This window comes from Mus musculus, chromosome 3 (assembly GCF_000001635.26).
Source record: "Mus musculus strain C57BL/6J chromosome 3, GRCm38.p6 C57BL/6J".
Taxonomy (NCBI): Eukaryota; Metazoa; Chordata; class Mammalia; order Rodentia; family Muridae; genus Mus; species Mus musculus.
In genome coordinates, this window is record NC_000069.6 from 144,064,745 (window position 1) to 144,193,472 (window position 128,728).

General features: G+C 43.1%; 1 protein-coding gene and 2 long non-coding RNA genes across 8 annotated transcripts in view; 1 reads left to right on the forward strand and 2 right to left on the reverse strand.

Moving 5' to 3' along the window:
• Positions 1-67,600: 67,600 nt before the first annotated feature.
• Positions 67,601-70,996, reverse strand: Gm34078. Its single transcript, XR_376157.4, has 3 exons — positions 70,659-70,996; positions 68,612-68,728; positions 67,601-67,632 (listed from the first exon to the last, which is right to left on the reverse strand). It is a non-coding gene; the product is annotated as a predicted gene, 34078 (long non-coding RNA).
• Positions 70,997-85,031: 14,035 nt separating this feature from the next.
• Positions 85,032-115,426, forward strand: Gm34162. 4 transcript variants are annotated; one of them, XR_867688.1, is made up of 5 exons: positions 85,032-85,138; positions 85,819-85,941; positions 91,258-91,535; positions 99,895-99,969; positions 100,766-101,026. It is a non-coding gene; the product is annotated as a predicted gene, 34162 (long non-coding RNA). The 4 variants fall into 4 exon arrangements; XR_376160.2 differs by lacking the exons at positions 85,032-85,138; positions 85,819-85,941 and adding an exon at positions 98,586-98,700 and having other exon boundaries at positions 91,118-91,535; XR_376161.2 differs by lacking the exons at positions 85,032-85,138; positions 85,819-85,941; positions 100,766-101,026 and adding an exon at positions 115,122-115,426 and having other exon boundaries at positions 91,118-91,535.
• An 8,359-nt stretch (positions 115,427-123,785) lies between these two features.
• Lmo4 (LIM domain only 4) overlaps positions 123,786-128,728 on the reverse strand; it is a 16,726-nt gene continuing 11,783 nt past the window's right edge. For all 3 annotated transcript variants that reach the window (NM_010723.3, NM_001161769.1, NM_001161770.1), the window contains one exon: positions 123,786-124,561. In NM_010723.3, coding sequence (NP_034853.1) covers positions 124,553-124,561 — 9 coding nt within the window. In that variant the 3' untranslated portion in view covers positions 123,786-124,552. The remainder of the gene's footprint in view (positions 124,562-128,728) is intronic.

The window sequence follows — 128,728 nt, forward strand, 5'->3', positions numbered from 1 at the left end:
GCCAGCCTAGTCTACAGAGTGAGTTCTAGGACAGCCAGGGCTACACAGAGAAACCCTGTCTTGAAAAAAAAAAAACCCTAAAATAAAATAAAATAAAATAAAATAAAATAAAAAAATAAAACCATAGGGACTCAGGTAAACTAGAGATGCAAATCTACCAGATGGGTAGGATCCTTGTAAGCACAAAAGCTGAGACAGAGTTAAGTCATGAAGGAAAGTCAAAAAGATCTCACAGCACTAAAAGCAGAAACCTTCTCAAAAGCTAAAGGTTGCTATAAATTGTATTAAAAGGCATTTGTAGTAACGGTAAAATATTCTAAAAGAAAATGACAGATTCAATAATGAGAGAGAGAGAGAGAGAGACCCAGGAGAGCCTACAAGCTCAAACCAAGGTTGTGCAGAAAAGTTTATGTAGTCTTTCTGATATGAAACAGATGGAAGGCAACCAAGAAAACCAGCTCTACCGTTGGCACAAGGATTTCAGCAGGCATTAGTTTGGCCATGCCTAAGTTAGTAATACCAGTAACACTACTGCCTGGGTTTAGTGGGTGCATTACAGGGAGAAATACAGCCTGGCACAGAAGAAATACTAACAAATGCTAACTATCATCATATTCACTGAGGTGCAGGGGTGTAATTAATTGCACCCTCGACTCCCTCTTTGCCACCATCAGAGTTAAGACACCAGAACCTGCCACAGGAACCCAAGAGGTGAGCAGCTGTACACACTCACAAAGACTGCTTGAAGATGACTGAAGAAGCAGCCAACGTGGTGGGCCGCAACTCTATCCCTTTCCTTCCCAATATACCCCACCACTGGCAGCAGGCCTGCCCCTGAGGCAGGAGGATGCCTAAAGAACACGACCTTTCCCAATGGAAGAGCTACCATATGTGAGAACCACTAGCAATTCCAGGAAAACGAACTTCAGAGCCTCTGCTCCTCAAAGGATTATTGTGGGAAGTGAGTGAGCAGATGCCCAGCTGTCCTAGAAGTTACCCTGTCCTGGCCCCGGGGTAGGGGAAGGGGAGAGACAGTCACATGTTTCCATCACAGTCTCCTTCCTGGTTAGTGAAGGGAGGCCCTCCACCCTAGGAACACGAGGGGGAAGTCTTCACACATAGGATGACTAAGCAGTGGATATTTTACGTGCACTCATTCAAAATTATGGCTCTGGGACATTGCTTGATAAAAGAAAATTGTCACAGTACCATGTAGGGGAATGGGAAGACTAGAGTGCCATGCGTATTTGTATCTGCAGTGTGCAGGTCTGAAAGGAATACATTAAGTGTTAAATGTAGCTTCCCTTTTGAGGATAAACTTGGGGTAGTGTGAGGGTTTGGTTTTGTTAAGAAGGGTTTTTTCTGTCAAAGGGAGTAGGGATAGACGCATAAGAAGAGATATATACTTGCGCTAATGGTGAGCTCACATTAGACTCCAGCACTTGTCTATGGAAAGCTTAGCTCTGGGGAGGACAAGATACTGTCCCAAGCAAAGAGCAGCAGGGGCTGGAGAGCAGGCTCCAGACAGTCTACATTTGGGCATGGTAACGAAACCAAAAAAAGACAGTAAGCATCCTTGTTTATTCCTCTGTGTAAGGTGTATGTATTCTTCAGGATTAGCTCTCACATACAGAAAAACCACCTCACCTTTCCTTCCTGCTCGAAGGCAGTGTTAATTCTTCTTACCCAGTGGGGTTGGGTAGAGAACACTTCATCCTCATGGTCCTAGGATGGAGGGGCTCCCTTCAGTAACCAGACAGTTAACTATATTCTTTGAAATTTTCTACAATTTTTATCACTTCGCTCTTCAGAAATAAAAAGAGGGGAATATGAGTGGTTCCTGGCTTTTTAAGACCATTGCAATTCCTCCAAGTCACAGGGCCCTAATTTTAAAAGATTTAAAACATAGGGATGGCTGCTCGCCACTGGGGTTTTAGAAATGCGTGATTAAGGATGGGTTTTTCCTTCTGTTCCTATATGCGCATCTGTATGTTCTTATAAGTATGCATTACTCTCAAAATTAAAATATCAGCTATTAAATTCTGCCCTTAAAAATATAGTGTTTAAAATATAAGCTCCCACATCAGGAACCCTGAGTGGGGAGAAAAACAAAGCAAAGTCAAATATATGCATATGTATAAACTTCAAAGCTTATGATTGAGTTTAGGTACACTACAATCCACCTAGCAGCTAGGCATTTTATATCAGGGCTTTATTTCCGTGAGGTTCAAGGGCAACCAAAAGGGCATTATAAATATTAATAAAAACTTCAAAAGCTAAAGCACATTTTTATGGAGTTAGGAGCATAAACTGAAAGAATTAATTTGGGAAGGAGAGGCTATTTTTCTATGGTGGTTTTGTTTTGCTTTTGCCGAGTTCCAATTCTGTCACAAAAAGGAAAACTGTGAAGCTCGTTGGCTCTAGAAGAGATGAGTCTTGCTTGTGTGTCAGGCCATTCCCACACAGAGGAGAGAAAATAGATTCCAGCCCAGAGGATCTGCTGAAATGTTGGCTTACTGGTTTGGTCCTTGAGCCCACCCCAACCCAAGAAGAGCGATCCAACATGGTGCATGTGTGTTTGTAAAACCTACCTCCAAACCTGGAGACTGTGAAGGGTAAAAACATAAAAGCCTCACAGCCCTTATAACAATGAAAGCTAAGTTCAGTGGGCAGAAAGGATGGCAATTCTAGAGGTAGCTGCTAAATGGTGAAGTGGGAGAGGGGTAGCAATAAAGGACACTGCCCTCTCTCCAAACACTCCACTCCTGGCATAAGCCTGAGAGCCACCCTATCAAAACATAATCATCCTAAACCATGCTCTATTTACAGAGCGCCTTTCATCCCAAGAGTTTGCAGGCCTTTGTGGGCGTTTATCTTCCCATCACCCTTGGAAAGCAAGCTGGATCAAGAGTTATCTCCCTTTTACGGGCTGAGCAACCTGGGCATGTAAACAGGTCTTCACATCTCCTGGTGAGTAGGTAAAGGCAAGGGGCTGGTGTGTTGTTGCTCAAGGGAAAGACAGGCCAGAACACTTCAAGGGTGAACTTTGCCTTCCCATCCCAAAGGCATCCCTTTGATGATTAGATAGCTAACAAGGAGAGTCACGAGGCATGGTAGGCAAATGGCTAGATACATAAAAGATGCAGCAAAATTCATCGCAGAGCTCGGAGAGAGCGTCTTCAACCCCAGATGCCCAAAATTACAGAGATAGCCCTTTAAATTCTTTAAGTCAAGGCATTGCAATCTCAATGCCCCCTTGCAAAGTGTAAACACCTCTGGGGCGTACTACATATCACCAGTTTAACACGGTAGCATTACACAATTAATGTATTAAGTTGGCATGTAATTATATTGTAAGCTGAATCCCGAGTCTCAATGGAACAAGCCATAAACACAGATGCTTGATAGAAGTGAGTCTCTGTTCGTGTGCTAAGATCTTGAATCCTCTCTGAAAAGAAGCTACATATTAAATAATTGATTAGCTGGAAAACTAGGGCCAGATCATTTTGATGGAAGCTGAGCCATACAAGGATAAGAGTCAGTCTTGATTCAGCCCTGCCGGCCATTCCCAGTCATGGGTCACTAGGCAAGCCAGCCTCTGACTCTCCGTTTCTCCTCTGCTCCAGGAGTATCTTCAAGTGCTATCTTGGATAATACTTCCCCCGGGCAAATCATGAGGCAAGGACTGAGAACAAGTTTGGGTAGCAATCTCAGGGAACACCAAGGTCACTGGGGAACATCAGCAATGCTAGCTTTGATAAGAGGGGAATCACAGTGTCAGCAACTGCTTTTGGTCCCTTTGAGGGCTCTTGAGAGACTAGAGGGCTCATCTGAGATTGTCTCACCAAATGGACATGGTGTGTGTGTGTGTGTGTGTGTGTGTGTGTGTGTGTGTGTGTGTGCACATGAATGCTCTAGCTGTAGTGTTCCATGGACTCCACAAGTCATAGGTAAAAAGTTCATCCTAGAATTAGAACTTTCCAGAACTTTTTGCTAGCACATGTATTTTTCCTGAGGCCAAGATACACTCTCAAGTAGAAAGTTCTTACTATCATGGCAGCCAGTGTGCGGTAGATATCCTGAGACAAGCACAGACATAGAGAAGAGCAGAATTTACCTGCTCTGTAGCTGTTTCAGTTCATAGAGTCTGAAAAAGATGGGAATACAATACTGAATATAGTTTTGAGTACCTAATGAAGAGCTACATTCCTAAAAGAATATAAGTAGAACCAGGTTTACAGTTGGGGTAGGGGACTTGGAGGCAGAAAATATCACTAGAAGTTCCTGGACAAGTCTAAGAAGCCCTGAGTTTAAAGGGAAACACAAATGAGTGTGAGGTATGTGACTAGAAAAAAATGTCATCTCCTCTAGAATTCTGCCTGTGGTGGATTCTATGGTCACTATGGCCAGATCTCTAAAGAGTGTCACAAAGGGGCCGGGGATGCGGTTTAGTTGTAGAGCATTTGCAGAGTGTGAGCAAAGTCCTGAGTTCAACTCTCAACACCACATAAAAACAGGCATGGTACACTCTTATCCCAGAACTTTAAAGGTAGGAAGGTCAGAAATTCAAGGTTCTCTTTGGCTAAACGGTTGATTCAAGGAAGATACATGATTCACCCTACCCTACTCTACCCCACCTCTCTCTCTCCCTTTCTCCCTCTCTCTGTCTCTTTCCCTCTCCCTCTCTCCCTCTCTCTTGCTCTCCCTCTCCCCCATCTCTCCTCCCTCTTCCTCCCCCCCCCCCAATGAAGAAGAAAGGAAGGAGGGGAAGATGAAGAAAGAGAAGGAAAATAATCAGATAGGGGGAAGAAAGAAGAAAAGGAGGGGGAGGGGATAGGATGATAGTAAAAGGGGCTGAAGAGGAGATCCAGGGGTTTGAACCACACTCTGCCCTTCCTGAGAACTAAAGTTCTCCAGTGCCCACACTGGGAGGCTCAGGCCTAAAAGTTTAGCTTCCTGGGATCCAATGCTCCCTTCTGAACCTCTGAACTCCACGAGCATCCACATACAATATACATACCCACACATATTCATATCATCAAAAATAAAACAGATCTTACTGTGATGGGATCTACAGATATGTGAGTTTAAGGACAGGATAGCCTGGGCTACACAAGACCCTGCCCTGCCACTGCCATGGAAAAAGGCCACTAATGAAGAGCTCAGTCAGAAACAGAGCTACGCATCCTGGCACTGAGCCTCCCAAGATGTGAGCATGTCCCAAGAGTGGAAAACCCCAGCCTGTCTCTAGAACGAGAGCTAGCTGACTGCAAGAGAAACTGCAGTAAATACCTCTGCCTAAGTTGGATCAGAGCGCAGCCTCTATGAAGTTTAGTTCCAACTTTAGACCCAACTCGGTCAGCGTGAATCCCCACAAATTAACTCCCAGGGCAAACACGACTGTTAGAGGAGAAAATGGAAATAGCAGCCAAGCAGCTGGGCCTGTCAGTCTGGTGGTTGCAGAAGGACTCTCTGAGGCTGAGGAGGAATATAAAGAGTGAGGGGAAGCCTGGGCAGCAGGCACAGAGGCTCCTGCTTGCCATCAGACCACAAGCCCCTCTGTAGAAGTCCAGGCTTTGCCTAGTATACGGAACACAGCTTACAAAAGGAAACTGTTGTTTGGCAGGTGGGACGACATTTCAATTGTGATCGTCACTTGCTTACTCAAACAGTTTCACAAAGAATTGTTATCACTATCTGAATCTATGTTGCTTCAAAAACAAACATCTTTCTCTCCGTATCAGAAGCAGGGGGTTCTATCCCTCTGAGAAGCGATGTTCTGTAGCAGACCTGTGAGGAACTTGCAAAGTATGAAAGGATTAGACAACCTTCAGAATAAACTGTCTGGAAAGGTTGTCTTCTGACCTCCAGCGACTATGATAATTTCCTATATTAAAATGCTCATTTATTAAACAGCCAGGCTGGGGAAATGACTCAGTCAATAAGATGCCTGTTGTATATGCACAAGGATCTAATTCCATATACAGAACCCATGTTAAAGAGGCTGTTGTGGCCGTGTGCACTTGTAATCCCAGGAGACAGACACTGGGCTCACCAGCCAGCCAACCTAGCCTAATGCTGGGCTCTACACCATGGAGGAGACCCTGCTTCAGAAATGTAGTAGAAAGCGTGCCTGAGGGATCACACCAGAGGTTTCCTCATATGTGTGCACACACACAAGTACAAGAAGTCACAAAGGGTGACCAAGAACGAGACAAGTTCAGCGTGGTCTAGAACCTTGCTAGGCCCCTCGTCAACCTCACAAGAGCGTTCTCTGAGCTGTCTATCTCGGGCTGCCTACCCTGAGATGCCTACATCATAACATGTGCACCTCAGCTTGCAGCCCTGTCCATTAGGAAGTTCCCCTCTCGCTCCCAGGTGCTAAGAATCGAACCAGAGCTTAGATTCTGAGCTCACTGATCATTGCCTTGCACAGATCACCCACTCAAGAAGTACTAACACCTACAGTAAGCCTGCCAGCCACTTTGATCGCCTCTTGGATTTCAGCTACACTAGGACTTCTTCTTATCCGAGTTTGTTTCTGCCTTCTGAGTCCATAAAACTGAAGCCTCAGTTTCACGGGACTTTCACCGGACCTAGGTAACTAAAGCAATGTCTCTGGGGAAATGTCCTGTTTAAATAAAGAGCTTACTTTGCAAGCACAAAGACCTGAGATTGATCCACAGAACCAATAGAAAATGCTGGCCTGGTGGCATGACCTTCTAATCTGAGAGCTGGCAAGATGGAAGCAGAAGGGCCCCAAGGGTTCATAAGCCAGCCAGGATGGCCTATTTGCTGAGCTCCAGGCCAGTGACGTGGACAGCACCTGAGGAACAATAGAGTTGAGAATGTCTTCTGGTTCCATGCTTGTACATACACTGTGTGCTCAAATACACATAAGCAAACACAGGTATATCTTTAAAGTGTTATCAATAAATATGTTTTTCTAACTGCTTCAGTTGTCATCTTTTTATGTCACTGTCTGAGTCATCTTAATTAATATCCTCCTCCAGACAAGGAGTTGTTGATTATGCATACACAGATTACCCACTGTGCCATCCTCAGAACACTGAGGGAGATACCCACCTGTGTCTTCATTTTACAGTGAAGGACTCTGGAGCTTGGGGAATTTGGGTTTAAGTTTGACCAAACTGTTGTTCAGCTAGGGTGGGAGTGTTCATCTCAGACTGCCTCTGTAGCCTGTGCTCTAAACCAGAGTACTTCTGCTTTGCTCTGTCTTATCAAACTGTGGGCTCCTGAGGGACCATGGAGAGTAGAGCCATATGCAGACTTGGTTCTAACGGAAGCTATAACCATGACATACTTCATGTGTGTCCTGCCCACTACTGTGAAGCTATTTCTTGGGGCATATTTTTTCCTGGATTTGAATAACAACAATCATGATGATGTTCAGTCAGGGAAACTCTACCTTCTCTAAAAAATCAGAAATAAACAGAACCCTTAAGAAACTTCAGCCTAGCTTCCCTCTTTGCCCTTTCTCCCTGCCCCCTCAGCGTGCAGGTTTCTCCCGACACTATGGCCAACTTTGCTTCTTGTTTTCCCTCTACAGAGGCAGGAATCTTCTTTTCTCTCTGGGAAGCATTCCCTTGATAGGAGTTACACGCATGTATCAATGGAGGAATAAATGTCCCACGGTTGAAATCCAGTTATAAACTCCTCATCTGCAGATTGTACAACTCAGCAGTAAGAATTTTCTCTCTGCAGAAAACCGGGGCATAATCAAGTCTTTCAATGAAGGGCAGAAAAGGGAAATCAGAGAAAATCAATTCCATATTTTTTAGGTGTGGAATGCAGATAAAGGAAACGTTCTCACAACATTTTTGTGGGTAGAAAGCATTTTTTTTTTCCTCCTCTTTAAGGCTGAGACTTTTTTCAGTGCATGCTGTGACCTTACGCTGTCATTCCGTGGGCTAACTTGGATCCTCCCCCAAGTGGCTGCATCATAGACTATGTCACTGGTAGAAAGTTTTTCAGGCACAAGGACGAAGGAGATCACCAGCACAGAGCTCCGCTCCTCGGACGCCTGGCATCACCAAGTCCTCTAATCCCCTTCCCAGTCTGTCCCCTCATCTATACACTGGAGCTAACAATTCTGCCCTTAAAAGATTGTTCTAAGTTCTAAATAAGAATACAGAGAACTCAAATGTCTCACAGAAAGTCTCAGCAAACTAGAGAAGCTGGCAGAGGCAACGATCCTTATTCGTATCACCTGAAGTACTGTTTTGCACAACTGATTTAATTATTTTGAATTCTAGAATGATAGCAAACTTTATCAGAGATGGGAACTCACAGTGGCAAGATGAGACCATGTTCTGAGACACAGTGAAGGACCGCCAAGTCCCAGCAGCCTAGCGCAATACGGTCTTATTTGACATCAGTCTCAAACCAAGGGCAGTTGTTCCTGCACAGATACTATTATGGTCTTCCATAACCCATGTATTGTTACTTTTCCTCCTTCAAGGTGGAACCTTTAAGAAGCAATCAAGTCACAAGGGTAGAGCCCTTGTGTGACTTCTTCTAAGCAAAGAACATCCTTCACCAGATAATAAATCTCATGACACCTTGACTCTCAGCATCAGAACTGTGGAAAATAAATTAATGGCATTTCATTAGCAGCCCAAATAGTCCACGACAAACACACCCCAATAGCCCTTTTCTGAGTTGTGACTTGGGTGTCTAAGCTTCTGCCACCAAGAGCTCCTACCATCTTCTTCATGTCCCAGAATCATTGGCTTCCAAGTATCCAAATGAGAAGACCAAAATAGAAGTCCATATGGGGTATTTAAAGGCCACATCCAGGTATTCATCACTCGGCTGCTTGGCCCCAAGAAGCCTGAATGGACTGAGAAATTCAGTTCGATATGTGCCTTTCACACTGACAGTAACGCTGAGAAGAATGGAGACGCCAACCATTCTACTCACTACTTTGAAAGAAGCAGGACTCATTTAGGGGAGGGAGGGTGCGTGGGCCAAAGGAAAAACGAGACCAGTCACTGGTTTATTAAAGACATTTAAATAGAAAACAACCCTCGGGTGACATGAGGCAAAATTATGCGGAGAAAAAAGTTTTGATGCTTCTCCACTCCTCTCTCCTCTGCTCTCCTTTTTTAATCAGTGCCTTCGGCTGCCGTCTGGACTCCCAGAACCCCAGCATAGGGCCCCCAAGCACCCCAGCCCCTCATAGAACCGCTTCATATTTCAGACAATGATGTCCATTAAAAGATGCCTTATTTCCTCAGAGCCATATTGTCTGATAGATGACAGCTAATTAATCTGATAAAGTAATTCATGCAGCTCAAATAATAGTTATTGTGGGAATTGTTACTAGGCCCATGTAACCTGTATTTTTAATAGGTTGCTTCTAGAGACAATGCCTTAACCTAAATAAATTGCTCCAAAGGTAAGGACTGCATAAACGGTGAGAACCACGGTCCTCACAGCACGCTTGACAAGGACATAAGTGTCGCAGGCTCAGCTCTGATAGAGACAGTGAGAACCTTCACTTCGTTCTTCTTACCAAACATCTGCAATAATTGAGGCAGAGGCTTCTGTGTGTCTAAAATATTTTGATATGAGGTTGGAGCACGTACCCAGAACAGGTTCTTGGAGAAGCATTGCCTACTTAGCAAAGAGTGTTCTATTGCTGCATGAGATTCCTGGTATCGATTGATTTCCTTCCTAAATATGGAAATCCCGTTCACGTGAAGAGCAATAAAACAAAATGACTCCATAGGGGTCATTGTAACGCTTCTAATTGTGTTCGTGAATTAAAATCCCTCATTGCCTACTGATTCAGAAGAGTCACGTTTGCCCTGCTTCCTTCTGAAGAAAGGATGCTGTGGCTTGGGGTTTCGTTTAGAGTTTTATTTGGGGACTTTTACAAAAGCATAGGATTTTGCAGTGGATGGCACAGGAGTATCCCCGGACCACTTGGCATGAGTTGTTTCCCTGGGGGACGCTTCATAAAGAAGCAGTATCTGAGCTCTGCATCCCGAGTATAAGATACAGGGTTGTCCTTTATGCTGTCTGTCATGAGATAGATAGAACACACCCGTCTTCTGTGAAACAATGATGACCCAGAGAAGATCCGTTCCTCTGAGAAATCAGGAACAGTCTAGGGAAATACTTCCGATAGTTAGACGCTTGCAAGCCCAGGGCCCTGAGTTTTGATCCACCAGCACCCACATGAAAAGCCCAAGGTACATCTGTCATCCCAGCAGAGGAAAGGCAGACAGGACAGAGACAGGGCAATCCCTGGGGATTGCTGGCCAGCCAATCTCAATAAACCAGCAAGCTCAGGGTTCAGGGAGAGACACTGCCTGGTAAGGAGGAAAAGCAAGCTTCTTCCCCCACCCAACCCCCAGAAATCTCCTTGGGTTTTATTTACTTTTTATTAGATATTTTATCTACATTCCAAATGTTATTCCCTTTTCTGGTTTTCCCTCTGAAAGCCCCCTATTCTATCCTCCCTTCCCCCTGGTCACCAACCCACCCACACCTGCTTCCCTGTGCTGGCATTCCCCTACACTAGGGCATTGAGCCTTCTCAGAACCAAGGTCCTCCCCTCCCACTGATGTCCAACAAGGTCATCCTCTGCTACATATGCAGCTGGAGCCATGGGTCCCTCCATGTGAACTCTTTGGTTGGTGGTTCAGTCCCCAGGAGCTCTGGGGGTACTGGTTGGTTCATATTGTTGTTCCTCCTATGGGGCTACAAGCTCCTTCAGCTCCTTCAGTCCTTTCTCTATTTCCTCCATTGAGGACCTTGTGCTCAATCCAATGGTTGGCTGAGAGCATCCACCTCTGTATTTGTCATGCACTGGCAGAGCCTCTCAGGAGACAGCTTTATCAGGCTTCTGTCAGCAAGCACTTGTTGGCATCCACAATAATGCCTGGGTTTGGTGACTTATATTGGATGGATCCTCAGGTGGGGCAGTCTCTGGATGATCATTCCCTCAGTCTCTGCTCCACATTTTGTCTCTGTGTCTCCTCCCGTGGGCATTTTGTTCCCCCTTCTAAGGACCGAAGTATCCATATTTTTTTCTTCCTTCTTCTTCAGCTTCATTTGGTCTGTGAATTGTATCTTGGGTATTCCAAGCTTCTGGGCTAATATCCACTTATCCGTGAGTGTATATCATGTGTGTTCTTTTGTGACTGGGTTATCTCACTCAGGATGATATTTTCTAGTTCTATCCATTTGCCTAAGAATTTCATGAATTCATTGTTTTTAATAGTACTTCATTGTGTAAATATACCACATTTTCTGTATCCATTCCTCTGTTGAGGGGCATCTGGGTTCTTTCCAGCTCTGGCTATTATAAATAAGGTTGTTATGAACATAGTGGAGGATGTGTCCTTATTACATGGACAACCAAGCTTCTTGACATTGGCCTCTGACCTATACACACACACTCACAACCAGAAACAAGGAACAGAGGAAGCCTGGCCCTGTACTGGGCTGTAAGGCATAGAACTTCTTTTCCATCACTGAGTATAAGGCCACACTCCTGGCTGCCCCTGGGGTCATCTCAAACAGGGCCCATTTTCCTTCCTTTGATACTTTCTAAACCCTACTCAAGTATTAGATTTCTGTGATGTTGAGCTACCCACTCCATTCCAGAAGTGGAAAAACTAGTTACAAAGCTCTATACAACTTTCTCAGTGGTGTTCATCTGGCACCTCTGCCTCATTCTCTCTTCAAGGCCAGCCACATCTTCAGTGTCCTGCAACAACCAACCAAGAGAACATTCAGTCCTGTGTTAATGAAGAGACCACAGAAAGTGTAAAGTTAGCACGGGTACTATTTCAGATCACCCATGTGGCTGTGCAAAGTTCTGTGAGTCCCTTCACCTTGGTGTCCTCTTCTCAGAATGGGGAAAGCATGATAAAGACCATGCCAGGCAAACTGTGTCATATTCAGGAACCACAAAGCACCCACAAGACAGTTTATAATTACTGACAATAACATGGTTTTTATGATGGTAATGGACCTCATTTTTGACAGTTCCCTGGGTAAGGGGCAACTGTATAAGAAAGAGTGTAAATATCTGCCCTCCATAAGCTTAAAGATCTACCTGGGAAGGCAGACTACGTGAAATCCTAGACTAGAAATTTGTTTTCAGAGTTAGAGAGATGGCTCAGTTAAGTAAAATGTTTGCCATGCCAGCATGAAAACCTGAGTTCAAATCCCCCAGGTTCATGAAAAAGCCAGTTGTCATAGCACATGTCTATAATCCCAGTGATTCAACGGTCACTACAGAATCACCAGAAGCTCTCATCAGGACAGCCAGCCTGGTGCACAAAGCAAAGAACTACAAAGAAGAGACCCTATCTCAAACAAGACCCTGACCTCTACATGCAAATTGCTGTGCACACGTGATAAACACACACATACTCACACACAAGAATATTTTTTAGTATATGTAAAATATGAAATGCAAAATCCATTCAATCAGAAATAATAAGAAGTGGCAATGTCTTAGTCAGGGATTCTATTCCTGCACAAACATCATGACCAAGAAGCAAGTTGGGGAGGAAAGGGTTTATTCAGCTTACAATTTCATACTGCTGTTCATCACCAAAGGAAGTCAGGACTGGAACTCAAGCAGGTCAGGGAGCAGGAGCTGATGCAGAGGCCATGGAGGGATGTTCTTTACTGGCTTGCTTCTCCTGGCTTGCTCAGCCTGCTCTCTTATAGAACCCAAGACTACCAGCCCAGAGATGGTCCCACCTACAAGGGGCCTTTCCCCCTTGATCACTAATTGAGAAAATGCCTTACAGTTGGATCTCATGGAGGCATTTCCTCAACTGAAGCTCCTTTCTCTGTGATAACTCCAGTTGTGTGAAGTTGACACAAAACTAGCCAGTTCAGGTAATAAAACAGGAAATATCACAGTAATTGAGCTGGCTCTGTGATTTGGGGACAACTGCCAGAGGAGAGGTATGACAAGCACAACACCCATGCTAGGACAGTCTTGAGCAGCAACCACACAGCTTGCACATTTAACAAGAAGATGAAACTCAAATTATCCATGAGATGGTGGGTTCCAGACTTAATTAACAAGCCACTGGATTGCACTTTGAAAGTTGCTTTTTGATGCCTTACAAGATAAGTTGGCCAAGGTCTAGCCCACTCTCCTGTGAATTCAACCACATTAGACCAATTGATGTCACAAAGAGACAGGTCAAATGGCTTCCTTTGCTCTTCAGAGAACCCACATCAAGCCAAGCCTGAGTCTTAGTGATAAAAACAGGGTTTCTCTCTGCAGTGGTAGTTTTCATCCCTCTTGTCTTAGGGCTGATGATTGGCTGTCATCAGTCAGCAGCAATTTCCAAGGGAAAGGTTGCCCTTTCTGTTCACCCAGCGGGGCTTACTGGAGCAGAGGACAGCTTTACTGGTGCAGAAGGTATCACGCATGCACACCACTGGGACTTCTTACTAAACACAGATTCTAGTTCAGGAAGCAATGGTCAAGACACAGGCTCTGCATTTCTCAGTTTCCACCCGATGCCAAGCCACTTCCATTCCTCAGGCCACGTTGAGATGCGCAACCAGATAACTGCGCAGTAACTTGGGTGCAGTAGCCGTGGGGACAGAGTGAAAACCGTAATGATCACGTGACTCCTTCAGCCCCTTGAGCAGAAATCCTGTTCAGTCACCATTGGGTAAGCAACGTCCTTGATTTCCCAGGAGAGAAAGGCTGTGCCCCTCCAAAATCTGTTAGCTGTTATCTCATGGGCTTTTGCCCAGAGCACCAAAGCCCCTAAGTTGTTGTAGCCACCAGAAAATCTGCAGAATGGAGAAGCCAGTGACCCTTCCCTTCCTTCTCTCAGATATCTGAAACCAGGGGTGCCTCTCTCCATGGAAACTACTGAAGAAGCAAGTCTGCAAGGGCCCAGCAAGAGCAAGAGAGAGACTCAGCAGGCACTCGGGACTCCTGGGTGGTTTTACCTGATGATTTGAATGTTGCCACAGGAAACAGGGGACTCCATGCTGTTCGCAAGCACAGATGGAGACCGATCTTGTGGCCTCTGTGTGTCACAGGGGAAAAGTTCTGTAGGTGAAACACTCCCTAGCTTTCAAAGCTGTAAGGGAGGTGTCTGTCTTTTCCTGTGACACCAAGACACACTGTGATCCGCTGGCTGCCGGCTGCCCACTGTTGGCATGGGTCACAGTCACAGAAGGGCCCGAAGGTAGGTGTGTTTTGTCCTGGACCCCCCTCCTACGCCCATAACTCTGAAACTACATGACATCTTAACCTTTTAAGAATTTCTTCAAGACAGCATTTAAAAACACCCAAATCTTTCTTGACCTTTACATTTTAACGGAGGATTTTTTTTCTTAAATTGATGTTACAATAATTTTTTTAAGCTGTGGCATTTTTAAAGCTACTTCAAGAGGGACTTCACTACTTTCCCTAACCCACACTATTTGAGACCAAACATTAATCATGAAGGGAAGACACCAACATTCAAACTCTTCTTTATTATGTTTGCGTGTTTGTGACATTTTCTTTCTATCAGCCAGTGTGTCGCTCCTCCCTCTTTCCTTTATTATCTACAGGAACGGAATTTGTTTCCCAGGTCCAGGTCTCTTTGTTCACCACTACACGCTCTTCAGCCACACCACGATGCAGATATCCAAGAACTTTTTCTGACTAATGTGCAGAGAGCAGTGATAGATCTACCTGAATCTGACAAGACGCAAATGCAAAGCAGACCGTTCTATATGCGAAAGCACAAGTGAGCTGCCAAGTAGCAATCTTTTGGATTCTCCCACTTCACAAAGGCAAGTCTTAAGGAGGCGAGACCTGGACAAGGATGCTCATAGTTTCACGGTGCTTAAGTCAAAGGTCACAAAAATGGATAGATAAGCATTCAGAGACTACTGAGGTCCCAATATTGACCAGCTGTTATCAGAGTAAATCAGTTGTTCCCAATGAACTTAGATGGGAAAAAGAAAGAAAAAAAAAAACATTGCATCTTGATTTGTACCAATTGCTAAATGGAATTTAGTATTTTGTTCTATTATGAGCACAGGAGAGAAAACACTGTGGTATTAAGAAAGCCTTCACTGTGTCACCAACAAAATCCTAAATATCTTTGTATTACTTTACACTAGCTGCAGAGGTCTGGAAACCCTGCTTTCATTCACCATTACTTAAAAATGTGGTGGTTATTAGTCTGGCTGCTAGATCTTATCCTCTAATGCATTAATAAAGGAATATATATCTGTCACACAGTTGTATATTTTAATACTTTGACAGTAATATTTCAGTGCTGTTTTTTTCCTTTTAAATTATATGTGGATTTTGTGTTAGGCATTTGAAAGCATAATTGTGGGAGGGGTCTACAGGCTTTAGCAGAAGTCAGAAGAGGTTGTAGCGCACACAGAAAATGGGGAAGAAACCTCCTTTGCACTTCCTGCACTGGCCACGCCATGTGAATATGTATGAATTGGAATGCTTATGAGATTTTTTTTTCAGTTGGCTTACTTAAATTCAGTGGCATTTCCAAACGCTTTCTTCAGTATCCATCATAGAGATATCTGTTCATTTGTAGCATTCATTCATTTAACATATCCATGACTTCTGTTGAGCCACAAGACAAGAGTTATAAAGGGTTATCGAATGAGTGAGTCATGGCAGTTCCTTTCAAGATCCTAGACTTTAAGAAGCCAAATCATTACTACAAATTCCTTACTGAGTTACGAGCACTGTGTACCAGGAGTCGCATCGTGTGCAATATCCACGCTGAAGTATCAAAAAGCAATCTGTCCAGCCATAGGCTGGGAAATGTCAAAGGACCAAAAATTTCATGGAAACATTCATCTAGTAGCCATGTATTAAAAGCTAACTTGTTATGTAAGGCAAACTGGTGATTCTAGATGATTCCCAAGATTCTGATGAATGCCAGAATGGACACTATTATTTTTGACAGAAAACAGCCAATGGGCCAATAAGATGGCTTAGAAGCAGAGATGCTAACAACATGCATTTGATCCCAGGACCCACAAGGTGGAAGGAAAGAAGAGGCACCTGCAAATTGTCCCTTGTCCTCTAAAAGCACGTCATAACATGCTCCAGAACCCACCTCCCCTGCCCCCACACAGGCAATAAGTTAATAAATGCAAAAAGAGTAAGAACTAGACTATGCATGTGGGGAAAGGCAGGGCAGGCAGTGAAAAAACACTTTTTTTTTTCTTGGTGACTTTGAGATTCATGATTGAGAACACAGATCTAAGGCTTAGAAAATGAAAGCTTATATATGAATGTCAAAGTGGTTGTAAGCAAAGACCCACTGATGATACACACTGTCAGGAAGACAGAGAGCCCTGCCCCTCCCCCACAGTCTTATACAAAGCAGGAGGATGCCAGAAACCCTAAGAGTAAAGCATTGGAGTGGTAACCCAAGGCATATGCATGTTTCAGGGCCAGGCACACATCTGAAAGGATGGACACAGTTAAATAAGCAAGTATATTCTGAAAGGATGTTTTTCACACAAGTGGCTTCTGGGAAAGAAAATGGGGACCTTCAGGAATTTAATGGTAGAGCAGAAAAATATGAGTTCCTGCAAGAGGAATATAGTGACAAAATTGGAAAACGCCAAATCCTTTAACTGGGGACAGTGAGATGGCCCAAGCAGTAAAAGTATTTACCACCAGGCTTCGTGGCCTAGTGGCCTAAGTTCAATCCTCCTGGCCCACATGGGTCATAATTGCCAACAGATACCCTCTGATCTCTGTGGGCATTCTGTGATACCACACATGCACACATACATGCATGCACACATATACACACACACAATCACACATGCGCACAGTCATACATGCACACTTGAGCATCTACAACAACTAAATAAATGCTTTAAACGTATAATAAAATTAATCTTTCACTTTTATCAACACCAAACCCCAGAAAAATGTGTTGTCTACATTTACTAAAGCTTTTTTTTAAGGTGTCATTTAACAAGAGCTGCCAACTATGACAAAGCAAAGCAACAGAAATACATTTTTATAAAGTGTACAATGAATCTTCATAAAAAATGAACTTAAGACTACCTGGCGGAAAAATTCCTGAACAGAACAGCAATGGCTTGCTCTGTAAGATCGAGAATTGACAAATGGGACCTAATGAAACTCCAAAGTTTCTGCAAGGCAAAAGACACCGTCAATAAGACAAAAAGACCACCAACAGATTGGGAAAGGATCTTTACCTATCCTAAATCAGATAGGGGACTAATATCCAACATATATAAAGAACTCAAGAAGGTGGACTTCAGAAAATCAAATAACCCCATTAAAAAATGGGGCTCAGAACTGAACAAAGAATTCTCACCTGAGGAATACCGAATGGCAGAGAAGCACCTGAAAAAATGCTCAACATCCTTAATCATCAGGGAAATGCAAATCAAAACAACCCTGAGATTCCACCTCACACCAGTCAGAATGGCTAAGATCAAAAATTCAGGTGACAGCAGATGCTGGCGTGGATGTGGAGAAAGAGGAACACTCCTCCATTGTTGGTGGGATTGCAGGCTTGTACAACCACTATGGAAATCAGTCTGGCGGTTCCTCAGAAAACTGGATATAGTACTACCGGAGGATCCAGCAATACCTCTCCTGGGCATATATCCAGAAGATGCCCCAACTGGTAAGAAGGACACATGCTCCACTATGTTCATAGCAGCCTTATTTATAATAGCCAGAAGCTGGAAGGAACCCAGATGCCCCTCAACAGAGGAATGGATACAGAAAATGTGGTACATCTACACAATGGAGTACTACTCAGCTATTAAAAAGAATGAATTTATGAAATTCCTAGCCAAATGGATGGACCTGGAGGGCATCATCCTGAGTGAGGTAACACATTCACAAAGGAACTCACACAATATGTACTCACTGATAAGTGGATATTAGCCCAAAACCTAAGATACCCAAGATATAAGATACAATTTCCTAAACACATGAAACTCAAGAAAAATGAAGACTGAAGTGTGAACACTATGCCCCTCCTTAGAAGTGGGAACAAAACACCCTTGGAAGGAGTTACAGAGACAAAGTTTGGAGCTGAGATAAAAGGATGGACCATGTAGACACTAGCATATCCGGGGATCCATCCCATAATCAGCTTCCAAATGCTGACACCATTGCATACACTAGCAAGATTATGCTGAAAGGACCCTGATATAGCTGTCTCTTGTCAGAGTATGCCTGGGCCTAGCAAACATAGAAGTGGATGCTCACAGTCGGCTATTGGATGGATCACATGGCCCCCAATGAAGGAGCTAGAGAAAGTACCAAAGAAGCTAAAGGGATCTGCAACCCTATAGGTGGAACAACATTATGAACTAACCAGTACCCCGGAGCTCTTGACTCTAGCTGCATATGCATCAAAAGATGGCCTAGTCGGCCATCACTCGAAAGAGAGGCCCATTGGACACGCAAACTTTATATGCCCCAGTACAGGGGAACGCCAGGGCCATAAAAGGGGAGTGGGTGGGTAGGGGAGAGGGGGTGGGTGGCTATGGGGGACTTTTGGTATAGCATTGCAAATGTAAATGAGCGAAATACCTAATAAAAAATGGAAAAAAAAAATAAAAAAAAAAAAAAAAAAAAAAAAGACTACCTGGCTACTCCCCTGAAATATCATGCAAAAAAAAAAAAATGAAGTTCAGGGTCACTCTCCACAACTTAGTTAAATATATTCTAACAAATATCCAAGAATATAAGAAACCACCTTAAATTAGAAACTCAAACTCTGAGAGCAGAAGTGAACAAAATAAATGGAGAAATAAAATAATGTTGGCTCAACTCTAGAAAAATAGTAGGAAGGGAAGGCAATATTACCTTAGGAATAAAGAAGACGTTATAGGGTGAGTGCCCAAGGCAAGGGGGCTCCTAGCGAAAGTTCCTGAAGGACAGGGAAGTCAAGAAAACAGTAGCCTGGAGCAGGACAGCAGGACAGTGAAGATTAGACAAAACGTTGCAGATACAGGGAGGCAGGGACAGGGTCCAGGTCACTTTCATCCCCAAACAAGAGAAAGAAAAAACGACAATCACTCTTAAATGGTGTAATGTAAGGGTTTTAAAGAGGAAAATGATAATGAATGAAAAGACACTTTAAAATCTCTATGTAAATAAATTTACAAGATGGATAATTTCTTAAAGAAAACACATTGCACTAGTTACGCTAGAAATCAAATCAATTTCCATATTTCTTTTTAAAAAAAAGAATATCAAGGAATAGCCTGACAAAACCAATCACCAAACACATATGATTTCGAGGAAGAGTTTGTCAAACAAACCCCCAAACCTCAAATATCAGCTGGTTGCAAGTTCCTGAACTGTTACAGAGCACTCAGAAGGAAAGAAAGTGTTTCCATCTGTATTAATGCAACAAATAAAAACAAAGAAAATAAGTGGAGAAAGCTACAGTGTAAAAGCACTCATCATTATCAGCGCATAGGAGATGAAGTCAGAGCAAAGATGCCTAAGGGAGAAACCACCATAAAAGTTCTTCCAGATACAAAGTTGCTGTCACTGCTGGGGAGGTCTCTCTGTGGTTAAAAGCACTGGCTACTCCTGCAAAGGACTGGGGCCCACTTCCCAGAACCAACATCGTGGCTCAAAAGCATCTGTAACTACAGTTCCAAGGGATCAAGCACTCTCTTCTGGCCTCCCAGGCACATTTGTTCTGCAAATACATACAGGCTGGCAAAACACATAAAAAATTAAATTATTTTTATTGTTTCTTTGTCTTAGTTTCCTTTCATGTTGCCATAACAAAATGTCCTGACAAAATCAAATTAAAGAAGAAAGGGTTCATTTGGCATAAAATTTCAGATTACAGGCCATCTTTGTAGGGATGTCAAGGTGGCAGGAGCCTAAGGAGCAAGTCATAATACATCCCCAATCAAGAGCAGAGAGCAATGAATTACTACACTTATGCTGGCGCTTAGATCACTTTCTCCACTCTTCTGTAGTTCCTCTTCTTAGGGAATGGTGCTACCCACAGTGGACAGGACTTCCCAACTCAGTTGGCATAATCAAGATAATCTCCCACAGACACGATCACAAGCCATCCTAATCTAGACAATCACTCACTGAGACTCCCTTCCAGAGTGACTTTAGAGTGTATCAAGTTGACAATTAAAACCAATCATCACAGTTGCAATGAAAAATTGCTAGGAAAAACATTATCATTTGACAAAACTTAATATATATTAATGGTAATGCTACTCCTATAAATAGAAAAAGATGAAAATTTCCTCAATGTGATTAGCACTAAAAATCACTCTCTTACTTAATAGAGGAATAATAGAGATTAAGACTCTAACAATTCTATAAAACAAGAGTATTCACTGGAGCATGAATAGAGAATAGTTAAATAGGCAAAAATATTAATAGAGTATGAACGTAGAATTAGACCCAATATGTACAGAAATTTATTGTTTCACAAAAGTAGCAAAATCACTGGAGTAATGGGGAATTTTTTTTAAACAAATAGTTTGAAGCTACTAGGTAGACATTTGGGAGAAAAAGATCGAATGAGACCCATATCTCACAGGCAGTAGTAGAATAAACAGAGTGGATTAAGGTTCTAAATATAAAAACTGAAACCATATCATAAGGAGGAAATGAGTAAATTATTATGTAACTTTGGTAAAAAAAAAAACCAACAGATTTTTAACTATGATTTAAAAGTCATTTTTGCAATAAAAGCACCAGATTCAGCATCAAATAATGATTATGAAATAGGGGTAATATTTATAGTGCATACTGGAGCAGAAGGACTAATATTAAATAGATGAAAATCTCAAAACTATAGGAACAAAAGATCATAATACTGATTTTAAAAATTAAGATAGGTGAAAAAGAAGTTAAGTGCATATCTTGTCTGTTAGTGAAGAAAGACGAGTCATCTCCACGGTTTCATATCGAGAGTCCAAAATGATATGATAGCTGAAATAGCCGTACAGGAACGTTAGGTACACGTAAGCAATTCATCTTTGACCTAGTAATTCCACTTCTTCAGGGCTGTAGCTCCAATAATGAGCAAAATGTATAAGCATGGATTCACATATTCCTTTCCTGATTTCTACACACGTGCAGAACATGGAAGAACAAATAAAATTGGAAACACTCCTCAGAATGGAACATGATGCAACTGAATAAACCAGTAGTGAAATATCCAGAACTGACAGGAGATGCCTTCTGTCAAAGAGATTAAGTGTAGAAAAGAATAACAAAAGGCAGAAGAGCACCCAAAGTACACCATTCTCTGGGCATGAGACCGGATATATGAAATTACAGAGGCATTTTCTCCTTTATATTGCAAAAAGGGAAATTCAAAATTGATCAAAAGGCCTCGAATAAACTCAAAATAATTCCCTCAAGTGCCTATCTAGTACAGAGGGGACAAAGTAGCTATCTGACTGGAAAACCAGCATCCCTCAACTTAATGAAGCAATCGAGCTTAAAATAATCAGTAATAGGACACATAAAGAATAGGCGTCCCTGGATAGGATGCCATCGAAAGAGAGACAGTATCCTTCTGTGGTATTCTTGCATTACCTCATCCCAACCATGAAAGCACATTAAGTAAACATCAATTAAAAAGGCATTCTACCAAGTCACTGGTTGGTAAGTACCCTGAGAAAAGTGCCAAGATTCCAAAGGCTGAGGACCAGACAGGGAGGAGGCATCTAATGGGAATTAATAGCTAAAAGCAGTACAGGGTTCCTGGACAGGGCTTTGGGACAGGAAAGGGACATTTGCCATACCACTGGTGTGTCCTTTGAATGAAGCCTGTAGCTTAGTTGACAATGTATGAGAGTTCGGTCTCTACTCCTGGTGGCTGCATTATGATGCAGAGAGAGATTCAATATAAGCCAAAGTAGGGCAAGGGACACAAAGAAACTCTGCTGAGCATAATGACAATTTTCATAAGTCTAAAATTAGTTCAAAAGTAGAATGTGGGTTTAAAAGCGTTAACAAATAAACATCCCCCTTGCTTTATACTGATGGATTTCTGAAAACATCCATCTTTCCATAGCTGTCCTATAAGAGTTTCAAAAGATTTTGAAAACCACTTCGTGCCCCCACCCTCGGTGATCAGAAGGTTGCCAAATTGGTGAAGATGACCAGAAAGGGAGATTGGAGGGGCAGCCGAGGAGGCGGGGCAACCAGTTTCAAATGACCTTGTTTGTATTGTTAAATTTACTCATAACTTGAAATGCGCTACAGTCCACACAAGGGCACAAAAACCATCAGGTAAATTCAAGGGCTTAAAAAAAAAATGCATCTAACCACCTCCTGTCCAAAATATTGGCGCTTAACCTTTTTCCTGAAGATGCAATCTGCTCACTACACCCTCGTGGACTCAGAGACCTAGATTAGCACAGGAGCAGAACCGTCCCTTTGTCCTGATTCCATAGGTCCTTGCTGCACTATCAGCTTGAGATCCTAGGGGGATGTGGAGATGTGCCTGCTCCCTGCGCAGAGGGAGAGCACACATGACATACGTCCTTCACAGAACTTTTGTCCTTAAAAGCTATTTTAGGGAATCCATTGCAATCCTGTTTCCCCAACAACCATATCAGAAGCTATTTGTTCCTCGACCTTAGGAATAGAGGAAACGAGAGAAAAGTTTCCAAATGCTGGAGGAGCTCCCCAGAAAGCTGGAGTGGACAGAGAGACCACCAGACACGGTACCTCCAGCTTCTGGACCCTTGGTGGTGGTTCCGTGGGCCATGCTTCTTGGTGAATGTGGAAGAATGAGCCGCCAAAGAAACGGCAGTTGCCATGGGCAGTCCATCACATCCAAGCCACGATGCTGGATGCTCTCTACTTTTTTTCAAAGCCTTTCTCACATATACTGCTTGATGTATTCCTCAGTCTGTATAGTGAAGCTGGTAGGAGACCATTCCTTTTTCTAATCACCCCATACCAATGTTTTAAATGACACAAAGCCCTTTTATTGTGTGACTTTATTTAGCTCCCACCAAAAGAAAAACAAATAGCACGGTTATCTCCATGTTCCAGTTAACTGAGAGGCAACCACTGCCTGGCCCAATGTCACCTATAGCAAGAGTAAGAGGGAACTGATGGGGTCATTCTGCTCTGCTCTGATCCCATTGGGACTGGGCAGAAACAACCCGGGATACTGGTCATGCAAGTCAGAGCAGCACCTGCCTATCTGCAGGGAACTCTGTGGCTGGCTCGGGAGCCCTTCCAAGGATGTCAGAAAGCCAGGTGGGATGCGCTACTAATTCACTGATTAAAGTTCAGAAGGGATCCTCAGCTGCTTGAGATAAGCATAGGATGGCTCCTATCATGTAAAAATGTCGCTGAGCCAGCTTGATATGCTTCTCGCCCTCGGATATCTTAAAAGATCTAGTGCTCACCCTGCCTCACCCAGGAGAACTGGTTTTTATTATTGACACCACTGCTCGCCCTTCAGCAAGCTTCTGGGTCCCATGGTGTCCCAGATTTTCTCCACAGCCTTACAAAAGACAAAAGGAACCAGGAACACTGGAAGGCGCAGCAGTGAAGGAATGAGGCAGGCAGGCAGGCAGACAGACAGAGAGGACCTTTCCCTCCTGGCAATACAGAAGAGAGTGCCCAAAGGACCACTTCTGGCCATTCCTCTGTTGATCCCACGTGTCAGGCAGACAACGTGCACTTATCTGACGGCTGTCAACTGGCTTGTGGTGACATCAGAAACGACTGGATCCCACTGCCACCAGCCTGCGCTCTGGAGGTGGCCAGGTGCGGCAGACACACACAGATGCAGTAGACACACAGAGATGCAGCACACGACGAGAGAACCCTAAAGCCCTTTCCTCCAGGCTGGCAGGATTTGTGCTTCAGCCCTGCCCTGCCTGGGCTTATGTAGCTTCTCTGGGGATACTTTCACCTGCGCAAAGCACGTGATAAATAGCGCCGTATGGCACGGCACCGTCTCCTGGAGTTGAAGGTCATAAGGAAGAGACCAAACCCCAGGAACCTCGGGGATGTTTCCAGCCGCACTTGTAAATCCAAACAATCTCACAGTTGTGAAATGGAAAGTTTGTGGGGGAAAAAACAAATGCTTTGGTTATTACAGCGTTACTACATTCATAAAATATATTTCATCGGGTGGGGGGAGTTTACACAGGGGGTAATGAGATTTTTGCTTTATACATTATTTATCACCGCTTAATCCAGGTACTGTGGGTTATTTTTTTTATTCCTTCCCTTTTCACAGCTACAAAACACTTCAGTATTTCTAATTTATTTCTGCTTACAATACAGATGTTCTCAATTGTGTTTCCAACTACATTTCAACCGTTATGATCGCGTTTATTTGTTTGTGTCAGCACAGATGCAGGGGTTGGCTATGTAAGGCACAACAGCGAGGTCTCTAACATGCCTGGGTACAGGGCTTGTAGGGGGCCCGGGGGCAGGGAGGGGTGCTGGGGGTAGTATGCCTACCCATACATGCACACAGCCCTAGGTTTGATCTTCAGCAGCAAAAAAACTAGACATGGTACCTACCTCCAATCCCAGCACAGGTAACTAGAGGCAAGAGGATCAGAACTCCAAGGTCAGCCTCACCTACATGGCGTATATTAAGTCTGAGGCCAGCCTGGGTAACGTGAGACCCTGTCTTTACAACTCTTTTTTTAAAAAAAAATCAAGAAATAAAAACAGGTGTTGTAGTCTTCCTCATTAGTTCATAGACTCTTCAGGCCACAGCCCCTACAGGTGGAAAGGCAGGGCAGTAGCCCCCATTGGCACACAAAGGTCATATGCCTTTAAAATGGCACTTTGGGGATGGCCATTTGGAAGGAACATTTGGACAACATTTGGGCTATGCCCTCACAATGAATTTCCAAGCTGTTGGTAACAAACTAAAGAAAACGCAGTCTGCCCTGAACACTAAGAAACAAGCGTGTAAGAGCCTTGAAGGTCATGTGTAAATATTGACATTTTAATTTTGTTTAGCATACCAAGCTGGGGTTTCCCGTTGCTTATCTTGCTGTAAAAACTCCTCACCTCCCCTCGCACTGCCCTGCAGACTGTCGGGAAAAGATCTGAACAGAGCAGCCCCGGGTGCTCTGCCCTCTTTGCTAACAAGGCTTAGTTTTGTTTGTGCAAAATCTGAGTCAGAGGGGCGTTCCTGCACTCTCCTCTCCAGCACGGCCCGATGCACCTGATTAGATAACAGAAATTTGTGGGCTGAATGTACATGTAGTGACATGAAAGCCAAGATGCAAAAGCACAGGGGGAAAAAACAAAAGAAAAGAGAGAGAAAAGAAACAGCCCTCCCACTCACTCAGAGTCAAGTCAGGTGTCTGAAACCAACATCATTTGGGGAACCAACAACTAGCACGTTTGGTTAATTCTGTGAGTACTCACTCAATGGCAGCCTAAGCAAGAGATGCGGGCACTATGTCCACAGCTCTCAGCCCTCCTCTCAAAGTAGGACCCCACCTGCAGAGCTGATTTTAATCAAAGTCCAACTCTGAAGGTGAGACACAGGGCAAGGCCAGTCTGCCCACCTGGGTTGGACTCCTTGGCGCACTTAAGCAACTTCACGGAAGCTTTTGAGCTTAGACCTACTATACTTTCCAACCCCAAAGGCAAAGAAGTATGGTGCTGTGTGGAGGAGGCTGCAGCCTGGGAACTTTCCAGAGGCTCCTGTCTCCCCCAAGTTGGTCAGTAGGATCATTTTCATGACAGATGTGTGCACTGAGATGCAGATGCAGAGAAATGAGAGGCCAGAGAGTTAAACCAGGAAGAGACCCATGACCACCGCCAATGGTCTTTAGCCTTGGTAAGGCTTTTCGTATCTATGAAGAAGAAAGGGGATGTGAGGACAACATGGTCTTTCAATGCTTCGTGACTCACACTACCTGCCTTAGCACAGAAATCCGGAGCTGGCGCTAGAGAGATGAACCAACTGGAAGGTGAAGGCATAGAACTTGAGTTGGATCCTCAGCAACCACATCTGTCATCTGACTTCTGTGTGTGATATGAGGGCACAAACTCAAACACACTAAATAATAAGTAAGTAAGTAAATAAATAAATAAATAATGTTTTTAATTGGAAAAACAAAACAGAAATCTTAGTGTGGGAAAACCATGCCCTCTGGATCATTTGGGGAAGTAACAGGTCGATCATTCATGATCTGGCCTCAGTGCCCAAACCCGTGCCACAATAGAGCACCCACATCATTGGCTTCAATGCTAGTCACCTGGTCCATCTGACTCGTGACTTGCAAGTCTTACCTAATTCAGCTATTGAACAGCAAACTGCATCACAGCACGCTGGAAGGTACACTGTTTTGTTTTTCAGTAGTGCTTGGTGGGCTCGGGCAGTCCAGGTGAAACCTTCCCAGGGCATAAGATGGTGTCCCACATCCCTCCCCTGAGCTCTGCACTCTTCCCCTCACCCCTCAGATGTCCTTCCCTCCACTCCACTCCTGCCCCCATCAGCTTCCAAAGTTCCCTCTTCACCACCAGAAAACAAGTACCTTCATGTACTGCACTGAGCTTCACTAATTGGTTTTGCATTTTGCACAAACCCAGAGAATTTCCATTTTAAGAGAAAGAAAGAATGCCAAAAAAAGAGTGAATCATTACAGATGGAATGTCAGACACCACGGCATGGGGCAAAAATGTCACTTGGGCTGGTAAGTACATTCCCAGTGTCTGTAGAGCAGATAAGCTGGTGAGGTTCAGCACCCATGGGTAGACTTGGTGGATACCAGGATAGGTCCCTGGCCATCTTCCCACCTTGAAAATCCTCCCCATCCCCATAGAGCCTCACTACTGTGACATTTTAGCCACAGTGTATAGTAGTTCTACCTATATACTCAGAACATAGAGTATTCAATGGAAACTCGATTAATGCTATCCAGCTATTCTGGTTATCTTCAAGGTCTTTACACCTCTTCATAAAGAAAGAAGCAGTACCACACCACCCACCACACACACACACACACACACACACACACACACACACGGATGCACACACAGGGTCACAAGAGGTAGTCATATCCTCTGGGGCTAGAGTTGTGGATGGTTGTAAACACCTGGACATAAGAGCTGGGAAAAAACCTTGGGACCTCTGCAAGGGCAGTATGCCCTTCATGACCATGAAGCTATCTCTTCAGCCCCAGAATTTAATATTTACATAAAGAAATTAGTTCCTCTAGGTAGTCCTGATTTATTTTAGACAGAATACCTACTCTGCAATGTGACTTCTTCTAGTCACTCAGACTTAAACCTCCACTCAAGTAGGAGAGAAGATAGAGAAGACTAATCTGAAATAATGGGTTCAAACACATCAATGCTGTAAATTTTCAAGGAAGAGTATATAGTCCCAGTGAGTGACAGTTCTTCATTATTTAGAAATAACTCCCAATTCTCAGAAGATAGAGTGTTTAATAAAACAGGGGTGTTCTCATCTGTCACATGGAAGAATGCCATGGTCAATGAGATTAACAGTTCTAAGCCTTGACAGGTCAGTTCAGACTGATGTTCTGAAATTCAGAAAAGGAGCCATCCTGTTGGCCAAAGTAGGCCATTGTTGGGAGGAGCAGCATGGGCAACATCAAGGTAGTGGGGGCCAGTATGCATCTCCCCAACCCGCTTCCTGACTGCAATATGACCAGCCACCTCAGGTTACTGACATCAAACCTTTACCACCATGACAGGCTCAAACTGAGAACCAAGATAAACTCTTCCTTCTTGGGGTTGCTTTAGATGGACACTTTGTCACCACAATGAGAGAGGGGACTGTTACACCTGTCTTTAAAGAGCATCGTGGATGCAGAAGCTGGATCCCTATCACACCTATGTCATGAGCCACAGTGGTCTTTGTTCCTTCTTCAAAGGGGTGATTGGTTGCTTTTATAATGCTAACCTCCAGCCTCACATACACTAAGCTCTCTGCTATTGAGCTACTTCACAGCCATTTTCCTTTAGTGTTTTATTTGGGAACAGCTATCACTAATTCGTCCAAGATGACTTATTCTATATCCCAGCAGGTCTTAGACTTACAATCGTCCCATCCCAACCTCCTAAGTTGCGAATAGACCTGCACCACCAAGTCCAGCTTGAACTTACTATAATAAATAACCTTGAGTTCACAAAGATTCAATCAAGATGTTCACAATAAAGAAGCAGAAGCTCTGAGGATATGCTTATAATTTATCTATAAATTTAGCATGATCTGATATTCTTAAAATATCTTTGTTAAATCTCAGCATCATACCAACTATCTTAGTCAGATAAGGGGGCCATCTTGGAAGGAAGGCATAGCAGCAAGCATCAGACATGGAAGGAGGAAGCTACAAGATCACATCTTCAGATATGAGCATGAAACAGAAGGAAAGAACCAGGAATGGGTGAGATGGTAAAACTCTTAAAGCCTACCCCAGGTACATCCCAACAACAACAAATGGCGCCCAAAGCTTTTAACTATCCAAACCTAGGGCAAGATCTAGTTGTTGCTCATTCAAACCCCCACATCCTTCTTAAAGCAAGGAAATCCTCAAAAATGTACATTATTACATCAAAATGCAAAGCTGGCAGATGACAATGGAGTTAAACCAACTCAGAAACTTCCTTCTTAGGAAAACTATTACTCAGTCAGGGAAGACCATCACTTTAGATGGAGATTTCTCAAAGGACTCAGAGGTTACAACATAAATGACCTTACATGAACAAGTCTCCCCTAAACCTGGCATACAAAGTATGTCCCTGAAAACAGCGCAGGAAGTCATATGATGGTGTCTGTGTGGGTAGGACTTGGACGGCCTAATACCGCATCTGATTCTTCTGGTTTGCTTCCTGAAGGTAAATTACTGTGTTCTGAGTCTTAGTTTCTCCCACTCTGAAATAGGAATAGTCTTACCTGTCCTTAGAGCAAGTTGCAAAAGTAGATGAGATAATGTAATCTAAATATGTCATGAATATAACCATGCCATTTAATTCATTTATCCGTGAATTGGAGAGCACTGTGCTCATAGGCTGAGTTCATATTGTTTGTGTTGTTTGTCTTCTTGCTCAGGGCGATTGCTAATAGTGTGCGCTGTAATTTCCCAGTCAAATGGAACATGAAAGGCTTTGAGGGACATTCTTTTTTAATCATATTCAGACTTCTTAGTCACTGTGGGGAAACTAATCTAGGAAAGGGATGCATACCTTAAAGAATTATAAGGAAATAAAAGATAAGGTGTATGAAGAAATTCTATACATGGAAACAGGAAGTGGTCCTAGTGTCTTTTCAATGGAAATTTTTTCTGGATTCCACTGTGTGTTAGTAGTTAGTTCTCACCATGATGATCTTAAAAATGAAGACTGTCTACCAAAGCTCTCTCCTGACCAACAATGGCTGAGGGCAGAAAGGTGTTGGAAACATGCTTCACAGGATGGGTTTGGACCCTTAGGAGCATCTCACCCCTCATATAACACTGCAGGGATTTTGCAGTATTAATCAACCCAGTGAACTCAATGAATAATACCTAGGAGTGATGTAGGAGTTTCTTGGTGTCCCAATCTATAAAATCCATCTTCCTCATTCCAAGCTATGCCAAAATAAGCATTCAAGCATAAGAAAAACTTAGACCTTGTTCAGCAAATTAGCTTTAAGACAGAGCCCATAATGTTTCTGATTGTTTCCCTAACTCCTCCTTCAAGTACATTTCATACTCAGAAGAATAAAGGATAGCTGTGTGAACCTTGCCAAGTCCTCCTGGATGCAGTGGCCACCTGTGTGAGCATTGCCAAGTCCTCCTGGGTGAAGGGGCTATCTGTGTGGGTCTTGCCAAGTCCTCCTGGGTGCAGTGGCCACCTGTGTGGGCCTTGCCAACTCATGCAGGGCACAGTGGGATCTGTGGTGTGTAGAACCATATTGAGCTTGTCACAGACACTTGCACACTCAGCTGAGGTGAAATGAAGAGCACCAAAGCCTCACCCACCCCACCTATCTCACCATCATTTCAGCATCTCCGAGGGGAAAAAAGAAATCAAAAAGCCAAGAACCAAGTCATGTCATAGAGGAGACCTGTTGATGTCAGATCACTTATGTTGTAACCTCTGTAAGGGCCCTGAAGGCCTAAGAACTGAGAAATCCCAGAGAGCCTGTGGAATTTTGAGTTCTGGTAAGCTGCTAATCACTCTTACTAGATAAGTGACAGGACCAGTTGTTTCAGTTCACTGTCATCAATCTGTGACAAGCTGGGTTTGTCTGTTGCAACTCCATGGCATGTCAGGTCACAGTAACGGAGGCAAGGCCACATGAAATCCATGGTCCTCCTCTGGCGAACAACCCTACCTTAACTCATCGAAGGCAGCCAATGTTGTGGGATACTCTATGGCACATTTGTCATGATTATTTATGTCCTTACCTACAGTCTAGAGAATATGGAGAGCTCTCTTTCATGGAATTCTGTAGGAATTAATACAGTGTAGCCAAACAGGTGTCAAGAGGTTGAATTCCTTATGTGTCCGTGTTAAGGCTTTTCATTTCTTCATTGAAAAACTATTAGTTTATGTCATGCCATCTGATTTCTGGTTCAAGAAACTTCAACAAAACTGAACGTCTTAAAATGCATCCTTGAGAGTTGACAGGCAAACAGTTGTGGATTCTAAGCCAAGACTGTGGCAGATGGAAGACATGTGACAGAGCAATGACAACCATACAAACAGATACAAAGAAGTGACTCAGCCAAAGCTAGAAGAGCTGATGGAACGACCACTGTCTAAGACCCGACACATTTATTTTGATTTAATCTCCTTAAGTAGCCTAATATCCTTGAAAAAAATGTAGATACTGTTCAAGAGGAAAATGATGTTGGGGATGTGAGAGGTCATCTCTATTTGCTGGGATAAAACAAACTTAAGAACTAAAAGAAACTTAGAGTTGGAAAAGTATTCATATAGCTTACACTTTCAAATTGTAACCCATTATTGATTGGAAATGAAGACAGAGACTCAAGTAGCAGTTTCCATCATATCCATAATCAAGAACAGCAAGAAATAAACAAGCACGTGCTGCCTGCTTCAGCACCTACCTAGCTTTCTCCTCTCCTAGATAGTTTCGGACCGCCTTCCCAGCATGCCCAGAGACCAACATAGAAAAGACAATTACTCAGTTGAGACTCAATTCTCAGGTGTTTCTAAGTTGTGGCAAGTTGATATTTAAAGCTAACCATCGTACTATGTTACATTAAGAAAAGAGTGGTGGCCCATGCCCCATAGACTCAGCACTCAGAGGACAGAGGCAAGAAACCCAGGAGTCCAAGGCAGACCTTGCCTATAGAGCAAGACTGAGATTAGCCTTGCTATCTGGGATCTCCTCTCATAACCTATCACCACCACCTCACAAGGAAAACATTCAATTTACAGTTTCACTATCTATAAGGTACTTTCAGAAACACATTTACTGATTCAATAACATCTAAAGAACTTAGTTTTTTCTCCCAATCATTGTACCAGACCCTGGAGATATATGTGAATATAAAGAGACAGTGCTTATCTTCATGAACTTACAAATCATGGCAAATAACAAGCACTGTTGGCTCACAATAAATACATTTTTGAAAGTTTTTAGAATGAATGAATGTATAGGCCCATGAGCTAAATTTACAAGAGAGGGAGCTAACTATAGAAAAATTACATGTAGCGTGATGAACTTAAGTTCTAGCGTGGAAGTCTACATTGAAATAGCAAAGAAGCAAGTGTGGAGCTGTTTAGCCGTGCCAGTCACTACCGAATACCGTACACAGAACACTGTAATCTTAGATTACATTAATTAAAGTACAAAACCTGGAATGAAAAGCAGCATACTTTACTGTGCACTATCAGGTCATATCTAGAATGCAACGTTCCATTCCACATGCTACACACTGAGTTAACTTCAAGAAAAACAGAACGGTCGGTGGGCAGGCTACACATCACCCCGTGGGAGAAATAATTTATTTTGTGTGTTTATTATGCTAATCATAAAGAGAACTAAGTGCCGGGTGCTTTGCAGGCATTTCCTCATTGAGCTTTCAAAATCCTTTGCGTGAAAGGCAGATACCTCATTATCCCTGGTTCACAAATAAGAAAATACGAGCTGAGTGGCTGGAAGCAACTCGCCTAGAGTTGAGTGTGAGAGGAAAATGGCCATGAACTTCAGCAAGCTTCCCTGGGCTTAGCACCTCCTTGAGAAGAGGAGAGAGATGTTACAAAGACAGGTAGGGGCGTGCTGGCCTTGAGACAGAGAACCAAATAGATGCAAAACTTCTCCCATTAAATATTGTTTTAAATATGTAACAATTTTTTTTTAGGTGTCTCACCCAGATTCCCTCCCTCTCAGGCTTTTCCACTCCATTTTAAGTCAAATTGGCTATTTCCTTGAAGGAAGGCAATTATATTAATTGCAGAGTTCTCTGCTTTCTATCTACGGGGGCTCAGAGTTCAGATATTTAAGGTGGTATCCTTCTGGGGAACACGTTTCTCGTGTCTCTGCATTTCTGTCCCTGAAAGCTACCGCAGAGGCTGGAGTAGTGCAAACATGAAAGGTGTTTAGCTTTGACTAAACAAAATGCAGCAGCTACAGCTAGACTTTACAGCCAGCAACTGCCCCGTCCCTCTGTGCCACCTTGGAGCCAGGGTGGGAGAATTACAAGTCACCCTGCGTTTTGAAAAGAAGTGATCCATTTCCAAGTTGCAATCTACTTGAAATAATCTCCCCAATTACATGGAAGTAATTTACTCTGTATTTACTTTCTGCGCTGGACTATCAAATATCTCTTCCTCTCACCCCCAGGGGCAGCAGCTGGGATTAAAAGTTCCCCTACCTGCCTGCCTGGAGCTTTAGGAGTTAACTCTTTCTTGCCTCCGTAGGAGTGAGCAAAGTTTTCACCATAGAATATCTGCTATTAGTCGGGGATGACCTCGAGACCTTTTAGCCCTAAGATAAGTTCCTGATGTATTAATCATACATAGTTTAGACCCAATCTATTTCCAAAGGTGTTTATTAATTTTTTATACATTGAGACTGACCTATATGACACCAAGCCATGAAAGGAAAATATTTCAGTGGAAAATGAGCGCTGCTGCGATGTTATACAATGCGATGCTAAACAGCTGGATGTGTTGCGTGCTTGATGGTCAAGTAAAACTCAAGTGGAGTTAAAGTTAGAAAGCCCTCAGGAGGAAAAAGAAGCCCCTTTCACTCTCCAGGAGCAGCTACCAAAATACAGAGAAATGGACTTTTGGTCTCCAATTCCTCATCCTGGTGGCTTCCAAGTTTTAGCAACTCTTCCTCCAGGTTTTTTAAGTTGGGTATACAGCTCACTGGGGGTAGCAGGCAGAGGACCCCAGGTCCAGTCTCCAGTACAAACAAGAAAATGGAACAAAGCAACCTCACCAGAGAGTCACGGGTGAGTCACGTGGCTTTTGTCTGTCTGTTTCTAATCTTATATAGTGGGCCATTTTTTTATGCTCTTATAGATTTATAAGAATTTTGAGCAGAAAGTACAGGCAGCGCCTACTTCCCACTTCTCTGCACCGCTCTGACCCACGCTCCCATCCCACCCGTTGCCCCATCATTAAATTCTTTCGAGGAGTGTATTTTGGCAGTACAGGTTCACTGTTCATATGTTCCCTGACCCTAAGACAACCAGGAAAATGTTCAACCCCATCCTTGTTCCAAGTAGAACTCCTTCTGTCAACTGCTTAGATGAGCCATTCTCCTAAGAACTCTTGGCCTCCGCAGCAGCAGCAGCAGCAGCAGCAGCAGCAGCATGGCCCAGAAGTAACCTCCCCCCCCCCAAGAAGGCAGATAGTGGGGGTGGGGGTGGGGCAGACAGGGAATGGAGGCAGGATGGGCTCTGGCAAGAGCCTCAGGACAGCAAGTTTCAACAGGGTGCTACACGGAGCTCCTTGGTTGTTTTATCTTATTTAATTACAGCAGACTAATCTTTACATGGGTAAACTATTTATTCAAAAACAGGGCTATGCAACCATCCAGCGAACCCAGGGACGTCGTTATCCCTGGGAGCTGCCCCCTCCAATGGCTCATAGGGGCTGTGCTTTGAGAGGAAGATCCTCTTTCTGGTGCCTGGCCCTCTTCTAGACCAGCTTTTAATTGCTAATGAATTAAACTTTCCAAGGAGATAAGAATAATGTTATTTTGTTTGCACACAGACTGCATGACTAACCAGGAGGATATAAATAAAATCACTCTGAGCATTATCTTTGGGTGGACACGCATTGACTGCTCTCAAGTGAAGCCTGCGATGGCTCCCCCACAAGATTAGGTTGTGATTGCGGAAGCCGAGGTTTGTACACTGTTAAAAGCCGAAGCTAATATGTTCACTTAAGACATGAGGCCTAATTATGCTATTTGTCAGTAGGGGAACCTGTTTCCCAAACCTTAAACCATCCTGATGCACTTATGTGAATCTGAGCTGTGTAAATATGCCAAGTGAACACTGTAGGATTCCGAGCCGACTACACTCACACCATGTTTATGAAAATGGGCAAGAGCAAGGCCTGAACATTCCCTACCCCGGGATGATACCAGCTTTTATTTTCCTGTAGCTCTCATGGCAAATAAATGTAGAGAGGAAAGTCTGTGCCTTTATTTTTGGAAACGTAATATTAAAAAATCTGTAAGCATCTTCTCTACCATAGTCTCTGGCCACCGAGTTGCTTGGGAGGAAGAGGGAGGAGATGATGTTCATGTGTAGGTTTGTTCCAGGTCAATAAGAAATATTTCACTGACCAGGAAAAAGGAGCAGGGTCTTCAGCTCTGAGTCACTGTCTGGGCTTGGCTTATGGCTTAGTGGGCTGTGCTCCTGTCCTTGAGTGGGTGTAGTCTGCTGTGATAAGCAAACCCAGCACTGTTTGGACTATGTGATAAGTGTATGAATCAGAACACGTAGAGAGGTAGGTGTGTGTGTGTGTGTGTGTGTGTGTGTGTGTGTGTGTATACATACAGAAAGTCAGTTCAATGGAGGTTGAAATATTTGAGAATCATCCACCATAAGTCAAGACATTTCAAAATCTAATTTAATTTGATTAATTGGAGATTGAAATCACACACCAAGGCCTTAGGAAATCTCATGGTGAATTAAATCAAGTGGATCATTTTGTATCTCAAACTTTCCCTGTGGCTTCCAGGCAGAGACTATAAACTCCAGGAGTTTATGAGGCAATCGCTCACACAAGCACACACACACACACACACACACACACACACACACACACACACACACACACACACCTGGGCTCTGACTTCTAACATGTAAGAGCCTGCCTGCATCCATCCAATCAGTCTCGCCCTCTCTCCAACCCCCTTTCAAATACTTACAACCCTACCAATGGTCTTGCTGCCCCCTATGATTCAATAACATTCAGTGATTTATTTGCTTATTAATTAGTTACTGCTGTGCAGCAAACCATTCCCTGAGGTCTCCTGACTGTTAGGGCATTCTAACCCTGGGCAACAGAACTTCAGCCCATAATAACTGAAGTTTCTATAAAACTCTTCACCTTGCCCAAAAGCGAGTTCACTGTTCCTGAAAGCACTGTCTTTTTCTCTGCATTCAACAGTTTTCCTGTGGCTACCCATCCTCTTCCTGACTTTCCTCACACTTCCACAAACAGCTCAGGGTCGCTCCCTGCTCCTTGGCCCTTCATTCCTCATCCTGGAGCATGTTACATTCCCACAACTTTCCTGGTTTTCCACAATTATGATTCATTCCTAAATACTAGTTTTATCTTGTCTACAAGCTCAATCAAGAATATTTAGCCAGGTATGGCAAGATAGTTCCATGGGTAAAGACAGGTATTGGCAGTCAGATCTGACAACCTGGGTTCAATTCCCAAGAACCCATGGTAGAAAAAGAGAACTGGTTCCTCCAAGTTATTTACTGTTCACCATACATATTCTGTGGGGCATTAGCACATGTGCTCTAAAAACACATGTACACACACACACACACACACACACACACACATTTTAAAGCCGTTTAGATGTCCTATTTGGGTCAGCACTTCTTACCTCTGACCTTGTCTAGTTCTCCTTGTCTCTAGTCATCTCTATGCAACCTTTGGGTGTCTATCTGCCCCACCCCCCAGTCTTACGTAAACATCTATGGAACTCCTAATAGTTACATCTGCTTTACCGTTAAGACGGAAGAAATAAATAAGGCTCCATCTCAAAGTGCCCCTCCCTCCCCCGAAAGAAGGTGCGTACATGTTGATTGCCTCAGCGTACCGTGTAGGCAAGTGCACAGAGCACCAGTCCTCAGCAGGGATGCCGAGGAATCGGGAGTTCATCTTTTCGCCAGCAATCTGGTCTCCTCTCTTCTATTTAACAGTGGAGCTCAGCACCACCTTCCCATATTCAATGCCTTAAATGTTCTTTCTAGCCCAAGGCCTGGCCGGGATGTCAGTAACCATCTCCAGGTCTATCCATCTACACCTCTTGGAGATTCAGGCCTCACTTCTGGTAGCACCCAACTTAGGAACTGTTAGTTATGTATGTTCTACTTTGCCTTCGTAAGGGGACAGCAACTTCTGGTTGGAGGGAGGAGTCACCATATCTCGTTACTGCTTTTGTATTTCTCACACTTCTAGGAATGCAGGAACCACTCAATTGAAAAAGAAAAACAAATCAAAACAAACAAACAAACAACAGCAGCAACAACAACAAAACCATCAGATAATAAGGCATGGTAGCCCACAACTGTAATTCCAGCACTTAGGAGGGAGAGGCAGGAGGATTAGAAGTTCATTGTCCTCCATTGCTACAAAATTCAAGAGAAGCCTTGGATGCATGAGACATGGAAGGAAGGAAGGAAGGAAGGAAGGAAGGAAGGAAGGAAGGAAGGAAGGAAGGAAGGAAGCTGGCAAATGATGATAACGACGACTGACCCTGACCATCTCCCCTACTCCCCTTACCAACATGGATAGCACATCTATAGACATAGTAGGCATTTAATGAAAGAAAAATGTGAGACACGAGGAAGGGCAAGGAACTTGAAGTCAACAGATTCAAGTTTAAATTGCCATGCAACTACCCTAGCCAGCTTGGTCTTAGGCAAGATTAGTTTTACTGAGTCTTGAATTCCTTAATCGAAAAATGGGGCCTGATGAACAAACTTTATTTCCGTTTCAAATGAGTCAGTGAGCTTGTGAGTATAAACTTTCCAGCACAGTGTTTGGCCCATACGAAGGAGTCAAATCAGGCTGGGTCCTGCCTCAAGGACCACTCTCTCTCCTTTCTCTGTTCCCACCTCTTTTTGCCTGGCAAGAAATGATAAGAGATATTTAGAACCCTTACCCCTGTGTGTTTGGGGTACAAAACAGCCCTGCATGCTTTTCTCAAGCATCCAATAGGTCGTGCTGGGGACCAACATTATCCTCACTGAGCCTAGCTCATCACATAGAAAACAACAGGTCTATGAACCGTTCACTCTTATTCTGCAGGTACAAATGTAGTAAAAACACCATGATGGTCCACTTCTATACCTCTCCAAACCATGTGGTACTCAGAGTTAAAGACAGACATATATTCAGATGGTTTGAATGTGAGATCATTCTTGCAACCCACAGAAAGGGTTAAACATTTCTGCTAGAAAAGGATTCAGTGCTCTGGCTCTAAATGTCATGGGAACATGGCCTGGAGAAGCTGAGGGCCACTGCATTATGCAATTACCTATTTACTGGAGACAGTATATTTAATAACTAATCATCTAATCTAATAATACTGAAGACTATCAGACTCAAAGGTCAAGTGTTTAAGATTAGGGAGAAAGCTGCCTTAAAAGTACATCTCCCAGAGCCTCACAGATCAACAAGTCTACATTCGATCCGCCATGCCTCCATCACTCCCTGGCTGTTAAGGAGTTCAGAAATTCGACTCTCTTTCAAACATGGGATATTTATTATATGCATGCTATTGGCAAGAGTTTTATTCCATGAGGTCTTTAGTTAGAAACTTAAAGTCATTGGGAAGAGGAGTATTAGCTTCCTGAAGAAAAATCTCCATGTTAGGAGCCTTTTGAGTCAAATTTTAGAATACATTTTTTTAATGATTGTTAATTAGCACGTAGTAAATATACAATTTTCTGGGACTAGTGTGGCACTCTATGTATATGTGTATGTGTATGTGTATGTGTGTGTATGTGTATGTGTATGTGTATGTGTATGTGTATGTGTATGTGTATGTGTGTGTGTGTGTGTGTGTGTGTGTGTGTGTATGTGTATGTGTATGTGTATGTATATGTATATGTATATGTATATGTATATGTATATGTATATGTATATGTATATGTATATGTATATGTATATGTATATGTATATGTATATGTATAAACACGACCTTCAGCGGTCAGATTTGGATTGTTTGTTAATATCCTAATGTAAGCTTTGGTGCAGACTGTTGCGTTTCTCTTGAGACCTCCTTGTGGTGACAAGTCCCATTTGCTTCTGATTGAAATTTGCTTTTCTGAACCTCTTTCTCAGAGCTAAGTGATCATCTTTCCTTTAATAAACAATCTCAAATTGAAAAGCCACACTTTGTCACTTTGGAAAGCCAACAGAGCAGTCCTTCCTCACTCATGAGTAAAGGGAAATTCTCCTCACTTTTCGAATTCTTCCACTGAATCCCATGGCTTACTGACTCGCTCCAGTATCTGATAGGACAAAATTGGTTGGTAAGATCTTTCTCCTATAGGCATTTTGTTATGATATCATTTATCATCTAACTTTAGGTACCCTTGATCACTTATGATATCCTTTATTATCTAACTTTAGGTAACTGACGGCCTCAAATCCCAGAACTTGCCTCACGGTTTCTCCAAGTGTATCATCTTTGAAAACGGACAGAGATACTCTTGATTCTTCTGGAAAAGATAAAGGAAAACAATGAACCTATAACTGTCGAGATAGAATGAATTGTGATAATGTAACAAATTAACTCTAAAATCCTACTGAGTTATCAAAACAGAGGTTTTTGATTTGCTCCAAAACATATTTATCACAAGGGACTCTGTTAAATATGCTCTGCAGGTATTCAAGCAGAAACACAGCCACACAGAGCTGACACCGCAAGGGGGAGGCCACACCCTTGAGGCTGTGCGTGCACTCTCAGTGGGAAGATGGGATAGGAAGGATTTCAAAGCACTGCTACCTGCCTAGCCAGGCGTGAGCATCCTCCCATGCATCCTCTCCTCTTTAACCCAAGTCTAGCTACTGTACCTTGCTGCCGTTCCCACAGGACCTGGAACTGTTGTTGTCTTGTCTAAGCACAGAAGTAAGGACCCAAGGTGGCTGACACAGACATGCCCATAGATACAGGTCATCACTCTCTAGGGGCTGTGTGCTTCAAGAAGAGTGAAGGTAGCCAGAACTCTCGAACATAAAAGTCTAAACATGGCTTCTCAGTGGGTCCTAGACAGAACTGAAAGCTTTGATCCCAATGAATGTAAATTCCTCGTTCTTAAATTTTTAGAAGAGTTTTTTTTAAAGGTTTTACACTTTAAAAAATGAACAGACACTCTTCTCCAGTTTCCAACCATGCTCTGTCCTTTACCCCGTGTGTGCACATCCTTATGATAGCTTCTGTTTTAATTACCAAGGAGATGGTGACCTCCCCAAGACCCACACCAGGGGACACAACCCTGTTGTGTGTATGGCCTATCTGAAGGGTAGAAGCCACCAGTCCCTCTTGGACATGGGTCTGAGGAAAACAACCGAGAAGGACCAGTGTCTCTTCGTAGGAGGAAACCCTGTCCAGAATGAGGTACTGAGATGACTCAATCTCAGATTCTGCTTTATAGCTCAGCCGCTTTCATAGGAACAAAGATAAAACGAGAGTAACTGTTCACCTTGGTGGCAGATACTGGAGGCCTTCCAACCAGATTTTCCCTTTGGCAAGAAAATAAATAATAACCCAACATGTCCTGAGAGCCACTTCATTCCAGACAAGATACTAAGCAGATTGCAAATATGTGGCCCTGCAAAGTAGGCTGTGCATCCAGAATTTGTAGATGATACAAAAATACTAGAAGATTTATTTCTGTATATTTGGTACTCTTTGTAATTTAGTTTTCTGTATAGTGTACCACTCATATGATATGTAGTTATGGTATTTATATTGAATATGTACTGTTCACACATGTGTGTTGAGAGCATGGGTTGCTTAAGTTATTTAACTGTTAAGACAGGATAATTATTGATTTACAGAACAGGAAACAGGCTTAAGGAGGTTAAAATGACTTTGCCCAAAGTGTCAAAGCTGGTAAATGGTAGAGCAAGAAACTAGGCATCTGCTTCCAAAGTCTATACAGCCCAGCCTGATCATGAAAGGAATTCCTTGTGTTCAAAGCCTGGTGCTGGAACACTAAGCTCATTTGTGCCTGTAGAAATGCCAACCTCTGGGGTAGAATGAACTATACTTTGATCATCTTCCACAGTGAATTAAGAGGAAAAGCAGAAGAGAGGGGACCAAAGCCACCGTCACTAGGTAGTAAATGGAAAAGAATTTTAAAAAGTCATAATCAAAGGTAAATGTCACAAATTCCAGTGGACACCTGAACCCTCACCCATCTCTGTAAGGCCCCACTAGAGAACTCTCATTCATTCTGTCTCTGTCTCTGTCTCTGTCTCTCTCTCTCTCTGTCTCTGTCTCTCTGTCTCTCTGTCTCTCTGTCTCTCTGTCTCTCTGTCTCTGTCTCTCTGTCTCTCTGTCTCTCTGTCTCTCTGTCTCTCTGTCTCTCTCTGTCTCTCTCTCTCTCTCTCTCTCTCTCTCTCTCTCTCTCGCACACACACACACACACACACACATTTGAGCACATACACACACAACAGCACAGGAGGTAACTTGTCACCATCTGAGTATGCAATAATGAAAGCCTTCTCATTCCTAGCGCTGGAGAGCTCAGAGGAAATCAATGTGAATTGAGACACTAAGAACATCATCTTCGCTGATTGAGCACTGAGGGGTATGAATCCCACGTGGTCCTTAAAAGCTACACCCATGAGAGAAACATTTCACGTTTTTCAAAATACTTACCGTTGTGTATGACTGGTAGCTTCAATTTTCTTAACTAGTAGTGAGTGATTCTTGTCACCACTAAGTTCAGAAGCACAGACTCCATAGGACACTTGTAGCAGATGGCTTTGAAACTCCAGAAGCTGGGTGTTTGGGAAAGGGGTATTGAACAACTCTATATTGAATACATCTTTTTCAAAGGAGGTGTTATGGAATTTTTTAGCTAGAACCAAGTTTCTCTTGGTATCTTTGAGGTAGTGATAAAGATTTGATTTTTTTAAATCATTATCAAACCTCTTTTGTGCAGCATTTCTGTAAGTTCTCAAACAATGTCACTGTTTTCATGTAAATTTCTTTTCACTGAGACCGCTGCTTTGGGAAAGCCCAGAAACTGTAGTTGAGTTACATAAAGGGACGAGTTATTGCCTCCTATGGAAGACTCTCTGTGTTAATAATGATCTGAGAGCTGCTGTTCCTGTGCCCTTATTAAGCGATCCGTGATTCAAAATGTGAAAGGAGAAGGGAAGCCTTCACGTTTTCATTAATTACTTCTGCCTAAGATGCTGGCAGGGCTCCGTAGACCCTGTAGTAGCCCTGGAATCTGGAGGACAATGCTCCTCTAAATGTCAGTGTCCTAGGACTTCATCTCATTGCGAGTCTGACCAGGGGTGGGAGTGGAGGGGCCTGGTATTCCCCAGTAGAGGCTAGATTTCAGTGAGATGTTTTCCTGTGCTTCAGACACCTGAGTCTTGCCACCAAGACAGCTAGAAGCATAAAAAACACAACCTGGAGTGACTTGTTGGAGAGGTGGGTTTTGTCAGGCCTACAGAAATAGAACTGAGTCTCCACAAGGAACTAGACATTCCCTCCTCTGAGGGCTCACTGTGATAAGAAACAACCTAGCCTATTTGAGTATTTCTACCCCTACCTCCCCCACCCCCGAGATGTTTTTATTAGAAAATTATAGTCAGTCCATTAAGACTTCCTCTCCTGCTCACTCCACGCCCCAGGCTTGTTCCTCAAGGATCCCTGAGCTTCCTCTCTAAATCCTGAGCACACCTACACAGCTCAGTGACTGCCATGGGATGTTTTGGGAGGGAGCAAGGGGGAAGAGAAGACTTCACAAACTCCATATCCATTTGCAAAGGACTCTGTGCATGGATGTATCTGGGTTTTAAAGGAAAGAAGACTCCCATAAGCCCACAATCCTTAAAATATGGAGCACGGAAATACCAGCAGTGATGGCAAACTTTCCACACTCACGGTGTCTGCTAGTTCCATCACTTGCCATGAAATGACAGCTGACTTATGTAAGCCTAGGTGCACCCCTCACTGGACTGTGTGCTTTTATGGCTTTGACTACTGGCCCCACTAGGAAGAATAAAAGCGAGTTGGTTTGGGGGTAAATGTTACTGGAAAAGAAATAGTTCCACTGGAAAAAGACATGTATGTTCATTAAAGCACTGTTTTGTTGGTTTTTCATTTTTTTGCTTTTAGTCCAACACTGGTTCACCCTGGCAGTCGTCCTCCTTGCAACCGTGTTATGCCTTCCAGCATATCCACCCACCTCATCTAACTCACCCCACCTGTATTTTTTTTTTTGACTTTCCATGGGGTTTTTGTTTTGTTTGTTTCCTTTTGCTTTGTATTTGTGGATCTCTTTCCGAGGAGTCCTTTTGGGTACTTTGGAAAAGTAGAATATTTTGCAGGACGAGATATGTGCAAACTAGTAAACAGGCCTTCCACCCTATTTCCAGTGTCTTTTCTTCTTTCTCAGAGGATCTATTGCTGAAGAAGCAGTACAACAAAGCGAGACATCTTTGTGTTCTGTCAAAGCTGAGCTTCAACCACAGCATTATCCAGGCCCTGGACTTCCAAAGGCCAGCCTGTCCAAACCCATCTACAGCTGCAACGGACCTGGGCTGAGGCAGGAGTGGGAGGCCTTAGAAGCCAAGCCTGCAGCTCTACATAGAACTGTGGCAGAGGGGGAGGCTGGGGCCCATAGAAACCCCAGCAGCAAGGGAAAAACAGATTGACTCTCAGTGACTCATTTAGCTCCTGGATTGGACAGATCTCTCCCCTGCTGGCGATTTGGCTCTGCATCAATAGTTCGGATACCGGGCTGAATAGCTTAAAATAATTAGAGGGAAAAAATCTGAAAAACGGCTAGCCATCCAACTCCTCACTCAGCGATGAAAGACACAGGACAAACGACATCTAGGTTATTAAATATGAAGTCACTGGATCCGCTGCACATTAGGTCCAAAAGCAGAGAACTGGATAAAACTCAAATTTATAAGTCAGCGTAGATGGCCTGTTTGTCCTTGAGGCAATCCATGAATTTTGGCTGGGCAAGCATTGTGACATGTGGAAATAATGGGGGGGGGGGGTGAACAATGTTTGATTTCACCCCCACTCAGCTTCCACTCCCTGGGGAGGAAAAATGAAAATGTCAATAAAGAGTGTGAACGAGAAGAGAAATGGAGTCTGGGCCCAGAGTTTAGTAGTTGGCAGCTCAAACTTTATATACTTTAGGCAGACAGGCGGCTGGGTTTCCTGTACTTTATACCCAATGTACAAAAACAGAAGCAACAGGCTCGTTTGGTATCAGTAAAGGTCAGTTAAAATTATAGAGACATCCTTTGGAGCAGATCCCCTGCCTTGTATTTGCATATTTATGAACTAGAGATTATGACAAGCCATTCCATTTATTAGAGCAGTGCTGCTATAGTTAATAGTCTGTCAGCATTTCCATTATAAACCCCGTTTTTCAGTGTTTTAATATCTCAGCTGTTAGAAAGCACATCAGGCTGAAAAGTGGTCTTCAGCCTCTTGGGCCCACAGCGGGCCGAGCTGCTGCCGCTGCTGCTGGTGATGGGGCCTTGGAAGCCAACAAAGGCATTTAAATCAAGCCAACCGTTTCTGCATTTGATGCTAACAGAAAGTAGAAAATCAAGGATTTGAGAAAGCTGGTTGAATTCTTCCCTCCCCCTCCCACAAATGATCTCCTTCCCTCCCTCTCTTCCCCCCTTCTTTTGTTCATATGTACCAATGAGGTGTACATTCTCTAAAGAAAAGACTGAGGTTTTGTTTTATTTTGTTTTGTTTTTTTCAAAGCAAAGAGTCAAAGTTTTGACTTGACTTGGCAAAGTGATCTCTTGTACCTCACTGGAATCAGGGGAAGGGAATCAAAGTAAAGCAAAGAAGTGAAATTCATCCATCCATCTATCTGTCTATCTGTCCATCCATCCATCCATCCGTCCATCCATCTATCTGTCCATCCATCCATCCATCCGTCTGTCCGTCCGTCCATCCATCATCTGTCCATCTGTCTATCTGTACATCCATCCATCCGTCTGTCCATCCATCTATCTGTCCATCCATCCGTCCGTCCGTCCGTCCATCCATCTGTCCATCCATCTGTCCACCCATCCGTCCATCCACCCATCCATCTGTCCATCCATCCATCCATCCATCCACCCATCCATCCATCTATCTGTCCATCCATCCTAGTTGAATTGGCTCACAGACCCAAAGACTAATGAGTCTAAATCTCAGGATGAGCCAGCAGGCTGAAGACCTAGGGAAGATGTGATTGTTGCAGTTCTGGTCCGAAGACTGTTAGCCAAATTCCTTCTTTCTAGGGGAAGTCAGTCTTTGAATGCCTTCATCTGACTTGATGAGATTCATCCACTTTACAGAAAAATTAAACACTAGTCATCTGCTTCATCTAGTCTACCTATTACTGAAACAATACTCACACACATAAATAAATAAATAAATAAATAAATAAATAAATAAATAAATAAATAAATAAATAGTAAATAAATAAAGAATAAAAGCCTTTGCAGCAACATCCAAGCATATCTTATCAAATACCTTAGTATTGTGGCTTACTCAAACTGACACATAAACTATCACAAATAAGTCGTGTGTTAAGTACGTCTTCAATATGGAATCTGACTTTGACATGATTTTAATATTGATGACACAATCCTTGTCTTCAGGGAGTTTATGGTTCACTGACTTACTGGCACCAAGTTTGCATAACAAAATTACTAAAATTTTCACAACAAAATACCTAAGTCCACACTGGTTTCAACACCTGCTTTCTCTTCCCCTCACCAGGACTTGTTCTCCACAGAGGTTCATTTCAGAGTGTGATTCAGCTGTGGTCTCAAGAGATGGCCCTAGTGTCAAGGGCATCTTGCCAGTCAGGAAGAGCCCCGCTCATTCCAAACCAAATTCTTGAAATTTTGACCTCCTAGGAAGCCACCTCTTAACTCAGCACTAGCAGAGGCTCCTCAGGGATTTGAGCAGAATTTGCAAAATGAGGAAGAAGGCGGTTGGTTCCTTCTCATTAGCAAGCCATTCATTAAAGTTGACAATGATGATTAACCATCATGCCTCTTGTCAAATTGACACCCAAGCATGCCCCCTTCAACCATAATAGCGTCCCCTCCACTAGCTAACCTCCACGGGAAGGTTGACAGTTCCCTCACAGCTTAGGGGAGATTCTGGTCATCTCCTGAACAGAAGAGCACACCCAGCCCAGACCTCCAAGAGAAAGCACAAGGACTCTCTGTGCCTAATAGCCAGCTATCCCTGCTGCCTCCGACTTTAGGAACTGCATGCAGTGTTAGCAGTGAAACCCCTTGCCCTTTCCTCTAGTTTCCTTCATTTACTCTTTTGGGATGTGTCATACTCCTGTACACACAAAATAGCTTTCCAAGTCCTCCTAGAAAGATGACCCAACGGCATTACTCAATCAACTTCATCACAAATGTGAAATATAAACACAAATGAACACACTACAGATGCTGCTGCTGCCATGGCTTGCTGGAAGAAAACACATAGAAAAACGCTGTTATGTAAGAAGGCCAAAATGTGTCAATTCTAACAGAGAGCACTGTCTAACCCAATGTCCTGTCAGGAGTGGTCCCACTTACCATTCAAAGTATGGCTGCTCTCAGAAGCTCTGAGCTTGGCTCAGTTTTACTTCTGCCCTCTAGATCTCCCATGAAATGAACTGGACTTACGTAATGTCTTTCAGCAACATCATTGACTAGGAAGAACAATTATGTAATAAGACACACACTGGGATGTGTGTAATTGGGCAATAATGACATGCCTCACTGTGCTAGGCTGGGCGCCAATAACCACCTAGTCATGCTATTATAGAAGAACATATGCCCTAAAGGCATGTTGAAATTATTCTGAAGGTTTCTAAAGGAAAGTTGACTGGCAAAAAAAAAAAAAAAAAAAAAAAAAAAAAAAAAAAAATATATATATATATATATATATATATATATATATATATATATACAGAGAGAGAGAGAGAGAGAGAGAGAACGTCAGTATAAGAAACAATAAAATAACTTTGAAAGTCTGATAGCAATCCGAGGTAACAGAAAAGTGACATGTAACATAACAAAACCCACAGTGTATTGTAAACGCATTGTACTGCAATTCACTCTGTCATCACAGGATTTAAGATGACACAATATCATCATCAACAACAAAAATAACCAATACTGGACAGGTGACATGTTGTCCTCTTGGTTGCTGGCTTGAGTTCTGACAAGACTGACGTCATTTATCAACCAATAAAATAAAATAAAATAAAATAAAATAAAATAAAATAAAATAAAATTCCCAGCTCCTTTGGTATCTACTCTCCTCAACAGATATACCTAAAGGCTTTTCAAATTTTCTGCATTTGAAGCTTCCTTCCTATTGTTCAGAGAACCATCAAATAAGATAAATAAATTCAAGATAGGCATTCTATGGGACACCTTATTTCTAGCCACTCAGGGGGCTAAAGCAGGAGACTTTCAAGGCCAGTCTGGACAACATAGCATGACTTCACCTCAATTATCATCATCATCATCACCACCACCATCATCTCAGAAACATTATGTATGTTATATAATACATTAATACAAATAGTCTCAATACACAAACCTGTAATAGACATTTCATATGCAAATAATAACACACAGTAAGGCAGCAAGCGGCAGGGAAAGAAATGTTAGCCATATCTTCTGCAATTCATAAATATTAGCTTATTTCCTCGATGAGAAAAATCCACTCTATAATGAGTAGAAGCTATCACATCAAATGCATAACTTATAGCAAAGATACAACCAATCAATTAATGCCTCAAGAAAGTAGCTTTGTTACTATTTAACAGAATTGTAACCCCTCTATTCATACAGTAAGTCCTAACAGCTCAGAATGTAACTGTACTAGCAGATGGAATCTTTGAGGGGGAGTTAGTTATAAGAGGTGTGCCCTAATCCAAATCACTGACATCTTTATAAGAAAGAAGCTGTCTGCATACATAGAGAGACACCAGGCAGGGCAAACCCTGTGAGACATGTGAGGAGCTCATCAAGGTAAAGAGAAAGAACTCAGAAGAGACCAAACAGGCAAGACCTTGATTTTGGACTTCCAGCTCCCAGAACTACAAACAAGATAGGGTGTGTTGTTTAACCCACCCAATATGTGTTAGTTGGTGGTTAGTTGGTTAGCTTATGGACAAATAATTGCTAAGTTATTCATTCAACAAACAGTTCTGAAGGATACTGACTCAGAGTAATGAGGATAGATAGGACAGCAAGGGAGAGAGGTCCATGTTGCTTGACACCTTAGAAAGACCGGGTTGACTCTGGAAATCAGTCTGGTGGTTCCTCAGAAAATTGGACATAGTACTACCGGAGGATCCAGCAACACCTCTCCTGGGCATATATCCAGAAGATGTCCCAACCGGTAAGAAGGACACATGCTCCACTATGTTCATAACAGCCTTATTTATAATAGCCAGAAGCTGGAAAGAACCCAGATGCCCCTCAACAGAGGAATGGATACAGAAAATGTGGTACATCTACACAATGGAGTACTACTCAGCTATTAAAAATAATGAATTTATGAAATTCCTAGGCAAATGGATGGACCTGGAGGGCATCATCCTGAGTGAGTAATCCAATCACAAAGGAACTCACACAATATGTACTCACTGGTAAGTGGATATTAGCCCAGAAACTTAGGATACCCAAGATATAAGATACAATTTGCTAAACGCATGAAACTCAAGAAGAACGAAGACCAAAGTGTGGACACTTTGCCCCTTCTTAGAAATGGGAACAAAACACCCATGGAAGGAGTTACAGAGACAAAATTTGGAGTTGTGATGAAAGGATGGACCATCTAGTGATTGCCATATCCAGGGATCCATCCCATAATCAGCTTCCAAACCTTCCAAACGCTGACACCACTGCATACACTAGCAAGATTTTGCTGAAAGGACCCAGATATGGCTGTCTCTTTTGAGACTATGCCGGGGCCTAGCAAACACAGAAGTGGATGCTCACAGTCAGCTATTGGATGGATCACAGGTCCTCCAATGGAGGAGCTAGAGAAAGTACCCAAGGAGCAAAAGGGAACTGCAACCCTATAGGTGGAACAACAATATGAACTAACCAGTACCCTGGAGCTCTTGTCTCTAGCTGCATATGTATCAAAAGATGGCCTAGTCGGCCATCACTGGAAAGAGAGACCCATTGGACTTGCAAATTTTATATGCCCCAGTACAGGGGAACGCCAGGGCCAAAAAGGGGGAGTGGTGGGTAGGGGATTGGGGGAGTGGGTATGGGGGACTTTTGGGATAGCATTGGAAATGTAAATGAGGAAAATACCTAATAAAAATTAAAAAAAAAAAAAAGAAAGAAAGAAAGACCAGGTTGTCATTGTCACCAAGGGTGAATAGGAAAGGCATCAAGTGCTGATGTCAGGTTTCAATCCCCGACATGTGTGTCATTTCAAATGAGCCAATTTAAAACATTTGCAGAAATCTCTAAGGATATCTGTGGAGTGTCTGAGTCACCTTCAAAACCAAGAGTAGCCCATGAGTCAACAAATAGCCTCAAATAATAACTCAATTTAACTACTAACTTTTAAGCAAAGGAGAGTGAGGGAGAAAGCCTTGCTGGGCTACCCTGAAGCCAATACTTTCAGAATTATTGGCACCCCTCCATGGATTGCCCCAGTCGGCTGTCACTGGCTTCGGGCTGTATATGGTGTCTTCCAACTCCTAGTTAGCAATGTTATGAAAGTTACTTGGACAAAGTATCTGCATCACAGAGTTTGTGAAGGGTTATCCATCAAGCCGCCCTCCCGCAAACCTGACATAAAACCTTTACCAGCACACCACCAGTCGGAGGAGCCTGTGTCAACAGGGCAGTTTCATAGGGCATTCAGAGAATCAATGCATGACAGGAAATGTTACTTGGGTAAAGAGGATATAAAAGCATAGCGTGGGGAAATAAAGGAGAGATTTATAATCTATTAAAGGAGAGCTGAGGTTCTCAACATTTTGGCTGTCATCCAAACTCCAGCGATGCAGTGTGGGGCCAGGGATTTTAATTTCTAGCTAGTTCCTATGCAGAACGGTTGTTTGCCCTCACCACAGGTCCCAGAGCTTGTGGTGGCCACCTGGTTGAGCTAGGGAGTGGGGGTTGCCTAGCAGGTATGGCTAATTCCATGGGATTGGCAGTTCTTGGAAGAGGAAATCAATGGCCATGTAAAAACAGTGTTTAAGCTGAAGTCTGCTGAAATGCTCCCCAGAGAACCACAACCTTCTCACAGCCTGGGAGGCAGTGCTACCCAGCATGCTCATGGCATGAACAAACCTCAGGCTGAGTACCTTCATCCAACCCTGCAGGTGTGGCCATGCACCTTGTGGCCGTGCACCTGCGTGGAAGGCTTTTTGACCAGTTCGTGTCATCTACCAGAGGGCACACCCTTCAAGCCCACAATGAATTCTCTGTAAGGCAGGGCCCCATTAAGACTTAAAGTGTCATTACTCACATTGTAATTTCACAGGGTATCTTGGGTTACTGTTGCTATGATGAAATACTACGACCGAAAGCAAGTTGGAGAGTAAAGGGATTCTTTGGTTTATGCTTCTACATCATAGTCCATCACTGAAGGAAGTCAGGACAGGAACTCAATCAGGGTAAGAATGTGGAGGCAGGAGCTGATGCAGAGGCCAGGAAGGGGTGCTATTTACTGGCTTGCTCTTCATGGCTTGCTCAGCCAGCTTTCTTATAGAACCCGGAACCACCAGGCCAGTAATAGCCACACCCACAGTAGGCTGGGTCCTCTTACATCACTCACGAATTAAGAAAACACATTACAGGTTTCTCTACAGTCTGGTCTTATGGAGACATTTTCTCAATTGGGGTTCTCCACTCTCAGATGAATTTAGCCTAGGTCAAGTTGACATTAAATTAGCCAGCATAAATGATCCTTTGTCAGCTTCACATGCAACACTTTTTTAAGATATAACCTTTCATTTTTTTAAATTCATCTCCCAAATTTCAGACTAATAAATATCACAAATGTAAATCAATATTGCAAACTTAAAATTCCCAGTCTTTACCAGCTAAAACACTCCATAAAAATCCAAAACCTCTTTTAAAAATTAGTCTTTCAGCCGGGCAGTGGTGGTGCACGCCTTTAATCCCAACACTCGGGAGGTAGAGGCAGGCGGATTTCTGAGTTCGAGGCCAACCAACCTGGTCTACAGAGTGAGTTCCAGGACAGCCAGGGCTATACAGAGAAACCCTGTCTCGAAAACCAAAAAAAAAAAAAGTCTTTCAACTGTGGGTTCACAGTTGAATCAAATCAAAGAAAACCAACCTAAGTATTTTCTTACTTCAGGAGGGAAGAACCAGGATACAGTCACAATATAAGCAAAGCAAAAACACTTCATCAGTGTAAATAATTTACTCATGATCTACTGGGCTCCTCCCTGGGGCTTGGGTCACTTCTCCAGCTCTACCCTCTGCAGAGCACACAGCTTGTCTTTTACACTCTAGTTGACTCCACTCCACAGCTGCTGCTTTTCTTAGTGGTCCTCAAATAGTACTAGCATCTCCAAAATGCTGGGGTCTTCTACTGCAACTAGGCTGCACTTTCACCAATAGCCTCTCCTGGGTTCTCTTCATGGTACAAAGTCTCAACTTTTCTCTATGATCCCTTCTATCCTGGGGCTTCTACTGCCACTGAGGTTGAACCTTCATCAATAACCTCCCAGAGTATCAGGCCTCAGCTTCTCTCCATGACCCTTTCATGTCTTCAAAACCATGGCCAACATGATAAAGTTTGGCTGCCAGCACAAGGTACAAACTTGACCAGCTCTGAAAACAACTTGCATGTGCTAACACTTCCCATAAGATTTCACCTCGGTGATGCGGGTCTCTTCCTAATCACAGCTGATTCTTCAGCCCCGGATGACCAGCATCCATTGTCCCAGCAAAACAAATAGTTCTGGTCTTATATTAACTGCAGCTAATTCTTCAACTCCAGCTGACCAGACACCCACAGATTCATCATACAAATAGCCAGTAGAGTCTTTGCTCCCCTCTGAAACTTCACCAGCCATGCTTCCATCATCTGCCCTGCTCTCAATGCCTTATCATCCAAGCTCCTACAGAACAGCATAGGAGCTCTCAACAACCAATGGCTTTTGTAGCCCAAAATTCCAAAGTCCTTCCACAGCCCTCCCCAAAACAACATGGTCAGCTCTGTCACAGAAGTATCCCACTATGCTGATTTCTGTTCCAGTTTCTGTCCTAGTTTAGGTTATTGTTGCTATAATGGAATACCATGACCAAAGGGGGAGGAAACGGTTTATTTAGCTTATGCTTTCACAGTACATCAATGAAGGAAGGCAGGACAGAAATTCAAACATGGCAAAAATCTGGAGGCAGGAACTAATACAGAGACCATGGAAGAGTACTGCTTAGTGGCTTGCTCCTCGTGGCTTGATCAGCTTGCTTTCTTATAAATCCTAGAAACACCTGCCCAGGGGTGACCCCTACCACAATGGACTGAGCTCTTCCCATCAATCACTAATAAGGAACATGCCCTACAGACTTGCCTACAGCCCAGTCCTACAGAGGCATTTTCTCAATTGAGATTTCCTCTTCTCGGATAACTCTAGCTTGTGTCAATTTGACATAAAATTAGACAGCACACAAGGTAAACCATATAGCCTGGAATAAAAATAAAAAATAAAAAACAACAAAGTCACAGAGACAATGTGTTGGCAACAGTCACGTTGGCTCTACACTTATAATCTCTCAAAAAACACAAGAGACAAATGGACTCCACTGAGTTCAAATTTTTCACCCTCTGTAGTATCACAGATACGAAATTTGGTTGTGAAGGGAGTCTCACTGTTTCTCAAAATACACTTCAAAAAAATAGGTTAAAACTGAGTACAGGCTGAAGTCTGGCTCCTTCCTATCTATGCAGTAACTGAACACCAGTGATAACTCTGGCAGAATGAAAAGCCATAGATGATTAATAGGAAAGTATTCAAAGATGTGATTTTTGCCAAACAAAACATTAATGAGATTGAAAAAAATTCCCATTGACAAAGCCTGTGCCTGTTGGGCATCCATGAAGAATGTGCTAGACATGAACTTGACTGAACCTGAAAAGAGTTCCTGCTTGTTGGGTTAGATCTTCCCACTAAATCCCTCAGCGTGGAAATGTTGCTTTTGCTTTTCCTACCTGTTCTGGGTAAAGCCCCTCGTGTACTTGCTGTGTTCCTGAACTGCTTACGAAATGTTTAGGCTCGGATTCTACAAACTCTTCAGCTTAGCCCTGACCTCTGTGAGAAGTTTAGCCAAAAAGAGAGACAAGAAAAGTTGTTGACCTCAGAGGAAAGCTTCGGAACCCCAGGGAAGCTGCCTACACACCGCACGGTCGGTCGGTCGGTCGGTCAGCACTTCAGAGGGAGTCCTGTGGCCCTTTGCTGCTCTAGTATAAGTGGAATGCCGATGTTAGTAGAGAATTCTTTATAAATTAAAATTCCAATGATTCTAATTCTTATCAAATTGGCAAAAAAAAGTCAGAACACAAGATTTTATATAAAAATGATTGAATGGCTCGGTTCTAAAATATAGGTTATGGGAGTATAAATTGATAGAAACATTTTGGAGGATAACTGTTGGAAGCAGAAGCTAACAGAATTCCAAAGTGTCATGAGCTAGACTCAGAAAGCTTATGATCTAATTCTGACCTTCCCATTTGCAACCGTGATACTGTAAGAAAGTTGCTTAGATCTCTAAATTTATGAAAAGAATGGAGATACTAATAGCCTCTGTACCTTGAGGGATGTCCGTGGGAATGCTATTTATAAAATACTTGTGATAGAACCTGGCTTGCAGAAACTATCAAATAATCGTAAACCCTGATACTAGGAAAATACTGAAACTCTAGGCAAACATGTAAGCTCACTGCAAACCAGCATTTTATAGCCCATGCACGGAAATTAACTCTGAATATTCATCACTAAGAAAGTATGTGAGAAAGTACGAAAGTATGTATGGTATATCTATGTAGCTGGGTAGGTTACAAAATGCAGTTATGTGTACCCCATGACCAGCAGACTGCTAAGCATAAGAACAGATTAAACAAGGAAAGTCAGGTATGATTTCAATTACGATGAAAGCAACTAGTAAATGTATGGACATGTACCTATAAGGGTGTGTGTGTGTGTGTGTGTGTGTGTGTGTGTGTGTGTGTGTGTATGTGTGTAAAATGAAATAATAATGATAATAATAATAATGATAATAATCACATCTGACAGTAAAATTCAAACTAGGGAGAAGCGATTCTCAGTTGTTAATCTTCTATTGTTTGAACCTTTTAAAATAAACGTGAATTACTTTTATAACTAAAAGGATGTTTCAACTGTTAGTCTGAACACTGTTTAGATTTAAATAATTCTTCTCTCTTTTTCTCTCCTTAGATTTTAGGGGCACAGTCACGAGGCAGATGCTGTTATCACTGACTTAGATGACCCACCAGCAAATGAGATTGTATGTAAAGTCCATACAACTAGCTGGTCTAGCCACTGAAATCTATGGGAGCATAAAATGTGGACACACTTAGGAAATCAGCTTGCATTGTTCAGTGAAGAGGGTGTGATGAGATTTAGTTAGTCTGTCAGAATCAAGGCCTACCCAATGCTCAAGAAAAACAGGACTGAAATATTTCAAATGTGAGGTTATATTAAAAACCACAGTTTCCAACTGTGAAGCCAAACAAACCAGTGATCTGAGTTTATTGTTTTAGGGAAGGATAGCGCAGTCCTTGATGGAGCCCCAAACTCAGCATTAGCAGTCAGTGCTTTCTCTTTAATCCTTTGATTGCCAAGTTCTCTTTACCTGACAGAAAGAGGCACTTCTGCAATGAAGGTCTCACTGTGCTAATCCATGGAATTCAGAGACCTTAACATTGAAAGAGGAGCTGAGGATGAAACGCTTGCCTGACAGGTATGAGACCCTGGGTTTGATCTCCAGTACTGCAAAGACAAAGAAATAAATAAGTAATAAAACAAAGTTGAAACTGGCCTTGGAAACCATCCAGATCAGCATTCTCATGGTGCACAAGAGAGTGCCGAGTTCTCAAAGGGTTCTAGGATTCTGGAAAAACAAAATCAAGGCCAAGGCCAACAAGAGGGCTCAGTTGGTAAAAAGCACTAGCCTTGCAAGGTTGATAACTTCAGTTCAGTCCCTGGAACTCACAGTAAAATAAGAGAAGCGTTTTTGAAAGGTGTCCTCCAACTGCTACATGCACAGACACATATACATCCAATCAGCAGCAGCAGCATCACCACCACCATCATCGTCATCATCATCATCATCAATAAAGAAAAGGAAAGAAGAAAACAAAACTAAACCACAGCTCTGGTCACCTGGACATGAGTATAACAGGCTTTTTAGTATTCTACTTTACCTACACTATATTTTTTTTTAATGAAATGAGGTCTTACTGTGGAGCCCTTGCTTGCCTGGCAATCCCAGAAATCTGCCACGTCTGCCTCTTAATTTCGAGATCTAAACATGTGTAGCACCAGGCTCGGCTCTTGTACCTTTTAAGCTTGCATGTAATGCCTTAAAGCATGTGCATGGTAAAATCAAACATATACCTGGGATGGAGAGATGGCTCAGAGAATGAGAGTATTTGCTGTTCTTCCACAGGACCTGAGTTTGGTTCCCAGCACCCACATCCAGCAGCTGACAACCATCTCTAATCCCAGCTCCATATCCCTTGCTATCCTCCTTAGGCGCCTACACACACGTGACATATATTCATGCAGACACATCAATAAAAATAATTAAAATCTACAAGAAGATGGAAGTCCGGGGTCCAAATCTCTTTTTTCTTAATGGGGCATTTCCTTAATCTTAAAAGAAAAGTTATGAACCTGTATTTGCGTGGAGAACCCAGGGAATAAGACTGAAAGTTCAAGGTCCACTGAGGGTCAGTCTTCAGATGTAGAACCTTTAATTTAAGGTAGAATCTAGCAAGTTTCCACTGCAGGGTGGGGCTGAGGGGAAGGAGTCCACCCTTTGAAAGGTATGCAAGCAGCTTCTATAAGCCGGCCCTTAGGACTCCCTAGATGCCTGCATTAGGACAGTTCTACACTGAAGGTTCTCCAGACGCCTAGAAGAAACTCATTAAAACGCTCGCACAGGAGATAGTGTCGTCTTGGGATTCACAGTATCTCTAAAACTAATTTCTCAAATATACATATGACACACGAAGAAAAGGATATTCATAGGAAATGCTATGAACAGGAACCATTGCATATAGTAAGACAGTACAGTACAAGAGATAGATAAAATTTCATTCCTTGGACTTGTCAGATATCAACTGTAAGACAACTATATTTATCAAATCAAAGAAAACCCTAAAAATTACAAGAAGAAACTTGGGTGGGAAACAGTAATGGCATTTCCAAGAGAAAAAAAAATTATGAGAATTGATTAAATGAGTTTAATCAAAATAGACAATTGAAAAAAAGAAATATTGAACAGAAAAATTAGTGAGAACAAATTTTCTTTAATTTAGCGAACCACACAGAATTAGCAAAGACAAGAGACAGAGGATACAGGATGAAATCTAAGATACATTTAACTGTAGACTTAGAAACAAAAGAGAAAGAAATGGGGCAAAGAAAATATGTATATTGCCAAGGCTAAAATACCTAAAACTTAACCAGTTCAGTGTCATGAGTGTCCCAAAGACACAGAAGAAACATGGAAGGGGGGAAGGAAGAGAGGAGGAAGTGTGGGTCACACTAAACATAGTGTGATGTCACAGAAAACTGAAGAAAAAGTGACAATGTTAAAAACAGCTAAAGAAAAATGTTTACTTCTTCAAGCAGCAACTAATTTATGAAGCACAAAAAATGAAAACAAAAGGAAATGGAAACATATCTGTAGTGTTCTTATGGAAACACAAACTATCATGAAATTCCACTCCTAGAAACATCCTTCCAGGGAAAAGGGAAAATACAACATTTATTCAGAGAAACAAAATCTGAAACAGTTTACAGCCAAGATCACAGGTGTAGGAAGGACTGATTACCAACTTAAACGTAAAATACATGGGTAAACATAAGGATAGTCGTTAAAAGCTAGACCATGAACTCCTACAGAGTTCTAAATTGCACAGCACTGAGTCCATGGCAGCAATGTGTCACCACCTGTAAGTCGGGGTTAGAGTATTGGAAGAGGAAATGGAGCAAGAGTATTCTGAGGTTTTCATTCTATACAAGAGGAGGATTGATTAGCACTTGACTTTGTTAAGAAAGGGTGGTATAATTAATAAACTAATAGAGAAAAGAAAATAGAGGGTATTAGAAAGAAATTAGTTCAGAAAAGCCCAGGAGATACTGCAACCATTTTGCTACAAGGACATATTGTGCCCACCAAGTTTCTGCCTAAACAATTATGTTTATACAGATATATTATTGCTACCATTAGGTTTTGTCAGAAAAGCATTTTTGCAATGAGCACTGGTAAATGCAGAGACTCGTAGATGGTCAGAGTATCAAAAATAAGGAGGGATGATGAAATGCTCTGGCATAAATAAGGTTTCTATATGACACCATCTAAAGTTCAGGAAATATGGCAGAAAATGAGAAAGAAGACTTAAGGAAGAAGTAAAGTGAGGTAACATGCCATCATTAGAACTCAGCACCAGTTACACTCTTGATCCCAGAGTAATCAAGAGTATGGGCACAAGACCTGTTAACACCATGTCAAGAGAGGCAGAAAGGCCCCTGAATCTCTAACCCATCAGGACCAATAATCAGACAATCCAGCTACTGCAAAAGGAATCACAAGCCACACCTCTCCATGAATATTTACAGGCATTTAGTGGTTACTGAAGGAGACAGAATTTGATCAGTGGTATAGTTGCTGGTAAGAAGTCCATACTCCTGTAAATAATCTTTCATCTAGGATCCTATAAGCAAACCTAATGCAACGTGCTAGATCATCAAAAACAATAGATCCACAGATCCATAGACACATAGACACATAGGTAATAGATGGTAGATAAGCAAATGAAAGTTGAAGACTAGATGAGAAGAGAAAAGAGATCATCAGGAGGGTAACGAGAGAGAGTAATGGGTGGTAAACATGATAAAAATATAGCTCATATATGTATGAAAATAGCATAATGAAGCCCATTATGATGCATAATTACATATGCTAAGAAAAAGGCATGAATTAAGATAGCTAACTTAAAAAAAAACTAACAGTACTTACATTAAGTATAAATGGCGTAAATACTATAGTTAAAACACAATGAACAGCAGAGAGTCTAAATAATTAAGTTGAATTATATGTCCACTATAGGAGATATGGCTAAAGTATAACAAATAGAAACATTGCATGTTGAATTTTTAAAAACACCAAAATAAAGGCTTACTACGCTCATATTAGACAAATGTTCTTTCAATAATGACTTGTTCACACAAATGTTATGCTGAAGAAGAAAAGAAAAAAAAAACTATAAATAAGACATGGGTCCTTGTCTAAATAGTAATTTTAACACAGTGAGCTAAGTCCTTGGAGAAGATTATAAAATGCTTTGATGATTCGGATCCAGAGACAAGATAGTGCATCAATTGTGCCTGGTAGTTAAGGATGACTCCTTAAAGGAGTTGACATTTCATCAGGTTTTGATAAATTAACTTATCAAGTAGTTCTGAGTAAGGGGATGATATTCTATGCAATAAAAACAATATGTACAAAGTATGCATCATAAATATTCATTAAGATTACTGTTCAAGAATAGTCAGGACCAAGGAAGCAAGGTAGCTTATTCATGCTATAGTGGATAGCAATGGCAGATGGTATGGTTTACTGCCCAGATCCCTACGTCCTTCCATAAGACATTTATTTTCCCAATTGTGTCAAATGCAGTTGAAGGTTTATTGTAAGGGCCTCCATTCCTTCCTGTGTATAACTACCTGTGAATAAGTGTACAGGAAGGCATGCCTTTGTCTGGGATTATAGTACCTCTTGATGGAGCAAAATATTGTAGTAACTTCCCAATGCAATGACTCAAAGGCCTGTCCCATTAGCCACAACTTGAGTCAGTTAAGAAGGGAAACCCTTGCTGCAGAGTTCCCAGGGGTGTCTGCCAAGGCTCATTTGAAAGCAAAACCCCAATTCACTTTCTTTTTCTATTCTTTGTCCATTGATCTAATAGGTGCTAAAAACACACCTTCCCCCCCCCCCAAGGGATTCTTGCACAGCAATCATCACGTAGAATCTGTTTACCAGGAAAAATAGCCTCCCACCTTGGCGAAAATAGAATAAAGTCTGAAGATCCCGACTCCTAGACAGTGTTCCCCCACACTTGGCTACAAGCAGAACTGAGACCAAAGGGTTAGCTTTTGCTTTCGGTTGCTGTATTCCCTCTAGCTTCATTTGCTTGTGATCTTATTTCTTCATTCTTCCTCAAATTAAATCACCAATCCTGCTGAGGAAAAGGCTACCTATACTAGTATGCTCTCCAGGTACTGCAGGACCATAACCAGGAAGGGGACTCTCTTCATTGAGCATCTCTAGCCTGTAAGATACTTTTCTCTACCACCATGAGGTCCAAGCCTCAGGGCCATTAAAAGCCCAGGCTCCCACAGCCCCTCCTCCTCCTCCGTTTCCAGTTGCTGTTTTAGGAGGAACATATTCAGAGTATTATAAAGCAAACAGTAGAGAGCAAGAAGGAACTTGAGGTTGCCTGCTGACATCCATCAGGCCTGGCTCACCTCGCAGGTTGTTAGACATTCTGATAGCCCATCCTGCTCTCAGCCTTCAGACTGCACTACACTGGGGTTTCTAAATTCAACATGGCTCTCATCTCTTGATGAACCCAGGTCCCCAGTGAGACAAATCACGGAGACCTTTTAATCCAAAGATTTTTCTCTGTTGAGATTTGAAACCACAGATAGACTTGAAAAAGTCTTTAATGGTTAAGTGGAAAGGGTTCTTCTGGTTTACCTATTTGTTTTCTTTTCTTCTTATTTTCTTTTTCTTTATTTAGATGAGTACTCAGAATGTAGCCAAGGATAATCTTGGAACTTGTGGTAACCCTCCTGCTTCAACCTCCTGAGTGCTTGGGTTACAGGTACATATTAGCATGCCTGGATCAACATAGAACATTTGATAACAAAATGCTGGCACCATCAATTCCCTTTCCTCCACAACATTGTTCCTGTTCTCCTCTGTCAGGACAGGGGTAGGGCTGGGACTCTGAGGCCAGCCGCAGGCCCATTTTTATGTGGCAAAGTTAATAAAATGAAAACCAAAGGCATCTTGCAGGGCAGAGCCTGGGCACTCTGCCAGAGAAGCTGGCATCTCTGACAGGGCATTTTGATGCAAATGCCCAGCTGGGCCCACTTGTTCCTTATTTACCTCACAGGGCTATCCTCGGGTGTCTGCTCTCTGTAACACTGGAACACACAGAGACCATCACCATCCGGACACTGACAATGTGCCAGACTGGGGATCCAGGATGAGAGAGCACTACCCCGGTAAAGAATGAGGCAGCTGTAGTAAGACAGTCATTAAGTCTGAGCCTCAGGACTGGTAGCAATGGGCTACCTATTTCACCTATAAAACTCAGTAACTTCTCTATATATGGTACCAACTCTACTGATGGAAGACTAACAACCTAATGTTATAAAGGTGCTTGCTCATAGTAAGTGGAACAATAAATAATAGTTCTTCTAATCAAAGACCATTTCCTGATGCTATACTCAGGTCTGAGGCTCTCCTCCTTCTTGCCTTTCATCCTTTAAAGCTTATTCATCTCCATCTGAGCACAGTGTTCACTTGTGTCCTACCATGAGATAAATAGAATCTTCTATTCTCAAGTGTGTGTGTGTGTGTGTGTGTGTGTGTGTGTGCGCGCGCGCGCTCATGTATGTGCACGTGGATAAGGAAACCAGAGAGTCTCTTTCTTTGTTACTTTGTCCTGCTGGTTTGACAAAATCCCCTGCCTCAACAACTTAAGGGAGAAAGGACTTACTCAGACTCACAGTTTAAGGGCTCAGTTCATCAGAGCCGAGAAGTCAAAAAACGAGAAGCTTAACGTTGCTGGTAACATTCCACCGACAGTCAGAAGGCAGAGGCCAAGGAAGGCCCAGAGCTCACCTGGCTTTCTCCATTCTACACAGCTCAGGTTGCCACATGGAGAACAGTGAACCCCAAAATGAGAGGGTCTTCCTGTCTCAACTAATATACATAAGATACCCCGACCCCATCCCAGGCATGCCCTGTGGACCTTCTTTAGGTGATTCTAGATTCTGTCAAATCGACACTAGTCTTCCTGAACCTAGAACCCACTAATTTGCCTAAGCTGACTGGCCAGCAAGCCTGGGAGATTTGCCCATCTCCTTGTCCTCAATGCTAGGGTGATAGTTTTTATCTGAGTGTTTGAGATCCAAACGTCCTCATGCTTGGACACCAAGTGCTTTATGAGCTGAGCTACATCCTTAATTCTGAAACTTTTAAGGCGACCTTGTACTCGCCCCTTCTCTGTCGGAGTGGATTGGTAGAATGTTATTACAGACCACTGTGTTGGCAGTCCCAAAGCTGAGCTTCTCTTACTTCTGGGCCAGTGTGTCATATATCATCTGTCCTTAACTGGCCAGGTCTGTATTCATCAGTAGAGACATTTTCAAAAGTCTATTCTCTTGAGAAAAACACAAGAGATTATGAGAAATGTTAGTAACAGTCTCATCCTAAATGGATTTTCTTGAATTATCCTATTACAAGCTCAAATTCTCCATGGAGGTTTGACAAGGGAAGTCACAGTGATCTCATGGCACTGGGCAGGCAACTTCTCATGAGCTTTCTGCCCCAAAGAGGCTTCTCTGGCTTACCCTTCATGGAAACTACCTCAAGAACACTCAGGTATGAAATTTAATGTGGACAGAGACACATACAATGACTGGTTGGATGAGTCAAGGACTCTCTCACCCACCGGCTCACAGCATTCACCACCTCCCAAATATACCTCAATAATAACACTAATGGTTGCAAGCAGCACCTTTGTTGTATCTCAATTATTTTTACCCCCAAATTGCAGAGGCTCAAAAGAATTTCCTGACTGCTTGGGTTTTCTGACTAATTGGGGTAACTCTGTGCTATAGCCATTAGGAGACTTAAATATAGCTCTTACTGAGCAGCCTTCTTTATTGGGTCCCCTGTTATCCTTTAAATATCTTGTGTGTGCAAGTGGATAAAATTAGAAAGAATTTGTTTGCTTTAAATTACCAACCTCTGCTTGATAAAACTATTAGCGATTTAGCTAATTGGACGGCTCTTCCATTATCATTAATTGGCAGAGTTAATACTATTAAAATGGTTGTTTTATCTAAATGTTTGTATTTATTTCGATGCTTCCCCATCAAGCTACCTAAAAATGCTCTGAAGCTTTGAATTCTGCAATTAGTTTTGTTTTATAGGCTACCAACAGAGTTAAGATTAATCTTAAAACTACAACTATTCTGGGGGGGGGGATGGGTAGCAGAGGATTGATTTGTCTTTATCAGGAGGTGGGGGATTGCTGGACCCTGGTGGTCATGCTTTGTCCATTATTCCTATAGACCGTTAACAAGGAGTGCCAGAGTCCAAAAGAAATCAAAGAGGATCTCTGCTGTTCTTTAAGACAAACTATGCAGAAGGGTTCAGAGCACTCAGATATGTGTTCAATCATACATCCATTCATTGAGCAAATATTTACTGTGACTCTCTTAAATGCAGCAGTCACTACAGAGGATGTTAAGGAAGCTCTTTCAAGGGGGAGTGAAATGCAATCCTTGCCCTCAGGAAGTGCAGGTATTAAAAGGAAGGAGGAAATAAATAGCTGGAGGTAAGCTGGTGTTTGGAGATTGGAGAATTGACCAGCATGTTGGGACACGGCCACAGGTGTTGCCAAACCTGCCTGGTGGATCAAAAAAAAGCTTTACAAAAAAAACATATATTTACCATGGTTACCATGGTTACGAGGATGGGGTTCTTCTAAGATTTAAAAAGAAGGCTTGGGTGTTCCCTTGTGAGTGACTGAGGCCATTTGATTTTTTTTTAAAGGACTTTTCTAATGGTCTACTCAGCTAAAAGGCGAGTTTCCCTCATTGATGGGGATGGGAGGGTACTATGGGCAAACATTAGCACTTCAGCAGTGCACTCACTGAGTTTCCCACAATCCTGTTGAATGTTGACATTGGGGCACGTGAGAAGAGCAATGGTACAAGCACATAAACTTTCAGATGGCTCAGAGGTGGTCTCAGAAGAACTAATGTCCATGGTAACACTTGCCTGGAGAACGGGCTTCCAGCAGGATGACAGTGTGTAGTTCTATCTTCAAATTCTGTCCTGTTCTAAGGAAGGGGTGTGGGGGAGGGGCATCTGTGCCCACACATGTGAAGGCCAGAGGTCAACATTGAGCATCTTTCTCAAACATGCTCTACCTTATTTGTATTACCCCTTTTTGCTACAAAGACTCTCAGTAAACCTACCTAGAGTTTGATAATTCAGCTGAACTTGCTGTCTAATGAGCTCTAGGGATCTTCCTACCTCTGCACCCTTAGCCCTGGGATTGCAGGCATCTACCACCATGCCTGGCTTTTTCTGAGAGCTAAGGATCCAAACTCAAACCCCTCAGCACTTTGCATACTGAGCCATCCCCCAGGTGTAAAACCATTTACACCTTGGGCAGGGCCATATGTATTTAATTCATTTACAGATTAAACAAATTAAAGAGAAAGATCACTGCTATGGTGATAGATAAATTAAGGGTTTATAAACATTGTAAAAGACTTAAATTCCGAGTCAAGGCAAGCACATATAGCTAACCAAGGAAAAAGCACTCCCTACTCTTCTTGTTCTTACTTGCTGAAACTCAGTCAGGGAAACCCTGACTTGCTAGCATGTTGTGAGTCAGCAACTGCTCAGATTTTGAATCAAAAGTAAAAAAAAAAAAAAAAAAAAAAAAAAAAAAAAAAAAAAAAAAGTTTAAAAAATCAAAGTCATAACTGGAATGTAAATCAGATATATGATCTCAAGCACCCTAAACTCTCCTGACCTTCAGTTTTTCTACCTTTACGGACTGGATATTTATGTTCCCTCCCAAACCCGAATGTTTCATTATCTCTCCAATGTAGGTTATGTTACGAAAGGGACCGCTGGGAGATAGGAAGGTAAAAGCTGGGCCTCTTGTGGATGGTTTAGTGTTTTCATGAAAAGAGATGAAGAGCTAGTTAACAAGGTTGCTTCCTCACTGCAAAAGAGAAGTTGCCAATTTGCATCCTAGAAGATATCCCTCAACAGAAAACCAGCCATACCAGGACTCCTGTCTTAGGCTTTCAGACCTACAAGAATCCCTGTTGTTTATAAGCCATTCAACCTGAGGCACTTTGTCACAGTTCCCCAACCATCTAGACACCATCCACACCACCAACCAAAATCATAATGTAAGTTGACAGTGAACCTACATGAAGTCCTGGGTCCTACGTGGGGTTCTAGCTCAGAGCAAACTAACAATATGACATGACTTTGCAGCTAATATGGCCAAGGGCTACACTAGAAGAGACACCCTCACTACACTTTGCTAGAGCCCATGTGAACTTCTGAGCTCAGGTCAACCTAGTGTGCCAATGCTCATCTTTAAAGCAGTTTCACAGGCCGTGGACACTACACAGGAGCTATGGGTTCTATTCATTTTAACAAAGATGGTAACAAGCCTACTTCCAGTGGCTAGTGCCTAAGAGTATGGAAACCATCAAACGCCATTTTAGAAATGGAAAGATTTTGCCTGAAAATGCAATGGCTCATGAGTATCCTCTTGTAGTATGAGTTGGAAGACCCCCAACACAGGAACAAGGGATGCATTTGACATTTCCCAAGCATCACCTGCAGACATTACATGTGAAAGGATTATTCTGCTACTCCAAATGCCACACTAAGACAGGAGGATAGAGGCCACAGGAAGTCATAATTCGGCACAATAAATGGAAGTAACGTCTAACATTGAGAGCCCTGTCCCCCTCATAGAAAGAGGCTGGCTTTTGAGTTAGGATGCTTAAGCAGAACATTCCGGAAGAGATTTCTGTAGAACTGACTAGGTCACCGATTCCCAATCCTGCTCCGGCATTGCCTATGTGGCTTGTTTAAAACGTGGACGCAGTGGATGGAATCAGAGCCTAAAGACCTCAGACCCACTTGGCAGCATTTTGCAGTCTTAACCACTTCTAGGAGAAGTTTGGTATCTGGGAGACTCGATGAACCATGTCTGTTTAAAGCTTCCCTAGTGAGAAAACAAAAACACCACACAGCTTGAATAAACCCAAGTCCCCAGTCCCTCTCTGGAGATTCACACTCAAATGGGACAGAAGGACCACAACTTAATACCATTCATGGTGTCTAAAAGGCACTGGGATGCTCACTCTCTCCTATTCTTCCAAAGCACTAAGACTATCGAGACTAATGTCACTTCTCACAAGCTCTCAACAGCAGTTTTGACATACTTGAATGAGGGTAATAGAACCTAAAGCAAAAATATATACACCTGTTCCTTGCCAAGGGATTCTACCTATTATGTCTCTAGAGAATTAAGTAGACTTTTTACATGAACACACTGACTTTCCAATTGGTTGCAGTCTCCCATCCGAGATGATTCTGGTAAACACGTGGGCACGTATGGAAATGGCAAGAGAGTTGTTTTAGTTAGGTAGCTCCTCCATCTAAATAGACTTGAAGGCTGCGGTGAATTGGATGTGAAACATTCCAACAATATTTCAGAAATGCTTTCATTTAGACATCGTTCAATCTTTGACAACATGAGCATGTCACTGGAAATGTGAAAATATCATTATTACAGTGTCCCCTGGGAATACTTCACTGTGAAATAATAGAGGAGAGAAAGGAGTCAGATGTTTGAATTCTGACCCATTGTGTCTGGCAGCCATCATTGGGGTTTTTAGTGTGTATTATGTGTGCGTGCAAGTATCCATGTGCATGTGACTGTGGAGGCCAGAGGACATGGGCCACTGCGCCTGGTTTTTATGTTTTGTTTTGTTTATTTAATGTGTGTTCTAGGAATACGGTCCTCACCCTTATGCAGCAAGAACCAAACAAGCTGTGTCTCCCCAGCTGAATGTTCTTGACCCCACCCCCGAATCACCTAAAGCATTGTGAGTTTAAATAACCTTGGTCTACAGGTCCTCCCTTAAAGAAACCTGAGCTGGTCTACAGGTCCCTTTGTTTCCCAACCCTAGTCACTTAGACCCAAAGTCAAGTTTTCTATGCATTTTAAGGCAGGGATGGAAAGAGGAAAATTATTATAGAGCAGTTAACATGTGACTTTTAGTCTTTTCTGGCAAAATTCCCTTTGTCCAGAGGAAGATGGGCTCGGAGAGCCTCTGCAGCCGAAGGTCTACTTGGGTCCAGCAGGATGCATGAGTTCTGGAGGGGCTGAGCCTCTCACTGACTCAGCAGGATGCATGAGTTCTGGAGGGGCTGAGCCTCTCACTGACTCAGCTTCTGAGATGTAGGCTAAAGATAATGACAGAGAACAGGTAACTGCAGGACTGGAGGAAGAATGCTGAGTGTCCGGCCACCCTGTAGGACTCAGATGGAAAACAAGCCTCGTGCTCAGCTTTATTCTAGTATGTGGACGAGTACATCCTTTTGCTAATTCCAGGAGGTTATCTTCCACAGATAGAAGATGTGGGGTAAGTGAGATCAAATGAGTTTGGAGAAGATCAAAATGTGTTTTTAGGTATATCTTGGTAAAGCCAGTGAAATTATTACAAGATACGTTTCTTTTCACATTATGCAATCTTTCCAAAATGTAATCTGGAGGATTAGACGAGGTTAAAAGAAACAACTTAACAGCACAATTATTTTTTTTAATCATCAAAGATGTTTTACTTTAGTAACCAAAACAGATGCTCCAGTTTAGGACAACTTAGATAAGCAAATATCCCACCCAAGTGTGTGCTGATGTATTTCAGACTTTTCCCTACCAGTCATCTTTTCTCCTCTCAGCCCTGTCTACAGGACAAAGTTTGCAGATTGTATTTTGCAGTGCCTGTGAAAATCCCTGAAGGATGGAGCAGGATAATTCATGCTATGACGCCAAAGAATCTCAGCTTCCTCTCCCTCACAGGGATTAGCAAACAGATGAGCAAAGACTCTTCCCCCAAGTGGTAAGAGATGGAAGATGGGAAGGCATCGGGGCTTGGGGATCGGGAACAAAGAAGTCAAATATGCTCTGCCTGCTCCTCTAAACCAGCAGGAGAGACTGGGGTCTTAGATGACTATTGGTGCCCACCACTGTGCTCTCTCCCTCAGGAAGAGCCATATTCTCTGCTACTCCCATCTTAATATGATGGCACTATATCAAGTTACTATTTTCTGGATCACTTCAGCCAAACTAACCAGTTATTTTGCTCAGCCAAGTCCTTCCTCTATTTATGAAATAAATCCAATCAATTCAGATTGCAGACTCCTTCAGAGGGCAGAAAGGTGGGAATTTGGTTCCTTCTCAGCACATGTTCCTGTCAGGACACAGTACAGTTGCCTGTCAAGAAGACACTCTGTGATATCTGCCAATAATGATTGAATACAGACATGGGATTGGACTTTCTGTAGAGTAAGCACACAAGGGGCGCCTGACTTTATTCAGACAAAAGCTGTAGATCTGACAGTCTTCTCATGTTAGACAAGAGCTCATGAGGCATGGAGTATGTGCTTTCTCGAAGCAGTTACTGGACAAGAAAACTGAGGCAAAGAAAAAGTAAAGTTATACCCCGTGATTTTGATAAAAATAATATTACTCAAAGATTAGTGTAATATTAAATGCTTTTAGGTGAAACTGGGTTTTCAAGATATGACTTCAATTTTTCCACAGGACAAAGATAGATAGGGGAAGAAAGTATTAAGGGTGGTGTCTGATGGAGTAAGGTATTAAGCCAGGGTTGTTAATTGTCTTAGTCAGCATTCTATTGCTCTAAAGAGGCACCATGACCAAGCCGACTCTTATAAAGGAAAACATTTGATTGCAGCTGGCTTACAGTTTCAAAGGTTTAGTCCATAATCATCATGGCGGGAAGCATGACAGAATCCAGGCAGACATGATGCTGGAGAAGGAGTTGAGAGCTCTACATCTTGATCTGCAGGCATCAAGGAGAGACTGTGTGTTAAACTAGGCGTATCTTGAGCTATAAGATCTCAAAGCCCATCTCCACAATGACACACTTCCTCCAACAAGGACACACCTCCAAATAGTGCCCCTCCCTATGGCCAGGCATTTGGACACTTGGGTCTATAGGGGCCAATCCTATTCAAGCAACCACTGTAATATATTCTTGATCTGAAATATTCTTCACTGCATCTGAAACTCTGCCAAAGAGTTAAGCATAGGTTTTAATGTCTTTAACATCAGAAAACAAGTCAAAAAAAAAAAAAAACCTGAGGAAATTTCCTCAACTGTACCACTTACTGGGCAAATGACTTGATGTGGAACATTTTAAAAGAAGGAGGGGGAGGAGGAGGAGGAGGAGGAGGAGGAGAAGGAAGAAAAAGAAGAAGAAGAAGAAGAAGAAGAAGAAGAAGAAGAAGAAGAAGAAGAAGAAGAAGAAGAAATAGGAGAAGGCGGAGAAGGAGAAGGAGGAAAAGAGGAGAGAGAGAGAAACAAGGAGGAGGAGGAGGAGGAAGATGAGGAGGAGGAGGAGGAGGAGGAGGAGGAGGAGGAGGAGGAGGAGGAGGAGGAGAAAAAGAAAGCAAACAGCACAGTGTCCAAGTGTCCAGACAGGAATAGAGATTAGAGATCGATAATAGTGTCTTTTAAGAAACCTGACTTTGCTAAAAAAAAAGTGTGAGAGCTTTGCATGCACCCGTCTAAAACCCTGTGCTGTGTGGTAACTGGATGCACCAAGCTAGGACGTGGCCTTCAAGAACAGAAAGCACGCCTGTACGCACTAAAGAGAGTTGAACTCCTCAGATAAAAGACATCTCTATGAGGCACGTGGATGTGGATTTGATAATCTTTGACATATGTTTAATATTTTGATTTCCAAGATTACCCATGTTCATCTCCACTGCCCCCTTACTCCTTGCCTCTCATGCACGCTGGGAGATGTGGGGTTGGACCTGATTCAAGCCGGATTTGTTCCCGCTGCTTTACTGCTGCTAACCTCGGGGTCAGCAAAAATCCGAAGAATCATCGGCTTCTCTCTCTGCCGAACTTTGAATCCAAAACTTGTGATTCTGTTTGAAAAGGAGGAAAGAAACACACCAGTGAATAATGAGTGTAGTAAAAATGAATGTGTGGTTCTGGGCCCCGTTTAATTTTTCTTAAGTGACAGTGTTGTTAATGCTATGAAATATTTTCTTTGATAAATGTGAGTTAGCTAATTTGCATGAATGGCTAGTCTGTCATTATTTTCGTCTGTTGAGTTATGGGGTTTTTTAATGGTTTCTTTTCTGTGCGGCTTTTAATACATTGTTATTATATGTGATCACTGAACTCTACTGAGCACATTGAAAACACGGGTTTCATCTCTTTAAAATAAGTGGAAATTAATTTTGAAGAAGTAATTTATGTAATAATGAAGTTCTTCAGATAAATGTATTTATAAGGAAAAGCCATTTACACATTATTCGGTATTCTATTTTCTGCCCAAGTCTCAATCACAGAAAACTTGGGAAATGTTAACTTAAGCCTATTAAAGATTCCTCTTTACTTGGCTCCATTAATTCTTCGGTAACTGAAAAGGGAGAGTTCTAGAAAGTCTCCCTTGGACGACACCACAGTAAACTGAAGAGCAGAAGGAAGTCATTTGAATGTAAACTTGGAGTTTTGCTACATTCCTGTAAGCTGAAAAATACTTCAGTGGTACCCAGAGAGGTTCCAGTGACCTTCCTTGGACACTTAAGAGCAAATGAACATCCCGAAAAGGAGGAGGGATTCCAGTCAAGCATCGCTCCCACCTTCTTCTCCTTTAACAGATCGAAATTGAACTCAGTATCTCCTGAAAATTTAAGGGAGGTGTCCATGTCTCAAATTTTTCAGGTCCCTGAGCTGTGCATCACAAAATCCGCTGAGCCACTAACGCTGTCAAGCCTACGGCTGCTGCAGTAAAATGCCCCACAGGAGCTGTCCGAAATGGTGGCTCTCATCAAAATGGCAGCAACCGAATCTCCTCAGCCTGCACCTTCCCCTCCCCAACACACACACACACCATCCCCCACCCCACCTCTGCCGGAGCTGGCCCACAGGAGCTGCCCCTCAGGAGCTGTCTACAGTGGTGAGCGACAGCTTTCCTGCCTCAGCCTACAGTCTTGGTGAAACACCACTGCAGGAGGATCCCACAGGAGCTATCCACAAAGGCAGTACGTCTTCTCCATCCTATTCCCCAAACCCCCAGCAGTACCCAAGAGATGACGCCTCAGCAAAAGGAGGCTGCAGCCGAGAAGGACTTCCCACCCTAACCTATCGGCTTGATGCAGGGAAAAAGGGGGTGAAGAAAAGTCACCAATCCCAGAGCAGGAAAACCCACCTATCCCTAAGATCCCCACAAAAATCCACCAATCCCTGGCCAGGAAACCCACCAATCCCTGATCCCCACCTCCTCCAAGTTCAGGTCTTGAAATCCAACCAATCCTAGCTCTGGAAATTTCTACCGTGAGAAGCTCTGCCCCCTAAGAAATCCTATATAAGCACTGCCGTGTGTCCAGTTCTCTGCTGTCTGCTCTTAGGAGTGGAGGGCAATCATTCCTGGATTCATCCCTCCACATCCTGGACTCTCCAATAAATCTCTTCCATGAGATTTCCTGCCTGGTGTGACTCTCTGTCAGAAGAAACCAAGAAAAGAAGCAATGGAGAACAGAGAAGGAGTAGAGTTGAGGCTCCTGAGCTCAGCTGGGGTACCCTCCCCTGGGAGCTACAACACCTTTGCTGAAAAGACTTCCTATCAGAGCTATGTGGTTCCTGGGCTCTGGTGTCTCAAGATGGTCTTCCTTTGAGACACGTCCCACCTCAGAGCTGTAAGGTTCCTGAGCTCCTATGTCTCAGGATACCTTTCCCTGGAAGAATACCTTTTCCCTTCAGAGCTGGATGGTGTCCCAGGATATCCTCCTATCCCATCTGAGCAAAAACACTTAACACATGCCAACATCATTCCCTTCCGATCTGTACCTGTGGTGAAAGGAATATGGATGGAGCTGTAATCCACCAGGAAAACGCTTCAGAGTCTTACGCTGTGGGAACTAGCACTGACTCCAGAGGTGCCACCTCAGCATTATCATAGTGGAGAAGGTTTAGCAGTAAGTCTTCATCAGCTGCTTTTGCTCATAAAGGACAAAATGCTCATAAAGGTAATGGATGCGGCACCGATTTCAAACTACACTGGGAAAGTAGAAATGGGTTGCTGCAGGGAAGTGTCCGTGGCCTAGAGTTTACCAGATGATGATGCTTAAGATCCTAGGTATAGAAATCTGAGCCCAGGTCCCTTTTGGTCACTGTGGTAGTTTGAATATGCTTGGCCAGTGGGAAGTTTCACTATTAGGAGGTGTGGCCTTGTTGGCATGGGCGTAGCCTTGTTGGCATGGACGCGGCCTTCTTGGAGTGGGTGCGGCTTGTTGGAGTGGGTGTGGCCTTGTTAGAGGAAATGAGGGTAGGCTTTGAGGTCCTATGCACAGGCTCTACCCACTTCAGAAGAGAGTCCCCTCCTGACTGGCTGCAGAAGATAGTCTCCTGCCTACCTTCAGATCAAGATATAGAGCTCTCAGCTCCTTCTTCAGCACCGTGTCTGCCTGGATGCTGCCATGCTTCCTGCCATGATGATAATGGATTGAATCTTTGGAACTGTAAGCCAGCCCCAATTAAATATTTTTATATTTAATAGCCTTTATAAGAGTTGTCTTGGTCATGGTGTTTCTTCCTAGCAATAAAACCCTAAGACAGCCACCTACGTTCTCTCTCATATCCCCTAAGTAACTCTTTCCTAGAATGAGTGAACCCCACGTGTTAACTATCATTATTAATGTATTTACTAAATGTGGGAAATAAGACCTCTCTTACAGCCCTAACATTCCACAGATCCAAACAAAACATGTGGTACTTGGGTGATGGCTTCTACAGCTCCTGTTATCACACCATTATTGTTAGAACGGTATTCATTCAAATACAAGCCATCAATCAGGGAAGGAATTGCCTCTTTTCAATTTAGTGTGCCCCAGTACCTGGGTCTGAAAGTCTACTCTGTCTTTATCTCCTAATAGCTCTGACAGTCTTTCAGATCATATCCAGCATTCACATGCTTCTCAAGTGTAAGCCTCTTACCATGGTTAATCTTCATTGTTGACTTGACTGCTTTTAAAATCACTGTGGAAACACACCTCTGGGTGTGTCTGTGAAGGTATTTGCTGAAAGGTTTAACTAAGGAGGGAAAGACGGCAGCATCCCATTGGCTGAGTCCTAAACAGAGTAAAAAGGAAAAAGGGCAGAGCACCAGTGTTCTCTCTGCTTCCTTCGGATGCAACCCACCAGCTGCCTCCAGCTCCTATGCCATGACTCCCTGTCTTAAAGGGACTGTCCCTCAAACTGGGAACCAAAATAGACCCTTTCTTCCTTAAGTGGCTTTTGCTAGTATTTTGTCAAAGCAATGAAAAAAGTAACTAACACATCTTTCATTCCAACACAAGGCCAGAGCTAAAACTAAAATACCTGTGGGAGCTGTGAAAAATATAGTCATACAGTCAGCTCAAAGTAGTAGAGCAGGGTTAGTATCACTGGCTCTGAGAGCCAGCATCCCTCTAGCCTGTATGGCAACATGGCTGATGCAGTGAGTAACCTTTTCTGAGCCTCAATCTATTTGTAAAATAAGGAATACAGTAATAATATGGCTTACATACTGCAGTCATATGTGTCAAGAGCCAAGTGGGATAGTACAGAGATATCTGACCTTTTATATATTTACTGGGTTACAATTGTTACTTAGAATAAATAGTATAGTACCAATGAACTTGAACACTTTAGGACTTGATAAAAATAACTATAGACCTAGATCAGAGGTCAGCATCTTCAGGTACTCTTTAAATATTATATGACTTTCTGTTAACAACTGTCCATCTGATCATTCCTTAAACATGTGCATATGGGCTCCTGCAGTTAGATCATTAACTACCAGAGTGTGAGATCTGACCTCACAGAGAGGCTCCCACTGTCTGCACCTGGCTTCCTTCGCAAAATCTACCACAGAAACTGCAGATCATCACAACTAAGTCACCCTGACCTCAAGGCCTAAGACACACATAGAGACTCTCTTACTGGTGCCTTTCCCTGGACCCCAGTTTCTCTCAGTTCTAGCCTGAGCTCTCAGCCCAAGGTCTCACTTTTGGCTAGGTTTGGGGTGTCAACTTTCTCTTTCATATCTTTGTTTCTCGCCCCCGGTTATGGTCATTTAAGATGAGGTTTTGCTTCTGTCTCGTGCTTCCCCAGTGTGTGGGGTTTCCTCTTTCATCCCCAGCTTGAAGAGTTGGGCAACAGGATCCCTTACTCTAATACTGGCCATCAACTTTCTGTCTGACCTTCCAGGTATGTGCTCTTAAGTGCTCATGATTGGTATAGCTCATGTCCCTACCACCTCATCTTGAATGATATTGACAATTATTTGGCAGGATCTAAGAGTAGTGTATGTATGACTCATGCCTCCTTGTGTCCCCAATGTACCCATTCAGTGTCTGAAACACTCCATGTCAGGCTTATCAGACACCAAAGCTATAGATGGACCCAGCATCAAACAAAAGCTGCTCTCATATAAGGTATCATGTGTAACTTTCTTAGATTTTTAAGTCTGCGATTCTCAGCTCATCAGACCCAACATCTTTGTTTATTTGTTTGTTTTGAAACAGGATCTTAGTCTGTACTCCAAGCTGACCTGAAACTATATACAGCCCAGGGCACCCTTGAACTAGTGGCAAGCCTTCTCTTTAAGCTTCCTAAGTACTGCAATTACAGGCATGAGCACGGCGTCTGATTAGAACAAAACAAACTTCATAACCCTTCTCGTACAATCCTGAACATTGACACAAATAATTTGTTAGCTACATACATACTTGTGCATAGTGATATAATGTCCTAAATACACTTTACAAGAGGGAAAAGAGAGATTGGTTGACAGTGTGCATTTCGATACATAAGATTGGAAAGCATGATGGAGATGCTTTCGTCTGTGCTTAGACTCAGAGCCGTAAGCCCCTGGACTAGTGATGCGCTGCTATCTCAGGACTATTAGGAATGTGTTCTCTCTTTGTCCACGTCTTGGCAACGTTCTGAAGAAGACAAGATATAGTCCTCCCTTGGTTTACATGGAAGCTGTAAATTCATGGGAAATTTAGTGTCTGTTAAAATTAAGCAATGGAGTATGTAAATTGGAGTCAGGTTTCAGGCTGAAGTAATTATAAACAGGTTCCCTTGCAGGAACAGCTGGCAAGACATTCAGAAGTTATGTGGGACACTGCCTGATCCTTTATCATGTGGGGCTGTGTTGGGTATAGATGTCTAATATCTTTGACTCTAACCCAATATTGTGACATCTGGGAAATTCTGACAAGAGTCCCAAGGTCCTCCATAGGAGACATATGACCACAATTGAGAACCATTGGGCTTGCCAACTGTTTCGAAACAACTGTGCATCAGAAACCTCCTCAGAGCTGCTGACCTCAGTTCTCTAGTCTTGAGTACGCTGAGAAGACCTTGACTGAATCCTTGTCTTTGAGGTTAGTATAACCCAGAACCAGGGCTTAAAGTTGGATAAGACCATAGTCTACGCACTATTCAACCTTACAGTTCAAAGTGCTAAGCTTCAGTTGTGCAGATGGAAGCCAAGGGTCCCTGGAGCCAAAGAACATGATTAGGAAGCAAAGGCAACCAGCTTTCTTCTCAGCATCATGTGTTTTAAATCCATTGAACACAAGGGTTGACACTAAGTCTGTCCACTGCATGCAGCATTGAAACTTATCCCCGAGACTCTGTTCTTGTTTCTTAGCCCCACCTTTTCCTTTGCATCCTTCCTAACACACAGGCACAACAGGAAGGTCCCAACCCTAATCCATCTTTCTCAAACCCTCAACTCTGGTCAACTTTTTGACATGGGGACACAACTTTGCCATCTACAAATTTACTGAAAAGAAATTTCCAAACATAATAATTAGACAAAGACATTTCATAACACTGTAGATAGATTTACAACTTTGACTTGAGCTGCATTGAAAGCTATCCTGGGACACAAGCAGCCCCAGGCTCAGGTTGGACACAGCCATGTGGCTATTCCACTTCTCAGCTTGCCCCCTACTTCATTCTATGGGATAGCTGTAGGCGAGACTGGTCCCCTCAGATTCGCCCTCTCTGACCAACCTTGAGTTCTCCCCAGAAGTTACTCCTGAGAGTTCATTTGCATGAAGACACACCTTCTGCTTTGTAATAACCTCCTTCCAAGCCCATAAAGGAATCTCTGGCCTCCTGACAATGACTTCATCTTGTGAGCTTCTTCTCTTGCCTTACACCCAAGCATAGGTTTTCTCATTTGTTTCACTTAGGAAAGTCTAAACAACACTGGCAGTTTTAAATTCAAATATCACTTCCACGAGCCAGCGGTAGTGGCACATGCCTTTTATCCCAGCATTTGGGAGGCAGAGGCAGGCAGATTGCTGAGTTCGAGGCCAGCCTGGTCTACAGAGTGAGTTCCAGGACAGCCAGGGCTATACAGAGAAACCCTGTCTCAAAAAGAAAAACAAAACAAAACAAATATCACTTCCTCCAGAAAGCTCTTCTGGGTTTTCTCCCCTCTTTAATTTACTAGTCATTTATACAGCAAGCCTCTTTGACTTTTCATCTTGAAGACAAAGGCCATTGGAGGATCCTGTTATTCATTCATTCATTCATTCATTCATTTACTTCTCTATTCATTTGACTTTATGTGTATGGAGGGAGGTTGCCTGCTGTATATCTTTGCATCACACACACACACACACACACACACACACACACACACACACACACTGCAGAGGTGACAGAAGGCATCAGATTCTCCTCACAGGTAGTTGGCAGTCACCTTGTTGGTTCTGGGAATCAATCCCGGGTCCTCCGCTAGCCACCTCTCCAATTCCATTGTGGGATTCTTTTGTGTCCCCACTGACAAATAAAAGCTTGGCATAGGAGTATAGCTTTCCAACAAAGTTTTCATAAACTTTAAAAAATAAATGTGGGTGGTAGACTAGGTTTAGGCTTGAACTCTTTGGAGGGGAGCTTCCCCAGGCCTCCCCTTCAGATTAGCTTTCTTTTCACCCAGCTGACCTAACATTCCCTCAGGAAACCCACTGCTTCAGCGAAGCACGCGCCTTCTTTCAGCTCCGACATTAGTGCATTGAAAGTAGACATCTAACTTCACCATGGCTCTGAAAACATTAACTAAGACAATAATAAATTAACACAATAGCCAACTAATAGCTCTGTGATGCTTTCATGTATGAATTGGAATGTGAACGCTGAGATTTTCATTTCATGGTTGAAAAATACATGAGTTGACCCAAATACTAATTTCTGCTTTCCCGTCATTTACATATCATGGGTCAGTAATCATTTCTTGCCTAAATGACTTTCCAAATGAAAAGCTGTAATATTGTAATGGTTTATCATATTTACAAACATCTCATTGTGCTACCCACTTGGTACCCTGGATTAGCAAACGCGCAGCAAGCATTCTCTGGAAAGACAGGAATGGTGCCTGAGCGGAGCAAACAAGTTCCCGGGAGGGTGAAACCATTTGTTTTTCTGTCCCTAGTAGTTCTGAGTCTCAACTCCATGGGGACATCTTCCAGCCTTTCTCCTGTGTGCTGTTGGTCAGCAGGGGCCATGGACAAACTCTGCCTGTGTAGTGGCATGCTTCTCTCTCTACTGCCTTTGAACATGCCTCCTTTGGACATAGGAAGTGCTGAGAGTTAATAGGACATTACAGAAGGCTATTACAACCTGATAACTCCTTATAGCCCATTCCCAGCGATGTCAAGTACATTGTCAAAGGTGATCTTTTCCCTCATTTGAATGCTGCTGTGATACAAATTAGTACATGACTTAACCTACCTTTCATTGGAGCCACATTTCTGTCCCTGCCCATAGTTAACTGCTACTTTAGGGATCTCACCCTGTCTTTAGATACCACCTCTCTTCAAAAAAAAAAAAAAAAATGCATGTGTTTTTAAAGGATAACTGAGTTAGAGCCATAGATTAAGGAAAAGCTTATGTAACAATTACCCCCTGCCCCAGGAGTTTACACATCTGCCTGGCTCTTTAATTAGGACTTGGGTTGAATGTCAGCAAGCCAGCCTCTGTGGGGACAGTCAGCCTTGGAAACGCACATGATCACACTCAGCCCCAGGTGTTCTCTGGCCAGCTTCCTACTATGGCACATTCTCTTACAAGGAAACAAGAAAAAAAAATCTTGAGATCTCTTATTGGGCTTTCCTGTCAGCCTGGTTTGGGGGCTAGAATGGGGTATCTTTGTATGGTTTCTGGGGCCCTTCCCACCAAGCCTTTTCTCACACCTAGGATGGTGTGCGGGAAGCAAGGGATGTGGAGAGGAGTGAGCACAAAGAGAGGGAGCAATGAACAGGGACCATTCGCATCCCATAATTCTTTTCCTCCCTCGCTGGCTGCAGCCCTGCTGGTGAGATGCCATAGCAAAAGTGAGCTCACGCCTCTGTGCTTCTATCTCGCAAGGTCCCTGGGTGCCAGATGGGCACTCTGTGACTGCGTGAGCGTGGATTATTTCATTTCCTACATCTGGGACTCCAAATGGTTGCCCAGAATGCCACAGCAGAGAGGCACCGCTTTTCATCTGGGGGAACCTGGCTTCACCAGGGAGCCTGGCAGAACAGAAGGGATAAGGTCAGAGTCCCCAGATGAAACCTGAACACTCACAAACACCAGAGCCATCCTGGAGAAACCAGAACAAGGGAGAATTAGGTAGTGAGCAAGACGACCAGACAGCTGTCATTTAAAAGCATGAAGGACCAAGGAACAATCAAATGAAAACAAACCCTAAGCACTGGCCTTGGGAGATATTTGGGGAATATTTAAGTTCGGCATTGAGATCTTATTGTGACCCTCCTCGTGAAGCAGCTCTAGGTAATTGCTAAGTGGCACACACAGGTGAACCAGGGTAGTCTCAAGAATGCCACCATACAGCACAGCCTCTCAGCTTCTTAATCACTTTACTTCAGTTAATGGAATGGGGTGGGTCGGTGTGAAACAGTAGCAAGGACATTCGTACGACATCGACGTTGAAAGTACCACGAAGCAGGACAGTTAATGCCTTCGGTGCAGCCTCACGGAGAGGAAGTTCTTCCAGCTCTTAGGTTTATTGTGGAAGACCTTCACCATCACCACCCAGTCATGCAAACAGTTACCCAAATCACTCAGTTTATCCCACGAGGGCATTTTCTTTTTTCCAAACAAGACTATGTGACATCGTGTTATTTAAAAAAAAAAAATCTGACAGTTGACTTAACTGTTTTTGCATAAGATATTTACAAACCACAGCAGCTTAGGGAGGGGCATTTATGCATTTTCATATCCGCTTGCTTTAAAGCTGCAATTTTCTATGAGGACAACAGAGAGAAAAGCATGCCTTACACTGCTTATATTAATTACATTTTTTCATTACCCGTCATGTTTTCTACGGGCTTGCGTATTATTACTGCAAAATGTAATGAAATAGAAAAGGGAAAAGAGAATGGACTTCTGGGAAATTTTCCAATTCTTGAAATGCAATGTTAATTGAGAGCTATTTTTAGGGCAGCTCAGATAGTGCGGGACCCAGTGCCATCAGTACAAATGGGCCCAGCCCAGGTGCAGCCTCCCTGGTGACAGTCCCAGGTCTCTGCAGCTGGAGTGCACCAAACCTCCCTCTAGCTGCTTGCCAAGGCAAGAGGAGAACATGGAAGGATAGCTTTAGAGAGCTTCCCACAGAAGCTCACAGAAGAAAAGGTGGATCGAGACCCTCGGAACCTCAGGCCGGAGTGACGTTGGCAGTGCTTGCCTTCCCATCTTCAACCAACATCCTCTACCCCTGTCCCCAACCCCAGACTGAAGAAAACTTACTCAAGGAGTGAAGCATAATGAGAAGCCTTCAAAGATGAGGAACTCAGAAAATGCCCATGAAGTAGTGATAAACAGGACCTGGTGGTGGTGGTGGTGGTGGTTTTGTTTTTTAAGAATCTTATTAACAAATGGCAGCTGCCCTACCTAGGATATGAGATGTTTTAGTGACCAGATGTTTTATGACTGTTTTAATGACCAGAAACTCAATGGGTCAGACACAGAGAACTTAGTTCACTTTAAAATTTTTTATTTTTATTTATTTGTGTGTGTGTATGTGTGTGTGTGTGTGTGTGTGTGTGTGTGTGTGTGTGTGTGTAGCAGGTGCCTTCCAAGGCCAGAAGAGGGAGCTGGATGCCCTAACCTTGGTGTTGTAGACTGTTGGAAGCCACCTGAAATGGATTCGGGAAGCCAAACTCCGGTCCTTGCCATGAGCACCAGATACTCTCCAGCCCCAATTCAACTCATTTAATTAGCAAGTTCAGCATGCTATGGAAGTAGCCCCCTGTCAATCTATGGATGCCCTCTGGATTCCCTCTGTGCCCCAGAATTCTACTCCCTGATGCCAGGGACGAACCACCCTGAAATTGATAGAATGAACACATAATAAACATGGTTACAGGGACCCAGTGTTCTTTGAAAGAAGGTGTCAGGATGGTTTTATGAAATTCAGAGCCTCTGAGCTCATTGGAAAGCTCCCTGTTACAACAAGGCACCCCATGCTTTGTGATTGTCCCGGCCCCTCCTACACTCCTAAATCCTCAACATTTGAAGTATGTTCTTCTGAAAACAATTCAAACCACCCCACACACACTAAATTCCTATAATTCCTATTGTTGCTTCCTTGTGAATAAAGTAAACACAAGTGCCCATAAACGCAAGGCCAAAGTTCAGCTTACAAAGGCAGGCTTGGAAATCCAGTCCACCCAGTTATGAGGAGCAGGGAAAACAAAGGAAATGCTCTCTCTCTCTCTCTCTCTCTCTCTCTCTCTCTCTCTCTCTCTCTCCTGCCTTGGTGTGCTCTGAGTGGCAAGAAAGATGGCTTTCAGGGCTGCTCAGGGGCTGTCCTTCGAGAGGTGGACTCACGGTATACATGAAGACTACGTGTGACAGGGACTCTGCATGAAGTTACTGATCATCGGATATAAATTGGAATTCAAGGCCCATACCTAAACATGATAAAAGCAATCTACAGCAAACCAGTAGCCAACATCAAAGTAAATGGAGAGAAGCTGGAAGCAATCCCACTAAAATCAGGGACTAGACAAGGCTACCCACTTTCTCCCTACCTTTTCAACATAGTACTTGAAGTATTAGCCAGAGCAATTCGACAACAAAAGGAGATCAAGGGGATACAAATTGGAAAAGAGGAAGTCAAAATATCACTTTTTGCAGATGATATGATAGTATATATAAGTGACCCTAAAAATTCTACCAGAGAACTCCTAAGCCTGATAAACAGCTCCGGTGAAGTAGCTGGATATAAAATAAACTCAAACAAGTCAATGGCCTTTTTCTATACAAAGAATAAACAGGCTGAGAATGAAATTAGGGAAACAACACCCTTCTCAATAGTCACAAATAATATAAAATACCTTGGCGTGACTCTAACTAAGGAAGCGAAAGATCTGTATGATAAAAACTTCAAATCTCTGAAGAAAGAAATTAAAGAAGATCTCAGAAGATGGAAAGATCTCCCATGCTCATGGATTGGCAGGATCAACATTGTAAAAATGGCTATCTTGCCAAAAGCAATCTACAGATTCAATGCAATCCCCATCAAAATTCCAACTCAATTCTTCAACGAATTAGAAGGAGCAATTTGCAAATTCATCTGGAGTAACAAAAAACCTAGGATAGCAAAAACTCTTCTCAAGGATAAAAGAACCTCTGGTGGAATCACCATGCCTGACCTAAAGCTTTACTACAGAGCAATTGTGATAAAAAACTGCATGGTACTGGTATAGAGACAGACAAGTAGACCAATGGAATAGAATTGAAGACCCAGAAATGAACCCACACACCTATGGTCACTTGATCTTCGACAAGGGAGCTAAAACCATCCAGTGGAAGAAAGACAGCATTTTCAACAATTGGTGCTGGCACAACTGGTTGTTATCGTGTAGAAGAATGCGAATCGATCCATACTTATCTCCTTGTACTAAGGTCAAATCTAAGTGGATCAAGGAACTTCACATAAAACCAGAGACACTGAAACTTATAGAGGAGAAAGTGGGGAAAAGTCTTGAAGATATGGGCACAGGGGAAAAATTCCTGAACAGAACAGCAATGGCTTGTACTGTAAGATCGAGAATTGACAAATGGGACCTAATGAAACTCCAAAGTTTCTGCAAGGCAAAAGACACCGTCAATAAGACAAAAAGACCACCAACAGATTGGGAAAGGATCTTTACCTATCCTAAATCAGATAGGGGACTAATATCCAACATATATAAAGAACTCAAGGAGGTGGACTTCAGAAAATCAAATAACCCCATTAAAAAATGGGGCTCAGAACTGAACAAAGAATTCTCACCTGAGGAATACCGAATGGCAGAGAAACACCTGAAAAAATGTTCAACATCCTTAATCATCAGGGAAATGCAAATCAAAACAACCCTGAGATTCCACCTCACACCAGTCAGAATGGCTAAGATCAAAAATTCAGGTGACAGCAGATGCTGGCGTGGATGTAGAGAAAGAGGAACACTCCTCCATTGTTGGTGGGATTGCAGGCTTGTACAACCACTCTGGAAATCAGTCTGGCTGTTCCTCAGAAAATTGGACATGGTACTACCGGAGGATCCAGCAACACCACTCCTGGGCATATATCCAGAAGATGCCCCAACTGGTAAGAAGGACACATGCTCCACTATGTTCATAGCAGCCTTATTTATAATAGCCAGAAGCTGGAAAGAACCCAGATGCCCCTCAACAGAGGAATGGATACAGAAAATGTGGTACATCTACACAATGGAGTACTACTCAGCTATTAAAAAGAATGAATGTATGAAATTCCTAGCCAAATGGATGGACCTGGAGGGCATCATCCTGAGTGAGGTAACACATTCACAAAGAAACTCACACAATATGTACTCACTGATAAGTGGATATTAGCCCCAAACCTAGGATACCCAAGATATAAGATACAATTTGCTAAACACATGAAACTCAAGAAGAATGAAGACTGAAGTGTGGACACTATGCCCCTCCTTAGAATTGGGACAAAACACCCATGGAAGGAGTTACAGAGACAAAGTTTGGAGCTGAGACGAAAGGATGGACCATGTAGAGACTGCCATATCCAGGGATCCACCCCATAATCAGCATCCAAACCCTGACACCATTGCATACACTAGCAAGATTTTATCGAAAGGACCCAGATGTAGCTGTCTCTTGTGAGACTATGCCGGGGCCTAGCAAACACAGAAGTGGATGCTCACAGTCAGCTAATGGATGGATCACAGGGCTCCCAATGGAGGAGCTAGAGAAAGTAGCCAAGGAGCTAAAGGGATCTGCAACCCTATAGGTGGAACAACATTATGAACTAACCAGTACCCCGGAGCTCTTGACTCTAGCTGCATATATATCGAAAGATGGCCTAGTCGGCCATCACTGGAAAGAGAGGCCCATTGGACTTGCAAACTTTATATGCCCCAGTACAGGGGAACACCAGGGCCAAAAAGGGGGAGTGGGTGGGCAGGGGAGTGGGGGTTGTGGGTATGGGGGACTTTTGGTATAGCATTGGAAATGTAAATGAGCTAAATACCTAATAAAAAATGGAAAAAAAGACCTCCCCGATACTTTTAATTAAATTATTCTTCTCTTAACAATAAATAAATAAATAAATAAATAAATAAATAAATAAATAAATAAATAAATTGGGTGAGTATCCTCAGACTATTGCTTTAGCCTTGACCGATACATTCTTTGGAGAAAAGTGTATAACAGAGAAATCCCAACATTCTAAGTGATGTTTCACAGCTAAAAATTATGCTTTGACTGTGAAATGCCCCCCTGTCCCTGAGGCTCTGGTGTTTGAACGCTTTGTCTCCAGTTGGTGGCGCAGATTTGGAAGGTGGTGGAAGGTTTTGGAGGTGGAGCCTGGGTGGAGGATGTGGGCCACTCTGAGCAGGCCTTGAGGCTTTCTAACCCAGCTTTCCTTCTTGTCTGCCCTCTGCTTCCAGACCACAGACCCAATGTGGAAGCCAGAATACATCCTTCCCAAGTTGCTTTTTGCTAGATATTTTATTACAGCAATGAGAAATGAAACAATACACTAAGAAAGTTATAAAGTTTTATTATGTGTGTGTGTGTGTGTGTGTGTGTGTGTGTAAATGGTTAAAACATCAGTGGTGTGTAGAAAGAGAAGGCAAACAAAAAACAAAGGCTAAAAATCCAAGTTCACTACAGGGTAGGGTATTTCCTAAGGAAGTCCTCTTCCCCATCACCTAGACTCAGCGCCAGAAGATTAACCCAAATCATCCACAGCTTGCCAAATCGGTGTTCAAGGCTAGGTGAGGCAGTTGGTGGGTATGTCTCTTGACATCTGGTCATCACTACAATGACTGACATCACTACAATGACTGACAGCAGGTGACCTTTGAAGCAAGCCCTGGTCCCTGCAAGCTCTTCTGGATGCTTGATCTCTTCTCATTCCAGATTTTTGCCTCTTTGGGGTTCCACAGTTGATACGATTGATGGAGAATTAATTTTTATCTCTTTAACATAGAAATCATCCTGTAAAATGAAGGCCAACTTGACTTTCTCCAGTTTGCATCTCCGGGAGCATCCTACTTCTTTTCTTGTCACTCACCCCACCACCGTTACTGGAACAGGTTGGAGAGTTAAAATAGCCACAAGACGAACTTGCTTTCACGGCGTTACTTAAAAATTAGTTGTGTACATGAATTAATATATATGTATACATACATTTATATACATCTATACATATATATGCATATATAGGTTTCACAAAATGCTTCGTAAATGTGAATATTATAATGGGCTAAGCAGCTGACTCAGTGTGTAAGGCTATGTGTCACCAAGCCTGGCAGCCTGCTCAATCCTGGAACCCACATGGTAAGAGAGAACTGACTCATAAAATTTGTCCTCTAGTTACCATATGTGCATGTGTGTGCACACACATATATACACACAAAATAGATACACAGATAAATCAATAAAAGTAACAAAATATGTAAGTGCTTATAATAGATGCCATAGTCCTTTACTTCTGTCCTCCTCCTGACATACAATGCCTTTTCCCAGAGGGAACCATTTTTAGGGGAGGGGAGTGCATATGTGTGTGTGTTACATTATTTTGATGGCTGCCTTTTTAACCCTAATGGAGTTCTCTTTACTACCTTTGAACAACATCCACTCCCTGGCCTGTCCTCCTTCCTCCTCTCTGCCTTCCTTTTCTAAACGTGGACAGTTGTGCCACCGTGTTTGCAATACTTCCAGTGTCCATTTCTCAGTTGAGCAACGTTGTTTTGGATGAGGGTCCTCTCTCTCACTTGCCTGCTTCTCCCACAGACCCATGCCAAGACTCAGCCCCGGCCATCTACCTACATATTTATGTTGTCAAAACTGATAGGATGCGTGATCTTTTCCATAATTATCATTAAGCCTTCTGTGGGGTTGTCTAAAGGCTGACTCTAACAATACCCTACAAATCTAAAGGTGAAGTCTTTATAACCACATCTATATTTTCATTTCTGGCCTAGTCTCTTCCCTCCTCAAGGGTTCCACCTAGCCATCTCTTATTTCTGCTCCTGTTTAGGTTGCCTGCTGCCCGGCTGCTGTCCACTGTCATGCAGGTCCTTCTCTTCTGCCCTTCTAGGTTAGAGCCACCGTCCCCACATCCCATGGGACACTAGTTACATTTCTCATTGCCGTGGTCATTACTAACAAGAAGCAAAGTGAGAAAAGGAAGATCTTTTGGAGCCTGTGGTTTGAGGGTACAATTCATCATGATGGGGACGGCACGGTGGTCGAGGTGGCTCACAGGCAGGGCATGAGGAATGTGTTGCTTGCTCCTATTTGGATAGATCAGGAGTCAAAGGAAGAGGGATTTCAGCACTCTACTGGCTTTCTCCCTCCCCGTCTTTTATTTAGTCTGGGAGCCCAGTCCAGGAGACAGTACCACCACAGTCAGGGTAGATCGTCCCTTCTCAGCCGCTCCTCTCTGAGAAAGCCCTCAGAGACACATCCAAGGCTGAGTGACATTAGTTCCTGGGTGTTTTTATTAAAAAAAAATTAAGTTGGCAACCAAAACTCCCCTCACTTATGGTTTCCTCTTTCATGTCATTTTCCATTTTGTTGGACCTCATTTTTAATGATTTTCTGCATGCGTATAAGCTATAACTTCTCATTTGACATGTTTTTCTTCTCTTTACTTAGCTAGCGGTTTGGCAAAACCCAGAACACTACAGTGAAAATGCCTTTCCTTCAGAATTTTGATGTACTGTTCCATTGTCTTCTAGCATCCAACGTTGATCATGAGAAGTCAAAAGGTATTCTGAGTCTGACTTCCCAGCTGGCAGCCTACGTTCTTCTCCCTACAGACTCTTCCAGGAGTTTCTTCTTTCCTTTGGTACCTGGAAGTATATAGGGGCGTGCCTTGGTCTGGATGCAAGCTTGTGCTAGGAAATAGAAAGATCTGCTGTATTCTGTCTCCTCCATAGAACATAGGAAGCAAGAGTAATATTTTGATTGCTGTAACTCACTTTGATATTGGGGAAGTAATAAATCATAAATGCATTTTAACATGATTTTCTCAGATCTAAGAAATTGAACTTAGAGTGTGGACTTCAAATATTTATAACCAAGTTAATAAACACATCCCCTTGGGGCAACGTGAAAGTCACTAATTTTATACTTTAAAGAAGAGGACACTCAGAGGCTGAGGGAGAAAAAGCTATTCATTCATTCCTCATCATTGAAGAAGAAAGAAATTCTTAGATTTTTCAAAAACTGAAATGTATTTGACAGCACTTTAAGAGACTGGTGGACAAAATAACAAGTTTAAAGACACATTTATTCTTTTTGAACATGTGTGTGTGTGTGTGTGTGTGTGTGTTTCTGTGTGCAAGTGTGTGTGTGTTTGAGTACACATGCTACACATGTTGGGTGTCTTCTTTAGCCTCTCCCCTTTTATATATGACATTCATTTTTTATATAATCTGTTATATAGATCACTGATCCAGTTACACTGGCTAGCCCAGGATGCCCCAGGATCCACCTGCCTATCTTCCCTCTCCGATGCTGGGATTCCAAGTGTGTACCATGCCCAGATTTTTTGTGGAGGAGGCAAGAGGTACGGTTCTCAATATCTTAGACGAGTTTAAAGAACTTCTTCTCAGATGTGTTTGCTTGAGTTCCTTGGCAGAGAGGAAATGGACTCGAGTTTCAGAACTTATGGGCCCAAAGAACAATTTAGGCTCTGCAGTTCTCTAGTCTTAGGAGATTTGAACAAATTACTTAAAGTCAATAAATGCCATGTTCACTACCTACCCACGTCCGCTCTCCCAGTTCAACACAAAGGCAAGAAGAGAGTTGTCAGTGTTCTCTGCCCACTGAATCATGACAGGTACAACAGAGTCATTTCAAAACGCAACAGGAGTTGAGCAGGAAGTTCCGACTGATGTATGAACATATGACTGAAGATGCATTCCAGAAGGGATACCGGACCCTATAAACAGAACGTCCAAGCGAAGAGTGCAGCCTACCATCTTTGGAATCTCACAGTAAAGATAAAACGCTTCCAGAAAAGGGAAATGAAAGAAACACTTGTGTGAACATGTTGGGTTATGCATCTTCAGCCATTAGGGCAGATGTTACTGACACCTAAGGAAACTAAAATGGCCCTTGGGAGCAAACAATGAACTATGTTAAAGGAGAAACTACTCATAAGGTGAGTAGCCCCCAAGAACTTGATGCAGACTCAAGGCCGTTTAGAAAGGATCTAACAAAAGGGTGGCTTGAGTAAGGACACAGTGGGGAATTGTCTCCTAAGTAAAGCAGCACTCTTTTGGACTACACCGTATTTATTTACACAATCCCTTTGTGAAGTCTATCTCTGTCTTCTCTGCCCAGAGTGAATTTTTTGACATGGCAATGTATCTTCAGAAGTTCCAAGCTGTCATCTAATTTTAAATAATCTAGCTGCCAGGGCTGGGAAAGCGGGTTTCACTGGTAAAACATTTGCCTTACAAGCTTAAGGACCTGGGTTTGATCCTCAGAATTCAGGGTTTTAAGGACTTATCCATGACCGGGGAGTCAGAGACAAGCAGCTCCCTGGAGTTGGTGGTCCAAACTCCACCCACTCAATGAATTTAAGGCCAGTAAGTGACTGTCTCTCAAAGAAAGATGGATGGTGCCCAAGCAACAATACTCACAGGTATCCTCTTGCCTCTACACGCATGTGCACACATGTTACAGACACACAAAGTGGTAACTACAGAAGAGTAAATGATGTCCCTCCAAAATTCATAGATTAAATTTCTGTTGATTAAACCACATAGTCTATTGTGCTTTATTATGGCAAGCCAAGGAAGACAACTTTAGTAACTCATAATTATCAAGAATTTCTACCTGCTGGGCACTATTGAAACTGCCTCATGTCTTTTAACTCCCAACAGCCCTAGAAGTGTGTATCATTTCTGCTATTCCCATTTTGCAGATGATAAAACTGAGGGGGGAAAGGTGGGTAACTTGTTCACAGACTTATAGGAGATGGAAGCGTAGAGGTTCAGCCTCCATGGTCTGCCTCTGAGACCTCAACCATCACCAATTACCACAGTGCTTCTCAAAGCTTGGCAATGACTCCTCTCCTTTTGCCAAATACAACCTTTTTACCACTTTACCAGCAAGGTGGTTCATCTTAATGACCTCAGTTTGATGCCCAGAACCTATGTGATGGAAAGACAAAACCAGTTTCCCAAAGCTGACCCTTGACCTTCTCACACACATACATACACAGAAATAACTAAGTAAATGTTTAAAAACAAAAACCTTTCTATGACCCTTGGAGCCCTCCAAGAATTCTGCACTGGTCCAAAAGGTATCAGAAGCAAATTTCAAAACTCACTGAACTACATTTCAAGATGAAGACAAATAGGACTTGATAGAAACGCAATAAAGAAGCAAACCTGGTACTTGGTGTCCAACACTGGCCATTCATCAGCGTGTGTCAACAGCACCAGACTGAAGTTGGATGAGTTCAATACTTGCAAGACTACAGAACTTATTGTGACCTGTATAATCAAGCAGGACTTGGTGGTTAAGATGGGCCTGGGGCCGAACCTCAGCTCTCTGGGCTGAATTTCTTCATTCCGTAGTTCTTCTAGGTCACTGTCAAAACCACTGGTAATTTTACACAACGCTGGTCTATTGCCTTTTCCCGGCCTGAGGATAAATAGAAAACTTAACGGTTCTGAGAGCTGTTGACACCGTGGACTCAGAAACGCCATCGGGAAACGTGAAAGGAAACCCTTGAAGGACATGGATGAGGGATGTGGATATTCACACGAGGAAACTCCTCACACACCCTGGCTTTGCTCCGGCGCTGCTGTGATCCTGCGGAAGTGACCAGATCAGAGAGGGTGCCTGGGTGCAACCATGGTCCTGACACAAGGCAGTGTGGAATAGGAACAAAGCCCTCTGACCGGTGTTCTCTGGTCACCATGGAATTGTAGTGTGCTCCAGAAATGGCTTTTGGCAATTCAAGGAAGGGTTCTGGAAAATCTAATTCCACCCCAGCCACAACCAAATGTAATTGTCCACTCTCCTGTTTGACAAAATACCCAAGTGCATTAAGACACAAAAACAAAAACCACGTTCCCTTCAGTTATGTGACACAGACAATTTAAGTGTATAGCATGTAAAACTGGGGACCTGGGCCATGTCTCTGGGACCCTGATTATTCAGATAACAAGACAGACTGGTTGATGTAAGAACCCGTAGAATACTTATGGCTCCTGTCATCAGTGAGAGAGACAGAAAAGCTAAGGACAGGAGCAACCAGAAGTAGAGAAATGTAAACCCTCCTTTGAAATGTGTCCCCTGAGGGCTCAAGTCGCCAGCAGCTCTTGATTTCCCCTGGAGAAGTCACAGAGGACGCTCCAGAGTCTTTTCTGTAAGTGTGAGAGGAAATGATGTCATTTTCAGATTTTCTCCTCCCAACTAGGGAGGTTTCATGGTGTTTCTCTTCTTATTCAGCTTGGCTCTGCACTTAATGATTACCCATTCAGTATGAATGGCATTCTTTCCCACAGTCCCATTGACTCATTCAGTATATAAACACCAAGCTCTGACCAAGCTATGTAGTGCTGATGCACAGAAAATGGAGCCTCTGTTCTAATCTATGAGAAAAAAATTAGGGATGAAGACAAGTGTGTTCTATGTGAAAGCAAAAACAGAAACTGCTCTTTGGCATAGTAGGTCAGCCAGGCCAGGGCCATTAGAGAGGACGGGCTCAAGGCCTGAAAGTATTCTGGCAAACGATGACGTTGAAGGTGGAACAGGAAAGAGTCTGCAGCTCTTCCTTCATTAAATGACTTAGTATGTCCCTGTCTGAGCTCTCACCCTGCTATTGATAAGGGTTTCCTCTAAGCCATGAGATTCAGACACTGTGAGTCTCAGGCATTAGGAAAAGGCTCATTTTAGCTGTCTGGCAGAGGTAAATAGACTGGCACTGGGCCTGTGTCCAGAGTCTTCTGATAGCTTGACATGTTCTGCTCAAACACTGGGGATCCACCACTCGGAGGGCAACGGGACACCTGTAAGGAGCCATGATGGCCAGGAGAACCTCTGGGTTAGATGGGGCCTCAGCTTCAACCCCATGATCTTCAGCATGGCAGTCCCTCAGAGAGGAACTTCCGGCAGCAGCCGAGAAGGAATTGATTAAGAAGGAGGTTAAGTCATAAGGGTCCTGGCCTGGCTTTCTGATGCTAATAATGAGAAGAGGGATGCTATTTGCATGAAATCATTTCTGTCTTCTCTGAACTGCTTTTCTTCTCCTAGTCTCTTTTCTGTCTCTAAACCCACTTCTCTACCCTGAAATAATGCAAATGCTTTCTCTGGTAAGACAGTCTGAAGACCCCCTCCACAGCATCCTAGAGACACCTGATCATACCTTGTTGTTTTCCTTGCTAGGGGTACGACAGATCTCGGCCAACACGTGTTATTTTTAGCATGGAGTCTTTCATGGGTCTCTGTTTTGTTTGAATGGTAGTTAGCCCTTTTAGTTCACTGGCACTAGAAATAAACCACATTGAAATTCTCTTTTGTCCTACAATTAACTGTCTCTTCAAGGAGTCGTCTCTGCAGACTCTACAGCATGCCTAGGAGCCCTGGAGGTTTAGCTAGAGTTTCTTTGGGACAGTGAGGTTGGCTTTGCCAAACTCAGCTCAATAATTTTTCGAGCAATCAAGAGACACATGAGCAGACTTCAAAATCAAAGCAAAACAAAAACAAAAACAAACAAACAAACAAAACAAAAAACAAAAACAGCAGCTCCTTCCTCATGCCTGTGCAAAGGCCATGGTGTTCCCAGTGAGGGCGCTGGAGCAGGCTCCCCCTTCCGTGGACTGCATGCACCAGTTCAAGTCCCCTCAGCCTACCAACCGCAAACTGCAGCTATTCAAAAGAAAAAACTGCATCTGAATTAAATATGTAGATTGTCTTTGCTGTTATTATTCCCTAAACAATACAGTATAACATAGTATTTACATAGAATTTGCATTATATTTGGTATTATAAGTAATCTAAGAATGATTTAAAGTATATAGGAGGATGTGAATAGGTTATATGCAAATGCAATGCTAGTTTATTATCAAGGACTGGAGTAGTCACAGATTTTGGTATAAGCAGGGGTCCTGGAACCAATCCTCCGTGGATACTGAAGGATGGCTGCATTATAATTCCCCTTTGGAACACGCTGGCAATACTTCCCCCCTTAGCAAAACTGTCTTTCCTTGAAGAAGGAAAAGTTGGCACAATTCAGAAACAAGAACAGAAAAAAAGGAATCTTAACCATTTTAAATGACCAAAACTGACACAATGTAAGGCTTAAGTAAAGGCCTTTTCAAAGGAATAACTAAGATAATCATGAGAGGAGGGGAAGGGAGAAGGGAAGAGAGTAAGAGGAGAGGAGAAAGCAGAGACACAGCTGCATTATTACAGCAAGGACTGTTAAGAGGAGGGGAGGGGGAGGGGAAAGGATAGAAGAGGGGATGAGGAGAAGAGGGGGCTAAGGGGGAGAGGAGGGAATGAGAGGGAAAAGGATGATTAGAGGGGAAGGAAGTGGAGCAGGGGAGAGGAAGGGAGGGGAGGGGAGGGGAAAGGAGGAAGGGAGGAGGGGACGGGCATGTCCATATAACAACAAGAAGGACTGCTACCAATATTTTATTTCCAGCTTTAAGCCCGCTCCAGATTCAGGGCTGGAACTCTGCTAACACTGTCTGTCAGTTTCCTGTAAGGTTTCTGTCAAAGGGAGCACAAGAGAGCTGGGGAGGAGCCAGGACCTGTTCTTCCTGTAGGCTACCTCCCTGTGGGCTTCCTGTCTGTTGTTGGTTCCTAAGACAGGCAGTCACCTTGGCAGCATCTCTCCACCTCACTCTCTCCCCCACAGCCACTGACAGCTCCTTCCAGGAGGCCTCCTGAACTCCATTTTCTGTTGTTCTACTCTGTACACCCACTGCACCAGTCTTCAGGATCTGCGTCTCACCTTTCCTAACTCAGAGATCCCGGGGCCAGCCAGCCTTCACTGAGACTGTCACCTCCGTGGGACTCTACATCTTCATTTTGAATTTTACTCATTATCATCTCCTCACGTTGTTCCCAAAGCTCTGAAGTCGATAGCTCCTCCTACTCTCATCATACCTCAAAATCACTTCTGTATCCTTGCAGGTACGTGGACAACATGCATTTATATCAGATGCTCCATTTGATAACTGGTTGTTTCCTGTTTCTGGGTTGGACCCTAGCCAATATAGGCAGAATGAGGTTAGGAGCACAGATCAAAATAAGGTAAATGAGAACCACAGAGAAACCAAGAGATAATCAAGAGAAGAAAGGAAAGAGGAATGAGAGAGAAAATTCAAAGGGAGCAAACTAAATCCAGTAATGTCACTAATAGGAATGCACCAAATATTAATTGACAAAGTGACCCACTAAAAATAAAATGCATGGGTTGAGGAGATGACCCAAAAAACCTCAATTATCATAGAACCATGATGACCTAAGTCTGAATCCTAGGAGTCCGTGGAATGCTGGGTATGGAGGTGCACATCTGTAATCTCAGTGCTTCTGTGGCAAGATGGGAGGCAGAGATAGGAGAGTCCGTGAGAGCTCATGGGCCGGCCAGCCTGGATACACAGCTGCAAACAACTGTGTCTCAAAGTGGAAGGGAGAACTGACTTCCAAGGTTGTCCTCGGACTTAGACATGAACGCAACACACACACACACACACACACATCGTATGCATTTTTTAAACTTTATTTTTATTGCATGGGTGTTTTACATGCTTGGTGCCTCCAAAGGCCAGAAGAGGGAGTCACGTCCCCTGGAATTGGAGTAAGAGGTGGTTGTGAGATACCATGTCAGTGTTGGGAACTGGGTCTAGGCCCTCAGCAAGAGCAGCCAGTGGTCTTTACTGTTAGGTCACATCTCCTGCCCCAGAGTATGTTTTTAAATACAAGAAATTACAAGACTCTGGCCACAGAGGATATACTTCAGATATAATGATGGACACAGACAGGAAGTAAATTGTTGATGGAAAGAGAGATTACACAGCTGTCAGCACAGAAAGGCTGGAGTGGCCACACTGTGCTCCATAATACAACCTCAAAAGACACGAAATAGAAATTGGTAGAATCAAAGGGGCTAATATACAATTCCGCAATCACAGTAGGAAATTTACCAATTCGGAGAACTAGATTTTTAAGTCACTGACTACATAGAGGACTTGAGTGACACCATTAAACTGTCCTAATTGATGGTTACTGACATTTATAGACTCCTGCCTCCAATAACTCCTTTTCAAGTGCAACAGTGTGTTCTCCAAATTAAAACACATGCCTGGCCAGAGAAACTCGTCCACAAGAACTAAAAGAATTGAAAACAAGTCATAGGAATGGTTTTAAACAAGCGACAGGAAATTTGAGCTCAGGATGGAAAACAATGGCAGCAAATCAGCACCAGTGTCACCCAGCACCTCTCCCCTTAGAAATGTCACCCCAAAAAGGGTACCACAAGAACACACTTGGAAGATCAAATCCCAGATGGGGGAAATTAGGCCCATACAAAGCAGCCAATCCAACTGGCATGAGACTTGGGGATAGTGAGCCCAGATGTTGTCAGAGTGGAGGAATGTCATCCGAACTTTCTGTTTCCCACTTATCGTCCCTGGCAGATAGATTGGAGACATTTTAAACATGCAAAACCTGAAACGGTACGACGTTTTAGAGAGTTATTAGAAAGTATGTGTCAACCCAACAAGAAACCAATCCAGAAAATAAGGAGGGTGTGCATTCAAGAAAAGGTGGGGCATGCTTTCCAAGAAGGGTGTGGGGAGGCACAGAGAGGCAAAAGAAGCAGTCAGTTACCACTGCATATGGAATGCCCTCCAAATTTGTATCTTAAAGGCTTGGCCCCTAGCGTTCAAAGTCAGAGCTTTGAGGAGGTGACTGAATCATGAGGAGTCTGACTGCATCAAGGGGTTGGTCCACTCATCAGTGTCTAAGAGGTAGCAGAAGCTCGGTTGGGGGGGCGGGGACACATGGTTGAAGGGAGTAATTCCCTGAGCTGTGCACCTGAGGACACAGCTTGTCCCAAGCCTGGTTCACACTGTGTCTGTCCTTTGCTTCCTGGCTACCGTGAGGTGAGTGATCTTCTGCATGGGTTTCCTCCACTGTGACATTCTCTCCCCGGCCCCACAATGTATTCAGCCGGTCATGGGCTGATCTTCTAAATACAGGAGACAAAACCAATCCTTCTTCCCTTAAGGGGATTTTCCCCGGAACCATCCCATAGGACGGACAGCAACTAAGGCAAACTCTGTACTACACAAAAGAGAAAAATATCTAGGGCCTTTATAGAAAATCAGAGCTCTTCTGTATAAATCCATGACCAGAAATCATAAGTAAATAGAAAAAGAAGCATAAAAGAGAGGCCGGTGTCGGCTCCAAAAGGAATATGGAGCAGGAAAGGAAGGGAACACGGTTAGTTATCTAGTTATTGTTGAACAATATTTGCAAGTCCCCAGCAAAGAAGCTTAAAATTGCTTTAGTTCAGAATTTGCAGAAGGAGAAAATGAAGGTGAAGGAAGAGTTTGAGTTGTATCTATTATAGCAAGAGTATAGTCATATACTGCCTAGTGGTGTTTGTAGATTTGTTGGTAAAAATACATCGTTGTGTGATTTCTTCACGCCAACATCACAGGCGTATTTACCTAAGTCTAGATGGTAAAAGTCAATCAGTCAACATGATCTCTTCATGCAATCAAGAGACGAGGTAAGCACAGGATGCCCAGGGCCGCTGTCAGCATAACATGATATACGGTTCTACAATAAACCTGTTTTTAAGAAGTAGAAGCAGTTCCCTCTAACACAACAATCCTTTATTCCCAAGCACAAAGTTCTGCAGGAGATTGTTGTGTGCACTATGTCTTTATACGACTAATAACTCAATGAGTTTATATCAGTATCCTCCACAAGCACGAGAGTAATGTGTGATGACAGGAATTTTTCAGACCATTGTGCTCTCATGGGATCACAGCCCACTGTCAATTAAAGTATGAAGCAGCCCATGACTATGTGATAGAATAGTAGTGAGATATATCTATCTATCAAGAGATATCGTTCAGGGGCTGGAGAGAGAGAGGGCTCAACAATTAAGAGCATATATTCTTCTCATAGAGGATCCAAGCTGTGTTCCCCGTACCGCGTCAGGCAATTTATAACTCTAGCTCCATGGGACCTAACGCCTTCTACTGGACTCTGGGGCTCCTGTACTCACATGGACACACACGGAGAGAATTTAAGAATAACACAATGAAAACTATCATTCAGAAAAGATGACTTAGTGGCTGTCACCTGGTAAGCAGTGTCACTTATTGTTGGGTAAGGTCTGAGGTGAACATCAATAAAAGAACTAAAAGAAATATAAGTAGTTGTCTCTTAAGCAGAAGATTAAGAATGAGGAAGAAAATTGACCAGGTTTATTGTAAGCTTTTTAGTGCTACATTACTTTTAAAATAATATACATGTATTGCTTTTGCAAAAATAAAACTATGCTAATAAAATGGCCATATTGTAGAATAAAATATAAACATTAAAATGTTAAGATATTTTAAATAAAGAAGTAAAAAGTAAGTTTTAAGTATTGTAAATATAAATCTTAATGGACAAGCTATGTATTATTTTTTTAAAAAACATTAATTTCCTTCATACACTATTAGTGTAATTAAAAATAATATTTTAAAAATATAGTCATGCTTGAAAACAAGAATGTATTCCATCGGCAAGCAAATAAACTCAAAACAAAGAACGTCTCCGTAAAAAGATATACTAAAAAAGCAAGAGATTAATAGGAAGTGGGAAAGCATGGAATGTTAAGTAAAAACTAAAGTTCACTAATGCAAAGCCCCCATATAAAGTTAGAAGTCCATGCTCCACAGCCACTAATGGTGCCAAAACGTCTCAAGCCATCCACACAACGCAAAGTCGTCTATTCATCACAGAGCATAAGCGGTGTGTTCCGCCTGAGAGCTGAAGACCCTGTCAACCCCTCACCTAGACAAAAGACCTGGAGCTGCATCATGTCTGCCAAGGAGCATGTCTACCCAAACCACAGCTACACGCCTCGGTCAGAAACACACTGTACAGTCTGAGTGGACACAGCTAGAGAGCACTCACATAAGGAAGATGTCAAGATCCAAGAAAGTGAAACTTTGGGTGCAAGAACATCATGCCAATATATATTTCAAAAATCCACATCAATGAAAAATATCAACAAATTAAAGTCTAGAATTAAACCTAAGATAAACAGATACTTAAGCCATTTTTAGAAAAACAGTAAAATGATATTTTTAATCCTCAAAGAAGTAAGAGAATAAATATCGATAAAGATCAAGAAGTAGGAAAACAAAACTTTAAACTATTCATGAAATTATTACGCTTAATAGATTGAAAAAGACATTTGAACTAGTGGATCAACAAAACACCCTCCCACCTCTCAGCCCCTCCAATTTTGTGGTCCTCACCCCCATGTCCCACCTCTCAGCCCCTCTATCTTTGTGGCCCTCACCCTCATATCCCACCTCTCAGCCCCTCCATCTTTGTGGTTCTCACCCCCATGTCCCACCTCTCAGCCCCTCCATCTTTGTGGTCCTCACCCCCATGCCCCACCTCTCAGCCCCTCCAGTCCTTCTCTCCTCCCCGAACTGTTTTTTCCATCCTTCACACAGTGATTCTCAAATCTAGCATTTCCTTTCTCCTGCCTCTTTCCCAATCTATTTAGTCTTCCCAGTTTCCTCCACAAAACCCTCATGAGTTTCCAGCCTTACAGGGTGAGCCTCTGTTTTCCCATTCTATCCTGCTCCTGCTACATCCTGGGAGCCTCTACTACCCCATTTACCACAGCAGGGCAAGTCCCTAAAGAGTGGACACTACATCCTGTAGATCCTGTCTTTCCACACCTAGTGGGATTCCTAATGCATAACGGGCTTTCAATACACTTTTTAAAAAAAAAAAAAAAAGCACAGGCATGAATTTCAAGGGGTATGGAAGAAATTATGTCATCACATTCCATCAATATGAGAAATCAAAGGAACAGCAAAGACCATCAAGTCTCTCCAAGTGATCTTCAGTAAACCAAAACCAATATGAGACCTTGCAAGTACTTAGGAGAGGGTGTGCAGAGGGATCACAGGCCACTGGAAAGGACACTACCTGGAAACTGCAGTGACACACAACAGAAGAAAACTCACTATGTTAGTTCCATGTGTGTGACTGTGAGCTACAGGGATAAGAGAGAAGAAACTGAGAAGCCACCAACACTTGGCTGCCCACCAAACATTACCTCATGTCATCCGCACACTGGATCTTTGAGATGGAAGCCTGCATTTCCATTTTACTGGAAATGAAGCAACAGGGTTCACAGTGGAGTTTTGGTGGAAAGCCATGGTAGTTCTGTGGAAATTCATTCCCGGGTGTAGTGACATCAGTTGATTATGTTAAGTATGGGCTTCTTGTGCAGGGAGTTTATGCAAAGTCCATCATGGGCAGGCGGCCCTTCCTTTAGTTTTCTTCTTACACCCTTCGACATCTAGAAGGAGCTTTAGACTTGTTAGGTCTCTGTACATATTTTTACTAGGATGGATGGATAAGAGACTTGGAGAGCAAATGCAAGTTGAACGGTCTTGAGCACGAGGCTCAACCACTCCTAACTACTTAGCTTGTGTTATCTTATTTAACCCTCACAATGTCAGTGATTCTCTTCCAGTTCACGAATGATTAAAGTGAGGCTAAGAAGGTCTTAAACACTGACCCAAGGTCACACAGCTTGTAAATGACAGAGGGAAAACTTCCCCCAGCCTTCTTGTCTGAGTCTACGCTGCTAAACACTCTGCTACATTGTCTCAATTAATGGGTTCCTCTGAATTAATGAATTCCTCTGAAAACTTTGGCTCTCCCATATAAAGATAGATGGTCCCTGATGTCCCAGCACTATGAGAGAGGGGAGGTGGGGGGGGGGGGAGGGAGGAAGTGAAGAAAGGAGGGAGGGTGGGGGGAGTGTGAAACAATGGGAAGCTGTGGGTGATTAGTTCAAAATACAGCAAATCTAAAAATACTCTGGCTTCACTTTGAGATATTTGTCCAACAAGAGTGGAACAACTTTAATTAGTGTAACAGGACAATAGGAATTAAATTGGCTCGGTCACAAGATTTTTAAGGGATGACACTGACGGTATTACTGCCCGACTTCAAAGATCTGGAAAGATGGTACCGCTCACGCCGGAGAATAGAAACCTGTTTTTCATCAACTCGGCTGGCCTGACAAATTAAGTCTGTGGAGTCATTAGATTAAGATAAGAGCTTATCTTCCAGGCTGACATTCATTCTGAGGGTTTATACTGCTCAGCCAGTAATTAGTGCTGTTGAATTTTTAACGCTGCCTTGTCCAGTCATTCAAAAAGTCTAGAAGTACGTGTGCACCTCCTGTGTATGTTTTGAGTTATTAAAAATAGACGAAGACTGCGAGTGAATTACTTTAGGAGGTCTGAATCATCCTTCCAAAAGTTATTTGGTGGCAAAATGTGCAGCTTAATGACTTATTTGCAGAAGGGAGGACTTCTCCCAAACGGGCAAAAGTTGACTAAGAAGCTGCCTTGCCATGGGACCTACAATTTATTTTGTGGCGTACATTTTATGCGTTTATTGTGTTCCAGTACAATCATTAAAACCATGATCACATGCAGTAATGGTTTCCTGCTGTTTCCCATCCCCAATTCAGCAAACATATTGTAGATTCAGGCAACAGCTCAAAGTTGTGTGTGTGTGTGTGTGTGTGTGTGTGTGTGTGTGTGTGTGTGTGTACTCGCGCACACACTTCTCTTTTATGGCTGATTAGATTGTAAAAAGTCTATTTTTTCCACTTTTCTTGAAGTTATAATAACAATTTGATTGCTAAAGGATAAACTAATATATTAAGGCTGCACATGTGTCTTGACAGTCTGTCAAACAGACAATGCTCACTTTTTAAAGATGTTTGGCTTGCAAAATTCCAGTTTCCACACTGAAATACTAATTAGCAATCAGATGGGTAAGAACCCCTATTTTGAGACAGTTCTTCATGTGTTAAAGTTGCATCCTGCTAGTATTACCGTAACGTCATTTATTTTGCCTGAAGTGTGGACGTCCCTTCATGGCCCAGCACACTGTACCTTCCATTTTTAGGGAAACGAAGTAAAGCAAAGCCGATTCTTCTGGGACAAGGTAAAGGTTTGACTCTTCTTGTTTACACAAGAAAGCCTCCAAGGAAACCGTCCAAACTTCAGCTTCAGCTTGGAAGGTAGGCTCGGTCTCCCACTGAAGGTGATGCTAGGGTTGTTAAGACAGATCAGCAGAAACCACCAAACCTAACAACGTGAGTTCAATTCCCAGACCCCACTTGGTGGTTAGTGGATGAAGAGAAACAACCCTTGCAGGCTGTCCTCTGACCTCCACATACATGCTACGGTTTCTGTGTGTGCAGAGACAGAGAAGGAGAAAGAAAGGCAAAGACAGAGAAAAGGGAGGAGGAATAAATAAATAAATATTTTAAAAAATATTTTCTTTATTACCCACAACCCATGGTTTTATAGTTCACAGACCCCAAGTCTTTTTGACCAAAGTCAAAGTCTCTTGCCAATCAGCCTGTGTGAGTGAGGCGGGTGCTGAGCCTCTCATTGAGTGGACACAATGCCAAAGGTACGAGACCCCACAAGGCTTTGGAATTCACTGTGCTTGTTATGACACATGAACATCCTCCCTCAACAGTGCATGTAAATTCCACTCCAGTCTTGGCATCTCCAGTGGAAAGAGCAGAGTCTAGTTTACCCCTTCAGGGAGTCATTGAACCCCAGCTTCCTTAACTGCAAAATAATAAGACTGTTCAGTATAATCATTAACTATGCCTCCCAGGTCCCTGCATCTTAGATCCAGGATCTGACCCCTAAGATAGAAGTATGAGCATTGGGACTCACAAAACTAAGCTTGAAATAGTAGTCTAGAAATCCCGGAATTACATAATCACGTTGTCAGAGATAAGAGACCAGAGGGTAATTGTTGAATGAATGAATGAACGAATGAATGATGACACAAACATGGGATATTGGGATTTGGATTCAAACAAATAAATTCACTGTGCCATACATTGGCTTTCGGGTATTGGAAAGGAGTTAAAGCTCTCCCAATCCAGTTGATGAGGAAATCTAAGGATACCTGATTTACCCTGGGGCTGCCTGTGAGATAAACAAATGGCCGCGGGAGGCCAGGTGGTAGGTGAGGCTTGAAACTTCCGGTTTCCTTTCTTTAACCTCAGATCGTTTGTTTGTTTGTTTGTTTGTTTGTTTTTTGTTTTTTGTTTTGTTTTGGTTTTTTTTTTTTTTTTTTTTGGTTATTGTTTTATTTCAGTCTCTCCTTCTTTGTAAAAATATCACCCTCCAGCTATTACCGACCACTCCCAGCACGTATGGCCTGGGCTAATTCTCATCACCTTTTCCAGGGTCCAGAAATACCGGAAGCAAGAAAGGAAAAGCACAAAGCTTCCCTTCCAAGGTGCTCATCAGGCGGGAGAAAGGTAGGTGCCTTTCAGTGTGTTTACAATGTACTCCATCTCAGCCCTCAGCCTTCCTTAACTCATCCGCCCCCACCCCCAGCTTTCTGAAGAGCAACATGTAATTAGAGCACTAACGAGGTCATTTAGCAGAAACCATGGGTAGGGAGTAATGAGTGTGCTATCAGGCTTGGAGAACAGCTTGGGCAAAAATCCAAACAGTCCATGTTCAACTCTGATGAGCCGACCTAAGCTTGGAAAACAGAGTTTAGAGAAAGGTTAATAATAGGACACACAGAGACACACAGACAACAATAACAACAACAGCAACAACAAAATCAAACAAGCCCTAAAGCTTTCTCCCTAGACTCCCAAGGCAAAAGGTCTGAGGGCCTAAGCGCAGCACTTAAGAGCTGGTTCGTAGGGAGAAGCTGAGTTCCTCTGTCTCTTGTACCTAGCAAGGCCACTTGATCAACTCAGGGTCATTCCTGGGGCCTGGTGCAATGCAAAACCTGGAATGGACTTCCGAGCTCAGCCAATTCAACCTCCTCTGCACATTTCACACAGTTGAACTTAGAGCACTCCAGCACACTAAAGTCCCTCCCCCGTCTAATTAGAAAGAGACAGACTAAGGACCAAGGTCCCTGATGAGCACGCAGATGTTGGAGCCACTACCCAGCCTGTCCTATGCTTCTGAGGAAGCCATCTTGGAGACCCTTTTGACTGTTAGTAGACAGTGAGACTAGAGCTGGGTGTGGTTTCACTTAAGCCGTTATTAAGGTAATTAGGTCCCAGAAAAATAAATACATCCCTCCTGCAGTGTGCATCTAAGATGCGTGGAAAGGAAGCAGCCACTGGAAACATCCAAAGAGAACTCCTTCGAACAAGTAAGGGGAAGAGACGGAAGGCCTCCCCACCGATTCCCACAACCGAGCTCCGCCCACCTTATCGCAGCCTGCCCCATCCACTCGAAGAGTTGTCTAAGCTCTACAAGTGCCAGGCGCTGCTGGGAAAGAGGGTAAATAATGGGCCGCAAACTCTATTATGCTTTTTTTCTTCACATCTTATAGAGGCTGTTGGAATGAAGAAAATAAAAATTAATGCAAGAGTGTTTTGTTGTTATGCCTTTTATGCCGTTACTGGACACTAAAAGAACAACCAGGATTATAAGAAAGGATCCACCGAAACTTTTAATATGATAAAGCATTTCTGTGTCCAAAAGGAGGAAAACTTTTGTTCTGTTTTTTTCCAGATATTAATGACATATCCTTATATATTTCCTTTTTTTTTTTCTACTTAAAAGCAATAAATCTAGGAGTTGGACAGGTGGTTCAGTGGTTAATAATGAGCTACAATAGTAATGAGTTACAACTAGCTGTAACTCCAACTTGAGGAGATCTAACACCCTCCACCAGCAACCACACACACACACACACACACACACACACACACACACACACATGCACACACACACACACACACACACACACACACACACACACACATAGAATAAGTGCTTATGACCAGTTGTTTTAAAACGAACAACTTGCTAATGAACTTCCAGCTCTTCTACCACCACCGCCCCCCCCTCCACTGTGTGATGTTCGGGTGTCATAGGAGTCTGTGTGCTGGGTTTAAACCCACACTTTGCTGACTTAAGCCCACGTTCAAAATTCCTTCATAGTTTGGCAGCCTTCTTCAAATGATTTAATCTCCCTGAACCACTGCCTCCCTCAGCAGCACCAGACATGTGGCTGTGTGGCTGACATGTAAGGAAACATGATGAAGCCTAGCAGAGGCAGAAGACAGAGAGACACCTGACTCTCAGGAGGCACTCCACAGGTCAGGTCTTTACTATGTTTCCAGAGCAAAGTTCCAACCCTCTCCTTCCGGATGGAGAAGAAAGCAAGCCACGGGCAGGATGCAACAGCTGGTACTAGGAATGAAGAAGCCACATCAGGGGAGAGAGCCACCAACCCTCAGAGTCAGATGTGCTTTATGGATACAGCAATTTGCATCTTTGTCAAATGTTCCCTAACATTTTGCAAAAATTCCCCAAATGTCAAATTACTGAGTAATCCGCACAGTGCTGCGATCTCGCCATCCTGACTGACTCAGAACGTATTTTGGGTGTCCTAGACATTAATCCAAGCAAATGTTAGTAAATACGGAAAATCACAGCCCTGCTCACCAGTTCCCCATGCTGTACCAGACTCTGCTTCAAAAATGAACCAATACCAATCTGCAGACCATGAAGCTACCCATCCAACATGACACAGACCCCCAAGAGCTGCCCTGCGGCAGGCCATGGAAGCACACAGGAGAGCAGGAGCCAGGCTCTGCACCCCAGCCATTAACTCTAAGCTAGCCATTGGCTTTATAGAACATTCTGATTTGCCTTCCATAGCCTGATTTGTCTTCAGCAAATACTGAAATGGTATATATTATACTCTTCCCTGGGGATCCACTTATAGGCAGAACCTCTTCCTGGAGGTGGGTTACAAATAAATATTTTTTATTTAATTCCCCGACGACACGCTGTGGCAGACCCCATATTTGTGCCCATTTTAAAGGTGAAAAAGTTGAGGCTCAGAGTGGTGAAGTGGCTTCTATGAAGCCACAGGATTAGTGTATTACCTACTTTTTTCTTACTGTAGTAAAGTACCATGAATGAAGCAACTTTTAGAAGAGTTTGGCTTGGCTTATGGTTCCAGAGGGTTAGTGTCCATACGAGCTGGGACAAAGGCATGTTTGGGAAGAATACAAAGCTGAGGGGCTCTCATCTTGAACTGTAAGCAGGAAACTAAGTGAGGAAATAGAGCGAGACCTTAATCTCTCAAAGCCAGTCCCCAGTGATGTACTTCCTCCAGCAAGGCCACGCCTCCTAAACCTCCCCATACAGCACTCCCTCCTGGGGACCAAGTGCTCAAATACACAAATCTGTATAAGTCATCCTCACTGAAACCACACAGTTATCAAAGAGCAGCATTAGGAAAGAGCCCCACTGTCTGCTCCAGAACCTGTGTTCTTAACTACTGAATGGCTGCCCATTGCCTCATGATGTAGGTGCCATATTATCCCCATTTTACAGATTAGGACACTAAGGCTTATAAAGATGCTACTTAAAACTTGTCAAGAGGGCTGGAGAGGTGGCTCAGCAGTTAAGAGCACTGACTGCTCTTCCAGAGATCCTGAGTTCAATTCCCAGCAACCACATGGTGGCTCTCAACCATCTGTACTGGGATCTGATGCCCTCTTCCGGTCTGTCTGAAGAGAGTGACAGTATACTCACATACATAAAAATAAATAAATCTTAAAAAAAAAAAAAAGTCAAGATACCACATGATGCTTGTCTTAGTTAGGGTTTTACTGCTCTGAAGAGACACCATGGCCACAGCAACTTTTATAAAGGGAAACATTTAATTAGGGCTGGCTTACAGTTCAAAGGTGAGTCCATTGTCATCATGGTGGGGAGCATAGAAGTATAGACATAGGCATGGATCTGAGAGTTCTACATCGAGGCTTGAAGGCAACAGGAAGAGAGAGTGAGCCATTGGGCCTGGCTTGAGCGTCTGAAACCTCAAAACCTACCTACTCCCAGTGACACACTTCCTACAACAAGACCACATCTACTCTAACAAGGCTGTGTCTCCTAATAGTGCCAGTCCCTGTGGGGTCTGTTTTCATTCAAACTGCCACAGTGTTATTGAGTAGGGGGCTGAGCTTGGAGTTCACAATGAGTTCTGTCTCTCTGTAGAACCCTAAGCCAGACAGAACACAGACTCACACCTATAGAGGCTAAAAGCAAAGCTTTTAGAGGCTAAAAGCAAAGCCTGTTTTGTCTGGTTTGGCTGAATATACTCGGAGATCGGGAAGAGTTCTGCAGAAGGGTGTGTGCTGGACACGTCAAAGAACACCACTTCAGCCCACTCAAGTCATCCAGCCCTCACACAAAACACCACTGAGAAGACTCACAGCCTGTGGGGATGGCTTGAGAAATGCAGCTCTGCTTTGCTTGTGATTCGTGTTTCCCTGACTTGGAAAAAAAAACAAAAAACTAACAAAAAACTTGAAATAAACTCAAGTTCCCGAAGCCAATATATATCAAATGATATCATGTATATCATTTATCTACGCATCTGCTTTCTCTGTGATGTGTGAGGAGGCATCACCCCATTGATACATTCATTTAAAAGTCATTACAGTGACCACAAGGGGAGAGAAGGTTGCTGCAAAGAGGGAAGCAAGCGCCCCTTGCATAGGTGATGCCCACACAAGACTCACGGGAGAGTCCCACTGACACTGTTCCTCTTTACCTCTTGGGGGCCTAGTGGAAGGCACTGGGGATTGTAGCGAGACTTTTGGAAACTCTGAACTGATCACTGCTTGGAAAATAATTAGGTTTAGCGACTAGAAAACATAAGAGGCCAGGTTGAGTCAACTCTAAATTCTTGTACAACAAACAGTTGAAGAGTCTAGGTCTTTGGTGTCTCCTTTGAGACGTGACCCTACTGCAACCAAGGGTCCCGAAAAGGTGGCATCACATTGGCCCTAGAACCTCTTTCTCCATCTTAGTGGTCAAGATGTGAAGATCAGAGCAGTTCTGGACTCGCACTCTCTGCCTCCCCGACCCACCCCCATGGTCTCTCATCCCTGCCATGTATCATCTTTGGCATTAGCAAGCTAATGGAATCTCAGTATTCCCATGGCTTTCACCCCCTCTGTGTCACCATTGTCTCTTCCCTGATTACTGTCACTCTTTTAGCTTGTCTTTCTGCATCCAGCCTTGCCTGCTGTAATCACCATCCGCATAACAGCTAAAGCAGAAATCTGGCTACATCAGCAGAATCCCACTGCCCTCCGGGTTAAGGCCAGCCTCCTCAGCATGCTTTAGAAGGCTGTCTGTTTGATCTGACTTCAGCTCCTCTGTTGTCCTGCTTTCTTGCTCTCACCGCTGTGCGGTGCGTTTGCAGGCCCTTCAAGCCATGCCTCCTCACCGTCCACTTTCCCCTCAAGGCCTCCCACTTTGCAGCTCAGGCTGGGACTGATGGCCGATGTGGTCAAGAAGTGCCCAAATCTCTTGCTCAGTGTTTCCTGTGGCCTTTGTCTAGAACACTTCCTTGGATGAGCTGTTTCTGCTGCTCAGCTTTCAGCCCAGAATCACTTAGAGAGCCTCTGTCGGGCCACTTTACTGAGTTAGCACCAAGTAAGTTCAGTAGCTTCCATTGACAGTGTCACCCCTACGGTTATCTCGTTCCTTTCTAATTCGTGTGTTATCTTAGTTAGGGTTTCTGCTGCTGTGAAGAGACACCATGGTTACACCAACTCATTGGAAGAAAAACATTTAATGAGGGGGTGGCTTACAGGTTCAGAGGTTCACTCTATTATCATGGCAGAAAGGATAGCAGCACACATGCACACGTGAGGCTGGAGGAGCTGAGTTCTGTATCTATTTCTGCTGGAAACAGAAAGAGAACATGAGATATTGGGCCTGGCTTGAGATTCTGAAACCTCAAAGCCCAGTCCGAGTGATGATATACTTCCTCCAACAAAGCCACACCCACTCTGACAATGTCCTAATACTTTCAAATATTGCCATACCCTATGAGCCTATGGGGGCCATTTTCATTCAGACTATCACATTCCACTCCCTGAGTCCAACAGGCTTGTAGCCATATCTTAATGCGAAATCCAAATTCTCCATCTCTATGACTCATGTCAAAGTGCTCTTCAGCTCTCCAGCTCCTTTCAGCCACAACACACTTCATGCTCTTGGTCTGGTTCCACTCCCTGTTAGCAGCCTTCCTTGACAGGTGGCCCATGACCCTGACATTCCCAACATCTTAGGGTCTCCAAAGGAATCCAGGCTTCACCTTCACAGCTCCATGCAGGGACACTTCTGACACATGCCTGGTCTCAGTGGCTTTCCTTAGTCACAGAGGAAGATTCTGTAACCCTTTTCTTCTATCCTTGACTCTAAACCTAGACTCATGTGGCTGAAGCTGCAAAGTTCTGCTTCTTGCTGGGGCTAGAACATGACCCCCTCGTTCAAATATATTTTCACCAACTTCCTGTTTTCAGTGGTTTCCTTCCTGCTTAAGCCTCGCTGTCCTGGGACTCTCTCTGTAGACCATACTGGCCTTGAACTCAGAGACCCACCTGCCTCTGCCTCTGCCTCTGCCTCTGCCTCTGCCTCTGCCTCTGCCTCTGCCTCTGCCTCTGCCTCTGCCTCTGCCTCTGCCTCTGCCTCTGCCTCTGCCTCTGCCTCTGCCTCTGCCTCTGAGTGCTGGGACTAAAGGTGTGCACCACTGCACCTGGCCCCAAATTTTCTTTAATTATTTTTCACAGGTTGGAAGCTTAGCTAGGTGAGGTCTCACCCTGAGGTCACCGCTTGCTTTATCCATTTAGCATCAGGTTTTCCCTTAAACTTTTTATCTCCCTAAGCATTGACTTGACTCCCTCAAACTCCCTGGTTTCCTTTTTCTCCTCAAACTGTACAATTTTATTTTTTTTCCTTGCTCTGCTTTCTCCCTTTCATTATAGATCTGTGTAAGTGTGGCTGGTCTCCAATACCCAGGCAGCGCAGTCAATACTGTGCTGTCTAGAAATCTCCTCTGCCAATGCTGTTAATCCATAACTCTTCAGTTTAGCCTCAGGCAGACATTCTGGATAAGGGAAGGAAACAGGCATTCTTCATCAAAATATTACAAGAATGGACTCTGGGACACATAATAATACTCATCCTCTCTGAAAGCTCTTGACCTGGGTCTCCGCCGTTCAAACCACACTCAGCATCACTGTCTTCCATGTTCCTAGTATGGTACATTTAGTGTCACATGAAGTATTCAACTGCTTTCCTAATCCAAAGTTCCATTATTCCTCCAAACAAAAGCATGGTCAGGCCTATCCTAGCAATACCCCAGTCCCTGGTTCCAGCTTCTCTCTTAGGGTTCCTATGGCTGTGAAGAGACACAATGACCACTGCAACTGAAAAAAGTAAAACATTTCATTGGGACTGGCTTACAGGTTCAGAGACTTAGTCTATTATCATCACTGCAAAAAGCATGGCAGCACACAGGCAGACATAGTGCTGGAAAAGGAGCCAAGAGTTCTACATCTGGATCTGCTGGCAGCAAGAAGAGACAATGAGCCACTGGGCGGGGCTTGAGAATCTGAAACCTCAAAGCACATCCCAACCCTGACCTCCCAGTGACACATTTCCTCCAACAAGACCATACCTACTCCAACAAGGCCACACCCTTAATCCTTTTGAAGCAATGTCACTTCCTATGAGTCCTTGGGGGCCATTCTCATTCAAACACCCTGAGGAGCAGACTGTCCCTTGCTGTTTTGCTTTGTATGTGAGATGACTGTTACAAGCTCCTGTGTTTGAGCACTTGGCCCTCAGCTAGGGGTGCTATTTTAGATTATGTAAACTTTAGGAAACGGGGCTCAGCTGAAACAACTGGGTCACAGGGAGAGATTAAGATTTTACTATCCTGCCCCCATTTCCTTCTGCTTCCTGTTCTCCTGAGACCTTCACGATGCAGTGCAGGCCCAGAGAGATCAAAATACTTAGCCCAGCTTTCGCCACCAGCCTTAACAGGCCAGGGTGTAACTCTACTCAGCCTAGTTTCTGGTTCTGCCGCTTGTTGCTCTTCATGCTCACCTAACAGAAGTGCAAGCAAGAGTGGTGAACAACCTATCTGTTTGGCTTCAGAATCTTCTGGAAACACTTGCCTAAATAGCTATGATTCTTCTATGTCATGCTGTTGATGGTATTGCTTTATAGCAGATCACACCCAATACTCAGAGGCGTGGGAAACATCAATATTCTACTACATCGCACAGTTCTAGTGGACTCGACTCTAAGAACAGTTTCACCAAGTCAGGGTGTCTCTGGTAGGTGACAGTGGCTAGACTAGCCAGTCACAACTGTTTCTTCATGTAGCCTTATTTCCTTCTCCTCAAAGGACATTGCCACATTGTCTAAGGTTGGCCAGGTTGCATGGTAAGACTCAAGGGTTCAAGAGCAAGTAGGTTGGAAGTTACATCACTCTCATGACCTTCCAAGGTCATTCAACTGTGTGTCTGCATGCAGCTTATTCATAATGAATGAGCACCCAGTGTAGGTTGAAACACACACACACCTTTATCAATAGGAACTAGTAGGGTTCTAGAGGGCATGTTTGTGCAAGATTCTGCAACAGCCACCTTTGGAAAATATACCCTGCCCCATTACAGAATGGAGGGGAACTTGAAATAACTGGAACTATCATCCCAACATTAAAAGAAAATAAATGCACCAAAAATTTCCATCTGATGCCAGAGACCACCCGCCCCCAAAAAGTCAGCATTCAGCAAGCTGCAGGGCCACTGGTTTTGTGTTCCCATAAAAATGACCCAAATATTTGTCCGTGTTTATTGCAAATTTGAGAGCCTCTGCCCCTGTGTGAGGCAACGTATGCATCCATTATGACTGTAACTATGGGTATAGATGATTATATAAAAATATGCAAAACGAGATTCCCGGGTCAGGCCTTTATGGGCTCCTATTCAACGTGGGATGCATTTTTACAGGCCGGTTGTAAACCCCTGGAAACAGGTTTATAACAGGCTCGCTGACACAGTGTTATCTATGGCGGCAAGAACGGAGGCTGGGTAATAGGCCTGTTCCTCTGTGGCTAATGCTAGCTTGAAGTATCTCTAAATCTCAGCCTTCCTTGCAGCAGGTACTTCAGTGAAATGTAACTACCACAATGCATCCTTCCCATGCAATTCGCCTGGAGCGTGGAGCAGAGGCACTGCAGCTCTCCCTAGCAGGGGTGCACAGGAAGCCGTCCTTAGTGATACTGTGGATAGATGAGGAAGAGTGTGGGCAAGAAATGGACATCTTCCTCTAGGTCAGGATCCAATAGTCCTGACAGCTTGGGTGAACTGAGTCACAGAGAGGACCGAAGGGATCTATCTGGTGACTCCTCTTGTTTCTAAACTCAGAAGCTCAGAGGAGTCACATGACTTGTCCTGGGTCACACAGATGGCTTAAGGACAACCAGACTGTAAAACTCTTGAGGTGTTCACACTGCTATAACCAAACTTTAATATGATTCTCCCTCTTCCCGCCCCACCACCACCACCCCCCAACAGTGGACCAGATGAAAATGGACTTGCCCACAACTGGGTAGCAGTGGGCTTTCTGGATAATATTAACTGCAACCCAGTTTTTTGTTTTTTTTTTAACTGTCTGTGAGACCAACTTGTTTAAACAGGAGAGGAAGCCCATGGCACAAAGGGATCTTTACGTTCCTCTGGTAGATTAGGAGAGGCTCCCAGTTAAAGAGTGTTCATTACTATTGTAAATTCTTGCCCCGGGGCTTGTACCCTTGCAGTAGATTACATGAGGTCTGTGTTCATGGACAACGTTTGGCGTCTGATTGAAGGTCCAGTGCAGCTAATTAATTTCATTAGGAAGTGAAGTCATCTTCTAGCAGGAATTAATATTTGGAGCTTCGTGTTGCTAATTCATTTCCAGATTTAATTAGCTCAGAGAAGAAATGTTGCTTGGGCAAGAGGACTTTTTAATTATCAGCTTGGATAAATTTGAAAATGTTGATGCCTAGGGGTTGAGTTAATTAAAACCTGCATTATTTTAACTTTAATTAGCTCCCATCTTTGTTTTGCTCCACCATATGGCCATGTCCTGTAGTCAAATTTAGTTAATTAAGCTAATTAAGCTAATCATTTTAATTACTCAAGACAATATGATTGGATAGAGGATGACTACAACTTTACAGCCAAGCACTTCTTTTTCATTAAGTTGAAGGGACAGAGTTATTTCTGATAGCGGCTGGCAAGCAGAGCTACGGAGTTCAGGGATGTGACAGCCTCAGAGATATTAAGGCTGAAGTCTAATTGCATTCCTTGATAAAAACAAAATGTCACTAACACAACTCTTTAAAAGCGGAGAATAATTTAGTGCTACATCTATTAGCATTCTGGACCGGCTGACTTGGTCAGGGTGTGCTGGCTTGCTCTTTTTACCCTAATAAGATAATGAAGTAGACTTACTGAGCTGTGGAATTTACTAATGGAGATTTAGGTATTAGATGGTGAAATCTTCATCTTCTCAGATCCGGGTGCCCAGTCGTACCTGCTAGACTTATAGCTCTGTCACCGTTCGTGGCACAGGCCTGTATTTTTAGGGGGTTCATAACTCTGTTGGAAAACATTTGCTCCAGGCTGAAAGTTGGTCTAAGAGGGCCCATGTTAGGGATACTTATTTATAGATTGTGGAATTTTGGAAGGGAAGGAAGGAACGGTCAGGGTGGTTTTTATGCTGCTGCACTGGAGACCGAGTTTACTGCATTCGTAGTGTGCCTTCTCCTGGTCCCATCTCTATGCAACACTAATAAAGCCCAGCTCAATAAAGGAAATGTCTTTTATTTTCTTTCTTTGTGTGCGTGAACACACGGATGCACATGCATGAGCGAGTCAGAGACCGATGCCAAGTGTGATTCTCTGTCACTTCTCCTCCTTACTCTTTGAGGCAGTGTCTCTCAATGAACTTGGGATTTACCTATTCTGCTAAACTGGCTGGCCACTGAGCCCAGGGGACCCTCCTCCTCCTATAGTCTCCTCCCAGTATTGGGGTTACAGACCAGAGGAATGGTATAGCCAGCTTTCCACATGGATGCTGGGGATGGAACTCAGGTCCCCATACTGAACGGCAAGTCCTTCGGCATCCAGGCCATCTCTCCAGCTCTGGGAAAACTCTTTCCGATTTCTTCCTCCTTCTGCTTCCCAGTCACCACCTTGGCACCCCAATCCTTAGGACCTGATGACCACGGTGGCCTTTTCCAGATCCTCCCCACAACAAAGAAAATAAGAAAGACAGTATCCTCTGCTTGACAAAAACCAAAAGAGCTTTTCTCAAAGACTTCATCCAACCTGCCTGGCTCTCCAGACACACAGAAAGCGATTCTTTGCACAGTTCGGGAGGAAAGATTTAAAATAACCCCTAGAGTAGTATTTGGAGAAAATAATATGAATTGTAAAAGTAGTTCAAATATATGTTTGGGGAGGCTCTGGCCGCCTCGAGTATGTGCTTCCTAGAAAGCTGGTTTTTGACCTGTAACATGGGTATGCTTCCTATGATGAGAGTGTGGGTCCCAGGATGGGGAGATTCTCATGTTCTTAGGAATGAAGGATGGTTCACCAGGGGTCACTGAGGCAAAAATCATTTTAAGGAACTAGCTGTTATCCAGAGAAGATGAAGACAGCTGAAGGCGGGCTGTGAGTCCCCCTTCACATTGGCTAGAAAACTGCGGCTAGCTGCGCTTCAGAGTCCAGTAGACCTAGAATCCTGCAGGTGATAGGCCATTCATTCATTCCTTCATTCATTTACTTGTTTGTTCAGTCATTCAACGAAAATTCTCTAGTGCCAGGCAGTCTTCTAGGCATCCTCAGGGATGGGGAAACGAATGGGGACAAGATTTCGAGTCCCAGAACTAATATTCTGTTTGGACAATGGAGGTTTTCATAGAGGAGTCTAGAATGTTATTGGGAAATCCAGGGAGGCTCTTTAGAGGAGGCAGCATCATGTGCAGATACAGAGATTTCAAACCAAACCTGTGTTGATGTGTTAATGAGCATTACCCCAGAATCTAGGTTTCTGTCTTTCTTTTTATTTCATCTCTTTCTTTTCTATTTGTGCCATTCACATATGCCTTGGAGTCTGTGTGGAGGTCAGAGGACAACCTCAGGTGTTAGCCCACACCTCCTACCCCACTCAAGACAGGCTATCTCATTGTTCACTGCTGCAAATGCTGGGCTAAGTGGCTCCCAGGTTCTGGCAATTCTCCTGCCTCTGTCTCCCATTTCTCTGTCTCACACATTTGCATGCTACTGTATATGGCTTTTATCTGAGCTCTGGGGCTCCAAACTCAGTTTGTCAGGCATGCTCAACAACCGTTTTGCCTGCTGAGCCATCTCCCCAGCCCCTGGAATCTGTTTCTTTTCTACAGTCTCCCTCTTGAGTTGGAGTAAGGCTCAAAGAACCGTTTTATAGACACCCACGATCTTCATCTTGTTTCCATACAAAGGCCATGGAAAAACTCAAAAGAGATTATACTTATTCAACACTACATGGAGTAAAGTGGGTCAAATGCAATTAAAAGACACTGTGGCCAAAGATTTGTCTCACAGAAAATGAAGGAAAAAATAGCTCCTGACCTAGTGAAGTTCCTTTGATAAACTAGGCTGACTAATAACCGGGGACATTTCTAGAAAATGTAAAGAAAAATTATGTTACTCAATCCAGAGCTTGGGTTGCATTATTTTAACAGTGCTAATGAGCTTTGCTAAATCTCTAAATTGTGATGTAAGAAGGAGAAAGAGGAGAAGGGGGAAGAAGAAGGAAAAGAGAGAAGAAAGTAAGGAAGAAGAAAAAAGAGAAGGATGAGGGTGAAGAAAGGAGGAGGAGGAAAGGGAAGAGGAAGAGGAAAAGGAAAGAGTAGGAAAAGAGGAGGAAGAAGAAGAAAAGAAGAAAAGAAAAGGGAGGAGGAGGAACAGGAGGAGGAAGGGAAAGATGAAGAAGAAAGAAGAAGAAGAAGAAGAAGAAGAAGAAGAAGAAGAAGAAGAAGAAGAAGAAGAAGAAGAAGAAGAAGAAGAAGAAGAAAGAAGAAGAGGAGGAGGAGGAGGAGGAGGAGGAGGAGGAGGAAGAAGAAGAAGAAGAAGAAGAAGAAGAAGAAGAAGAAGAAGAAGAAGAAGAAGAAAGAGACAACCAAAATTGACAAGATAAAGCACTGAATCGTCAGCCATTTCCCCCAGTTTATTGCACATAAAAGCAGTAGAGACTCATGGAGGTACCCTTCACCATCATCATGATACCACTTTGGTTCACACATGGGCTTGGAGCAAGGCAAACCCATCAGTGAAATCCTGAGCTCAGTCACTGTTAACTACTTGATTATCAGATAAGTCCTTCCTCCAACAGCCATGCAGTACAAAATACATGTTTGATCCTTTTAAAGAAAAGGACCGAGAAGACACAAGTGTTTCTCCTGTGTAATGTGAAATAGTTAAAGCAATGTTTCCTCCTGGCAACCAAGCATTCCCAGTATTCAGAGTCTGCATGGTTTTAAGTGCACAGTACCAACACAGTTACTTCGTGGTAGACTAGCTGGCCTGAGGAGGCTGTGCTTAAGCTCTGAGCCCAATATGCTCTTCTGCAGGACACGGTGGTGACCTTGATAAGGCTCTGGCCTCAGAGCTGTCTCTGCCCACACATTCTAGTTGTGTGACCTTGACCTAGTTGCTTAACCTCGATAAGGTTAATGCTAATCCCTCTACTTCCAGCTTTCCCCACTGCTAACGTGGAAATGGTAAGATCTTCCAAGCTGCCTGCTGGGATAACATACACAAATGATGCCAGGTCCACAATTCAATCCTTTTCTGAACTACCTTCTATCAACTGTTTGGTCTGAGTTTACTGAATCACAAATTTAGCCTAACATCTGCCTAACAGACGCATCATTTACCTTGAATTTTTAAAAATTGCATAATACATTTTAAACCCTAAATAAATCACTGGACTGGTACCCATCATGCTGGATCACACATCACCTCTCGTCACGATGCATCCACACATTGGGGCAGACATGCCATCAGTATGGCTAAACCATTTTCAAAGTGAACACGAGGCCTTATAACTACATCTTAAATCGGAGAATTTATCATCTAATGTCTATATTCAGAATCCAACGAGTATTATCCTCAGACTAGAAAGCCCTGTTTCCTTTAATGAGTTACATGTAATGCACTGGCAAATACAGCTGTTATTGGTAAATTCCTATTTAACAGATGGGCAAAATAAGGCACTGAGATGAAATGATTAGCCCATGGCTAATATTTGATTAGAAAGACAAATTTAATCAGAGCTGCCATTTGACTTCCCTTCAGGACCAGAATTAGATTCCAAGTGTTTCCTGCCTTGGTTCGGGGCCCGTTGCACACAGCAGTTCAATGTGTGCTTTATTACATGCTCTTGGACAAAGGATGGAAGAGGGGAACCTTTCTCCAGAGGAAGCAGAGCATCCCCGCAATCACATTCGCCATGAATCTTCACGACATGTCACACAGTGACTACTGCTCCTTCTCTGGCTGGAAAGATGGGAAAGAGACAGAGTCTACTGTACTAATATACAATACCCACACTAGCAAAGAGAACCCAAAGGGTAAAAGTCCTGAATTAGTCTTAGGATGGGGCCTGGTCATATACCTTGGGAAACAGAAGGTTCTTCAGTCTTTATGAATGCAAGGACAGAAAGGTGGTTTTTCTGGAGAGGTAAGAGGCACAGAAGACAGTGAGTAAGTTAGTAGTGTTTCAAAAATTCCCCAAGTCTTACCAGGCTCAATCAACCAACTGCCTGACCACATTTTGTTTTGAAATATGATGTCACAAACGTGTCCAGAGATGGAAAAAATACACAGTAATGAGTTCATTAGCTTGCCATCTGCATGTAAAACAAGGGGATTCCAGAGACAGAGTCGTTTGAATTTGCTATTGGAAATCAAACTCCACGCCAGAAAAAAAGAAAGAAGGAAAGGGAAGAGGGAGGGAGGGAGGGAGGGAGGGAGGGAGGGAGGGAGGGAGGGAGGGAGGGAGGGAAGGAGGGAGGGAGGGAGAGAAGGGAAGGAGGGAGAGAAAGAAAATAGAGGTCACAACTTAAAGAAAAAAATTATATACTGCTAGACCTCGATTAGCCAGCCAGTCTATCTTACAGGGCCTTTTGGAGCTTCAAAGCCAGCCAGAGTCTTTCTCCTTCTTAAAAGCAGCAATAGTAATAATAAGCTAAACATGTTTCATTATTTAAGAGGCTAAAACACAATTGCCTACAGCAGGAAGTGGCTGGAAGTTTGTCAGTTACATCTATTCCCATGAAGGAAGGTCTAGCTAAAGACTTGTGACTCAGAAATCCATTCAGGACCACCTGCCCTTTAAGATTCAAACCTCCAAATTCAACCGCACCTCCCCTGCCTACACTTCTGTCTTGGAGAGTGTCACTTTAAATGTACAAAAAAAGAGACGTTTCACTGCAACAGTATGTCCAGATACCTTCCAAACCACGGGAGTCCGCTTTCTGATTCAGTTTCCATCTCGTTTCTGCTTTCCCCAGGCACACCTGAGACATGTCACCACTTTCAAAGACCACCAGCACTACCATTATCTGAGACCTAAGGTCACAGCCATGCCCAGGCTTTCTGTACCAAGAGCACAGATCGAGTGCTACCGTCCAGGCCAACAGTGCCCATCCACAGGATGGAGCGTCTGCTTGACAACAAGGAGTAAGATAAAGCCATTGAAATGAGGCCTGTGATCAGGCACCAGTGAGAAACATGTCTGCTCATCTCTGATCTGCCCTGGACCCTAGACCCTCAACCCTACGCCAAGAGCCTGGCAGGTTCTTCATCTGTCTCCCTTCTCCCCTTATTTCTGTGATAGATTTTCTTCGTATAAAGCTAAAGGGGGGAGAAGGAAGTGGAAGAAGAAGGAGGAAGAGGAGAGAAAAAAAGAAGGAGGAGAAAGAGGAGGAGGAAGAGGAAAAGGAGAACAAGGAAGAGGGAGGGAGGGAGGGAGGGAGGGAGGGAGGGAGGGAGAAAGGGAGGGAGGGAGGGAGGGAGGGAGGGAGGGAGGGAAGAAGGAATTGAAATTTCCCATGGAGAACCAGTGGATATGGGGGAAAGGGAAGAGGGGGAGAAGTGGAGGGAAGGGAGGCCACAATTGGGATATATTATGAGAGAATATGAGAGAAGTATACATTTTAAAAAATAACAAAAAAAAAGAGAGAAAGAAAGAAAAAGAAAAAAAGACATTTATCCATAACTGAGATTTTGAAAAGAATAGATTCTAAATTCTTTAAGTATCTAACTCTGCACACTCCTGTCCCCAAGAAAGCCAGTAAGTACTGCTTAGCAGCTGCTTACGTAGGCTGTGAAGCTGTGTTACAGAAGGTGTCTTCCCCAAACGGTTTCAACTGTTGAAGGACCACAACCAGCAGCAACTTGGGAATAACATGGTTTGCCTCAGACTACAGTCAGTCCATCATGAGAGGGAGAAAAAGCAGGAACAACGTTGGTTACTGGCCTGCTCCTCCTGCTCCTTCTACTAACACCATCTAGAACTTCCTAACCCAGGAGTGGCACTTCCCACAGTGGGCTGACCCTCCCCATCAGGAAACTCCTCACAGACTTGCCTACAGGCAATCTGATGGAGGTATTTTCTCTGATGAGATTTCTGCTTCCTGACTAACTCTAGCTGTGTCAAGCTAAAACAAAACAAAACCGCAAACAAACAAACAAACAAACAAACAAAACTAACCAGGAAAGAAGGTATTTATAGAAAAACCGAGGCCATGCTATAGAGAACAGTATCAGGAATTAGTTATGAGCAGGAGAGAGAGGTTGTCTATCAGCTGCAAATTCTGCCTTCCAGACTTCCTATAACAGACTTACACAGTGGGGCGGCGGAGATGGCTTAGTTGGTAAGAGCACCTGCTGCTCTTGCAGGGGACCCTGGTTCAGTTCTCAGCAACCACATGAAGTCTCACAACTTCCTGTAGCTCCGGGTCTAGCTAATCTGCTGCTCTCTTCTGACCTCTGCAAGCACCAGACACCCACATGGTACTCATAGAAATGTGAGGACACTCACACGTACACATTAAATAAAAGTAACGTAACAACTGTCTTGCTATTTACTACTGATAGTCCACATTCTAAGTACATTCACTCATGCGTGTTTGCTGGAACTTTCCAACTTAAGGAGGCTATGTCTATAGCCATCTGTATCCACGGAGAAGGGCGATTTAATCTCCGGGGTGAAATAAATGCTATTGTCTAACTTTCATCTCATGTTGTACATAATAGAATAAAAGATTAAATAGATAGCTTGCAAAGGGTCACTGGGTTGTGAAACAGTACAAAAAGAAAGAAAAGAAAATTATGGGTGTTGGGGTCTGGGGCTTTGGCAGCAAACCCGTCATAGCCCCAGATATATATAATCTAGAATCTTATATATTCTAATATATTATGTATATGAAAGTAAGAGAAATATTTTTGGCCTACCACAACATAAAAGAATGTTTTATTAAAACGGACTGCCTTTCTCCTTAACTATTCTGCTCTTTGTAATGAAAGCAACTTGGATCTAATGGTGCGTTACAGTGATTTATTTACAAATCTTGATATCTTTTTGGACTCTAGTAATTAATGGGAGAATAGGAAGAACAGCCAACAAATTTTTTTAAAATCAGCTTAGAATTCTGTTTGGATGTAATTAAAAGTATAATCTGTTCCATTTGAATACTTCAGTGCTCCTCTATCCTAAAACAACGAACACAAATATTGGTTTTTTTCATCATATGTATGCTTTTCACATATGCTAAGACAAGTAAATTTTTTCCATAAGATTGTCTGTGTGTATATGTCTTTTATATAAATATACAATGACTTTTAAATTTATTTATTTACTTAGAAACAGAATTTCATGTAGTCAAAACTGGTCTTGCTCTCCTGATCCTCCTGCCTCCGACTCCAGAGTGCTAGGATTACCGGTATCTGCTACACACCTGGCTTTGCAATGCCTTACAACAATTCAACTTTGAACTAGAGAGATGGCTCAGCCCATGAACTGGTTTGGAAGAGAAATTGACTCCCATATTTGAACATTTGGTCCCCAGTTGGTGGCGCTATTTGGGAAGGTTAGGAAACCGTTAGGAGGTGGGGCTTTGCTGGAGGTCACCGGAGTTGGTCATTTTAGAGTTTGAGCTTCACCCTGTTTCCTGTTCTCTTGCTTTCTGTTACCCATGTGTGGGTGAAAATATTATCAAGCTGGCTTCTGCGTTTGCCACTGGGCTATGCCAGCCCTACTGTGATGGGCAGGAACAATAAACTAAAATAAACTCTTTCATCTTTAAGTTGTGCAACCATGAAGACCAGAGTTGGGATGCCAGCACTCAAGTAAACCGCCAAGGGTGGTGATGCCTGCTTGCAATCTCTCAGCTCCAGGAGGCAAAGCAGAAAGACCTTGGGCTTGCTGTCCATCTACTCTAGCCAAAGACTCATTGGAAGTGCTGTCTCAAAAATACACTGAAGGAGCCCAGGTGTGATGGCAGACACCTTTAATCCTTTAAGCATTTAGGAGGTAGAAGCAGGTGGGTCTCTGGGTTTGAGACCAGTCTGCCCTGCTTGGTACCAAGCCATCCCGGGCTACAGTGAGAACCTGTCTCAAATAACTAAACAATAAGGCAGAGAATCTATTGAGACACCAAAATAGTGACTTTTGGCCTCTACTTACCTGGGTGAGGGAGGATACATGTGAGCTCATGTGTATACACACACACACACACACACACACACACACACACACACACACACACACACACACTAGATAACTGACTGATCTTTTACATGGCTTGAGCTACATAGTTCAGTTGAAGATTTTTAAGACATCATCTATTAGTTTGTATGTAATATATTTATCTGTCTTGCTGTCTAAACTAATGTGATTCCTAAAGCCTTGTTCTTTTTCTCAGCAACAATTTGTGGTCAGAGCCATTATGGATTTATACTTAATCATTCATGATAAGGTGGTTGAGATTTCTTAATACTCAAAAAGATATTTATTTTAGAGCAAAGCTAAAATATGCAGGCAATCTAAACCAGTTAATATTTCAAGTTGGTGAAAGATAAAACACGATATTTTAATATTTTAAGGGAAAAAGAAACTAGTTATAGGCCATGGGATAAAGTGTATTGCTGTTAGAAACTGACAACCTGTGTCCAGAGTTTAGACAGAAAATGGGACATCACAGTGCTGGAGACAGGAGTGGAAAGAGTGCACGTATCCATCCTGTACATAACTTTTATGTATTTTTAAAAAGATGTATTTATTTATATTTATATGCATACACTGTAGCTGTCTTCAGACACATCAGAAGAATGCATCGGACCCCATTACAGATGGTTGTGAGCCACCATGTGGTCGCTGGGAATTGAACTCAGGACCTCTGGAAGAGCAGTCAGTGCTCTTAACTGCTGAGCCATCTCTCCAGCCCACTTTTAAACTGTGTGTGCGCGCACATGTGTGTGTGTCTGTGTGTCTTTGTGTGTGTGTGTCTGTCTGTCTGTCTTTCTGCCTGTCTATCGGTGTTTATATGACATGTGGTGTGTCTGAGTGTTTATGTTCCTGTATATGCATATGCCACGTGCATTGGGTTTCCAGCAGAGGCCGGAAGACAGAGGGGGAGCTGGAGTTGCAAAGGATTGTGGGCTGCCCAGCGTGGATTTGGGGAACAGAACTCAGGTTCTCTGAAAGAGCAGGAAGTGCTCTTAATCACTGAACTATCTCTCTAGCACCTGATCCTCCACTTAACATAAAGTGTGACAGTCTGTTCATTATGGAGTTGTAATATTAATTTCATATCTAAGAAGTACTATAAAAAAAAAAACACTGATTACTGAGGACATTGTACACACTCTGACATCTTAGCCTTCCAGGGAGTACTCCCTTACTTTGCATGCTTATTTAGTGACCTCTTGGAACCTTAAATTACTCATCTATAAAACTGAGTTAATGCAAGGCAGGCACGGTACATGGTACCACACACCTGTGATCCCAGCATGTCAGAGGCCAAGGTGGGAGAAGCCACATGAGTTTGGGGTCAGCCTGGGCTAAAGAGCAAAAACCTTATCTTACCCAGCCTACAAAACAACCAAGCCTACCTATCACATAAAACTGATAGTGAATAAGAGGACTGACTGCCCTTTAAGGCCGGTGAGACCACATGCATACTTGTTTACTGTGAATGTTAGAACGCACTTACTGCGCTCTATGCAGCATCAAGAGAGAATTCTTACAGGAAGTATCATAGTGAGACATGCAAGGTTTATGGCAACTGTTAGTTTGACGAAAGAAATTGAATCAGAAGCCTTAAAGGAATGTTCAAGTTTGACAATACCCATCGCCAGCAAAGTTCTAAAGAAAAGGGCAAACCACTCAGACGATCAATTTTCCTTTCCAGCTTCCATAATTAATCTTCATTTGGAAATTCAGTTGGTCCTGAGATTCTTTTGCTATCTAAAACAGACAATTCATACAAAGTGAACAATTAATTTAGGAAGAACGTCTTTAGTGTTTTCTCAAAGAAGAAGAAAAAAAAGAGAGAGAGCTCACACAACACAGGGGAAATTATATATGGAGGGAAATGATTTTTTTTTTTTTGAAAGTTGAAGTCATAAACTTTTCTTCCAGGTAGAGAGATCTTTCTGGACTGAAGGAAGGTGAGACACCTGCTTGGATTAGCTAATGATTGTCCTTAACCTGGTTAAAATTCAGCACTAACTCCACCTTTAAACACAACCCCTGCAATATGCCCTCTCTAAGGCTCTCACATCAATGCCCCGCATCTTCCCTGAAACCTTTCTGTACTTGGCAAGCCCCAACTTTACAGTTCAGCAAGAAAATCTCTGGACCCTCTCTGCTAAGGCAGGATAGTTTGTGCCGCTGTTGCCACTAAGACCCCCGTGGGTTTCGGAGGAGAGGCTGGGAACTTTGTTGGTTTCTCAATTCTGGCTGAGCCATTAAACAACTTTCCAGGGTCATTCAAAGAACGTATAACAGAATCAATCGATTTTCATCCTTCGCTTTATTATTGTGGTTTAGGAGAGCGAACGGCACTGTTTACACAGCTGTAACATGTCAGGACCTGTAGTATGTTATTGGCTTGAGACCTCTGAGTTGCAGTCCATTCTCAGCAGAATCAATCTGAACTTGAAACCACCCCCTCTAGGATGCATGCACACATCTACACATCTATTCGCATAAGCAGGCCCTGTACAACTGATCACCGTATTCACTTGAGGCGAGTTACAGATTCACCTTCCAAAACTTGGCCCTGACTTGTTGCTCTCTGCATGCCTAAGATGGGAGCAGAGGTCTATGAACGTCAGTTAACTGGGTGGCCAGCATCTTAGGTGAAGGTGTTGTACTTCCCCCGCTAGTCAGATCCCAGCCTCTGCAAGTGGGAGTTGCCTGCTGTTTAACAAGTCTTCAGAACACTGCCAATCTAAAATGGCTGCTTGGTAATACTTTAATTGCAGTTTCGTGGAAACAAATTGCTTTTTAACTGCAGTAAGCATTCCTGTGACTTGGCTGGACTGACAATAGGTGAGTCTCAGTAACAAAACCAAGGTGAACATTAACTTGTAAATGATCTGTGCTGGCGAGAGCCTCCCAAAGAGTGGGTAAGGCAGTGAGCCCCGAGGATGGGAAGAGCCCCCACCCCCAGGAAAAGCCTCTTTGGGCAACCACTTCTAAATTCAGGGCAATTATTTAAGCTATATAGAGAGTCTTCACTCTGCCCTTGATAGATAGCTCTTGGATTCACTGTTTGTTCCATAATTTATTGACCCTAAGAAATATTTCATGTAACCAGTACTGTGCATTAGAATCTTACTATATTGACATTTAAAAGCATTTAATTTAAGAGCTTCATTTTAGATGATTAGTTGTTTCAAATATCAGTGTGAATAAGGGCAACAGAAAGAATTTAAATATAGTTAATATTAAGAGGCTGGCAATTTCAGGGCTTCATTTCCATGTGACAGTCTCCTCGCTTTGTGGTTTATAAGATACAACAGTCCGTGTTAAACTCTTCCTAATAAATCAGGAAGAGCTGGCAATAGTTTCTTCTGGGGGGTGATTTGGTTCAGTTCGGAATGTCTTCATGTTCCCAGGCTTTGCAGGATGTGTGAGTCTAGGCAGACGGATAGGTTAAAAAAAAAAAAAAAAAAAAAAAAAACAACAAACAAAACCCAACATTAAACCCCTTTAGAGGACAATCTTCTCACAAAATTGTTTCATTAGCAAGAGTGACAATTTGCATGATTGAGACATTTATATGTATCATAAACATAATTTTTTATCAGGAGTTTAGCGAGGCTCAGTAATGCTCGGATTTATTTTGATGGTGCTCACTTGTAAGGACTGGGGCCCGTCTTGCTGTGTGACGTGGCTCATATGAAGTCCTTTCAGAACACACCCACAGCACAAATGCAGCGGATGAAAGGTGGGCAAGCACGGGATTTCTTTTCCCTCTAAAGGAGCATTCACTGGGGCTGGGGGAGGAACCACACACAATCGCTGTTCACATCGGAATAAACCTGAGTGTTTTTAGTAGCTGTCTATCCACATCGAGCATCCCCATTAAAGCCGGGTTTTATTGTTTGAAATGCCTCTGGTTTCAAGAAAGTGTTTTACCTAAAGCAAGACTACTACTTAAATATGTTCTATTGTATATTCATAGCTCCATTAGTCCTTCTCCAGTTTAGCACATCAAAGAGAAGGCTTCATCACTTGCATGTGGGTAATACTAACATGAGTGACATTTGTAATCTTATAGGTCTACAACTTAAGAAATGCTTTTAGAAGCTCGTTAGGAAATATGCCACGGTGCTCGAGGATCCAGCCATATAATAGCTCATTTAAAAGGCGGCAATGACCTTTGACCTCCCCATCACTGAATGCCTTACTGTATTACTGAAAGTTATTAGCCACGGCCTACACTGCATTCGGCATGAGTGCTTTTGCTTAAAAAAACATAGATGTCTCCTCTGAATAACAACCCCCCTTTTCCTGCAACAGACCACAGTCTTTCATGGGGTGAAAGGGGTTGGTGGTTAAAATCAGAACAGCTCTAGAGTTCTCCAGGGACCCATCTCAGATGTTGTGTGTACATGTATCTCCTTAGCTTGTGTTATCCTCCTTGTATTTTCTTTGTATAAAGCACAGGCAAAATGGTTCCCTTTAATATTCTGCCTCCACACCCTCCTAGAGGTCCACAGTTTCAACAACTAACTTTCCCTCCTGGCTTTGGATCTTTAGAAGATCGGGAAGTTAGCAGAGCATGCTCCGTCGATAATCAGTTTCCGGTCTCAGACGGGGTCCTCATCGGGAGCTTTGTAACAAAAAGTAAAATGCCATTTTTAGAAAGCAGCAGCAGCAGCAGCAGCAGCAGCAGACTGAATGCCTTCGGAGTCCGCAGCCTGTGAGGACAGAGCTGAGAAGTTTACCTCATCTTACCGGCCAGGGAACCACCCTGGCATCCAGGCCCATTTGGCTCCTACTGGGCCCAACAGGAACAGTGCAGATAGTGGAGCATGAGGCTCCACACCTTCCACAGGAACCTCTGTGGCCACTGCTGGCACTGAGCTGGAAACTCTTCGGAGTAGCAACTAGGAGCCAGCAACTACCTCAAGACTGAAGGAGACCCGACTCCTCCCCTGGTGAACACAAGGGAGAGACAAACCTGTGAAGAAGATCCAAAGGAACGAGGTTACAGCCGATCAAGAATCCCAGCTCACCAGGCAAGGGCTGCTTTGCCCATCCAAGACCACCACGGCCAGAGTTCTGGAACCCTTAAACTAACAGGAGTTCAGTTCTACATAAGATGCTCTGGAAATGCTGCAGCCCTCAAAGGCTCGAAACCTGATGGGAGGTTGTGCTGTGGTTCTCACTGTGCTCGGGACCAAAACCCAAGGCTTTCCTATGCATGAAGTACTCACGAGTACATACCAAAGACTCCGAGGTAAAGTGCTGTTGACATGGTAGCCTTAGCGTACAATGGCATACGTAAATAATCTAATGACTACTTTATTAGCCTGGAGCTACATACACGTATAAAGCCCCATTCCTCTCAGACCAAATTTAAATGTTCGCTATAGACAACAACAAGAATGCCGTGAATCCATTCGAAATACACAAGAAGCAGCGTTTAAACCCAAACTCTGTTGAATATTTTTTCTTTTAAGTTTTTATTATTTAAATACACCATACTAGAGCAAATGTCTCTGAAAATATCACAAATAAAAGATTTTTTTCTTCATTCAGCAAATTAGAAGTAGGGGGGATTTCTACATAGTAGCGGCTATGAGCCTCATTTTTTTTTCTTCTTTTCTTTTTTTTTTTTTAACCTTTGTCATGGGCGGAGCAACATCAGGACAAGAACACTCACATGCATACATACATTGTATTTTACAGAGATACAATAAAAGTGTTTGTGATAGAATTATCACAAAAGCCACATCTCTTTCCTTTTAACTCATGTTCAGGTTGATTGAAACACATTTCATTACAACACTTAAATATACAAAGAGCAAACAGAATGTTGTTAAAGTAAAACAGGGCTCACACTCTGGCCGGGGCCCTGCTAATTGTTAATGAGGGTAGAAAGCAGATTGGTGATGCTTCGTTTAATTAGCTTCATTAGTCATTTCCCTCCCCCCCCCAAGCACCCTCCCCCCTAGATGTCCTTCGGTGGATCTTTTTTCATCCTCGCTACCATCTCCCATTAGCCCAGGTTCATGGAGTCCTTAATGTTCATATTCAGTCATTTTAATACACCAATAAATGCAGGAAGGGTACTCAAGACTAAAGGGGGCGCGATGGCATGGTGCTGGCTACAAAGGTGACTGGTCTACTGCAGACACATGGGATCCACCTGGGATGAGCAATTCTGAGATGAAGGCACGCATTCTGCATTACTCTGACCTCTCAGCAGACCTGCAAGACATAAAAATGGGCATCTTAGCTAACATGCTAAACTTGAGAGACATTAAACCCAAACGCGACAGCTTTTGTCCTCTCTACGTTCACTAATCTTCTCTTATTAGATTACTTTCCAACTGGGACTCGATGGGGACTCGATGGGACCTCTCTGCATGCCCCACTCTGAAGCAGGACATGTCTTACTAGTAGGAGGGGGTAGAGCTGGGGGTTGGGGACAGAAGGAGATGGCAAATGGACTCTGGAAGGTTCTAGCGTTGACTTCTGAACCATCCTTAAACTCCGGTAAGGCGAGTTTCTCTCATAGGGGGGATCTTGGAATTCAAAATAAATAAATAAAAATCACAGGCCATTCAGAGTAAGGTCCCTACGTAAGAAGTTTTGGATTACATGGGCTCAATTGTATCACCTGTGACATAATGAATTAAATTGCCTTCGCCTCTGTTTCCTTTCCTTGAAGGTTGGGGTAGCAAAGCCCAAAACATTACACAGTATGAATGAGATGGTGTTTGTTACTCTGGTGTCTTCACATGGCAACCCTTCACCCATGTTGGCTTCTTCCTCTACGGCACGTGTGCAACAAATTCTATATGCAAATATATCATCATTGTTTTCAGTCTGCTATCTTTGTCACATAACGTTACATACATATTACAGGCACAGAAATCAGCACACAGGATGTGCTAATGACCCGAGGTAGACGGAAGGGCACGGTCCAGCGAGAGACCTTAGCTCCAACATGTGAGGGTATGAATGGCAACACACAGCTGCCAGACACAAGCGGTGTGCAATTACCAACGTGGAATAATGTCACTCAGGGTTTGAAGGGTTTCTCTAAATTACACGTGGAGCATCTCAGGAAGTTCTCTGTGCAGCCTGCCCCTAACTTACCAAAGGCCCAAGTCTACAAACCCCACTTCCGAGCTAATTAAAGTGGCGCAGGCTCAACTCCCCAGAGTGGAAGCCCAGTGTGAGAAAGGTAATTTGTCTGTCCAAAACGAAGACGCAGCAGCAGCCAGCAAGCATATTTAATAAATGAGCATCAGATGTCCTCCAAGATGGACGTATACAACACCAATTATGTAACCACGGGAAGCCGTGAGGTGACCCGTAACCTAGGAAGCTTTGCTACCTCTTCCTCCCACTGAAGCACAAAGTTCCCTCACACCTCTGAACGTAAGAAAGGAATTCCAGCGCAGGCAGGACTCTAGCTACAAAGGGAAAAGGTGAGTCCTGGCTTCTGATGGTTCTAATATTTTAGAAAGCACCATGGTTTGGGGACTCCCCAAGCCTCCTCCAAATGACAGAAGCCAAGAGACCATGTCAGTTCTCAAACACCACTGGACCCAGACTTTAGTCAATCCGAGATTTCAATTGCAAACCTTAGTTTCCTCAGACTATACAAAGCCAAGCTGCACACAGTAACTGAACACCACACTCCTAATGCCATAAACAGACTTCAGGAGGACAAAAGTTTAAGGACCCGAAGATGGGGCTGAGGTTTCATTCAATGAACTGCCTTTAAAGGGCGATACAGATACTCAACTGATTGCTTGTAAGACAGAAGATGGCTAAGTATATTTACTATGCGTCACGTACTAAAATGTAATTGGTTCTACGAATGGGAGGGAAACGGCCAAAATAAATATCCAATTTTTCTCAACCCCCAAACTCAAGAGCGCGAGCGAGCGAGAGAAAAGAAAATACTGAAATGGAAGTATTCGTCATCTCTCCTCATCTCATCTCCCATAGAAAAGAAACGCCACGGGGTTTCGGGGAAAATCATTTTAAAGCATTCTCCAAAAAAAGCAGTTTATGCTCCACTAGGAAGCGTGTTTTCATTAGCTCTTCCCTCTTACCCTCTCATTAATATCTCTCTGGACCAATGTCAGCCTGCCCACAACCTTTATTTACAAAAACTACCTTGTGAATTGACTGTGCTCATGGTGAGCGGAGCACCAAGGGCAAAAATGTGAGACATTCGTGCCAACAGGGAAATGTGCTTAATTAACACCACCCCCAAAACGCAGCGCCTCACCAGTGCCCGGCAGGATTATTTCCTTAAGTTTTATTTCCTTATGCCTTTTATGTGCAATTAATTTCTGAAGGCCACCTGTCTCCCTGTGTTTTAGGAGGAAGGGACCTTCCAACATTAAGAAAATATACACTGGCAGATTCGTTTTCATTGCTTGAACCATATTCTGTGCTCCAATATGAATACCCTACAACTCCTGATCGAGAAGTGGGAAACAGAGGCCTCAGATGGAAGGTACAACACAGGCCAAAGGGACTGTCTTCCCCTCCTGACACCCCTTCACAGACATCAGCTCACACACGATAAGGTGCTACCAGAGTCCTGCTCACCTTTCTAAAGTGTCCCCTGCACTTGGTTCTAGCATGGCCACTGCCTGTGGCAAATCTTCACAATCTAACAACCAACCATCTCCTCCCTCCATCCTTCTGTTCTCCCCAGGCTAGAATAAGCTGTAGCTGTGTGTGTGTGTGTGTGTGTGTGTGTGTGTGTGTGTGTGTGAGAGAGAGAGAGAGAGAGAGAGAGACAGAGAGAGACAGAGAGAGAGAGACAGAGAGACAGAGATAGAGACAGACAGAGAGACTAAGTAGGGAAATAGCATAAACCCAGCAGCATAGCAGGTTAAGACCCACTTTGGGAATGTGTTAAGCTTTTATATGAATGGGGGGGGGGTGTGAGGGGCAGTGGAATTCACCATCTTATGTGTAGCCCTTCTGTAATTAGAGATGGCCTTGCCTCTCGTTCAAAATGTGCATCTCCAAATATTTACGTTACCCATTCACTGCTCTCTCAACTCCATCCTATAGACTAAGTTCATTAAAATTCAAATGAAATTAAAAACCTGTAAGTCCTTCTGGGCGCTGGCAGTCCTTAAAGAAACCTCCCCACATCTCATGAGGTAACTGGCTAATTTGCAATTTAAAAAAAAAATCTAACATTCTGATTCTTAAATGGTTGCTCTGTATTCCGCCCCTATTAGTAAATTAAATAAAACTGCACTATCTCATGTAATTAACACTTACCAAATAAAGAAAACATCTTAAACAACCCCATAAACCTAAGCTGGGGAGAAGGGCAAATATGACTGCTCTACCACGGCAGCGTGGTTTCAGAGTTAAAACTTTCTAATATGTGTGCTCCTCCTCCTCAGCAAGAACGCAGTGCATTATAGAAGACAAAAAAGCCTAATGCTTTTCTGCTAGACTTCAGAAGCTTGCTAAATTTCTATATACAGATGTGTGTGTGTGTGTGTGTGTGTGTGTGTGTGCATATGACCGCGCACATGTGCGATCTTTACAATAGACATGAATGGAGTCCCCACTGCAAATCCATAAGGAATTAGCAAGTGAAGTGTGCACTTTTTGTTTCAATGCAATAACTCAGTGCTGTGTGATTGCCTGGGTTAATGATGAAAAAGTCAAACACACTATCAGAGCTGATGGAAAAATCTATCACCAATCTGAAATTAAAATTCATCTGTGGTCAATAAGATTTAATATCCATGCAAGTGGCGCAGTAAAGAGTAAATGAATCAATGTCATCAATACATAATCAGTATGAAATATGATGTGAGTAAAATTACGCACACGAGTCGTACATTTCACTCTTTTCTGGGCCAGGGTGGAATGAACAGTCTCTTAACTGAAGGTTGACAGTAATTGTTACAAATTAGGCACAGCAGTTATCAAAATGCACTCACTTGCATAGCTATAGGACTTATTAAGGAGATTAAAATAGATCTGAAACTATCCAGGGCTGGGGGGTTCTGGACAACTGTTGAACACCAATTTTCCTCCTAAAGTGCCTCCGAACAGGACGTGATTTGTATACTTGTATAATTTTCTCATTTCTAACTCGGGCCCAAGAACTTCCAAGTTGTGGATCAAGACTCAAGATCTGTCACCTTTAATGGGGCCATTAGTGGCACAGAGCGGCTAGCGAGAACAAGAACTTTGTTTCAGGAGTCGTAACTTACTCAAATTGTACCCAACTACCAATGAGCAAAATGGCCTCCTCTGGACATCACAGAACGTCTTGAAAAACTGCTCCTTTTGGAGCCACCGTGCCTTATATTGCCTCTTGAAGAAAGACCTCGAGATTGCTCCCACAGATGTAGAAATCATCCCTCACCA